Below are 123869 nucleotides of genomic sequence, written 5' to 3'. Positions count from 1 at the left end.
GTTACTTACCATGCTAACGTCATTCATACCGAGAAATGGATTTTTAAGGAAAAAAAGATGTATAGAGCAAGTGAAAATGAGCAGCCGTTCTACTAAATGTCACATGGTGCTCTGTCGTGGGGATTTTGGGGGTAATTAACCCTAAAGCTCACATTGTCAGTGAACAAGCAAACTACATGTGTGCCAACGTTGGGAACCTAAGGCTGTATCTACACTACAAACCTTACATTGGAACAGCTGTACCACTACAGCTGGGCTGCTGTAAGGTCTCCTGTGTAGCCGCTCGATGATGGCAGTAGAAAGCTGTCCTACCGGCATAATTTAACCATCCCCAACGACTGGTGGTAGCTATGGTGGCAGCAGAGCCTCTCCTGGCAAAATAGCACTTGTCCACACCGGCGCTTTTGCCAGGGAAACTTATGTCGGTCAGGGGTGTATTGTATCACACTTTGACACACTGTCAGACTGCTTGACTACAGTGATATATTTCACATCTATATACTTAGATCCTCAGCTCATTGTCTTGTCCACAGTATCTCCACTGGAGTTGGTCTGATATATCACTGTTTAGAATCAAGAGAAATCATCTGAGCAAAGAGCTAACCGTGATCTGTGGTATAATGTTATACTGTAATGAATTCATTGTTTGCCATCAAAAAGCAACATTTGAAGCAGATATCACACCATTCCCATGGTTATTTCCTACTCTAAGTATGGGGGTGACTGTAGTTTCTTAGAGATTACTGTTTGGTAACAAATGGCAAATGCTGAATTTTAATAACTACTGTACCCAGGCCAAGGAGAAATGTTTAGCTTTATTCACAACATTAGTTGTTACCGTAGATGAAACAACTACCAAACTCGCTCAATTACCCTCAATTTTAAGAAGCTGATGACATTTTTAACCCTCCCGCTCCATCTGTTGTTTGGCTTTTTTTCTTTACTGCTGCCTTTGCTTGGGCTCTCAACAAAATCCCAGCACAGGCCAAATCACCTTCTTGTAGTCAAAGTATAAACCTTTCTCACAGCTGAGTCAAAATTCAAAAAGAGGCATCTACGGGTGGGGATAAGAATGATGGGGTTTGTGCATATCAATTCTATTAGCTGCTGTGCAAGTGACACACTTTATTGCCATTGTGTGTAAATGTTAGCTCTTGAGTTGTGTGTGTGCAGGGGGTTGTGGGCACACAAGTGCAGGCTTGGTTGGGGCTCTTTTGAAGATTTACTCCTATTGTGGCATATACGTATTCATCAGGACAGAAGTCATAGACAGCAGTAGCTATGACAGATTCATTTTGGGTAGAGGTGGTTGATGGGAAATAAGCCCCTCCCCCAAAGGCTCCCCAAACACCGGTGATGAATTGAGCCTTGCCCCCTGCCTCTAATGCAATGTCTTCCTCCAGGTACTGAAGCGCTAAAGGCCTCTCTCCAGAATTTCTGTTCACAGGGTCTCAGTCACCCCTGAACTCTAGCAATAGTGGGAGGGAAGGTTTCCTGGCCCCAAACAGATGGGCAGACAGAGGGAAGCTGATTCTCTCCTTATCAGGGTTTAAATTCTCATAGATTATTTCCTGAGCCCCCCATAGTCTCCCTTCTAACATGCTATAAAAACTCGAGAGCACATGAGGGGTGGGGTGCTCTCAGGGCTCTGGGCTTCAGCCATTGGGCTGGGGGAGGTGGGAAGCCTGGGGGTTCTGCCATGCAGTGGGGTGGTGGGACTAGGGGCTTCTGCTCTGCAGGGCAGCAGGGCTCTGGGCTTCAGCTGCAGGAAAGAGGGTTTTAGGCCTGCGAGAGGGGGGGTTCCGGAGCTTGGGGTTTAAGCCCCCTGGGGGGAATGCAGGGGCTCAGGGCTTTAGCACCACAGGGTGGGGGCATGGTGGCTCAGGGCTCCAGCCCCACAGGGGCCGCCAGGGCTAGGAGCTTCTGCTCTATGGGGCGTGCCAGGGCTCGGGGCTTCTGCCACCCGAGAGAAGCCGGGGCTCCCTACAGGTTTGAAAATCTTTACTGGAGCTCTGCTCTGGACAGCTCTGGCTGAATTTAAGCCCTGCTCCTTATCATCTCTCACAGCTACCATGTAACCCAGGTATATTCCCATTATTCTCCCACTGAAGTCAATGAGAGTTGTACTCACATATCCAAGATGCAAATTTGAGGTTTATTCATTAAACCAGGCAGTAATGAACAGGGCCGGCTCCAGGCACCAGCCTGGCAAGCAGGTGCTTGGGGCGGCCACTCTGGAGAGGGGCGGCACGTCCAGCTATTCAGCGGCAATTCGGCAGATGGTCCCTCACTCCCGCTCGAAGTGAAGGACCTTCCGCCAAATTGCCACCGCAGATCTTGATCGCGGCTTTTTTTTTTGGCTGCTTGGGGCAACCAAAACCCTGGAGCTGGCCCTGGTAATGAAACTATTCTGCTTACATCAGTTCTCCTGAGTTCAGCAAACGTATCTCAGCGTCTTGGGGCACTTGCAATTCCTCTGAGTCATCAAAGAAGATCAAAGGTCAACGGATTACTGTGCTGTTTCTATGGCAAAAAGGAAGAAAACTGTTATTAAATATTCTCTGAAACAGCACAACACAGACAAGTAATCACAGTAGTACCACTTGCACACAGTTACTGAGGGAAAACTTGATCATCTTTACTATTTGCAATACAGCACCACCCAGAGGCCCAGACCAAAACTGCAATCACTGTACATACATACAGTAAGGGACAGTTCCTACCCCAAAGAGCTTTCAGTGCAAATAGAGAAGATAGGCAAAGAGTAGGAGAAAGGTAAATAGTATAATGGCTAATGAGGGTCAGGCTGGAGACTCTTGCCTACATGCTCGGGGTTTTACTGATCGCCATATTTGGGGTCGGGAAGGAATTTTCCTCCAGGGTAGATTGGCAGAGGCCCTGGAGGTTTTTCGCCTTCCTCCGCAGCATGGGGCAGGGATCGCTAGCTGGAGGATTCTCTGCCAATTGAAGTCTCTAAGCCACAGGATTTGGGGACTTCAACAGCAGAGTCAAGGGAAAGGGTAGGGACGGCTTTGTGGCCTGCATCATGCAGGGGGTCAGACCAGATGATCATAATGGTCCCTTCTGACCTTAAAGTCTATGAGTCTATGAGTCTATGAATCATTGCTATCTCTATTTTTACAAATGGGAAACTGAGGCATAGAGAAATTTAAGTGACTTACCAGGAAATCTGGACACTTCCAGGAATCAAGCTCAAACCTTGTCCCATATCCAATGCCTTACTTCCAAGACCTGTTTCCCCTGAGTAAGAGTGAGGAAACTCACAGTGAGAGTAAAATAATGAACTGTGTTGTACAGGTCAGATTCCTCTCTGAATGATGGTACTGTGAACCAAGAGATGAGTCCATCGAAATCAATCAACTTACAGTTGGGTGACAGGAGACCCCTAGACAAGACTAAGCACAACAACAAAGTGGACAAGGGCTGCAAGATATTTAGATATTTAATGGAAGACACAGCATTTACCAGCAGACAGGTAAGTCTATACTGATACCAGCTTCACTTGTCTTGATGTTCCTGCACCACAGCTCTCAAACTCTCTATAGGCCAGTTACAAACAGCTATAGAAAAGTTCATTTTCTATGAAATTCTATAGAACTTTACGATCAGGGGGATGATGGGGTTGAGGCTAGCAGCAGTGCAGAGAAAGCAGCTAAGTGCAACAAACCCCACCACAGGTCATCAACAGGGCTTGAATGTGTCACCTTCACCAGTGCACAGACATCCACCACTTTAAAGAAGGAACTCCATTAGCGAGGAGTGGTAGTAGGCTTTTAGCTTCACGATGGATTAAACACTAGAGGGGCAACACTGTCAGGAACTCAGGTGGCTCCTTGCACAGTCACCTAGTAACCCAATGAGCTTGGCTGGGCCCAATGAACCCTTACTGAGTGACTGTACTCCCAGATTGGACAGAAGAGCCAATAGATCTCTATTAAAGTCTGATAGCAACAGTAGCACAGTGTCTGCTCAATGCGTTCCATGCCTGCAGCTGTGCCAGACCTGCTTCTTGTACCAGCTCTTGTTCTAACCAGTGCCTGTCCCTGGTCCTGCCCTAGTCCCTGCCTTCCTCAGACCTCCTGATTCCTGGCTCAAAGCACTGGCTAGTCTCTTGACTATGACACCTGCTCTGCCCTTTGGTTCTGTTCTGGCTCCCGACTTCTGTCTCTGACCATTGGCTTGTCCCCTGACCACACCTCCTGATCTGCGCTCGGATTCTGCTCTGACCACTAGGCAAGACTCCTGTTCTGACCACTATCTTGCAACGCCTAAACCTCGGAGTGTAACAGTTTAAGCAGCCAGTAGACGATAGGAGGGGCCTTCGCCCCATAGCGTGGAGCTCCCCTACAGAAGGGCAACTGCAGGAGTCCAATCCACCTTATTGGACATTGTTGGGGAACTGGGGGCTCAGGTTGCAGAATTCAGTGAGCAGAATGCAGCCCTGCAGGCCCAGTACAATACCAGGCATTGTCTTCTGTCCCTGCAATTCTCACATCCACTTTCTAAATGACCAAGAGGCTTCTACCCGACAAGTTCAACAGCTATTATGCCAAGTTTCATAGGTTCCTTAACCAATGTCATCTCCAGTTCATCTTACAGCCACATTTGTACCCCACGGATCACTAGGATTGGTACTAATTTGCTCACCACAAAGGCCCTGATGTGGGCATCCCCACTCCTGGAGGGCTCCAGCCCTCACTTTGAACACTTGGACTACTTTGTACAGGCAATGGCGGGTGTCTTCGATAGCCCTAATTGAGAACGTACTGCAGAAGCTGCTCTCTAAGCCCTCTGGTCTGTCGCCAAATATGCAGTGGGACGCTGATGTCTGGCTGCAGATCCCCACTGGAATGAGGCTGCCCAGAAACACCACTTCAAGCAGGGCCTCAACAACTCTATCAAAGATGAATTAGCACAGGTGGAACCTCCGCCTCGCTGCTGCAGTGGAGATGAGTCTCTGTGACACACCACCTCTCTTGGCGAGCAGTAAATTCAATTTTTAACTCATCCTTTTGTAACGACTTTTTACTGTTTTCTTTAAAATATTTACTGTTAAAAGCAATTGCTGGGGTGCCCAAGGCTGCTGCAGTCAGCCCAGCCAAGCTACCCCTGTACATCCCAAAAGGATTTACAGTGACATTTTGGAATCGATACTAAGAGCAAACAAGGCAATCAGGAGCTAAATGACTCCCCTGGGATGGCCACATTTTTCTCGCAATTATCCCTGGTGCACATCAGTTTCAGTGGGATTACTACGAATCACCACCAGTGTGATTGAGATTCGAACCTGGCCCTCCGAAAATAATTTTGTCAAATACAGCTCACTTGGGAGATTCCCACTTGCTCAGAAGCTTTTGAACAAACAAAATGCAGCAGAGAGAGGACACATTGTTACATTTTGGCTCCGGTAATGACAGATAGTAATTGGAAAGAGTCACATCACACTTCTAGTTGTTTGATTGACAGGATTCTCACTGTGTATTTTCTTTCAAACCGCAGAATTGCAGACAAGCATCCAAAAGAGGATCAAATTGATCATGATGAAGTAGTTGGTTCTGATTGACTTAACAGCCATTCTGCTGCTTGTCACCTCTTAGTCTCAGGGTTTGCTATAGAAAAATGAGTCAGTATCTTCAACATCTAAAATATCTCTGAACATCTGAAATTAAGCTACGTGAAATAACAATAACTCCCCACACATGATAGCAAAGCTGTGGCTAACATGTTACACACACCCAACGCAGGATGCTTTTGTGACACCGTTTTTTGCTCCTCAGTTACGCCAGCATAAATCCAGATAACTCCATCGGCTCCAGTGTAATTATCTGAATTTACAATGATGCATCTCAGAACTGTAAAATAGCACCTCATTTACATGTACTATTTTTATATGACACTCTCTGGTGTTACTATTTATGCCTTAGCATTTCAGTATAGTATGACTAATTTATGATTTCTGTAGGGATGGGGACTTTCAATCTACCTTCTTTTACTACTGTAAAATTCCCATCTGCATTGTGACATTAATATAGTTTTAAGCATTTAATTTCCTTCTTTGTTTTTTAAAAAGAGGAAATCTGAATCTACGGATGTGAGCCTCAACTAAGCATGGGGTCACAAATTCAACTAAATGCACCACAGTATAGATATAATCATAAAAACTATCTACTGAACATATTTCAATGCAAAGAACGCCCGGGAGCTACAGAATTCTGCATGTCTCTGGTGCTCTACATGATTAAAATTACTAGAGCATATATTTTTCATGACTTCAAATTCTGTTATTTATATATTTATTTATTTATATTTTGTAATCTATTTTTTCACCTGATCTTGTCAAAGCTATAGTGATATATATGCAAAGACTCCATTTGTAAACCTTACTTGGAAGTTACAAATATTCACATAAGTAGCACCCCCATGATGACAAAAGGTGGCCAGATCAGTTCCAAAATTACTACTTTTAGAACAAAATTATCTGAATTGGGTGAAAAAAATATCCAAATAATGCATGAAAGAAGTGTTATTTTTTGACCCTTGTCTAATGACAAAAAGGCTGAGTAAATTTTCTTCAAACCTTCACTTTTGGGCTGAGGGCAAGCATAAAAGATTTTAGACCTAAGGATAATGGTAATGTTTAATATATATATATGTACACACACACATAAACACACATGGAATGAGATTGTTGTCTCAATAAAAATTAATAGCGTAGCTAGTGATAATATAGTGAGGGATTGGATGGTGGATTACTACCCACCACTAATGAGATCAGGAGGGATTTTATAGTCAGCACAGATGAGAAACACAGAGATTTTTTCTTTATTTTCATGGGTCACGGCCTCTTGGAACAAGCACTATTTAATGTAACTTCGCTGTTGTGGGCATCATTTTCACCGGGCTGGCTCAGTGGCGGTTGTGGGGGCTCTGTCTTAGAGTACAGACTCTAGGGTGGGGCTGGGGGTGAGGCGTTTAGGGGTAGGATGGGGAACAATGCTATGTTCATGGCTCATTTCTGTCCCTGCCTTGAGGTAGGTGAGTCTCCCCATCCTACACCCTAAACTCCTCACCCCCAGCCCCACCCTAGAGTCTGTACTCCGAGACAGAGCCCCCACAACTGCCACTGAGCCAGCCCGGTGAAAATGAGTGAGTGAGGGTGGAGAGAGCAAGCGACAGAGGGAGGGGGCATGGAGTGAGCGGGGGGAAGGGCCTCAGAGAAAGGGCGGGGTAGGGGGCAGGGGACAGAGCAAGGTTGTTCGGTTTTGCCTGAGTAGAAAGTTGACAACCCTACTTTCACCTGTTACAGAAAAGGGACTTTGAAAAGCTGCCAGTGACATGACCATAACAATCTGTAGCATTTTTTATTTATGAAGCATTATACAAACATCAACCAATTAAGACCTGATCCTGACAGGTACTGAGCACCTGCAACTCCCATTGAAAACAGTACTGGCCTGACTCCTTCCCTGGCTTCAATCAATCGGCCTGGATGGGAATGGGCCATAGTGTGAAGCAGCCACCATGTCTTAGCTATTTCCATTGCTATAGTAACTGAGCTCCATGATCACATGTGATCATTCCCTTAAATCACTTGCTGGTTCAGATTGTTCATTGCCACAGCTGGGTTGGATATTTACAGTTGTAACAAGATTTTTTTTTAAATCCCCTCCTTCGGCAGTTCTGCTTCCAGTCAGCGTTATACTATTTCTCGGGCTCTTTTCAATGGTGTCACTGCCTTTCAGCCAGAAGTGTAGGGCTTGATCTTTGAAGGTGCTTGGCTCTCGAGGGGGAGGCACTGAGCGCCCTCAACTCCTGCTGACTTCAGCAGAAGTGGAGAGTGCTCAATACTTTGAAGGATCATTGGATCAAGCCCCTCATGAAGAGGCTAATTCACTTTGTTGAGAGGGATCTTTCTTTTTCTTTCATAGGGTAAGAATCACTTACAGAGCACTGCATCCAGTATTCCTTGCTCCAGCCAGACTCCCATTAACTTTGGAAGGAGCTTGGCAGAAGTTGGGTGAGAGTGAGGAATTTCGGTGCATACTCAAAGTGAGAGAGCTCCTGGTTTTTGATGGCCCCAGCAAAGCAGACCATTTTGAGCTCCCATCTTGGCTATCATATAAGGAAGAGCTCTGTTCTCAGCTCTTATCAGTGCAGTGAATTGTACAGAAGGCTTTACAGAATCTTTCCCCAACAAACACATAGAGGAAGGGGTTAAGGCAGCTGTGAAGGAAGGCGATGCTCTGAGTTATCTGGAATCCGAGGTCAATGTTATCAGAGGTTTTGCAGTCAGATATAACCATGGTGTAGGTGTTGATGGTTTTGACCAGTAAAATGCTGTTGTAGGGAAATTGGGAGAGGAGGAAAGCTGTGATAATAATGATGATGATCTTTAATGATTTGTGCTTTTGGGATCTTTTGGCCTGAAGGAGGGTATGAATTATAAAAGCATAACAAGTAACCATGACGAAGAGAGGAAGGAGGAATCCTATTGTGATTTTCAAAGCTAGGACAGTAACTTTGATGGTTTGGGTCACTGTGGTAGGGTGTACCATCTTGCATGTAGTTGTATCATTAACTTGCTTAGATTCACTGTATATTATTTCTGGGATGAATAAGACTATTGCAATCAACCAAACACCAAAGCAAACTAGTTTACTGCGCAGAAGCCTTTTTGGCATAGAGTTCTTAGCTTTCATGGCCTGGACAATTGTAATGTACCTGTCAAAACTAATGCATGTTAGAAATAACATACAACTGTAGAAGTTGATCTTGTACATGCTATTGACAATTTTACACATGACATTCTTAAAGATCCAGCCATGTTAAGCTGCTATTGCCCAGAAAGGGAGAGTGAGAACGAGGAGCAGATCAGCAATGGCCAGGTGCAGCAGGTATCTGTCAGTGATGCTCTTCCGGTATCTGTATTTACAGAAGACGAGGATGACTAAGGCATTACCCACTGTGCCGATGGAGAATACAATGCCGAAAAATGCTGGCAGGAAAGTTTGAGCAAACTGCCAGGCGTGACTTTTTTCACAAATGATGTCTGTGTGGTTAAACGGGTTGTCGTATGGAGGCAACACAAAACTAGAACAAGTATAATAATCCAGGTTAGCTGAGTAGTTCTGGGTGGCCTGCAGGGGAACATCAGGTTAGTTTTGTGCTGACAAAATCATTAAATAAGAAACAGTGAAGGTGGAATTTTAAATTATTTTTGCAATAACCTGGGCAAATTTTCCACCACCAGAAACTGGAAATTCCATACCCTCCGATGGCTGTCGATCAGAGTAATGCCCAATAATCCAAATACATTTGAGTGCAGATAGTGCAGAGCAAAGGCCACCTATGAAATTGTGGCATCTTTACTATTTAAACTGTTGAAATGTGCCTACACCCAAAGTCTAAACATTTCACCATCAGGAAACCCCACGGAAACAGAAGCCCAATCTTGGTCTATCTCTGGGGGGGGAAATAGAGCCAATTTCCTTCTGGTGTAAATGGCTGCAGCTCCATTGACTTCAACAGAATTGTGGTCATTTACTCCAGCAGTGGATTTGGCCCACAGAGGATTTGGAGGTATAATGCCATTAATACAACAAATTAGATAAGTCTGGTGCCCTTTTGTTACCTTTGGGGTACTCTCAGCTAGGGCTTGATCCAGCACCTATGGTGTCAAGAGAAGCCTTTCCATTGATGTCAGTGGGTATTGGATCAGTGAATGTCTTGGACTGTCATAGTTCCATAACTCATTGCTTGGAAGTGAGATTCTGACATCTCTCCTTCACCCACAAGAAATGTTTTCTCCTTCAACTCAGGATGTTTGTGATAGTCAGAAAGCTCTTAATCAACTCTGACCTATGGGGATTCCCCCAGTGCAGGCAGCTCCCTATGGATGTAAAGCCAATATGCCATCTCATCACAACTCTGCACCACCCAGCATAGCTTGTGTGCCGGAGCACAGAGGTGCAAGAAGGGCTATAGGTGATGTACCTTGCAAGTTGGTAATACAGATGGTCCCATAGCCAGCCAGTGCAGTTTACCTCAGACAGGGATGGGGTCAGGGTAGAACCAGACCCATAATCAGGGACCTAGAACAGGCAACGTTCTGGCTTCCCTCTCTCTGCTCTGCCCAGAAGAAAGTGAGAGCAACAAAGAACCTAGCCAACAGAGTCTATAGTAAACAGGTACAAGCTAAAATTGCATAGCAGACACATCACTCTTGTGACCTTTTTGCTCTATTTGAACTTTTATTCCAAAAAGAATCCTTTGGGCCTGTCTCCTTTTGTTTAAATTGTGTAAATACAGAGTAACTGCACTGGAATCACTCAGCCATTTTCTGACTTGACTTGGACTGGTGTTGCATCAGTGGAGATACTGCAGATTTACATCAGAGTGACAGAGATCAGACTAAAACAACAAGGAGTCTGGTGGCACCTTAAAGACTAACAGATTTATTTGGGCATAAGCTTTCATGGGTAAAAACCTCACTTCTTCGGATGCATAGAGTGAAAGTTACAGATGCAGGCATTATATACTGACACATGGAGAGCAGGGAGTTACTTCACAAGTCGAGAACCAGTGTTGACAGGGCCAATTCAATCAGGGTGGATGTAGTCCACTCCCAATAATAGATGAGGAGGTGTCAATTCCAGGAGAGGAAAAGCTGCTTCTGTAATGAGCCAGCCACTCCCAGTCCCTATTCAAGCCCAGATTAATGGTGTTAAATTTGCAGATGAATTTTAGTTCTGTTGTTTCTCTTTGAAGTCTGTTTCTGAATTTTTTTGTTCAAATATAATGACTTTTAAATCTGTAATAGAATGACCAGGGAGATTGAAGTGTTCACTTGCTGGCTTATCTATGTTATCATTCCTGATGTCAACAGAATCAGGCCATCTCTTTCTTACATATTATATATCTGATTTGATATAATAAGTAAATGATAGTGCCCTTTTAATGCAGCATTTCTAATCAGGGCATCGAGAAGTCTTGCAAGAACAGGTTATTTCCAGAGTGAGCACCTGAATCTTCTGATGCTTCCCCATCTGTGGGGCATAGGTATGATCCTGCTGTTAAATCATAGGTACAACCTATGCTCTTGCTGTGTGAAATTTAGGCAAATCAATGAAGTTCTCTGCTTCTCATTCCCCAGGCGAGAACCTCAGCAGGTGGAAGTTAACAGAGCTGCCCATTTACATCAGCTGAGGATCTGGCTCCCCAGCTATAAACTACAGACAATAATACTTAGCTCACTGGGGTGTTTCATGGTAAAGTGATTTAAGATCCTCACTTGGAAGATCCAACAGGAGAGCAAAGTACAGTTCTACTCTCAGCTCAGCAGGCAAATTCATGTCCAGCATCTTTTGGCTGAACAATACTACTAGTTTGCGTGAGCCGAGTGGTTTGATATGGTGGGAGCATCCATGGCTGAACAGATGTTCATTGCTAGCTTGGAGAGGACAACACAGTTCTAGAATATGTTCAGGGGAATGTGTTATTGCGCCTTAGGGAATGATGTCATAGCCTAGGTCACAAACTGAAAGGGGGGAAGAGAGAGAGATTATTCGGCAGTAGTAGATTTAGACTCACCGTGCTCGTAAATGCCATCTGCAGTCAGATCTTTATTCCGTCTTGAAAACCACACTATGAACTTGAGAGGGAATAAGGTGGGTAAGTGACATATAAAATACAGACCTTCAGACATGACTGAGATGAGTGTAAAACCCAGGAATATTCACAGAAAGCTTCTCAAATGAGCCTGGGGGCCAGATTCTACTCTCCTTCCTCACATGAGTTGTCCCTTTGAAATCCAGGGGACTGTGTGGGTAAGATGAGCAGGATTTTACCCTGCAGTTTTCAGTTATATTTGCAGCTTTCTTTTCGTAACGCAAGTTTTCCAAAAACAAACCTCTCTAAATATGCTCAGGCATTTACATTTGCTTTTAACAGCATACTGGCTACAGCTTTTCAAGTGCTCCGGGCAGGTTAAACATTTTTAATGGCTAGGATTACTTCTGTTTCGTTTTTAATAAGCTGTACAGTCCCTGGGTTCACACTTTTCTTAAAAAAATGTTAATTGAAACTAACATAACTTTCCAAAAGCTCCTGGGAGTGAAAAAAAATTCTCTCAAATTATCTTTCACAACTAACAAGGAAATCCACCTCTCTTCATTAACAGCCTCTAGTTTAAAAACACCTCCATTTTCTGCAATGACTGGTTATCTAATCTTTTTCGTTCCCTCTGGGAAATGTCTTTTTCTATAGGCTGTGATCTCTACTTGGATTATTTCAATTTTAGTCATTGGTGGCCAGGAACCATGTAAAACCCAAGGGTGGACAGGAATGGATCTAAGGAATTGACAATCCTATATTCAAGCAGGGATAAACTAAGCTAGTGCAAATCATGGCTTTCCTTGTCTACAGTTGGTTTGCACTAGTGCAGCTGTGCACCAATGAGGGAATCCCAAACACTGAGAAGACCTAGAGTTTTCCCCTTAAATACTATTAGCCACTCAGCAGGTGACCACACACTCACTGGATCTCAGTGGAAATCACTCAGGACATTTAGAGTGTCACTTGTTCCCGCACCTTTGAAAATAGGTCACACTACAAACAGGTTTCATTGTGTAGCCGGAGCTGACACGTAAAATGGATGCCCACAACAGCGAAGTTACATTAAATAGTGCTTGTTCCAAGAGGCCGTGACACATGAAAATAAAGAAAAAAACTCTATGTTTCTCATCTGTGCTGATTATAAAGTCCCTCCTGATCTCATTAGTGGTGGGCAGTAATCCATCATCCAATCCCTCACTGTATTATCACTAGCTATGCTATTAATTGTTATTGAGACAACAATCTCATTCCATTTGTGTGTGTGAGTGTGTGCGTGTGTACATATATATATATATATTAAACATTACCATTATCCTTAGGTCTAAAATCTTTTATGCTAATTAAATCCTTAGCCTTGAACAGTAAATGAGCAAACCTTTCACACTGACTTGATGTCCAGGACAAATGGCCTTCTCTGACACCGGTTCCAGCTCCAACTCCAGTCAGCAGCTCCTAGGACTCACCTTGTGAGCAGAGTGCTGCTTGCCCTGCCTTTTTAGCTCAGCTGTGAAAACCACAGTGAGTTCAGGCTTTGGCTAAAGCAGTGGAATCTTGACGTATGATAGACAGTGCACCCCCGTCTCAAACAGCAAGAAAACCACATTAACATCTGCCAATCGAAAAAATCTACACCAGCAGACCAAATTACATAGATAATTACCCATGAGGCCCTTATTAGCTCTTCACCACTGTTCTTCACATATCCCCCAGTGTGGGAAAAAAGTGAAAAACTGAACTTCAAAATACCCCAACCTGGTTGCATGTCACTTTTTTTGTTAGCCCTTTGATGTCTCAAGTCTCCTTAACAGAAATAATGGCTTATTTACTGTATGGTATTTGGTGAACCATGTTCCTGGGCTAATTGACACATAAAGCTTTTGAGTGTTCTGAAACCTAATCTGTATTTTCTCATACAGAAAGGTTGCGACCTGGTCATGCTACTTTGCCTATGAGTCACTTCTTGGATCTCTTTGTATTGTCATCAGAAGGTTTTTGAAGCAATGATAGAAATAGATCAATTAGATTCCAGGGTATGTGACTTTGGCATAATTTGGACAGAAAGGCTTAGAAAAACTGACCCGTTTTGGAACCTGTCCAACACATTGTATAATAACTGTACCGTATCTGCAAGTCTTAGTCAGCCCAAATTCTGAATTGATTTCACTGGGACTTTTGCCTGAATAAAAACTGGTAAGAATTATGAGCTAGTTTCTGCTCTCAGTTACAGCAAAAGAAAGCTGATGTAACTTTTCTGGATTTACACTGGTGTAACAGAGCAGAACATAATTCTGAGTAGGATTTTGTGCACAGAATTTTGAGGAGACAGAATAGGAAAGAGAGAGAATAATTTCAAAATTCTGTACGCTCTGAGCTGCTTAAAAATTGGTGTTACAGAAAGAAACATTTCCATCTGATAGGCCAAATGCAGCACCATTCACAGGGGGCCCAGTGAGTTGTGCGCACATGAGGGCAGACTTTGGCCAATATCATGTATACGCTGGGTGGTGTAGTTTCAGCTCTCTGCATCATGACTGTTGTTTGGTTCTCTCACAGGCTTCACCCTGCAGCCAGGCTACTTCCTGTGTAGTTTTAGCATATGCTCGATTCATAAGAACTTACACAGCACAGACAAAATTAAACAAACACGTGACCTCATTTGGCACAGACTCACCTGTCACAGACAGGTTTGCTGGCTCACTCACCTGAAACACCACTCTGACAAGATTCCTTTCAGGAAGTGGGAAAATCTCTGAGGAGTGCCCCAGTTGTTTTCCATCCCATGTATGATCCTTCACTGATGCACTGGTATCTGTGGTGATGTTGTTTCTTCTCACCCACTTGAACAGAAACTTGTGCCATGCAAATTGATGTCCCTCCCCATCCCACGTACCATGGTCATCCCCTCCATTATTTCATTGTAGGATAAAGCCAACATTTTCAAATGTGGGTGCCTAAAGTTAGGTTCCTACTTCCATATATGGGCACCTTCAGTGGAAGCTCCTGGGCGCTCAGTGCTTTTTAAAATCAAGCCACTTAATATTGGTGCATAAATGTGCATTTCAGGGTACATCTACAGAGCCACCAGCAGCGAGCCTCTAAGCCTGGGTCAACAGATTTGGAATCACCCTACAGATAGCTGTGTAGCAGCACTTTGAAGTTGTGGCCTTCAGAATCGGAGTTCCAGACCAAACTGCCATGCTTACATAGCTATTGTTAGCAGAGTGGCATGAGCCCTGCAAGCACAAGTTTGTTGATCCAGGCTCGGGCCAAATTCTGATCTCGATAAATCTATGTGTTTTCCATTGACTCAATTTGTCCCGGTGTCGATGAATGCTAATTATGGCCCAGGGGCATTTAGTCTTATTGAGATAACAAAGAACAGACCCCCCTAATAACAATTTGCTCACTACAAATTTGACTTCTGGGTCCTTACCGTATATACTCTGAATTAAATGCAACACATTATGGGTTAAATTCACCTCTGTGCAAAGAACAGCACAAAGTCTATGCACCATGTAAGCATTTGCAGAGGTGTGAATTTCACCCAGTTACTTTATTGGCATGATGCATTCAAGCCTCAAGATTTTTCTTAATTTTTTTCTTCCTTAAAAGCTGACTGCACAGTATTTCAATTTCTCATCTTCAAGACAAAGCTATATCTGTGAGCTAAAAAACCAAGGATGCTCACTCTAAATGATATAGAATTTTATTTATTGAATTCCTGAGTAAAAATAAAAAGCATCAAGAAATATTCCAGTACAAAGCCGTCTACATCCCCATAAATGTACAGACTTGAATATTCAAAAAAGCTTTATTCCTCTGTGAAAGTTAAGTTGAACTTGGTGCAAATCCACTGTGCAATTCTTTGGCAGTTATGACCAAAAGATATTTCTGAAGAAGTTACAGTAAGTTTCATTGAGCATTATTAAAACTATAGTGCAAGTTCAATTTTAAAACAAAATCAAGCAAAGTCACGTATTGCAGCTTTACAACTCCAGCATTTTACAAAGCTGGAAACTCTTTTTATGCAATACATGTCAGTAAGTTTTCATGAACCACTTATAGAAATGTAAAGGAACACTGTCAAGCAATGAAAAAACAAAAAGAGAAAAAACAAGTAAATTCTACCCTATGCAGAGAAAACTCTGGTGGGAGAGAATCATTAGCCACATCCTCTGACTCCCCGAAAAAAACACCTGACTGCACATTACTGTTACTGCTACTTAAATATGTGTAAATCCTTGAGCCTAGTAATGGGCATTGTGATGTTGGGTAACTGGCTTCCACTGTGCTATAATTGTACTGTCTGTGTAACAAAATTACCACTCACTTTTAATTTCATTTAATTACAGATTAAAATGTCTTTTGTCTTATTTCCATTGCTGCTGATCATCAGTTCTTAAAAGACTAATTTCAGCAAAGCACATGAGCATGTGGTTCTCTTTAAGTACACGAGCCATCCCAATAACTACAAAGTTAAGCATGTGCGTAAATACTTTGTTGAATTGCGGCTTAGGACACTTGACTGATGGCTGTTCTTGTACCATCCTTCTGGACTATTTGTTTTCTGTTTGCTGTATAGTCCATCAGGGGCTACTTTGCCTCCATTTATTAATGTATGAATGGAAAACCAGGTACGTTAACAGGTTGTCACTATCCTCTTTGCACAGCACCTTGGCCTGATATGTAACAACACTCCAGTCTTTTGGATTGCATGGTTGGATTCCTTTTCAGTTTAAACGGCACCATAAACATTAATTAGGAATATTTAATCGAACTTTAACAGTACAAATCTCCTGTTTCTAAATACGTTATTTGTAAAACCCTCGTATTGGCTTGAAAATAGCGTTGTTGTTTTTTCTCTGCAGCGCTCCAGAGATCAGAGGGGCTCCAAAGCCACCCTACTGGAGCACTGGGGATTGCCCAGGTGGCTTTTGTGGAGCTGCCACCTCCTCTTAGCCACATCTCCATTTGATGTGCGGGATGTGGCCAGAGCACTGGGCATACTCAGCTGCTCCCCAGTCAGCATAACAGCCCACTAGAGTGAAGCTCTGGGATATTGGCTTTTTTCAACTTTTTCAATTGGAAAACATTTAAAAAAAACAAAAGAAAACTCTGCATTTCTGATGTCGTGCAACTGCTAAATTTCTTACCATGTTTGTGTTAACAGCTTTATTGACAACCTCAGCACAGCTCTGATAAGAGAGTTCTGTTAATAAACGTTGCTTTTGATGCTGGATTGCTGTTTTTCACTGTTGCCAACACTTACAGTTTTTAGTGTTTTTCACTAAGCCCCAGCTGCTGGAGTCCTGGTGTTGCAGGAGTATCTCAATGTTCCTTTTTCAATAAGTAAGTTTCTACCCCTGATGCTTGCAGAGAAAAGTTTGAAAATGTGATGCAAATGCAACCTAAATACTTAAAAGCGAAAAAGGTAAATAAAAAGTCCAACATTTATTATTTAAAAAAATCTCATGATCGGCATATAAATCTCTCAAAATTTGTGGGTGGCGGGGCAGATTCATGTTTTTAAATATTTGAGGTTGCAATACCTTTTTTTGCAGAAGCAGAGCTACTCTGGGCCCTACATGAACAGCTCATTTAAAAAAAAATCTTTGCAACAGAGTGATAGATTTAAAAAAAGAGACAGAGAGTAAAGTAAAAAAAGTAAATCCAGAGGCTACCCTTCACCAGATTATTTATAATATATTATAGATCGCAGCTTGGCCTAACACTTGACAGTGTCCCTTTAACTTAAGTTTGGCATTTTAAGAAAAATATCTTAGTGAAATTAGTATTCTAGCTAAACAGTAGCAAAATGCTTTTAAAATCACACCTAAAAGTTTAAGGAAAATTGCAGTAGACTTCAGGAAACAGCCATTATATTGCATAGTGTATGGTACATAGTATTCTACTTTTAAACATTAAATAAACTCTCATTGCCTAAATAAGAATAAAACATAACCTCAGCACTAAAATAATATGCTGGTAAATAATGAAATTGGGGCCAGTGCATAATTTGTTTATTGCTTATGTGCTACTCACTTTAATCTCATTTCCATCTTGATTAGAATCTTTTAAATGTAATCATATTTTCAGCAGTATAGAGCTCAGTTGTGATGGTCTCTGACCTCTCTGTTCCTACAAAGAAAAGGACCCTGCATCTTTCTTTGACACATCTTCCCACGGCAGTTTACATGTAGTACTGATATAATAAGAAAGACGAACTGGATTGTCAACTCAATGGAATGTCTCGAGATGAGTCAAAATCCTGGCAGGTTAACATAGGGCCCAATCCAAAGCCTGTTGAACTCAATGAGAGGATTTACATTTATTTCAGTGGGCTTTGGATTGGGGGCATAGCGAGGGCATTTATGGTCTAAAAATACCCTATACTGACCAATTAAAAAGTGCATCGCCCATAAACAACATCCATCCCCTTTCATTGCCCTTTACAATAGCAACAATGACCTCAGCAATAGGGATTACTGGCCTTCAGCTGTACCTTGGGACACGGATTCCTCTCCTTTCAGATGATCATTAATCCCCAGGAAATGTCCTGTGCTTTTATCATTATTGGTTAAGTGACCAGAACCTCAGTGCTTACAATCAACATGAACAATCTGTGCCTTCACAGCAATAGTGCTATCCCCATCAAATAGAATCCATTAGGGCTGAGGTACGGGACCAGAAAAATATACACACCCATTTGAACCTCAATCCTTCTTCCAAACTGAACTGAACCTTTGATAAAGAGCCCTCACACCTCCATCCAATGCTCTTTTGTACCCAAATTTGTCTCCTCCTTCTCCCCCTTCCAAGTCCTATACAGTCAACCAGCCAGATCCTTCAGCCTAGACTTGGAAACTCCCACTGTTTTCTGTTCCCAACCCCAGGTTTCTTTTGCCTCCTCTAACTCCGCACAGGGCCCCCTACATCAGCTGCTATTCCCATCAGGGAGCTGTCAGATTCCTGGCAGGTTCTGCTGGGCTTTCACCAATTGCTGCATTGAAATCTCTCATGGTCCCACGCTCCCCACGCTCCTTCGGTGAGGGATATCCAGTCCATTCTGAGATATCTCTGACCCATGAGGAGATCTGGTTGGAAAATGTCCATCCCCCACTTAAAAAAAAAAGTTCAACTTTCTGTTGATAAACTGAGCACTTTTCAACTGAGACCCCAAAATCTTTTGTTTTTCTAGTTTTTATTAAAAAAAAACCTCTCAAAAACACAAATAACCCCTCAAATTTTGTGCAGAAAGCAGACACTTTCTATGGAGATTTTTGTTTAAAATAAAAAAAAATAAATTTCCACCAAAACCAGTTTTGATTGAAAACTTTTAACCAGCCTGGCCCATGAGTGCACAAGATTTGAATACAGGAGCCACTCTGGGCCCAGCAGAGACTGCAAACCACTGGTTTATTCTGGGGAGATAAATATAGGGGAGAGGCTATGGAGAAAGTGAAGCATGAGGGCTGGATGGTCAATGGAGAATGGTAATAGGAGTCACCAGATTTAGCCAGGAAATGGGGAGGAAATCATTTGTACTTGGAGGGAAGGAGCAGAGGAAGAGGTAGACGGGGGTAGAGGAAGCAGGAATAAGGGGAAGGACAAAGGAAAGTGACCTGGCTGAACTGGTAAGCAGGAGAGAGAAGGATAGGAGGACAGGGGAGAAGGAGGAGGACCTCACTAGGTTTGGATATGCATCCAGTTTTGGGTGGACTTATCTAGACTGGATCAAATCTGATGAGGCTCAACAATTGCTACCTTCCACTCAGTCTATAAAAAGGAACCATTCTCATCATTTGTATCCTTCGAGTTTTTATTTTTGTGCGATTACTGTGGCTTAAAAGAAGCCAAAGCAGAAAAAAGAAACATGCCTGTTTCCCTTTCTTTAGTGTCACACATTAGAACTGCTGATTTTTTCTGCCTATTATACACCAGATTCTGCCACTGTAAGTTACTTAGAGAGGTACCTGACCAGGTGCGGCTCTAGCTTTTTTGCCGCCACAGGCACGGCAGGCAGGCTGCCTTCAGCGGCATGCCTGCGGGAGGTCCGCCAGTCCCGCGGCTTTGGCGTACCCGCCGCTGAATTGCTGCCGAATCCGCGGGACCGGCAGACCTCCCGCAGGCATGCCGCCGAAGGCTCCCTGACTACCGCACTCGCAGGGACCGGCAAAGCGCCCCCCACGGCTTGCCGCCCCAGGCATGCGAGCCGCCACTGTACCTTACTCTGCAAGAACTCCCATTGATGTCAGTGGCTCTACTTACAGAGAAGAGCGATCAAGACTGGAAGAAATAATCCTTAATTTTACAACTGTTGCAGCATTTTTTTTTTGTGATTGACATTAAATGTCAGAGTGTTTTTTAAAACCCAGTTTGACATTTTAAACCAAAACTAAATATCTAAAAAGTATATTGCTTATAAGTCTGAAAAAGATAATAATGATCCTTTAACGATACATATCTGTAATGTCTAGAGTTTTGCATAGTTGCATTTTTTTTATAGTTTTTTATAATTATGAGCTGGTCAGAAAATGTTTTTTCCCCAAGTGAAAATTTCAATTTTTTATTTTTATTTTTATTTTTATCAAAATTTTCCAAGAAAAAAATATAAGCTTTTCAACAAAATAATATTTTTCAGTTTTCAGCCAACTATTTTTTGTTTTCTTTGACAAAAACATCAAAAATTTTAATTTGGTCAAAAACCAAATTTTCATTGAAAAAAGGTTGAAGACATTTTTTTTTGACCAGTTCTACAAAACAACATGGCTTTTGAGCAATCTCTACACAGTACCGAGCCATTAGTGTTCCTGTGAAGGGTTTCTTTCTTTTGTGTAAACACACTGTAAGTGCTTTGTTTTGTAACTACTGCATAGCTTAAGGAGGTGTTCAAACAACAATCTTTTTAGTGCTTACATACATATAAATAATAGTGTTTCTTAAAAATATAATTAAAAAAGGACACCATATATTCAAGGCTATGGAAAATCACTTCCATCATAGATCACAGGTTGTTCAACAGTCAAGTGATAAAATACTTTTTTCGAGATAAACCTGTACAAAACAAACAGAAGATTATGTTAGTCTAACTCAAGTAAAAGTAAGATCATAATAGCTGGTCAAACCCTGCAATCCTTACTCAGGCAAATCATCCATTGGACTTCAAGAAGTTTTGCGTGAGTTAGGACTGCCGGATTGGATGCAGTAGGAGCATTAACTACAAGAAGACAATCCTGACTCTGAACTGGCTATAAATAATCATGTGGTAAGTTTCTGTTATTTACTGTCTCAGAGATCAAGAGCATCAAAGGATGGAACAATGTTACAGAATCACGGGAAACGATCTTTAATAAAATCTGAAACTCAGGCCACTGAACCAATTTTTGACCTCTTTTTCTTAATAGCCAGTCTATTAAAGTCTACAAGTGATGAAACACTCCTTATTTCAATCTCTACCCTGACTCTACCTACCTAGAGAAGGTGTTGTCAAATATCAGTATGTAGATACCACAGTTTCTCGCTTTCACCTGTCCTCTGATAGTTTCCTTATGAGAGTTGCAGCGGGTCATAGGAATGAGTACCTGGAATTGAAAAATCAAAACAGAACTTGGTTTCAAAGCTCTACCTCTACTCTAGGTTTGGAAGAGATATTTGGTCTTACACCTTCCTAGGGGGCAACAAGAGGGCCTCCTTGTGTGTATGTATTTCTCTTGGTTTGCATTATCTGTTCTTGTGAGTGAATGTCAGGTCATATTTAAACTGTCTCCCTGTGATCGTGGCTCCCAGTGGCTGCGGTTCGCCGCTCCAGGCCAATGGGGGCTGCAGGAAGAGCGGCCAGCACATCCCTCGGCCCGCACGAACTGCAGCCAGTGGGAGCCGCGATTGGCCGAACCTGCGGACGCGGCAGGTAAACAAACCGGCCCAGCCCACCAGAGGCTTTCCCTGAACAAGCGGCGGACTGGCTTTGAGAACCACTGGTCTATACTACCAATGTATGTCAGTATAACTGTCGCTCAGGGGTGTGGAAAATCCGCACCTCAGAGCGACGCAGTTATACTAACCAAACTTGTGATGTAGACAGTACTAGGTCGATGGGAGGGTTTCTCACGTCAACATAGCTACCGCCTTTAGGGGAGGTGGAGTACCTATGCCGATGCAAGAAGCTCGCCTATTGGCCTAGCTAGTGTCTTCACTAAGTGCTACAGTGGCACAGCTGCCCCGGTGCTGCACAGCTGGAAGTGTAGACAAGCCCTTAGTGGAGAAGCCAGGGACTGGAAGAGCAAGGAGACCAGCTATCTTTCCTATCACCCTCCACAGCAGGGTTGAGGCATACTGGCAGTTTATAAAGTAACAATTCTTTTCTTCTCACTCTTTCTTCTCTTCATGTTTGTGCTCTGTTTATCTGGTGAGGGGGGGTATACAAGTGATGTAAGAAATACAAAATATGGCTTTGGCCATGCAACTTGTGCTAGTGACCCTTTTGAAGGCTATGGGACAATTATTGGACTTGTCTTAGCTAGGAAAAAAAGTGTATTTTTAATCTGTGTTAAAGTCCTCAAGAAAAGTCAGTTATAGTTTTAGGCCATGTCTACACTACAGCCTGTGTCGGCAAAACATATGTCGCTCAGGGGCATGAATAAACCACCCCCCCGTGTGACATAAATCACACCGATATACGTGGTCATGTGCACAGTGCTACATCGGCGGGAGAGCTTCTCCTGCCGACGTAGCTTATGTTGCTCGTGGAGGTGGAGGGAGCTCTCTCCCATCAGCATAGAATGCCTTGACCAGATGTGCTGCAGTGCTGTACGTATAGACATGACCTTAATCAGTGTTAGCTGGTCATGGGAAACCTTAGGTCTTCCCAGCAACATGGGTTAAAACTATAACTGCTTTGTTTTCACTACAATTTTAACACAGGTTAGTTAGCTTAACAAGGGTTAACACCACCCCTTTTTTCCTATAAAAGACACATGCAGTGTGAATCAGGAATGTACTGTGGGGCTTTCTGCACTGATCCTGCAAAATGTTGAGCACTTTGGGTCATATCCAGCAATGCACCGAAGCACACGCTTAATCTTAAATCTGTGAGTAGCCCCATTGACTACTTCATCTTTCAACGGATGGCCTGTGTTTAAGAGTCCTGCCGGATTGAGCCCTATGCTATTTACAAATAATATTTGTCTTTTGCATTAAATGTAAGGAAAAAAACTAAACACTACACAGATTTTGCAGGTTGGAGCTGAAGGAGCCGATTGGTTAGCTTAGTGACAGTGATTTAACTTTAAATACAAACATCAGAAGCTAAAGTGCCAGTCAGTGCAATGTCACCCTATTTCCCCAGGCAACGCTAATAATTAAAGGTGTACTTCTTCCCACCGCAACAGGTCAATGGACTTTGGACAAGGAACAGTTTTCCTGATGAGACATTTTGACACTTTCATATTTGTTACTACAGCGATGCAACTTCCAGTGACATTTGTTGGGGCCATGGTAAGTAAGTTTGCTGGTTCCTCCAGACAAACTCATTCACCTCATGTGGTGAAATGCAATTCCTGAGGTAGGTCAGTGAGGAAAAAAATCCCATCCTGAAATAACTGCCTTACTTTGCACTGATCCAGCATTGCTTCTTCTGATTCTTGGTAGACAACGCTGAATGCTATGCTCTTTGGGTCTGATGAAAACACCCAGCTGATTGTAAGGCCAGTCTCTGTCACGGTTATAGGGATGGTACTGTAGGTGCTGGACTTAATGAACAGCTCCCTGTTGTCTTCCCCAAAATTTAAAATCTCTTCAACTGTAAGGGGTAATTTTATCCTGAAAGACAAACATAACCATTGGAGAGGATCAAATTAGATTGTGAAGACATCTGAACAGTGGGCATTGATATTTTCTTTTCTTTTGTCTGACCTACTTCCTGCAGACTCCTCGGTGACTTTGGGGCATGTCTAGAAGATGCAGCTATACAACTTTGGATGAAAGCAAGGACCAGATGATCACAGCCTAGTGCTTTCTATTGCTGCTGGCATTCAGCGACTTCACTCATTCATTTATTCTAGTGTAGTTAAAAAGAAGTAATATTGAGTGTGGTACAGATACGTGACTTCAGTCTCACTTTACACTGTTGTTTCTCTTGATCAGCAAGTATACGACTTAATGTTTGTAATAAAAGATGTCATGAAAAAGACTGCTGCCCTCTGCTGTCTCCTTTATATGTAAGCCAATGTCACTTACCATACTAACATCATTCATACCGAGAAATGGAAGTTTAGGGAGATTTACAGAGCAAGTGGACTATGAGCAGCCATTCTACTAAATGTCACATTGTGCTCTGTCCTGGGGCTTTTGGGGTAATTAACCCTGAAGCTCACATCGTCAGTGAACAAGCAAACTACATAAGTACCAACTTTGGAACCTAACATTAAAACTGAATTCTCTTCAGGACCTTGGGAGGTTTAGCCCTTTAACATTTTGTCAGACTGCCTCTCTATAGTGATATATTTCACATCTATATAATTAGATCCTCAGCTCATGGTCTTCAATGAAGCTTCACCAATTAACCAGCTGAGGAGGATCAAGTCCACAGTATTTCCATTGGAGTTGGTTTGATATATCATTATTTAGAATCAAGAGAAATCATCTAAGCAAAGAGCTAACCGTGATCTCTGGTATTATGATACACTGTAATAAATTCATTGTCCACCATCAAAAATCAGCACTTGCCAGCAGATACCACACAATTCCCATAGTTATTTCCAACTCTCAGTATGGGGATCACTGTGGTATCTCAGCCATCCGTTGGCAAATGCTGAGTTTTAATGATAACTACTGTTCCCAGACCAAGGAGAAATGTTTAGCTTTATTCATAATGTTAGTTCTTACCTAAGGTGAAACAACTACTAAAATTAAGGGTCGTCTGACAGAGTTTAAGTAGCTAATGACATTTCTTTCCCCCACCCCTCAATCTGTTGTTTGGGTGTGTATTTTGTTACAGCTGCCGTTGTTTGGGCTCTCAGAAAGACCACAACAAAATCCCAGCACAGACCAAATCACCTTCTTGTAGTCAAAGTATAAACCTTTCTCACAGCTGAGCCAAATTTTCAAAAAGGGGCATCTACGGGTAGGGATAAGAATGATGGGTTTTGTGCATATCAATTCTATTAGCTGCTGTGCAAGTGACAAATTCTATTGCCATTGTGTGTAAATGTTAGCACTCGAGTCGTGTGTGTGCAGGGGATTATGGGCACACAAGTGCAGGCTGGGTTGGGGCTTTTTTGAAGATTTACTCCTATTGTGGCATATATGTATTCATCAGGAGAGAAGCCATAGACAGCAGTAGATATGCCAGAATCATTTTGGGTAGAGGTGGCTGATGGGAAATAAGCCGCTCCCCCAAAGGCTCACCAAACACAGAAGATTAATTGAGCATTGAGAAATGTCTTCCTCCAGGTATCGAAGTGCTAAAAGCCTCTCTCCAATTTCTGTTTACAGGTCTCAGTCCCCCCTGAACTCTAGCAGTAGTGGGAGGGAAGATTTTCCTGGCCCCAAAAGGATGGGCAGGCAGGAGGGCAAGCTGATTCTCTCCTTATCACCCCCACACCCACTATTTAACTGAGGTATATCCCCATGATGCTGTTCTTAGGGCCAAGTCCTGCCCTCAGATGCATACGGACTGCTCCCCCTGAGGTCAATGAGAATTGACCAAGATGATATCCAAGATGCCGATTTGGCAATTATTCTTTAAACCGGGCAGTAATGAAGCTGTTCTGCTTACATCAGTTCTCCTGACTTCAGCAAACATATCTCAGCATCTTGGGCCACTTGCAATTCTTCTGAGTCATCCAAGGTCGAAGAATTATATGTGCTGTTTCTGTGGCAAGAAGGAAAAAAACTTATTAATTATTCTCTGAAACAGCACAATGCAGAGAAAAGTAATCACCGTAGTACCCCTTGCACGCATGCCTCCAGCAGTAGGCTCATTTCATTTACTGTGGGCCAAACTTGATTATCTTAACTACTTTAACACAGCACCACCTAGAGGCCTTGATCAAGACTGTAGCCCCATTGTGCTAGCCACTGTACATACATACAGTAAGGGACAGTTCCTGCCCCAAAGAGTAAATAGAGAAGATAGCAATTATTCCTTTCTCCTACCCTTTGCCTAGCTCCATTTTTAGGAATGGGAAACTGAGGCACAGACAGATTGAAGTGACTTGCCAGGAAGTCTGGACAGATCCAGGAATCAAGCTCAAACCTTGTCCCAAAACTATCCCTTACTTCCAAGGCCTGCTTCCCCTCAGTAAGAGTGAGAAAATCCACAGTGAGGGGTAAAATGATGAACTATATTGAACAGGCCAGAGTCTTCTCTCACTTATGGTAATGTACACCTAGATATGATTTCACTGAAATCAATCAAGTTACAGTTGGGTGACAGAATCCAGACCATTGTCTGCACACCCCTAAACAAGACTGAGCACAACAACAAAGCGGACAAGGTCTCCAAAATACTTAGATATTTAGTGGAAGACACGGCATTTACCAGTATACACATTAGGGTGAGCGGGTGTCCGGTTTTCGACAGGAACACCCAGTTGAAAAGGGACCCTGGCGGCTCCGGTCAGCACCACCAACTGGGCTATTAAAAGTTCAGTCGGCAGTGCTGCAGATCTGAGGCACGCTAGTCCCTACCTGTCCTGGCACCGCGCTGTGCCCCGGAAGCGACCAGCAGGTCTGGCTCCTAGGCGGGGGGCCCACGGGGCTTTGCGCACTGCTCCTGCCTCGAGCATCAGCTCCACACTCCCATTGGCCAGTTTCTGGCCAGTGGGAACTGGGGAGGTGGTACCTGCGGGTCAGGCGCAGAGCCTCTTGTCTCCCCTGCGGAGGCCCCGGACCTGCTCGTCGCTTCCAGGGTGCAGCGCAGTGCCAGAACAGGCAGGGAGCCTGTATTAGCCCTGCTGTGCCACTGACCAGGAGCCGCCCAAGGTAAGCCCATGCCCCAACCCTGAGCCCCAATTCCCTGCCCCAGCCCTGAGCCCCCCCTGTACCCCAAACCCCTCATCCCCGGCCACAGCCCAGAGCCCGCACCCCCAGCCCAGAACCTGCACCCCCCCTGCACCTCAACCCCCTTCCCCAGCCCATAGCTCCCTCCCGCACTCCGAATCCCTCGGCCCCAGCCTGGAGCCCCCTCCTGTACCCCTAACCCCTCATCCCCAGCCCGAAGCCAGCACCCCCAGCCCAGAACCCTCACACCCTCCTACACCCCAACCCCCTGCCTCAACCTACAGCTTGCTCCCATACTCCAAATCCCTCGGCCCTACCCCCCATCCTGCACCCCAAACCCGTCATCCCCACGCCAGAGCCCGCACCCCCAGGCCAGAGCCCGTACCCCCTGCCTCAACCTACAGCCTCCTGCCTCAACCCACAGCCCCCTCCCACATTCCAAATCCCTCTGCCCCACACCCAGCCTGGAGAACCACTCCTGCACCCCAAGCCCCTCATCCCCAACCCCATCCCAGAGCCTGCACCCTCAGGCGGAGCCCTCATTCCCTCCAGCATCCCAACTCCCTGCCCCATCCCAGAACCCCCTCCCACACCCTGAAACCCTCATTTCTGGCCCCACCCTGGAGCCCACACCCCCAGATAAGAGCCCTCACCTGCTCCAGCACCCCAACCCCCTGCCCCAGCCCAATGAAAGTGAGTGAGGGTGGGGGAGAGTGAACCATGGAGGGTGGGGGAATGTAGTGAACGGGGGCGGGGCCTCGGGGAAGGCGCAGGACTAGGGTGTTCGGTTTTAAGCGATTAGAAAGTTGGCAACCCTAATACACATAAGTCTATGTGTACTGTGCTTTGAAGGTGCAGGGTTAAATCCTGCTGAGGCCAGAAGTCAGCTTGTTTCCATGAATAAAGCACCTGAGATACAAAGTCTGCAGAAGGGTGAGAACACTGTGGTGACGACAAACTCCCCAATTCAGGGGGCCAGCACACCTCAAAAGTGGTTGCCATTGTCCAGAGAGTAGGTGAGTCCAGGGCCGTTGGGGAATACACAGATTCAGTGGATCCCTTCAGCAGCCTTTGTGCATGGGTTTCCTGCAGAGCTGCTAGCAGATTTCAAAGCCGCTCTCTAACCCTGAACCCTTGACGGAGGGCAGACAGCAGCAATGTGGTCTGATTTCCCTCTCCAGCACATGGGTCTAGCCCATGTGCTGGAGTTCATTTTCTATGAAATTCTATAGCACTTTACGATAAGGGGGATGATGGGGGTTAAGGCTAGCAGCAGTGCAGAGAAAGCAGCTAAGTGCAACAAACCCCACCACAGGTCATCAGCGGGTATGAATGTGTCACCTTCACCAATGCACAGACATCCACCACTTTAAAGAAGGAACTCCATTAGTGGGAAGCGGCAGTAGGCTTTTAGCTTCACTACGGATTAAACATTAGAGGGGCAACACTGTCAGGAACTCAGGTGACTCCTTGCACGGTCGCCTAGCAACCCAATGAGCTTGGTTGGGCCCAATGAACCATCACTAAGTGACTGTGCTCCCTGATTGGATAGAAGAGCCAACAGATCCCTATTTAAGCTTGATAGCAACAGCAGCACAGTGTCTGCTCAATGCGTTCCATGCCTGCAGCTGTGCCAGACCTGCTTCTTGTACCAGCCCTTGCGCTAACCAGTGCCTCTCCCTGCTCCTGCCCTAGTCCCTGCCTTCCTCAGAACTCCTGATTCCTGGATCTGATCACTGGCTTGTCCCCTGACCACACCTCTGGTTCTGCTTTCTGATTCTTCTCCAATCACTAGCCCAGACTCCTGTTCCAACCAGTAGGTCACACCGACACCCCAGTGTGTTACAAACAGCATGCATTATACAAGCAAGTTACATTAACTCATAATGGCTTGTGTCAAGGCTGGATCCCCACTTTGAACTTTAGGGTACAAATGTAGGGGCCTGCATGAAAACTTCTAAGCTTAACTACCAGCTTAGCTCTGGTTCCGCTGCCACCATTTCCCAATTAGATTCCCTCCCTGGGAAGCCCTGAGAAACCTTTCACCAATTCCCTGGTGAATACAGATCCAAACCCCTTGGATCTTAAAACAAGGAGAAATTAACCATCCCCCCTCCTTCCTCCCACCAACTCCTGGTGAATCAAGATCCAAACCCCTTGGATCTTAAAAACAAGGAAAAATCAATCAGGTTCTTAAAAAAAAGGCTTTTAATTAAAGAAAAAGGTAAAAATCATCTCTGTAAAATCAGTATGGAAATTAACCTTACAGGGTAATCAAACTTAAAGAGCTCAGAGGACTCCCCTCTAGTCTTAGGTTCAAAGTACAGCAAACAAAGATAAACACTCTAGTAAAAGGTACATTTACAAGTTGAGAAAACAAAGGAAAACTAACACGCCTTGCCTGGCTATTTACTTACAAGTTTGAAATAGGAGAGACTTGTTTAGAAAGATGTGGAGAACCTGGATTGATGTCTGGTCCCTCTCAGTCCCGAGAACGAACACACTCCCAAACAAAGAACACAAACAAAAGCCTTCCCCCCCCAAGATTTGAAAGTATCTTATCCCCTTATTGGTCCTTTAGGTCAGATGCCAGCCAGGTTACCTGAGCTTCTTAACCCTTTACAGGGAAAAGGATTTTGGAGTCTCTGGCCAGGAGGGATTTTATAGTACTGTACACAGGACAGCTGTTACCCTTCCGTTTATAGTTATGACAGCTTGTCAACTGTAGAATTATGATTCATCTTTTCCTGTAGTTCCTTGGCCTACTGCTGCCCCCTCCAAAGCTGTGGCTAAGTAAATTAGAGATGGAAAAGATCTATTAGGTAGGCTAGTCCAGCTCTCAGCCAATGTAACACTTTTCCCTACAATATATTCTATAATACTTTGCCCAGTCTAGTTTTAATGAGATCAAGGAATGTGGCTTCCACCACCTCCTTCTAGGCTATTTTCCATTTTACTCAGCTTAAGTTTTCCTTTGCTCAGGCTCCTCCCGTTACTTCTAGTTATACAGCATAGACATCCTTAAACAATTTGCCACAGCAAAAATCATTCTTCTGGCTTTGCTATAAGTGGCTCAGACTCTGCTGTCAGGATTTGTGCCATGGGATTAAAGTTCCCTAATGAATCCATTAATCCCACACTCTTTACTGGCCTCTTGGACTATAAATTAAACCACGGGGGCAACATGTGACGGCATGTTCCATCCCCTGACCAAACACACACTTTTTACTATTCCGTTGAGGTCCTTGCTATTTGTGGCTGCTGGCTTTGTACATTGTCTCACTTGGCCCTCTCCTCAACTTGCTATGCAATTTAACTGGCAAGTGCAACTAACTCTGCCCACCCTCTGAGCATCAAATCAGTGCCAGGTACACTATGCCATGTTTACTCATTTTCTGACAGCTTACACCTGACTCGACACCTTTCCCACTATATTTGTCACTCATTGGTCAACTTCTCACCTCAGTTACTGTGATGCTACTCCACTGAAGCCAATTGTCCAAATTCATCGCTGGTAGCACTCCATTGAGAACACCAGAGTTATACCAGTGAAGAATGTGGCCTATAGAGGTCAGTGGTGTTCCATTAATTTACAGAACATAATTCTGTATATTTATCTAACCTCACTAGGTGGCAGTCCATCGCTCATTGAGCAAGGTTGTTCCTACCGTTTTCATGATGCACATAACTCGTTCTCAGCCATATAAGAGTGTTCAGTTTGTTTTGCTTTTCTTTCTTTTAAAAGCAGACTGGATCAAGTGACATGACTAATAAGAATAAAAAACTAAAGAATGGAAAATATTTTTCACAACCACCCCTGAAATTAAACTAGAAATATTATGATAGCATTTTAGTGCCCCAGTTGAACAAAATAGGAAACAACTGAGTTTTTGCTAATTTCAGAAGCCAAAGTTGAATAAAACTTGCTTGTCTAACCCCACCCCCCCCCATCATTTTCCATTTTCACAAACATCTGAGCTTCCATCTGGAAGAAGAAGCTATGAAATACTCCCAGTCGAACTCACAGAATTTCTTGTCCAAAGAGAATTTACCTGACATGATTATTATTAGTAAGGCCCTACTTGAATAGTGGTATGATCTTCAAATAATTGCAGCTGAGTTGTGGACAAGACATAGAAAATCACGGGAAAGTAATAATGGACCTTTATTAATAGTGTTAATTTGGAAAAGCCAGAGTAGACCTATTTGTTTAAGAAAAATTTGCTGGCAGGGGTGGTGGAGCCATCCCAAAAGTGGGGGAGTGCAGGGTATCCTGCTCCCTCCATGGCCCCTCCCTTGCCTCTTCTCTTCCCCCTGAGGTCCTGCCCCTGGCCAAGCCAAAAGCCAGAGCCAGGCCAGGGAGCCGCAGACCCTCCACCTGACCAGAGAGTGGGAGGGCCATGGCCCCCCCATTCTGGCATCCCTGGCTGGAACAATATAAACACTCAAGTATTATGTTAATTTTTTTGATAACCAGACATTATGCAGCAACTATATTACATTCATTTAAAAAAAAAAAGCCTGACTTGTACAATATAAAATTCAGAAGACTAAAAGTCTTAACACACACAACTGCTGTAGAAATCACGTCCAGTCACTTAAGCTTTTTACATTTTATAGGCTCTGAATGTTAGTGCAGTACTAATTGCATACTCAAAATATATGCAAAATTGTAGACTGTGCAAAGTAAGCTAATTAAAATAAAAATTTCAGTGGAAGCCTAATATTGCGGGATCCACCATTTCTGCAATATCACGAATGAAGTAGGGCCTCAATTATTAGTTATTATTTGTATGCGGCAGTGCCTGGGAGCTCAAGTCTTGGACCAGGACACCATTGTGCTAGGTGCTGTCCAGACACAGAACAAAAAATGGTTCCTGCCCCAAAGAGTTTACAATCAAAGTATAAGACAAGAGGCAACAAGTGGATACAGGCAGATGGGGAAGCACAAAGAAACAAAGATACAATCCTAGTCAGCTTGATAGGCAGTAGTCTCAGCATATCAGCTGCGAAAACATTGCCAAGTTTTTTGTAGACACCATGGCAAAGGAAAGTTTTAAGGAGGGATTTGAAGGAGGAACAAAGCCCGTTCAAGCTTCATTTCCAACCAAATATTGTGTACTGGAGGTTCAGAGAAGCAGTGAAGAGTTTCAAATAAGCAACTTGGGGTTCTAGTCTGAACTCAGGCTCTGAACTATGTTTTGAAGGTGCAGGGTTAAATCCTGCCTAGGCCAGAAGTCAGTTTGTTCCCATGAATAAAGCCCCTGAGACAGAACATTTGCTGGGGGGGGGGGGGCAGATTGTGTTGATGACAAACCCCCCGCTTCAGGGGGACAGCACAGCCTAAAAAGCATTTGTCACTGGCCAGAGAATGGTGAGGCCAGGGTAGTTGGGAAATACACAGATTCAGAACATCTCCTCAGCAGCCCTTGTGCATGGGTTTCCTACGGAGATGCTGGCAGATTTCAAAGCTGCCCTCTAACCCTGAAACCCTGATGGAGGGCAGACAGTAGCAACGTGGGCTGAAGTCCCCCTCCAGCACATGGGGCTAGCCTGGCACAGGGAGGTGAAACTTATACTGGACCTGGCCCGTGAAGTATTCTATAAATGCAAAGTATGGTTCATTATTCTGATGACGGGCTGTAATGGAAAGTGGATTTTGTGGGGTAAAAGGCAGTGGTACAAAATGTAGGCTCCTAAGACAAGGGGCCTTGCTGATGGTTCAGGACATTTGTTTATTACAATCGTTCTCTATGCAGTGAGCAATGAGGCCAAGGAGGACCCTTGTGTTTGATTGGGTCCACTGGAGAATGATTAGAGCTGTCAGCTTCTAGCAGCATTAAAACTTTAGCCCAGAGGTCATGAACCATTGCAGAGCCAAGAACTTGCAGGAGGGAGTAGCTGCCAGTGTGCCACTGTCGCTCAACACTGACAACATGGACAGTGGCTTAAAGCCACAATCCTTCAGTAAGCTGTTCGTTCATTCGTTCATTGAACAAAGAGCACAATTCCTAGCATGACGGTATTAATGACAGCAAGACTAAACACTCTGTGAATTGATCAATGCTATTGTACCAATAGAATAATATTAAATTTTTTCTTACTGGGACAGCTTCATGGACATACATCTTATTTTCAGTGGAGGTCCTGAGGTTCAGCAGCCATTCAGTCACACTTCAGTACCATACAGACAAACCGACAGAGGACAGTCACTAGACTACAGCAGATAACACTGAGCAGTCAGCAATTTCCATGCTGTTTTTGCTGAGATGCTTCTTAGAGTAGATGATCAAAGGTGATTTGTGGAAATGTGATTCACGAGTCAAAGGAGAAAACAGATTACAATCACGATTTATCTAGACAGTGACTGAAACTGTGCAGAGTGGTGAATTGCCCTTTGTTTTTGATAGAACAGTAGATGTTTTGATATTGTTAATAGTGTGTTTTCCACTTGTAAAAGGATTTATCACAAGTCACTCAGGAATGGGTTCCCTAAGGAATCCCAGAGGCATGGTACCTCATACATGAAATAGGGCCAACAGCGGTGTGGGGAAATATTTCCTCCCAGGGGAAGCACACCCCCACACACGCGATCTCAGGGAGAGAGATCTTTGGCTGTTAGATAGCAAGCAGGTTGCAGACCTGGTTTGAATCGGGTTAATTGGCCTATTCATGTAGCTAAGTTGATAAATTAGCTTGAACGATCTTTCTGCGGATGTCCCATTAAGCAGTTATTGTTTAAAAAATTTTGTTTTCTGCTTTTTTTGCTGTACCTTCAAATATATACACCGTTTTATCTAATCTGAACGAGATCTGACTGTTACACTTGGTATTAATGAAAAGAGTATTTGAGCTTCAAAATGCAACTATTTGTACCAGAAACCTGACTCTAAGATTTATGTGTATTCATCAATCTATTGTTGCCCCTTTTTGTCTGAGTGTTAGTCAATATTTGGGGCCTTGTAAAACTGTTTCCATTAGGAGGAGAAATTGATGAAACAACTTGTGAAGAAGGTGAGAGATACCTGTATTGTTTTTATGAATATTACGGGACTCTGTTAGATGGTTAGGGTGTTGCTTGCCAAAGGTTAATGAGGGGTTCAAACAGTCTTAAGTGGTTTATCCATATTTGCAGAATCAAAGTCGAGTGGTTTAGATAGCCTGATCACTGGTGCTCAACTGACAGTACAGCGGTCAAAGCCTTTGAAGACTAGAAGAGCATAGCAATCTCTCAGTTTCGGAGAGGGGAAGAAAATCTTAAAGAACTTGAGAACTGTTAAAAGAGCATCCCCAGAAGCAAAGGAAGAGGGGCAGGGTCTGTACATAAGCAGATGGAAACCTGAAGCAGGGGGGTACGTGGGATAAGTGGGACCTACCTACCTCAAGGGAAATGCTAAGCTTTAGGAAAGAAGTTATTCACCTTGTGCAGTAATGCTGGTTCTTTTAGATATCTGTCCCTATGGGTGCTCCACTGTAAGTATCCTTATAGGTGCTCCACTGTAGGTCTGTGCACGCCTCCGTTCTCTCGATCAGAGAATTTCAATAGTAGTCCATCCCACCTGCACATGCACGGCTCCCCTCCAGCCAGGAGCCCAGCCGGCATGCGCAGGCATTCCCGCCTCAGTTCCTTCTCTATGGCAGAGTCAATAGTGGAACTCTGAAACAGAGGGGAGGTGGGTGGGTCATGGAGCATCCAAAGGGACACACATCTTGAAGAACCATCATTACTGCACAGGGTGAGTAACTTCTTCAAGTAGTGTCCCTGTGAATGCTTCACTGTAGGTGACTCCCGAGCAGCTCCCACTGCTGGAGGCTGGAACTTCAGAGTCGTGTCTGATATAGATGACAGTACTGAGGCCCCGAATTGGGCATCTGAAGCCGAATCCCCCAGTATGACATAGTGATCTGCAAAGTTATGTGCAGATGTCCACCTAGATTGGAAAAGGCAATCGACAAGGAAACTGACCTCGTGGAATGCATGTGTATTGAGGATGGGGGGGGTTACCCCACAATTGATAGCAGAGTTTAATACAGCCAGAGGTCCACTGGGAGAGTCACTGAGCTGAGATCGCTGCACCCTTCGATTTATCCACAAGGGAGAGGAAGTGTCTTGGAGATTTTCTAAAGAATTCTGTCCTGTCCAAATAAAAGTCTCTTCTCACATCTAGCATATGGAGGATGACCTCTCAATTATCCATACGAAGTTTTGGATAAAATGTTGGGAGCTGAATAAGTTGATTCATGTGAAATGTAGAAGTCACTTTTGGAGTGAACTCTGGATGTGGTCTGAGTGTGACCTTGCCAGGGAAGAACACAGTAAATGGGGAATGTGCCATCAAGGCAGCTATATCCCCTATCCTTCTGGCAGAGGTAATGGCAATGAGGAATGCCATCTTCATGGAAAAGCAAATTAACAAACAAGTGGCCAAGGGTTCAAATAGTGGTCTAGTTATGCCCTTTAACAGTAGGTTGAGTTGCGTAGTGGAAGCCCTGGGTTGTGGGAAGAGGTTTTCTTTAAGGAGCCTCTTCATAGTTGGATGGGAGAAGATTGAATAGCCTTCCACCTGCTGGTGGAAGGTTGTGATTGATGTCAAGTGAACCTTCAGCGAGCTAACAGAGATACCCAACTTCTTTAAGGATAACAGGTAGTCAAGGACCACCAGTAGGTTGGCTGAATCAGGGGTGACACTCAAGGGCTGGCACCATATCTGGAATCTCTTCCATTTCTGTAGTTATGTGTGACAAGTAGCATCCTTTCTACTGTGCAATAGCACTTCTTGTACCTTCTCAGAACAAGATGCTGCTATGTGCTGGAACACATGAAGAAGCCAGGCTTTGAGATGCAGAACCTGGAGACTCGGGTGGAGGTGTGACCCTCGTTCTGTGACAGGAAGTAGGGCGTGATTGACAGGGTCATCGGTGGACATAAAGCCATCTGTGACTGGGTACCACATCTGTCTGGGCCAGGTGGGGGCACGTCTGTCTGGGCCAGGTGGGGGCAATCAGAATGGTGCTTGCTTTTTCTCTTTTTATCTTCAACAGGACCTTCAGCAATAGAGGGAACAGGGAAAGGCGTAAGGAAAGCCCTTGTCCCAAGGAAGGAGGAGAACGTCTCCCTTGGAGTGACATACAATCCCTGCTCTGGAGCAGTACCGCAGACATTTCTTTTTCTGGTAAGTAACAAATAAGTCTATTACCTGTGTCCTCCATTGCCAGAATATGCCATGTAGAGTCGTCAGCTCTATTTCCCATTTATGGTTGAACGGGAATTTGCGGCTGAGACTGTCGGCTATGGTGTTGTGTACTCCTGGTAGGTAGGCTGCTGATATTAGGATGTTGTGGGAGATGCACCAGTTCCATAATTTCCATGCTTCTGTGCACAGGAAATGAGACTTGGCACCTCCCTGCCAGTTTATATAGTACATGCAGGCCACGTTGTCCATCATGACCTTCGTATGTGTGTCTTTGATCAGTAGGAGGAAGTGAGCGCATGCATTTCGTACTGCTCAGAGCTCAAGCAGGTTGATGTGGAGGCATGTCTCTAATGGAGACTATTTGCCCTGCACTGTGCGACCATTGAGATGAGCTCCCCAACCCATGAGGGCTGCGTCAGTGGTCAGGGGAAGGGATGGGGAAGACTAAGCAAATGGGATCCCCGTGCAAACATTCACTGGGTCCTTCCACCAGTCTAAGGATTGTTTGACTCTAGAGGGCGCCGATAGGAGCATCTTTTTATTGTCTGTTTGGTCTGTACACTGAACCAAATCATGCTTGGAGGCATCTCATGTGTAACCTGGCATAAGCAATGACTGAAATACCCATGGCCATGTGCCCCAGAAGTTGAAGGCAATGACTAGCCAAGATTTGAGGGCTGGATTGTACTGTCTCTATCAACAATGAGAGACTGAGAAATCCGTAATGTGGCAGGAGTGCCCTTGCCTGAATAGAGTTGAGGTTGGCGCCTCTGAACTCTAGCCTTTGAACTGGTGTTGAGGTCCATTTTTGTGCGTTGATCTGTAGGTTCAGACTCAAAAACAGATGATGTGTGGCTTGAGTGTCTCGTTGGGCCTCCATGAAGGATCATGCCCTGAGAAGGCAATTGTCCAGGTAAGGAAAAATCATGATATCTTGAGAGCGTAGGTGGGCCACCACTACCAAAAGGACCGTAGAGAATACCGTGGGGGCCAATGAGATGCCAAAATGGAGTATTCTGTACTGGTAGTGGTCCTGGCCCAGTGTGAATCTGAGGTAACACCTGTGCCTCAATATGATGGAGATGTGAAAGCATCTTGCAGGTTGAGGGCTGAGAATCAGGCTTCTTCTTCTAAAGTCGGGATGATCGTTGATAGGGTGACCATCTTTAATTTCTGTGTTTTCACATATCTGTTGAGCTTTCTGAGGTCCAGTGTGGGTCTCCAGCCTCCCATTTTCTTCGGTATCAGGAAGTAACAAGAGTTAAAACTTTTGCCCCTGAAATGTATGGGCACAGGATCTATAGCTCTTAAGAGATGAACCATCTCCTTGGTGTAATGTAGTAGATTTTCATGAGAAGGGTTCCTGAAGAGGGATGGGGAAGGGTGTTTGGGAGGTGGAAGGGAGGAGAAGTGGATGGCATATCAACTCCAGATGATTTCCAGCACCCACTTGTTGGAGGTTATCTGTTCCCAGGTGCTGTGGAATGGAGAAAGGCGGTCTCCAAAAGGAGGAGTGGGCTTTCCCAGAATGTGGTGACAAGAAGAGTGTTCTACGAGCACCTCAACCAACCCATTAAAACTGTCGCTTTGAAGTTGAGAGTTGAGACGAAGACTGTTGTGGCCCCGATTGTTTATGCTTAGAGAATCTGTATTTCTTTCTCTGCGGCTCGTACAATCTCTTCAATTGGTATTGAGATGTTTACTGTGATGACCGGGGCTTGAACTGTGGCTGAGGGCTATATTTCCTCTTGTAGGCCGGTGTGTATATCCCCAGGGACCGAAGAGTCACCCAAGAATCGTTTAACGTGTGAAGAGGCGCATCTGTCTTCTCGGCAAACAACTTCATTCCCTCAAAAGGGGAGGTCCTCTACTGTAGGTTGGACCTTCTTAGGGAAGCCAGACAAATGGAGCCAAGAGAACCTCCTAGAACCACAGCTGTGGAAACTGAGTGTGCTGCTGTGTCCAGTGTGTACTGGAGAGATTTTTTTGCCACCAGCTGTCCATGGCCTCATTAATGATAGCCATGAACTGGTCCTTGTAAGCATCTGGGAATTGGTCAATAAAGGAATTTAACTTTGCATAGTTCTTATAGTCACACTTGGCCAACAAGGCCTGGTAATTTGCTACCTGGAACTGAAGGGTGGCTGAAGAATAGGCTGTCCTGCCAAACAGGTCCAAGCACTTCCCATCATGGTCATAGGGGGTGGATTTAAGTTGGCACTGGTGACCCCTAGAATTAACTGCATCCACAATGATGGAATTTGGAGACAGTTGGAAAACAAAAATTCTGTGCCCTTTACTGGCACTTAGTACTTTTTGTCCACCCATTTGCATGTTGGCGGGACAGATGCAGGGGTCTGCCATATGACCCTAGCAGGGTCTAGGAGCACCTTGTTAACTGGGAGGGCCAATTTGGTAGAGGTCGAAGAGTGGAGAATGCCCAACAGTTTACAATGGGGTTCAGTTACTTCATGCAGCTGCACTTGCTGGGCTTCAGCGACTCTTTGGGCTAGGTCCTGGAATGATTTAAAGTCATCCGCCAACGGGGGCGGGGGAGGGGGGCATCACCGCCTCAGTAGGTGATGAGCTGGAGAAACATCCCCTTTTTCTGCTTTTGTTTCCATTCCTTCCCCCAATAGCTCAGGAGGGTCCGACACCTTTGAAGGTGCTGGTGAAGGAGGGTGCCTCCTTGTCTGCCGATATACCTCGCCAGGGGGCTTGTTGCCACTGGGTTTTTCCAGAGGTCCCAGTATGGCCATTGTGGGTAGTGTGCTGGCAGCTGAAACTATGGCTGCCCAAACCATGGAGGTTGAGGGCCGAGCTAGTATGCTTGGTGCCCATGGTGAGATTGCGACCCGTATGGTGGGCGGAACAAGCAGAACCCAAGTCCTCTCACTCCCAGAGAGTGAAGAGGAGAGAGGCGGGGCATGGCATAGGGATGCCATTGTGTCCACTACTCCCGGTGAGCTTGGTACTGGAGCCCCGGTAACGAGAAAGGGCGAGACCGATGCATCAGAGACTGAGAGATCTGATGTGCACCTCTAGTCTGTTGGTGCAGGTGGTACTGGTATCGGTGCCGATAGCTGTCAGTGCCGAGGGGTCCATTGGTGCCAGGCGCACCGAGGTTGGTGCCGCTGCCGACCACCTAGTCAATGTAGCCTTCCCTGGGGTGGAACATCTATGTTTCTCACGCCCCCCACTGTACCGGAACTCCTCGCCCGTGAGCATCGGGTGTTTGGGTGGCTTTGTTGGCTTGATACCATGCGTGCGCTGGGTACCGACTCTAGGCTGCTTTGGTGCCATCAGTACCAAAGATACTGAAGGAGCCACAGATTGTTTCCGGCTTGATCTGGGCTCGCTAGAGGGACTCATAGACTTTTCTTAGAGGTCTTTAGTGAGTGGCTCATCTCTTTGGGATCACCTGCTTTCAACATAGAAGGTTGTGGTGATAATTCGCACACCGGGACTCCAGGGGTTGCAGGGCTGAGCCCATGAGAAGGAGTTTTTGCCTTAACTCTCTGTCCTTCCTGGACTTTGGTTTTAACTGCTGGCACCAATCACACTTTTGTGGACTGTACTTTTCCTGAGGCAGCGAATACACTGTGAATGTCCATCTCTTACTGGGATGGAATCTTTGCAGCTAAGACACTTTTTGAAGCCTGGGGAGCCAGGCATACCTTTGTCCAAGGGGGTCTCCCCACTAGGTTTGCAGGAGGCAAACCTTTTCTAGTATTTTCTTCTTTCCTTTTTCTCCTCCTTCCCCCGCCACTGCCAGCTTAAAACAAATAAGTAATAAAAGAAAAGAGGCTTCAAGAGAAGCAAAAATTTGCAAAACTAAAGGAGTTAATGATCCGTGAATGGCCAGTTCTTAGCTCCAGCTCTAGCCTAGGGTGGTTGACAAGGAACTGAGGAGGGAATGCCTGCACATGCTGGCTGGTCTCCTAGCTGGAGAGGAGCCATGCAGGTGTAGGAGGGATGAATTGTTATTGAAATTCTCTGATTGACAGTGTGGGGACGGACACACACCTACAGCACCCGTAAGGGACGCTTACAGTGGAGCACCTATAGGGACACTACTCAAAGAAGAAGACAATATGCATGTAGGTCTTTTGTTGTTTTAACCCCTTTTCTCTGGTTGCTATGTTCCTATGGATAAATAAATAATGCTTTGTTCTGAGGCAGCTGTTCTGAGTCACGCTGTATTTTCATACTGATCTCATCTCCTGAAGGGAGGTCTCAAACAGGTACCAAACCCAGTTGGTCCTGCTAAGGAAACATAATAGGCAAACAAGGCTGCTGAAAAGTCTGGAAGTGGGTTGAATCATGGGATTCCACCCTGAAAGAAGTGTAGTTGCTGGGACTATCACTTGAAATTGTACCGGGGGGTGGAGAGGGAGGTCAAAGGTATGGCTCACACTGAACTGTGACACAAGTCAGGTATACTCTTGGTAGAACCTTGTTTATTTATGAAGATTGTACACAATATAGCCGTCCTTTTCCTGCGCCACACAGCAGGGCCGGAAAACAGCAGCAGCAGCAGCGCGGCCTCTCCTGCCCCATGGCGGGCTATGCTCCCCGCCTGCCCCTGCTGCTGTGGAGGCTGCCGCCACCCTGGGCTCGGGCCGCCCGGCTCCCACCAAGCGGCACCCGGTTCCTGCTGCTCTCAGCCGGCAGGTGCAGGGCCCCAGCCAAGTCTGGCCCCTTGCGTCTCCTCCACGGCGGCGCCCCTGCCCGCGTGATCTTGGGCGGCCGCGGCCGGGGAGCCTGAGAGGAGGAGTGGCGCCTGGGCAAGTGGGGGAGACTCCAAGGTGAAGAGGCTGTTGGCGTGGCCCAAGCGCTGGAGACTGACAGGTACCTGCCCCTAAGCAAGAGTGTAAAAAATTTTTGTGGGCACCACTTTTTGGCGCCCCCAAATCTTGCTGCCCTAGGCGGCCGCCTAGTTCACCTAGTGGTTACACCGGCCCTGAATGTGCCCCAAGAGGCTCCATTGATCTGCTTCCTCTCAGAGTCCTTCTCATATCTGATTCTCTCAGCCTTCTCCAAGAAAGACTGCAAACTCAAACGTCTAGTTCCTGTCTTTACAATTAGGGAAACTCCTTAGCCCACATGGCTTATTGCTGTTCTACCATGTACCTTGGGCAGCTCTTCCACTGTTTTCAGCTGTCTTTATTATATAAAGGAGGCTTAATGGTTCCTTCCACTGGGTCTGAAGGAGGGCTTGGCATACCCATTGACTAACAAGGTCTGTGACTGTTTCAGGATCAAAGACTCATTTGCTGTCATTAGCAACTTCCTGCATAACACTACTGTAGCATTTTCTATAGTGCCCATTAGAAATGGTCAAAAAATGGGATGAAATTATCACAGAAGATTTAATTGAAAATTATGTGTCTTCACCTCTCCTTCCCCAGCTGAATTTTGATGAAAAATTGGAAAACATTTTTTTAACCAGTTGTAGCGTGCATCAGCATAGTATCTAAATGTGCCAACTAAAGAACAAGAACACTCCTATGTGATCTGCATGTCCACTCAAAACTAACCAACCCAGATGAACTTTGGAATATTGCATACTTATGATTAACTGTCATGAACTATGTGGATGGTGGAAACTGGTAACTGGAAGAAATGGGAGAAACCGTCCTGCAAATGATTTAAAAAAAAAAATCAATATGCAAGAATCCCTGATCTTCAGTGGAACTTGCATTTGTGGCCTGGAAGGTCAGATATTTTCAGCAAGTCTTTTTAGATGTATTGTATAGTCAACTTTAGGTCTTATCATTTACCTGAGAAAGATCTACTTGGAGATAAAAATGTAATTTTAACAGGAGTGTCATAAACTGCTATATTTGGTGTAAAAAAAAAACAACACAAAAAAACCAGAACCCCAACAGGAAACATCGCAGACGGATAAAACGATAAATATGTAGAGTCACTGCCGTCTTCAGACTTCCTTTGAAACGTAGGTGACAACACTCTCCACCACCATACAGCGTCTTCCAGTAAGTGACTATTTTCTCTTACTTCAAATTGGAAGAGGAACATATATGGAGGGTAGAACAAAATATAGGCTATCTTACGTCTCTTAAAAACCCACTGGTTTGAAAGATTATATTACTTCTGGAGGCATCCCCTAGCTCTAAAATGGAAATTCTATCAGAACAGATGGGTTCTTTCAAATCTGTGTAAAATATTTCAACTTTGGTATCCCTTTTAAATATATTCTAATGTTGTTTTTTTAAATATCACTTTGAATCAAACAAATGTTTTGGATACAGATGTTTGATGGAGGCGTTTTTAATAACATCCTTCTAAACACCTTCATCTGATCATAGTGACCACAGTAATAGTTCAGATCTCAAAAGCCCCTGGTAGTAATGACTATGCTTGAGAGAGAGATTTTAAAGCCACAGAAATAACAGGGTACTAGAAAAAGCCCTGTTGAGTCATTTTGGTCTTTATAATGGGGGCAAATAAGCATGTTTATTGGAAATATGTATTTAAATCGATCACATAACAGGTGGTGGATTTTTTTGTTTTTGTTTTGTTGGGGTTTTTTTCCCATGCTGAATGAGGCACAATTTAGTCTCACTCTGATGGGAAACATGTAGTGATCAGCACATCTCAGGAAGTGGATGAGAATGACCAACCAGACTGTGTGGCCAAGGCACCCAGAAAATATGCCGATGCAGTGATTCACTCCTCAGTTTAAAGCTGCCCCGCCCTGGAATCACAGGGATGGGGGTCAGACCACAGGGGGTATATACTTTAAGAATACAGCTAATCCATCACTGGTATCAGTGGGTGAAAATTACACCCCTATATGCCAAAGGGTCAACTGAGCTCAGAGTATTCCTGACCAGAAAAATCATTGAGCATTTTCTGTTTCAGGGTAAGAACTATTTAAATAGCTGGATGGTGTTATTGTTCCTGGATCCCTGCTAGGGAGGAACTGAGCAACTGGCCAGATGTATTATGGTTCCCTCCACCCCACTTCTTTTGCTGAAGCAGGATAAGAAAAATAGAAGTTAGAGATCAAAAAGACCTATTAGACTTCCCCGTTTATGGATTTTCAAGGGGTCCCAGATGGTGGTGAGAAGTGGAGGTAATGGAGATGACTTACCCTGTTTTCTTGATAGGAGAGGTGAGATCCATGCACATAAGGTCTGTTCCATGCACAGAACAGAGTGATATGATCTGGCCCTGCATTTTTTCTTCCCTTTTCCAGTTCATTAATATGTACCAGATCCCTCCATTGATCCCTGAGGACTACACTGCCATTGACCACTACTTAAAGCTTACAGTATTTCAATCATTTTCAGTCCATATCATTTGTTCCTATCCAAGCCAATTCTAATTCAAGTTTTAAGTAAGCTTCCAGACTTTTAAAATCCAAATATATCACATCTGCTTCATGCAGTACTTTTGTAAATCTGTCCCAAAAAACAATCACATTCATTTATAAACCTACAGTGCTCCTGGACAGTTCCATTATCCTCAAGATTTTCAATAACTCCCCACTGCCCCCTTAATATTTCTTTCATTATCTCACTAAGAATAGAGGTTACACTTGCCAGGATGGTTACTGCCAGGATCACTTTTTTTTTTTTAATTGGTACAGCGGGATCAATGGTCTGATGAAAGGTAGCAGTTCCAATATTTGAGACTATGTGCATTGTGGATAACAGCTTAATTGAGTAAAAAGTACTATTTTTTTAAAAAGTATGCAACGTAAGAGCTATTGATTAAAATTATATCATATATATTTGTGAAAATTTATCAAGAATAAATCATAACTTTCTTTTCAATAATCAAGTTATTTATCCTTTTTCGTTTTACAAGTTGCCACCACATGGGAAAAGAAAGAACCACTGACTTATCTGAGTTTTAGTGGGTTGAATGGGCCAGATAGTCAGTTGGTATTAAACATGATAGCTCTTCTGACTTCAGAGGAGTTACGCCAATTTATACCAGTCGAGGATCTGGCCCAGTATTTCAGGCATTGTTCTCTTCTGTAATGATAATGAAGTATTAACTTTTAAAACATCCACCTTTAATAACTTAATATTACATCACCAGCAGGTGGGAAACACATTAGTTAAGATTACAAAGTGGGTTTCTTTTTTTCACCTCCCTTTCTCAGTAGCTCATAAGTTCCTCGGAAAAAGTGATTTGGGCCTGAAATTTTCCATGCTTGATCTCAGCCCCAAGGTGAATGTTTGGTTTTGTCAGATCAGCATATTCTCAGGCATGGGCTCTTTTTTGTGGTTGCCAGAGTCATTCTGGGTTCTCCCTGGGTAAAAATAAGCAGAAAGAAGAGAGTCTTTTTTCTTTCAGAGAACAAGAGCCGGAAAGGGCAGAGGGGACTTTCGGGTCTTCTTTCGACATTACAAAAGTCAAAATCACCAATTTTTAAAAAATTATTTAAAGGTCACCATTGTTACCTCAGTTAATCCTTTCTTATCTGATTGATGATGTTAATTATCCAATTTATATGCAGAATCATGACTCATACTCCTCAGCAAAACTAACTAACTAGGAAATGCATGAACTTATGGCCCTTCTAAAGGCCAAATGCAATTCTCAGATCTTCTTAAAATCTCTTCTCCAATATTCTGTTCTCCCTATATGTGCAGATTACAGATGTCAATGGGGATCCAGCACATGGAGGGAAGCAAGAATAATTTGAGCCAAGATCTGCCAAGTGTATATGAGAAATTATGCCCTAATTCATATTTTTATTATATTATTAAGACCAGATTTTGAAACACACACTCATATATATGTGTGTGTGTGTGTTTCAAAATTTGGTGCAACTCTTCTTCCTCTTAAATCACTAGAGAAACTCCCATTGACTTAGATGGGAGCAGAACTGGGCCAGTGATGAGCGCTTTTGATTATCCTATCCAAAAAACACAAAGTCATCAGAATTTAGAAAAACACAGCTTAATTGCAGAAAAGAGTTTTTAGACATTAAATATTTTAGGCTATAAAGAGGAACAATGTTCTATCTTGTGGCATGTATAGAAAGAAATTCTTTAACTTAAAAATAATGCTCTGAGCTTTCAAAAGCAGAGACATTTCAGTTGAAAAATACCTTTCAAATGAGACACTTTCCTTAGCCACATTAGGGTACTGTAATATTTGTAATGTGGCTACTTACAATACGTTATGTTGTCACATTATATCATTGAATATGTATACATTATTTTGCTTCAGCTCACAGGAAAAAAAAAACTTTCTTCCTTGAGAGGGCATTGAAACATCAACTGGATCATCAACTGTACCTGAAATAAGGCTTATCAGTTTGTTTCAATATATATTTGTCATAGTTTTGTTGGCCATGATTTTATTTTGCTGATTATCATCCCCCTCCCCATTGTCCCAATATATCTGGATATGTAACAACTCTTTTATGAGGGGGGGTTATTATTAAATTTAAAAAATACATAATTTGAAAGGATAACAGAAATCATTGTATAAAAAGCCAATAACTCTTCAAGAAGTCACACAAGGATTCCCCACACTTCTCTAATGGCTGAAGACCCTTTTGACTTTGCTTTCTGGCCTCAACACACATCCAAAGCTTATGGGTAGCACCAGTTAATCATATGGTTTGTATGTTATTATTTAAATAATAGATGCCTTTGAACCAATCCAGAAGATCAAATCATTCCAGGTTGAATTCTGCTAATCTTATGTTAACTTATATTTAGAAATACTTTGCTGCATGAGTATTCTCATTGAAATCTGCCAATGTCAAGTGACCAATCACATGGCAGGAATAATTGACCTGCACTGTTTACAAACACCATAGGCTGCAAATTGTTTGGGCCAAAACTTTCTAGTGTGAATAATGAATACATTTGCAGAAAATCAGTCACAAATGTTTCATGAACCGAGAAGAGAGCTAAATTCACACTGAATATTACTCTCAGTGGGGGCCAGATTCTTCTATTCTTAGTCATGTGGAGTAGGATCTCACTTCGTGAATAGTTCTACTGTTTATGCTGTGTGATGGGTCACCAAAACTAGACGCTATTGTTTCTGCTTTCTAAATGGACGCCTAAAACTTTTGAGCAGGGGAAAAACAAATGGCAAATAATGAATAATGCAGTTCTGGGGTGAAAAAATATTCACGTTAAAACCTCTTAAACCATCAGCAAACATCTGAATATTCACAAATTAATAATATGATCCCATGAAAAATAGCAGCAGAGTTTATTTGGGAATCTGTTGGGATTTATTGGTTATTATTATTTGTGTCCTGGTTGTGGCCAGAGCATGCCATGTCCACACACATAGCAAGACAGGCCGCCTGCCTTGTAGAGCTCACAATCTAACCAGCTCTGGAAGAAGTGATTACCAGAGCCCTGCGCGGATAAAATATTGTATCCACATCCGACCCACCATCCGCAAAAATCATCTGCGGATATCCGCCTCTGCGGATGCAGATACCCGCGGATATAAAGCAAATATCCGTGGATTTGCAGGGCTCTACTGATACCTATAGCATGGGTGTAGCTGGGATTTGACGGACAAGTGGCCATTTATGTGAAAACTGTGGATATGGTTGAAAACTATACATTAAAATCAGGATAAGGAAGAGATGTCCCCCATCAAAGCTCAAATGGTAGATGAAAGGGGTTTTCTTTCCCTGAATTCAAGATGGTACAGTCCATTGTCACAATCAGTGTTGGGGAGGAAGGGGGATCTGAGTGACACTTTCTAACAGGGGTTGACACTCTTGTGCTGAGGTATGTCATCATCAAACACAGTAGGACTCAAACCCTAATTTTAGAGAAGGGCCTACACCGGGGGTTGGCACGTTTGGCACGCGGCTCGCCAGGGTAAGCACCCTAGCGGTGCGGGCCAGTTTATTTACCTGCTGACGTGGCAGGTTCGGCCAATCGTGGCCCCCACTGGCCGTGGTTCGCCATCCTGGGCAATGGGGGCGGTGGGAAGCCGCGGCCAGCACATCCCTCGCCCGCGCCGCTTCCGGCCGCCCCCATTGGCCTGGGACGGCAAACCGCGACCAGTGGGGGCCGCGATTGGCTGAACCTGCCACGTCAACAGGTAAATAAACTGGGCCGGCCCGCTAGAGTGCTTACCCTGGCGAGCTGCGTGCCAAACGTTGCCGACCCCTGGCCTATACCAAAGTCCTGATCCAAACTACTCTGAAATTTGAGGCATTTGAAATATTAAACCTCTCAGTCCCAGTCAGTGTAAATCTGTGCTAAAAATGATGCATCTACTTTCAGGACATGCAGGTTCAACAGCTGTTCTGTCTGGAGCAAACAGTGTTCAGATTATACCACACCACAAAGATAATGTGATTTCTATCAGACAAATAAATATATGTTGGTTTTCACCACAACAATTATTTATTTGCTTTTAGATAACAGCTTAGTAAAATTGACCCCGTCCTCTAGATACGTTATAATAATTGTTTTACTTGTTGAGAAAATAATTTCGGATGTGTGTGATTACAGGTAGCCTTTAAAAAGAAGACTACATGGAGCTTCCAGAATGTTATTACCCAGACCTTAACCTCACGTGCAACGATTACAATGAAAATGAACATTTTCTCGAGGCCAGCAAAATCTTTCTGCCCTGTATGTATGCATTAGCTTTCGCCTTTGGGCTGATAGGAAATTCTTTGGTCCTTATCATATACATTTTCTGTGAGAAACTGAAGACATTGACGGATGTATTTTTAGTGAGCTTGGCTACAGCAGACTTGCTTTTCCTTTCCACCTTGCCATTCTGGGCATATTCTGCTGCTCATGAGTGGATTTTTGGCTCCTTGATGTGTAAAATTATACGGGGCCTGTACACTTTGAATCTGTACACTTCAATGTTAACGCTCACTTGTATAACTATTGACAGGTTTATTGCTATTGCCCAAGCCACAAAAGCCCACATGTGTCAAGCCAAAAGAATGGTTTGGGGGAAAGTCATCTGCATGTTAGTTTGGGTGATTTCACTAGCATTTGCAATGCCACAATTTAAATACAGTAGACAATCGAACTACGATAAGTCAGTCTGTCATGCAATATACCCTTCACATCTCATAGAGTTGGTTTTTAAAGTACTCCAAATGACTCTTGGATTCTTTATCCCCATGCTAACCATGATTATCTGCTACTCAATAATTATCAAAACTTTATTTCATGCCAGGAGTTTCCAAAAGCACAAATCCTTAAAAATAATATTTTCTATAGTAGTGGTGTTCATTCTTACTCAGTTACCCTACAATTTATTGATACTCATACGCAATATACATGTGGAATTCAACCTGGACTACAATTTCGACTCTGCGGTGGTCATAACAGAAGCAATTGCTTATCTCCATGGCTGTCTCAACCCCGTTCTGTATTTCTTTATTGGGGTGAAGTTCAGGAAGAACTTCCAGAAAATCATTAAGAACATCAGATGTGTTAAGCGCCAAGGTATCGTGAAGCAATGGCAAACCACTGAAGAGGAGGGCTCGAAAACTTGTACTGCCTCACCCAATGTAGAAGCAACAAGCATGTATCCATTATAAAAACCGCAGAGGATCTCAGCTTTGTTAATTGTACTCACATTCCTGAAAGGGCTTATGTAACAGTCACATTAGACTGATATAGTACAAGCAGGCTCCGTGTAAGCTTCCCAACACATTCAATGCATCTCAGTCCTGACATTGTAGCACTCCTGCTATTCCTGAGCAAAGACTGGTAACTGGGTGAAACTCTGCAATAGTTTTATGATGGGCATACATAAAGGGTTAAGGATGAGATCATCAAACTCTTTCGTGTGTGATCTAAGGCTGGGTTTGAACTCAGGGTTGCAGCGATGGAAAGCTAGTGTATCGGCCCTCTGCACAAGTTAGTTTCCCAGGAGGGATGTTTGTAAGCAGAAAAGACATTTAAGAGCTTTGTTTTAAAGAGGCTAAGAGAAAAGTTGTAGTTTGTTGTGACTTCTAACCTGACTTTTTATATTAAAATGTAATTTGTTTAAATGCTTAATCTTCCCATTGTGGTTTCATGTGATTCTTTTTTTGTTTTTGTCTGTGTTTTCCCTTTCTTTGATCCCTCCGAGTCCCGGTCTGCCTTTAAAGGCAGAGTGAAATGTCTGTGGTCACAGCAGAATAATAATCTGTCTTCAAACAAATATCAAGTCTCTCTAACAAAAAAACTCGAAGCATAAAACACTTGATTCTGCCACACACAACAGTACATATTACCCCATAACAGTGCCAGTGTAGCCAGTTTGGCTGGTCCCACTTCCTACATAGAAATATTGGACTCCACAGACTGGATCAGACCCATGATCCATTTAGTTGAGTATCCTGTCTCCAACAGTGGCGGGGTTCCAGAGGAAGGCCCAATAAACCCTATAGTAGGCAGATGTGGGATAATCTGTTCCCATGAAGGTCTCCTCCTAATATACACCCTGAAGCATGAGGTTTTAAACCCTTCCAGTACTCTTTTAGTGTTACCCGGGGTTCTTTCAGTTTCAAGCAAGAGGTTCCTTCTGATTATTGATTAACCAGGTGTGGGTTTTTCCAGAGTCTGCAGCTCTGAGACCCCAATAGACATTCCTGCTCTTTTAAAATGCATGTATCAGCAACTTCAACACAATTCTTATCAGGAAGGACGTGGGGTCAAGCTGCCCCTTCCGTGGCACCCCAAAATCCCCTCCCCTCCTGCCTTGGTCAAGCTGAGTTTGCTGAATGGCCAATTTACAGCTTGCTGACTAGGTTGCTTTTTAACAAAAAGCCATAGTGGTTTTAGGCACTTTACTGGTTTGCCAAAGTCTCCCCATACATTAGCATTAACTGTTGTAACTCTAGACAGTCTTGTGATCCATATAAACATCCCGTCCTTCCTCCTAAGTCTCTGTGCATCCCAGAATGCACTTCCCTACCATGCTACTGATGCCCTACTTTGTGCATGTACCCTATGCTCTATTCCCTATGAGACAGCTGCTCAGATTTTCCCAGAATGCAGTGAGAAAACAGCGATACAAACTAAGCTAGGGAGTGTGGAGGGTGCAGATATATGGTTGTGTTTTGAATAAAGCACCTGTGTGGGCACAAGTCAGTCATGGTTGTGTAATCAGGTGAGGAAAAATTGTCATGAATTGGTTAAAAAGAAGTTATAATGGTAGGATAGACATGGCCTTACAATGATCGCTGTCTTAACCACAAATGCCAGTGTCAAAGAGGTGTTAACAAACAAATAGGTTTCTATGTTTCATTGTCTGTTTCTCAGCCGCTTTTACAGGATGTCTGTTATTTACTTCTTCAGCCCTACCAACAACTTTTCTATAAAAAAAAGAAAATGTTTAAAGTAGAAAAATAAAACCATGAATAAAGATGCACAACAAATTGTTAAATTATAACATATGCCTGGAGTGCTTAAATAATATAATCCCTGACTAACTTTTACTTGGCTATACACTCCCTAAACAGAACAATCAACAGTTTATCTTATTATTAATAGCCTATAATGTTTTCGCAAACAAAACAATATCTAAAGACACAGGGCCTTACTCTGTTCCCACTTATCCCAGGTTTACATTGATTTAATTCCTGATTCATACCAAGAACAAAATCAGGCCTTTCAAAAGAGTGTCTACAGTTCTGTCAGCAATGAAGTCTGCTGTCCTTTTTAATTGAATTACAAACAGACATTTGCTGAAGATAATATTGGGGAAAAAAATGCCTACATGGCTTTGATTACACTATGAAAATTCATAAGCAATTTTTTGCAGTGGTGTAGTTTACCAGATACTACCAATGTCAGATGGTGACAAAACGTTTTTAACCACTACATCACCTAACCCTACCTGATCCTATCACTGCAGTACTTTACTTATGATATCTACCATATGCTAAAGGGAAAATCAAACTTAACACAAGATGTGTACCCAGTTGACTCGAATATAGTGCTGAACTCCAACCCACCTTCACTGTAGACACACTATATAAACTGTCACATATCAAAAATTTTAAAAGTTAGAAAAGAAAACAAAGAAAAACAAATAAACAAAAAGAAAACACAAATGAACAAAACCTGAGCTGCTAGAGGCAGGCAGAATATTAAACTTATGATGATTTCTCACTTAAGATTTCAATGGAGTTACTCCAGATTCATAATGAGAGCAGAATATAACACCAAGAGAGTGGTCGTCATTCCTAATTATAACTAGGGAGTTGAATCCTGTTTGCATCAGGCTGTGATGGCACAACAGGTGGTTTATCCTTTGAAATAGTTCTGGAAATCATTACCAAGCACCATTAGTATTAGGTGCTGAATGTGACCTGAACCAACAGGCACAGTGAGAAAGGAGGACTCTCAGTATTATGAAATGACACTGACAATCATTTCAAGGAAAGACCTGCGGAGGCAGGATCAATGTGACTAGGAGGGAGAGTGGAAAACAAATAGAAGGCAGGTAGGCAGGCAGAGAAAATAAAGAGGGGCAGACAAAAACAAGTAAGCCACAATTCTTGCTCTACACTGCTGCAAGAGGCAACAGGCTAGATTCGCCTCTCTGGGCACAACTTGCATGTCCAGCACCGAGCAGGGCAGTCACACCGGGAGCGGGGGGGAGGGGGGGGAAGGTGTAGGAGAAAGATTCACAACCAGAGTAAGGCTGTGGCAGTATCACCACCTTCCCCCTCCCTAGGTTGCTCTGCTGGAGTAAGGAAGCTTTAAAATCTAGCCTGGTTTGCACACAGCGTTGTCTGCAGAGGCTGCCTAGGAAAGATGCTGAATCAGCATCTCTCACAGCCAATCTGGCTCAACCTTCGGCTGGGTCGGCTTCCTCTCCCCCCACAGCTGCACTGGCTAGTTCCAGGTCACTGGCAGAACAGAGGTGACGGATGGTGTGGATTGTTTCCAGCAGGAACCTAGGGCATGGTTCTGGCCCAATATTGTATTTATTTGGATGTGACTATTGGACCAAAAACCCATACATGAAGACAAATAAAAACACAGTCCTTAACATTCTGCCTATCCTTGTGGGGATTTCCTTTGCTGCAGGATGAATTCTGGTGATATTTAGCACATAATTCATCATCATGATAATAATATATTTGTTTTGCAGTGGCACCTAAAAGACCTCATTCAGAGATCAAGCCCCACTGCTCTAGGTACTATGCACACATATAATTAAAAGACAGGCCCTGCCTGAGAATGATTCTGCAACTAGATGCATGTGAGTGGACCCCTGCCCTCTGCAGAACTCCCCTGACTTTGCAAGGGTCTGTCTGCAGTTAGGATTGAGACCTGAATAGCTGTCTTTCACATGACAAGGGAGATTTTCAGGCATCCATTCATTGTACAGGAGAAAGCTGTCACTCAAGTAAAGACATCTTGCATAATAGCAAAAGGAAATACATAAAGCTACTAGTTAAGCAAATTATTTCTCATCTATATGCTTTGGTATTTTCAGTGTGAAAATTCATTTAGAAAGCTACTTGCAACGCTGCCCAACTCTATCAGGTCCCATACAGCACTACAGAAGAGGCATACACCCATCAGGCCAGTAAAATATTGAGGGTCTGATTTTCCACAGTTACACTGGTTTTACATCACTGTGATTCCCCAGATGAAAGTGACATCACACACTGTGTAATGAAGTGGAGAATCAGGCCCTTATTTGTCTTTCTATATTAAACTAAATACCTTAAAAGTGAATCCAGCCCTGAGGTGGATGGGTGCTAACTCCATTGATTTCAATGGAGTTTCACTAGGGATGAATTTGTCCTTTGTTTTCTTTGGGTGAAATAGTGTGTTCATCTTTTAGGACCTTGCAAACACTTAGGGTTTGCCTGTACCAGGGTTTTTAACCTCAAGATAACTGATTGCCTATAAAGTCTAGGGAGTTAACATATTGGTAAAGGCTAGTGTGGACCCTCCACAAAGAAATGCTTGTACCACGACATAAGATTTTGTGGTTCATTTTAGGCTGAGCTCAATTCTGGATCAAATATTTGGGGAATGTCCACACCTGCTTTTACAAGCCAGTTAACTAAAGGTATAAACTCTGCTGAGTAGGAACTGTCTTTATTCTTTGTATCATACAGCACAGTGTGAAACAATTAACAAATGTTGCCACTAAACAAATAATAAATAAAAAATAATGGGGATTGTTCATCTTTATGCATTTGAGGAACAGAGTTTTTAAATGAAGATAAAATAATATATAGATGATATCTGAACTAATTATTTTAGGGGATTGCAACAGAATCTCAGCATAATGAGACAGTGTTTGAAATATATGTACGTTTCCAAGACACTCTATGAGACAGTATTTCACCACCTACAGTTTCAATCCATTTTGAAATGTCACTAATGTTTGACCGCCTTGTCACAGTTCTTTTTGATGGTTACCCCAGCGATATAAAATTTGTTAGTGGTTAAAAATGAAAATCTTTGGTATATTATTTCTGCTCTTTTCTATCTGATAGTCTGCTGATAAACAGCTTGGGCCAGATTCCCAGCTGGTATAAATCAACACAACTCTACTGAAGTCAGTGAAGCGGTACAGATTTACACCAGCTAAAGATTTGGCCTTTCCTGCCTCAAAACCCCCATATTTATTTGCTCTGTGGGTTTATGTTTGCTGAGCTGTGCTGCAAAGGCCTGACTGTGACACCTACATTTCTGGTGCACGTATCTCACTCACCACAGAGGTAGCTCTGAAATCTCTAGCGCTGTAAAAGGCAGTGCTGTCTGTGCATGTTCTAGTATCTTTTCTGAGCACAAAACCACAGAATAATTAAAACATTCACATATGACCCACAGGTAGCAAAATGCATTATATCTGACTAACATTTAGTATCCGTCCTTGCAGGCAATACATAGGTGGAGCTGATCAGCAGATCTTATATATATAATTAGAGCTAGTCCTGGGTACCTACAGAACCCATGGCCAAGAAGGACCTCCAGTTTGTAGGAGAACCTCAAATTTCACATGGGACCATGTGGTCTATAAATACTTCAGTGTGCTGATCTGTGCTAAAAGCAGGTTGAAGTTCAGCTTGTTTTCTGCTGGTTTACACTGGAAGAAGGGCCATTAGCCAGGCTCTTTCTCAATACCCACATGAAGGAAGGGGACAAAGGGGAGATCTTTGTCTCCCTCTCTATCCCAGTTATATGTAGGAGGGGAGATCTACCATCCTTGTCTGTTGACCTCATAAAGGGTGACTAAGCAGAGGTAAGGGGCTAGAGTAAACAGAGAGAGGAGAGACTGAAATAACCCTGAGCTCAAGGGATAACCACCCTGTGGCCCTTTAAGATCATGATACTAAAGAATCAAGGACAATACATAAACGGTTCTGACTAGCCTATGGAAAGCGATAAAGTAGAAGACTATTTTCCAGTTTTCTTATCAATAAACTGTGAACGATGGAGATAGAATAACAACACTGCCACAGGGTATGCAGAATTCTAATGATATATCCAGATGCCTTCAATAATGGTCTTACAGTTTTGGTGGCTTCCTCAGCAAGAGGCTGACAGCAAGATGACCAGAGAGCCCGATCCTAACCTCACAGCTCATGTGCTCTCTCTCACTGTTGTGTTCCCAAGGGCTCACATTTTGCATCGCTGGCCTCCCTCGGCTAACAGGTGTGAAAGCTGCTGGGTTCCTAATTCAAGATGCCTTACAATCCTATTTTGCTGAATCATGATGAAGGTCATCATATGACTTTGGGAAAACTTGCATCACCTCACTTTTCCCATTTGTAAAACGATGACAATGCCAACGCACAGGTGAGTTGCAAGGCTTAATTCACGCATATCTGTAAATGCTTCAAGGTCCTTTGAGACATTGCAGGCACATAGATGCTATGGTGGTGGGTAATTAAATAGCATAGTATATTAGCAAAATAGCATAGTATACTAGCTGAGAAACAAAAGCCAGAATTTAAACATAGTTTGTTCCAGATAAGTAAGCATGTATAGTCTACCTTAGACACACGTAGCAAGGAAGTGTGGTTTACACAGGGACTAATTATACAATAGGGGGCAAAACAATCTAGATCTGTTTTTTGAACCACAGACTTGTTACTTTGGGGCTGCTTTTAACCTGGCATTGAGAACATTTGTCACTACAATTTTTCTTCCCTGATAGTAAGGAACAACATGTGGGTAAAGGGTTACAGTAATATACATTTTTTTTCTTTTGAAATATAAAAATTAGACTTCAAAATTTTGTCAGGAAGAAATATTAGCGAACAGACAGCCTATACCATTGTATACATTTATTTTTGGGGTAAAATATATTTTACTTTGGATATTGTTCTTAATATTCAAATGACAAACAAAATGAAACTTTTAATTGATTTAGAAATAGGCATAAAATATATTAATGCAACATTAAGTTTGTAAATTAAAAGAGACAATTTATCAATTCCTCTCTACTGCTGATTTATGCGGGAGTAGATGGAACAAGTGACTGAAATCTACACTATGATGTGTATGCATCCGAAGAAGTGGGTTGTAGCCCACGAAAGCTTATGCTCTAATAAATTTGTTAGTCTCTAAGGTGCCACAAGTCCTCCTGTTCTTTTTGAGGATACAGACTAACACGAAACTATGCTACCCTGAAAACTATGATGTGTGTGCTTCCACTTTCTCTTGGGGAAAAAAAAGGTGTGGGGGATTTAGCTATATAACTGTTGTTCCTTTGTTTTCTGGGTATTGTATCTTTATAACTCTACAGACTCTGCTGTCTGCAGAGACAGGCAGCCATTTTATGTTCAGTTCAATAAAGCTTGTCATAAGAGAAACATTTGACTTTGCTATGGGATTTTCCCTGTATTGTTCTCTTAATCTAAAATGAAGTTCAATATGACGGAGAGTGTCTGTTTTCTCTTTATGGACAGGAAAAACATAAAATGAGGCTCCAGTTTTAAATTAAACAGTGTTTTACTCACAGATCTGTGTCACTCTGGTCCAGAGACTCTACTTCAGCTTGACTTTCGTTATGGACAGAGTCAGATTCCTGCACTTGGCACAGTTCCTCATCTGTGATTATATCAAACACTGCATCATCTGGTGGTTTGGAGGTTTCATTTGTAACTGTGCCATAAAAGTACATCAAAAGAAACGCAGTCATAACGTAACAGGCAGCATCAGTGTTTTTATTTTTTAAACGGAGCTTATATACCTGGACCATTATTCTGCCTATACAGTAGTTTTCACATACTGCAAGTGCTAGAGGGTCTCTCCAGGGTGACTCACTTGCATTAAAATACACATGGCTATTTGTATCGATCTATCAATATTGACATATACTAACAAGCTCCACAACTACTCTGGGACAAGTTCCGCCTGGACTTACACCCCATTAACATCATTGGGGTTGCACAGAGTGTAAATTGAGCAGGATTTGACCACATGAATCCTTGCAGGAAGCCCAATAATCTCATTTATCTCACATTTGCACATGAAAAGAACTAACCTGTACCTTCCTGGGTCGGAGACACTGGTGAATTTAGCAGAGCTGGTGGTTCTTCTTGGCTGGCACGGGATCCAAAGTCATCCGTGTAATCCACGATCACCCTAGGTTTATTGAAGCAAGCTCTACAGCAACGCTCCTTCTTGCCACTGTGTTTGGTCATCATGTAGTTGTTACAGCAGTAATAGCAGAAAATGCGACCGCACAGTCTAGAAATTAAAAAGAACAAATGCAAAGGTATGAGAATGTTACACCGATGGCTTAAAAATAGAATTAGGTAAGGTGTGCATTGACAGTGCTTGGGGTTCTGGTCATAAAGGTCATGTACCCTGGGAAAGTATGAAGTTTTTTGTAGGTTACATGGCAAAAATCACAATGCAGACAATTCTGCCTTTTAAGATTCAGAAAGACTTACTGGATCGTGAATGTTCAGAGGGGCACATTTTTCCTTTATAGTCTCAATAAAAATAAATTACACAGGAACAGAAGTTTCCAGAGGGTAAAAACAATTAAAAATACAATTTACAAAGAAGACTACAACAAGTGAAGAACACATATTTAGTGATTTTCAATGGGCCTGATCTTGTTCCTATTGAAGACAATGGCAAAACACCCATTTTAATGGGAGTAAAAACAGGCCACGTATCGATATTCACTCAAACCATCCCTAACCTAAATCCTTCACTGCATAAGCTGCACAGCCTCCAAAAAAGGGAAGCAGCAGCAATATAAAATATTGATTTCTGTGAGTCAGAAAGAAAGCTACACAAGGCTATTTGGTCATTATAAGAATCAGTCAAATCGTTTTTTAATTGATTTGTTAAGAGTTTGTTGATGAAAAGCCCTCAGTTCAGTTTGCTGCTATTCATTAGGTTTTAATACTAGCTGTTTTTCATAAGTATTCAGACAACCACTGGGTATTGGTGAAAATGTTTGCAAGCTTCACAAACATTAGTAGAAATCATTCTTCATCTGAAAAATCATACTAGAAGTAAGTTATTAGCTACTAATTAATCACCACCCGATATTCACGACTTTAAAATGTCATTGATTAAGTGACTAATCACACATCATGAATAAAGAGTGAAACAGTCACAGGCCACCCCACCGCCTGAAATTTGTTCATCCAAACTTTGTGAATATATCTGGAGAAATCATGAACATGTAACTATTAATTCACAAATAGAAAAGGGTTAAAATTTGCAGCAAATAATTCAATCAACTGTCAGATTTTTTGAACAGGCCACATCAAAATCAAATCTTGCTATTTAGAGTCATTGTTTCTCAACATATCTTTTAGTAGTGAAAGTTATGTCTGTATAGAACCTAATTCAATGCGGCATCAATCCTGATTGGGTCAGTACTGTAATAAAATGATAATAGTACCATCGTACTGAACAATTTTTAAAAGCACATATACCAAGTGCGGACAGCATATAATATACATATTATAACAATGTATGTCTGGGAACAGTGTAAAATATTGAAACACTGGATATTTTATATGAAACCTATCATATTTATTTCCACGTTTTTAATAACATGTCATAGGTCAAGAAACTGACCTGCAGTGGTGTCGGCGCATCATCCAAGTAAACTCTCGCTGACAGCTCAGGCAATGATTTACTTCTGTGTCACCGAGCCATCTTTGCTCTTCACAGAGCTTCTGCTGAAATTCCAGTGCATCTGATTTCTGCCAAAGGGCATCCTTATCCCTGTGGAGACACGTGTAAAGAAGAGCAATCCATTTTAGAAACTTCACTGTTTGTTTTTAACTAATCTCAGCTCTGCTCCTGGAAGAAAACTCTATACCGTAAAGTGCTGTTATTTAACTCTGAAGTACACAAATCTGAAATCGCTCACTCCCTGCACTTTTAACTAAGTTACACCGGGATTTACAAATGTATATACACCACCAAAAGGTGTGATTGGCCTTTGCAGACAGAACCTCAGAATATAAGAAATGCCATACTGGATCAGTACCATGGCCCCAGTTCAGGAAAGCACTTAAGTGTGCACTTAATTTTAAGTTGCACTCAATGAGCAATGCCTAGAAGGCTTCAGTTGAAGGCACATTATTCTCCTTACTGCAGCGAGTTCTATCAAAGATATCCCAGAAGCACATCTGGATCAGACTGTAGCTGTAAGCCATGGTTTGCTCTGTGGGAGAGTGAGGAGAGCTGTCCTGCAGCTGACCCACCCAGAATTCCGCCTGGGGATCAGGTGTGTGTGTGTGTGGGGGGGTGCATGTCACTTGAAGTGTTCTGTCATCCTTTGAAAGGATGTGGTCGAGACTCCCTCTCGCATTAGTCCACCCTCAAAGGTTAGGTACAATCGTGTGGAATTTAGGCTTTCTGACGTGGATGTGCCTCAACAGCAAAAAAAGTTTTGCAGCACTTGAGGTAAACTGTCAAGTGAGACCTCAAACCACAAAGGCTAACAACACAGCGCTAACCATCTCACAACACCCATCACTACCTGACAGCTTAGTTCAACTTTTTGCAGCTGGGCATAAAAGCAGAATCTTACACCCTAGTTACAAGGGAGGTTGCACTGTATATTTGCCAAAGGGAAGGACTAGGAGTTAGGAGTTATAGTCTTAGCTCTGGCACTAACTTGCTCTGAGGTCTTGGTCAGGTCATTTAATCTCTGTTTCTCAGTTTACCAATCTGTAGAAAAATATGGTAATACTTATGTACATCACAGGGTGTATGAGGATCGATTAGTTAATGGTTAGACACTCTCTGAAAATGTTAAGTGATATCAAGGGCTAAGTATGTGAGCCAAACTTTGCTCTCAATTACATCTTCTTCTGGTTCCTCAGTATATAAGTTACATTAACTTAGACTCTCTTACACACCTGTAAATAGCTGTAATGAGATCGAAGGGATTCTAAATTAGCATAAGGGAGTCTTCATTTATGCATCACCTGTGAATCTGACCTCTGGAAAGAATCAAGAAGTGAGAAAGAAATGCTACCTATCTTGACCCTACTGTATTGTTAGTCACCAACACCATCAGATGCAGGAAAGGTAATAAAGAAAGGATTTCATTTTTTTTCAGTGATTTCACAGATTTATGTCTTCTTGCACTTTAAAAACAGATGTCAGCTGAGATCATAACTCCTTGGAAAGGCCAAGAAAACAGACATTAATACGAAAACCCACATTCTCTTGTATGATTGAACAATACCAAAAGCTTCTGTGCGTCCTGATCAGAAGAATGTGCTAATGCCCTGGCTGTGTACTATGAGCTAATAAACTTTTGAAAGTTGTGACAATATTTGGAAGAGAAATATCTGCTATAGGTTTCTCAGATTAAAAGGAGGCAAGAACTCCAGTATTAGCTCCTACTCCTGAACCAGATTCAGGAAGATAGAGTGGCTCAGGAAAGGAATGACACAGTTAAAGGAACTTCTTTGTAGAAGGATCCTCTGATGAACAGTTTATGTCTAAAGCTGCACTGGGTTTTCACTCTTCATCTAGTAAAGGTGGAGAGGTTTCTGCAGCACGCACAAGCTTTTGCGTGAAGACAAGAATACATAGATCAGAAGTGAGACCACTGTTAGTACTTGGTTGCTATTTAACAAATGGTTTATTTTGTAATGGCACCATTAACCGTAATTTAACACCATTAACCGAAGTAGCTGCACGTCTGCAAGTTATGTCTGCATGTCTGCAGCACTTGGCTTGCTGACAGACAAAACCGTCCATTTTTTAACATAAACCACAATCTGTATTTGTCTTCTTCACTCCAGAATTGTTATGATAGACATAGAGAGCCTACAGGAGTCTTCCTTCAAGAGGAAGGCCGGTCTGTAGTTAAGACACAGGACTGGGACTCAGGAGAGCTGGGTTCAGTTTACAGCTCTGCACCAGATCGCATGTGTGACCTTGGGCAAGTCACTTGGGGCCAGATTTTCAAAGCTGCTAAGCTTTCCTTTAGTAGTTAAACAAGGGCTAGATTTCCAAAAGGGATGCATCCAGCAGCTCCTGTTGTGACATTTGTCAGCACCCATTAACTTTAATGAATCTGCACCAATTTAAACCAGCTGAGCGTTTGCCTGTTGGGTTTGCTATTTAAAGGCTGATCACACTGGGCTCAATCGTGGGCCAGACTATGGGCCAGGACAGAGGATTAAGGTAGGGTTACCATACGTCCGGATTTTCCCGGACATGTCCGGCTTTTGGGGGCTCAAATCCCCGTCCGGGGGGAAATCCCCAAAAGCCGGGCATGTCCGGGAAAATCGGGAGGTCAGCCGGGCCCGCGGGGAGCCGGGTCAGCCGGGCCCGCGGGGAGCCGGGCTGGCGGGGAGCCGGGTCAGCCGGGCCCGCGGGGAGCCGGGTCAGCCGGGCCGGCGGGGAGCCGGGTCAGCCGGGCCGGCGGGGAGCCGGGCCGGCGGGGAGCCGGGTCAGCCGGGCCCGCGGGGAGCCGGGCCGCCGGGGAGCCGGGTCAGCCGGGCCCGCGGGGAGCCGGGCCGCCGGGGAGCCGGGCCCGCGGGGAGCCGGGCCGCCGGGGAGCCGGGCCGGCGGGGAGCCGGGTCAGCCGGGCCGGCGGGGAGCCGGGAGCCGGGGGGTGCGCCGGGCCGCCGGGGGCCGGCAGTGCTGGGCGGGCCGGGGGTGGTCGGCTGGGGCCGGCACCCCAGGGCCCGAGCTGACCCAGGCTGGAAACGCCGGGGGGCCAGCCTGGGCCGTGCCTCCTCCCCCCACACCCCCCTTACCTGCTTCAGGCTTCCCGCGAATCAAATATTCGCGGGAAGCAGGGGAGGGGGCGGAGACTTTGGGGAGGGGGCGGGGTTGGGCGGGGATGGGGGCGGGGCCGGGGGCCGTGGAGTGTCCTCCATTTGGAGGCACACAATATGGTAACCCTAATTAAGGGAGTGAGATGACTCCTTGCTTCCCTGCGTGGGCTACCCATATTATGGATCAGAATGTAGGTGGGACGGCAGTTGCTGCTGAGCTATTACTCCCACAACCACGCGAGTGAATGAGGCATGGGTGAGCAGTGGGCAGAGCCTTTCTCATATTTTTCACCCTCCATTTCCCCACAATGCACCAGTCAGCATCGTTCTCTGAATAACAATTTGGTCCCAGCCCAGTCCCTTATCCAGGGTAGCCTGTCAGGTGCTCTCTGTAAGTGATGGATACTGGAGATAAATATTTGCTAGAAAAAAATATTGAAACAGTTTTGGCGAGGGAGGGGTAAAAACATATGCTATATATAGAATGACATGGACTTTGCAAAACAGATACAAGCAGAGAAAGAGCTAGATCACATTTTGTCTATTTTACTTTTCATAATGTGCCCTAACCATTGAACCTCACTGCCAATGTTGTGTCACAGAATTTGGCCATTACATTTATTTTCTGTTCAGGAATAAAAGATTAATCTCTCCACACAGCACCATTTAAAATCCTCCACAATAGAACCTATAAATTATTTTTTTAATACCAACCTGAGAAGTTCTATCAAACGTTCTTCGAGGAATTGCTTTGTTCTAGTTAGATCGTCTAGCTCGGCCAACAACTTCTGATCATTGCTGTTTCTGTCTGCTGTCGCCTTGTTGAGTTTGTCACCGTACTCTTTGACTTGCTCATTCGCTTTGTCAACTTCCTTTTGGGTCCTGTTTAAATGCAAATTCATTGTTCTTAAAGAAGTCCCTTCTGCCATTTATCTTGACGAAATCTGTAGTTTTAGTGAAGTCTTTCTCAGTGTGAACACAATATTATATAGAACAACGTGCTTTAGTTTTTTGACACTTTGGAAGCTGTGCATAGATACATTACCTGTGGGCACCTTTGACAATCAGTAACTTCTGGGGATGAAGGTACTATTTCCTGCTCCCTTTTCACAGTTGTGTTTGTGATGGCTGCCCTCTTGGCTGCACACCAGGGATTGAACCAGGTAGCATGAACTGCTACAGCTTAAGCTAAGAGCCAAGGCTCTCTGGGTGAGTCTGTAAAGACCCATATCCCCTGCAGACTGGGCACAGAGGACAATCCAGAGTATAAACATATCAGTGGTTTACATGTTCACAAAAGGTCTACTAAGTATGCTATTAATTTGCAGTACCACAAAACAAAAAAATTTACAAAGCAGCTAAAAACCCTTTACCACTGAGTACAAGAAATATTGATAAGCTCTGCTAATATGACTTCACTTGAGAGTCTCATCCAGACAAATTTGCCTCAGATTTCAAGTGGACAGAGTGAAAGACTTAATGAGGTTTGATTTAATTTCTGGTGTATTAATTTCAGTCAATAGAGCAATTTAAAACTAGAGAATTACTCACAGTCTCAATGGTAAACTTGACAGACTACAGTCTAATTAACTTAATCAATAGACTCCCAGTTGGCACAAGGGATGAACTCACCAGATCAGACACTCAGTTTTGAAATCAGTGGACACTGATTTATACATGGAACTACTTCAGTTGACACCAGATGAGCATCTGGCCCACAAAATAGAAACCAGTGCACACTTAGTTGTAAGAAACTAGAGTGGGTACAAACAGAAATCTGAAAAAGGAATTAAGGGCCCCAATTCTGAAGTCCTCATTCAGGCTCCATATCTCAACTCTCTTTTACATGGGAGCAAGATAAGCATTAGCTCCTTACTTCCAGGTAACAGCTCCGCACAAGGTCAGGCTCAGTGCAGATCTGCTCCATGACCAGAGCTCATCAAGTTGCTGAGGGGCAGAGTCTCCATATAAATGAGGACTCTGAGGGCATATCTACAGAGTAAGCAGAAATCCACGGCAGCGCGTCTCAGAGCCCAGGTCTACAGACTCGGGTTTATGGGGCTCACACTACAGCTCTCAGAATGGCCATGTAGACATTTGGGCTTGGGCTCTGAAACCCACCCCGCTCCCCAGGCTTCAGAGCCCAAGCTCCAATCCAACCCCAAACATCTACACAGCTATTTTTAGTGCCGTCGAGCGAGCCTGAGACTGCAGATCCCGGCTCTGAGACTTGCTGTTTCTATTGCCCCAATGGAGCAACACTGATTGATACCAGCTGAGCATATGGCCCAATAACTGTACTTTTATTGGGGTGTGAAGCATCCTGGGGAGTACTGTGTCCTCCTACCCCTACCTGCAGTCTCCATGGCGAGAACTGCCCCGATGGACACTGTGCACTCTCCAGCTGACAGCTCCATTCCGTAGCTGACTATCCTCTGGACCCATCTAGCTGATTGATAACCAGGGGGGCCTGCCCTCCCAGAGCTGAAATCACAGAGCCCAATGAGACAGAGTCACAGACTCCTGCCTCAAGGCATGGGGCAGAGTTTGGTGGCCATGTAGGTGTTATGCAGCCATCCCTGAAAGGATTCCCCTCATTCTTAATCCAAGCAGAGATCCAGAGCCCTGGAGTCAGGCCAGGCTGGCTTTGTCCTCCCAGCTCTGTGCTGCAAAATCATTTAGCGCCAGTATTTGTCACCAGGTCCTTACTCAGGCAAAATGCCCATTGAACTCAATAGGAGACCTGCCTGAGCAAGAGCTGCACAGTGTGTTCCCTTCAACAGCAATTCTTACTTTACTCTTGAGACACCACAGGGGGCAAAACTAAAACACACCCTCCATGTAAAATGCAGTGCAAATGTTCCAGTCCTCTTTTAAACAGCAGTCAACATTGCTGGACTTTGAATGCTGCATCTAACCCATGCTACAAAGCCTAGCAACACGTCGAATAGTTTCACAAAGGAAACAAGAAATGCGATGACTATAGAACATCAGCTAAGTGAACAAAGGGAAGCTGTATTCTGTGTAATTTCCATGTTTTTCATCTGAAAGGCCACTTAACATTTCCTACTCAATATTTACGTATTCTCTCCCCTGCCTCATATGCTGTACACAACAATATGGTGTACACACTATGATGACTTATCTCCTATTTGGCTTCTTACAAACAGTACAAGTGAAATAACCAAAGTGCTAACCTCTCCAAGTGTTTTTTCAGTGACATCACCTCCTCGTCTTTTTTTAACCTGGTGGATTCATATTCAGTCAATTGCTCTGTTGCACGCTCCAGTTTGCTAGACAGATCAGTGTTTACAGCCTAGCACAAGAATAGAAATATTTCTATTTAACATACAAAAACATCACTGTTACAATTGTAACTTAGTTACTATGTCACCCAAACAATGCTTTGATAGGGGAGTTTAAGAAGTCCAACCATTAATTAAAACATTATTATTGAATAATCAGACACTAATAAGTTGTGTACTGGGGATTGATTACTTATGTCACATTGAATAAGGGATCAATTGTAAAGTATTAAACCATGCCAGTAATTCTTATTAGCCACAGCAGAAGGGCTTTGAGTGGCTTTTGTCTCTTTATCAAAGAATAAAGTCCCAAACACAATGATGAAAGAATAAACCACATCAGTATTTAAAACTAGTTCACAGTCTGAAATAAGTGCTTCAATAGGAAAACAAAAAGTTTAAAAGAAACTAAATTATCATGAGGGGGAAAATGTCAAGTTTGTGGCTTCTTCATTAAAACAGAGTTAAATATGAAAGGAAGTGAAAAAGCACCTTCTATTATCTAAACTTTAGAGGTAACATTTTCAGACTTGGGTACACCCCTATATTTGTATTTAGGCACCTAAGTAAAAGTCATCTGGTTCAGGGGGTGAGAACCTCAGTATTTAACTGCTATTTGTGCCTTTGAAAATCTCCCCCTAGTCTGAGAATTTTGACCTGCATGTCTATTATTTGTTCAAGTGCATTCTCATGCTCCCAGCCAGCTGCCAGACAAGTCCCCTGCCTTGTAAATTCTAACACAAGTGACTATTGATGCAAATACTTTAGCACATTTCTTTATTGTAATCAGATTAAGCACCTACGTGAAGCTCTGCAATCTCTTCCTCTGCAGCACACAGCTGTCGTTTCTGCTCCTCAAGCTGCTCTTTTACTTTCTCGCATTCTTCACTGACAGCCTAGTGTAGTCAATAAAGCACTTGTTAGAGTTCACATAAAAGTCATCACCCAGTTTTAAAGTTTCCTGTTGATGCAGCATGGACAATTAAAATATACTGGGCCAAATTAATCCATTAATTATAATGGAGTTACAACAGGGATAAATTTGGCCCTCTGCGTGGCTGATGGCAGACCAATTCAAATGACCATCCCAGGAATCTTGGGGCCTAATTCATGGAAAAAGTCCCCCGTTGTGGTAGTCAGATGATGTTTTTCAGGCAATTATTATGGGCCATAACAAAAATGGCCCAACTTGCTAGACATGTAAATGTTGTGTTGAAAGTACAAAGGGAGCACAAGTCATTCTGGGAATTAGGAGATGCTCTGTGGGCAAAGAAAGTAGGCGCACACCACTTTTCGACGTTAGAAGAATCTCAGCCTACACAGAAGTGTGTAAGTCTGATCAACTGGCAGCCTTAGGCTCATAGCTGCAGTAACCGACACACAGTTCTTTATCTTTCAGGAATTTCTCCCCACATGATCCAGAGTTGAATCAGGGTGACTCGTGACCGCTTCCTGAAACTAGACTTTTATCTCGGTGGCTGTATCTTGTACAGTAAAATTACCACTCAGGCTGGGATTTCTAACTTTGATCTCACTGAAATCAACATTGATTGCAATAGGAGCGGAGCCAGGCCCACACTCAGACTTCTGAAAATCCCACCATGGGCCTCTAGCCCTTATGTTCAAATAGATGTGTGAACTCAGTGTAACCTGTGCTGTATTATATGTCAGAGTCTGCAGACTGCCTGAAACAGTGCCTCTAACAGAGGGGTGAGTTGCTCTTATTCATATCAACAGATGTTGATACTAAAGCCTAACGACAATGTAAATGTTACAAATATTAACTATTTCACTGCTGATCATTGCATACAAGGATAGAGAAGAAAGGGTTCATCTGATCAGAGTTGCACAATCTACTGTGAGCATCTTATTTTGGTTTCATGAGTGGGCGGATGTTGGGTTGTAACTGGATTTTGGGAGAGTGCCAGTATGGGTGTTACTGTTATCAGGGAATCGATGGGAACTGAGGGCACTCAGCCCTGTGCAGGAGGTATGCAGCACCTTGCAGTATTGGGCCCATTGTATTACAGGTACTTTTAAATAATGGCAAATCGTAAGCTGAAATATTCATAGTTATTTGATGAGTAATATTCATGAAAGTCGAGCAACCATTGGGTCTGAAAACCACCTTTTCAATATTCTGCAAAGAAAGGAGGTTCACACATCCATAGCCTTGTTCTGCTGACCCAGTGTAGTAAAGAGGATATAACTGGTTCAGTGTTAGACAGCAAGGGAAATCAAAGTTGCTTAGCACATTGCAGAGCAAGGCTCAGTGGGCGTTAGGGACTAATCCCCCCTAAATTCATATGTGCTTAGATTAAAGCCAGAAGGGACTGTTGCGATTATCCGACCTCCACAATGCAGGCCATTTCACCCCGTAATTCCTGCAGAGGAGGGAATTTCTCCTCCTTACCACGTCAGTGAACACTGTCAAGCATGTAGAATGTAGAATATGATATTCATTTACCTTGAATTTTGTCTGATAATTTATAATCTCTGTGCTCATTTGAAATTTTATTGCAGACAGCTCTTCTTCGCTGGTCTCTTGGCAGCGTTGGGCCTGTTTCGCTGCCACCTCCAGCTGTGTTTGCAGGCTGGAAACAGCGGCAACACATACTTGAGTCTCCTTTAGTTTCTCTGTCAGGCCTTGGTTCTCCTGCCTGAGCGTGGAGATGTCAAGTTGCAGCCTCTCCTGCTCCTTTGCTGCTTGCTCACCCAATTCCCTGAGCTTCTTAGTGACCCGGGCCAGCTTCTCTTCTGCATCCCCCTTCTCAGAGGTCAAGGTACAGATCTGAATACCAAGTTCAGCCATGTCAGTGTTGGTTCTGTGGAGCAGGTCATTGGTTTCTACATTTTCCATTTTAACAGTCTCCAAATACTGCTTAACGTTGGACAGCTCTTCCCCGAGACTCAGCACATTCTTCTCCAGCTCAGCCTTTTGATGGGCTTCCCTTTCCCGCTCTTTTTTCAGAGTTTCCTCTCTTTCTTTACACTGTACCAGCTCTTGCACGTGGTTGCTGTTGAGTGACTCACTCTGCTCTTTCAGCTGCTGGACCAGTGTCTTTTGTTCCCCCAAAACTGCCTCCGTGACATCCAGCTTGCCTTGCACCCTCTCTCTCTCATCAGCTGTCTGCTGAAGCTTGGCTCGAAGGTCAATCACTTCTGCCTGCAACCTGGACACTTCACTCTGGTTGATGTGCAGCTGCTTTTCAGACACGGCTAGCCTGGAAGCCAACTCTTGTGCCTCTTTCTCCTGACATGCTGCCTGCTCCAGCTGGGCCTTCTCCACTGAATCCTTCTCTCCAGTAAGGGATTCAATCAATTTTATTTGATGAAGGCATGTTTTTTCCATACTTAGCTTTTCCACCTCAAGAGACTCCGCTTTTTTTCGGTACATCTCAATTTCTGCCTGTAGCTGCTTGCATTGGCTCTCTATGCCTTGCAGTGTCACATCTTTCCCTGTAACCTGTGACCTAAGAGACTCTTCACATTCCTTCAAGGAAAACAGAATCTTTTCCATCCGTAAACCATGCTGTTTGGCACTCTTGTGCTCTGTTTGCAATTCAGCTAAAGACTCCTTGATGGTATCTTCTCTTTGCCTCAGTTCTTGGTATTCAGAATGCAGAGACTGTAGCTTCTCTTCCAGGATCTGATTTTGCCTTGTGACATTCTGCAAGTCTTCATGCAACTGTTTGTTCTGCTCCCGGAGCTTTTTCTCTTTTTCATCCACCGACACCATGGCATCGTCAATCTGACTCTGGAGCTGTTTCTCCGATGCCCTCAGCCTGGCCAGCTCAGCTTCCAAAGAGGCTTTAGATGCCTCCAGGTTTTTCTGCTTCTCTTTCATCTTCTCCTCGGTTTGATGCAGATTTGCATTCTCAGATTTCAGTTTCTTGCTTTCTTCACCAATTTCGTTCAGTGCCAAGCTTTGCTGTCCTGCGAGCTCCTCCATGTCCTTTACCTTCTGGAGGAGGTGATCGTTGCTGGAGAGGAGTTTTTGGTTTTGCTCCTCTAGGCTGTGCACGTTCTGACTCAGCTTTGATAAATGATCCTTCCGCAGTTCAAGTTGCTCTGCCAAGGTTCTGGCTTCCTGCTTCAGCACAGCTTCCCTGCAGCTGCACTCTTCCTGAAGGTTCTCTTTTGCTCTTCTGGTCTCTTCAAGATTTTTTTCCAGCGACCCCACACGAGCCAGTGAGCCCTTCAGCTGGATCTGGAGTTCAGCCACCTCCTTTCCTTTCACAGTCAGCGCCTCCTGAACTGTATCCATTTCCTTTGCCATCATTTCCAGGCTCATGAGCAGTTTTTCACTCTCTTTTTTGGAGTCCGTGGCGAGGCAACTAAATCTGGATTCCAGTTCTTTCTGTGCCCCCTCGTTCAGCTGCAGTTCCTCTCTCGCTGTCTTTACCTGAGACAGAAGTTCGTTATTTAGTTTCTGGATGTCAGCCTTTTCCTTTTCTGCCTGGTGAAGTTTCTCCAGCAATTCCTGGATCTTTAGGGTAGTCTCATACTGGGTGGAGGTTTGTTGTCCTTTTTCATCCAAGACGGCATCGACTTTTGCAATGAGCTCTAGATTCTTCTGCTCTGTTGAACTTAGCTTGGTCTGGAGCTCACTGATGCGGAGATCCTTCATGCTGACCGAAGCCCTGGTGGTTTCCAGCTCCTGATTCAAGAGCTGCAGTTCTGAGGCATAGTCCTTCTTACTCGACTCCATTTGCTCAAGCCTTGTGTGGTATTCCTTTTGCTGCTCGGCTGCATTCACTTCTAATGCCTGCACACATTTTTGTAGGTCATGAACAGTGCTCTGAGTGGAGTGGGAAACCTCACACTGTTTCTGTAACTCCGCTATTGTCTTTGTCAGTCTGGAGTTCTCCTCTCTGAAGTTGCTGCTCTTTTCCTTTTCCACTTGCACTTGTTCTTTCTGAAGGCTGACGGCTGCCTGCAGCTCCTGGTTTTCCTTCTCTAGCTGATTAATCCGGTCCTGCAGCTCCCTCTGCCTCAGCTCTCCCTGGTCAAGTTCCACACGCATCTCTTCAAAGCCCTCCACGTGTTCAGCATTTAGTGAGTTATTTGCATCAGGGCTACCTGGAAACTCTTGTGTCTAAGAGGGCGGGAAGGGAAGAACAGAAAAGTTAAATTGGAAACTGTATTTTTATACATGAAAGATTATGAATATTCCAGGACTCAGTGATAGCTTAACTGTTTTTGTTGATTAATACCTGGTGGTGGTGGTAACAATAAAATGAATATTTAAGGGATGCTGTCAAGATAAAAATCAATATTAAAAAAATCCTAATCCATGCTACTGTTAGTCCCCTTGATTATTAATTACTTTTATTCATTTATAAGCATTTCTGTAGGACTCAGCACTCCAGCGTCTGACGTCTCAGAACAAAATAAAGTGCTTTTCATTATTTATTTACTCTTTGTATATTATGCATCTTAGCCAGTGATGTTACACCAGTTTGTATTGTGGCCCTGATTCAGCAATGCATTTAAGCACACGCTTACATCCTATTGACTTTAATATATAGTTAAAGTGCTTTGCTGTGTTGGGGGTCTTGGATAATTTCACTTTCTGGTTCTCAGATGCTAGCACAGTGCTGTTGTGGTTGGAATCACAAAACTGCGAAAGGAAAGCAGGCTATTTTCGTTGATACTAATGAAAACCTTTCTATTCATGAGATTTTGTAAGCTTTGGGGGTTTGTTTGTTTTTCAGTTTTTTTTTAAAAGACGACTTAAATGTTAGGTTTAATCAACTTGTAAAAAGAGTCCTCTCAGGTTTTTCTCCCAGGTGATGGGAGACCCTGGCCACACCCAGTGGTTTAAACACAGGCCCCAGTTTCCTAGTCCTTGCAAAGCGGGGACCCCACCCTCTGCAGGCCTTCTTAAATCTCTTCTGATGGAGGACATAAAAGGAAAATTAAATGTCTCAGCACCCCAAGAATAACTTCTTCCTTGATCCAACTGAAAGGGAAAAAGGCAAACAGGACCTTCTTGTTTCAGTGCTATCTGTGTAGCAGTTTTCGTGGAGACCTGCTGCCTGGGCTATTGAATCAGGGTCACTCTGTCAGGCCTATACTGGGGTTCGGTGCACTCCCCACAGGGTCGGGGGTGGAGATCTCCTGGATGGAAGCTCCCTTGCGGTGTCAGGAGTCACAATTTCCTGCTCAGGGTGATCTCTCCTGCCAGCTGCCTGCAGTTTCCTCCTTTTTAAAGACTTCCTTCCTACCACCTCTGACTGAGAGGGACAGATGGGTGGTACACAGGGCCTCTCTGGCACCTTCTTCATCAGTGTACCGTCTATCCATCCCCTCACACAGTTATGGGACAATTCTCCTTTATATTTATTGTAAGTTTTTTGTAGTTTCCCACTAAAGTCACAAGGTGTTATACAGCTCCCAGGCCTAAAGATCTTTGATGTTAAGGAAATGTGGTCTATATTGCATGCACTTCTTTGTCATTCAATTACCTGCAAATAGTTGCTCACTAAACTACTTATGCTTGAACTGCGACTTGGAGGCTTCCACAAATATGCTGAAGAGCCATGTGAGGACAATGTCCTCCTGTAGACCGCAAGAAAAAACAAAAAAGAAATCTTTTAATAATGGCTAAACGCGCACACACACATAATTGTCTGCTCTGACTTTATGGATTCTTTTAGTTATAACCAATGGATATGGCAATGTCCTACTGGCTAGCGTGCATGGGGCCTGATCCAACATTCATTGAAATCAATGGGAAGACTCCTACAGACCTCAGTGGAGCTGGATCAACCCCTACATGCAGGATTACCCTCTTTCAAGCAGAAGCAGGCCTGCTGAAACAGGTGTGTGTCATGAGTTCTCTTACTGCTCAAATGAAAGAGATTCATGGTTAGTTCAGCTGGTAGAGGACACAGCTTTTGGAAAAGAGGGACCCAAGTTAACATCTCATCGTCACTGTGAAGATGTAAACAGACCCCGGCGGGTCTGAGCTGATGCCTGCTGAAGTCAGTGGAAGAACTCTCAGACTTGAATGAGCATCAGATCAGACGCTGGCATTCAGCCCAGTAATGACCATGAAGTCCAGGTTGGCTGCAGAGATGTTACAAGGTGAAAGCTTATGCCTCCTTTTTACGTTAAATAGAAAAGTTGCAGAAGTTTTTGCAAGTCACAGAATGTGTGTTATGGCTCTAACTGTATCGAAAACAGTAAAGTTTTACTACATTACCTGGCAAATGTTGGCCAAGCAGCATCTAAGTCATGCCCTCTTGATGCCAAGTCAAACTGAACCTCAGTTAACTCATAGAGTTGACCCACAATGTCAGAACTCATTTTAGACTTCAGAAATGGACTTCTTGCATAGTACCAGTCACTAAAAGAAGAATCAAATGGCACGGAGTAATACATAAAAGAGGAGCGCCTGCAACATTCTCAAGAAAATGAAACATTATTTGTTACTTCCCATAAAAATTATGAGGATTCACTGCAAATGCAATAGACATCAATCAGATCCACTGCCCTCCCTTCCCCCCCCACAACCTCTTTGTGGGGAGTGAGGGCAGCTCCTGGTGGCAGTAGGAGCTAATGAAGCTTATGGATTCCTCCTATGGAGAAACCCTGCACAAAACATTTTTACTCTGGGCTCGGGCAGGCAACTGGAGAGGGTGAAGGATTTGCCGTATAATGGATACTCACATGGTACTCTGTAAGCTCACATTTATGTTTTGAATGTGAGTAAATTGAATGCTCATGACAACAAGTGACTGGTAGCAGCAGTCAGAATTAGATACATTGAAAAGGAAGATAAAAACTGAAAGCTTTTCTGTGAAAGCTCCATGAATATCCATCCTGACTTGCTAAACTCTTGCTATTCCAGTCTTTGGTTTTTCTTGACCAGAAAGACAACAACAGGTTACATTGTACCACACCATGTGATACTTAGTGATGTACACAGTTATCATTTGGGGCTCTGTGCACTACCTCCAAATTCATGTCCACATATGAATTTGGCCATATCTGAACCCAGATGTCCAGCACTTGTAAAGATTGGAAAATTTAAGGTGTGTAAGTACCATGCACAAAACACCATATAGTTTTTTAATGTTCCAGGCACAAAGTACTCTGCTTTATAATGAACTCGAGGTTCAAAAACCCCTTTTGTAGGGTCTCCCAAGTTACAGATGCTAAACTCTGATGTTTATCATCATTACTTTGCTCTGACCAACAAGTATGGAAAAGCAGAAAACTTGGACAGAAAAACAAGTCCTAGTGCAAGTGGTTATGTTTTAAATTTCAGTGACTTTCTATCTTTTATAAAGGTGCCATATTGACAGCCCTGAAGGCTACATTACTCTACCTTCCAAAATTATAAGAAGGGACAGCAGCAAAGCAAGCTTCCCCACACAACCCCGCTATTTTGCCTCAACCCTCGCTCCTCTAAAAGATGAAAGGATAGTTTAGTTTCAATGCCCATTTGCTCCTTGACCCCTCTCCTGAGAATATTAACAAAGGTGCAGACTAGGACCAGTTGTAAAAACAGTTTGCAATATTGACCCTGGTCTAAGAGGAACTGGACTTGGACCAGAAACTCATTTCATATAAAGAATAGGAGTACTTGTGGCACCTTAGAGACTAACAAATTTATTAGTCTCTAAGGTGCCACAAGTACTCCTGTTCTTTTTGTGGATGCAGACTAACACGGCTGCTACTCTGAAACCTGTCATTTCATATAGGCCACTGAACAACTGTCAATATTTACTGACCTAAGACAGGTGTGAAACAGTGACCTAGATTACACAGGCTTTATATCATGGGTGGGCAAACTTTTTTGGCCCGAGGGCCACATTGGGGTTGCAAAACTGTATGGAGGGCTGGGTAGGGAAGGCTGTGCCTCCCAAAACTGCCTGGCCTCTGCCCCCTATCCAACCCTTCCCACTTCCCGCCCCCTGACTGCCCCACTCAGAACCCACAACCCATCCGACCCCCCACTTCTTGTCCCCTGACTGTCCCTTCCCGGGACCCCCCCGCCCCTAACCGCCCCAGGGACTCCACCCCCTACCTAGCCCCCCTGCTCCCAGTCCCCTGACTGCTCTGACCCCTATCCACACTCCCGCCCTCTGACAGGCCCCCCAGGACTCCCACGCTTATCCAACCCCTCCCCCGTCCCCTGACCACTCCCCAGAACCTCCACCCCATCCAACCGCCCCCCGCTCCCTGTCCACTGACTACCCCCTGGAATCCCCCTACCCCTTATCCAACCCCCCGGCCCTGGCTCCCTTACCATGCCGCTCAGAGCAGCATGTCTGGCAGCCGCACTGCCTGGCCAGAGACAGACATCCTGCCACGCTGCTCAGCAGGAGCGCACAACCCTGCCGCCCACAGCACTGCCCGCACGGCAGCATGACTATGGGAGAGGGGCTGGGGCTAGCCTCGCCGGCAGGGAGCTCAAGGGCCGGGCAGGATGGTCCCGCGGGCCGCTGTAGTTTGCTCACCTCTGCTTTATACCCTATTATCAGTCCTCTGAGCCAACCACATGGAAGGTTTTCCATTTATTTCACACGGCACTGAATCAGTCCCATGTTTCACTGTTTGTTCATCTCTAGATATCACCCATGCATCACAACAGTACTTTTGCATTTACCTTGTTACTTTGGTATTCATAAAACATTGTTGCAAGGTGTCTGCCAGCCTTTGGTGTACTAAGGAGTAACGTATAAATGCTCTTCCTTTACCAAGAGATGTTCTGAGCTGCGAAAAACAAGCCACAGGAAGATAACCTTTAAGCACCAATTATAAACATATATAAATGGCACATTGACAAGCCAGCTATTAATGTTTCTATGCACATATGCCAAGAACATGTATAGCAATTGGGCTCCAGGAAATGATATTAGGGGTGACCCTGAGGGACACCCTCCCCAAATATCTTAATAGCGGAGTTCACTCCTCTGACTTCTGCGGTTTCATTTCAAAAACACAATCCGACAAACGTGTTACCTGAAACAGCTGACTGATTTTTTTTTAAATCATAAACCGCAAGTAAACAAAATGATTTTAAAAAATCATTCCAACTGCAAATTTCTGTGGCTCCATAGAAAGTGAAACAGGAAATTTCTGACACAGTCAAACCATAACAACTACATGAAGCTGCGTTTATTATGAAATTAAAGAACATAAAACATATTTTTAAATGCTGAAACTTAAGGACATCTGTGACGCTCTGTATCTTGGGGGAGCACCCTACACCCCCATGTTCATCTTTATAAAATGATTGTGTGGTATCCAATGCAAAGTTTGTCATGTTGGGTGTTTTCGGGAGGCTCATGATGCACTGAGCATGGTTGTTATAGTGATGTTATAGTAATTGTTACAGTAATGTTATAGTAAGGTTATAGGTTATAATTTCATGTATATAGTTATGAGGCTGAAAATGTATTCTCATGGCTTAAAATAAGCCCAGGCAAAAACTCTCCAAGAACAGAGGGGCAGTTCACACCTCATCACGGCAGGTATGGGACAAACCCAGCCCAGCCTCACAGGAACAAAGGATGCTGGCCTAGGCAGCAACAAAATAATCTGTTAGACTCTCAAGGGAGTCACCCCCCTTCCTTTGGTCAGTTTGGGACTGCAATGAGGTAATGCTCACCTGACTCTGAAGGGGGGGCGCAAAGCCAAGCGGGAAGAAAGGACATGATAAAAGGGAGAGACATTTGCCATGCTCTTCCTCTCTCTTCCACCTACATCTACCGACACCACACCAAGCGAGTGAAGTGCTGATCAAAGGGAGAGCCTGGCTGAAGAGCAACCAGCCAGCCTGTGGTGAGAAGCATCTAAGTTTGTAAGGGCATTGAAAGTGTTAAGATCAGTTAGAATGTGTTTTGCTTTTATTTCATTTGACCAAATCTGACTTGTTATGCTTTGACTTATAATGACTTAAATCTATCTTTATAGTTAATAAATCTGTTTATTCTACCTGAAACAGTGCGTTTGGTTTGAAGCATGACAGAGACTCCCCTTGGGATAAAAAGCCTGGTGCATATCAATTTCTTTGTTAAATTGACGAACTCCTATAAGCTTGCAGCGTCCAGCGGGCATAACTGGACACTGCAAGACGGAGGTTCCTAGGGTTGTGTCTGGGACCAGAGATATTGGCTAGTGTCATTCGGTTGCAAGTAGCTGGGAGCAGTTTATATGCCAGAGGCTGTGCGTGAACAGCCCAGGAGTGGGGGTTCTCACAGCAGAGCAGGGTAAAGCTGGTTCCCAGAGTCAAGGATTGGAGTGACCAAGCAGATCACTGGTCCAGATAACACCAGAGGAGAACATCACAACATCTTACATAGTTTTTAAAAAAGGACAGAAATCTTAAGGCAAACAAGGAAGATTTTGGTATCCAGTGGATAGAGAAGAGACAGAATTTATAACTAGTTATGTCTCTGCTGTCAAACCAAAATTCAAGTACAAGTATCATAGGGATGGAAAAAGCAATGCATCAAACGAGCTCATTGGAGGAAGCTCTTGCCTGGCTGTACAAGTGGAGGTGGAAGGTTTCTGGTGTCTCTGCCCCTCCAAATATGTGCAGCCAAACAAGATGCATTAGAATCTGGTGTTCATCTAGCTGTACAATATAAATGCACTGGAATTTTCATTTAAAGAACCATGGGAAGAAGATGGATTTGGAGCTGAAAGAGGAGATTGGAGAAAGAGGGGTTGGGGAAATGTTTCATACTCCAAAGCCAAGACAGAAGGCTGGGTGGGGAGAGGAGGTTCCCCTGAAACCAAATGGAAGACTGTAGGAAGGGGATGAGGAGAAAGAAGTGGGACGGGGAACATAGGGGCTGCTAGGGGCAGCCATGCTAGCCTCATGGCTGGTTCTCTGATCATCCTGAGAAGTTGCATGATGACAGCAGTCAAGGCTGCTGTCAGGAAGTTCTGACAGAGTAGATGAAAACTTCTTTATCAACAAGTGCAGCCTGGGAATAAAATAGCCTAGAAGTCATCAAAACCAGGCATCCGGACAACAATCAGCAGAGCCAACAACAATGCTCCACTTACCCACGGGGAAAGTCCTTATTCGGGTGATTTAAATTTACTCTAATGACTCAGAAAGGATCAACATTAAATACTTCTTGCAGTGTTTACCTCACTGACTAATAGATGTAGAGATTAAGGTTTGCTACTCTGTTGATATTGGATTTAGGCTTTATTACTGTGTTACTTGCTAGCATGTACTTTGCTTAGCCCAATAAGAACCATTTCACTTTGAGTCCTTTCATGTCAGCTCACCTTAAGCGATAACAATAATCTTAATCCTCAAGAGTCACATGGTATTTTATATCTTCAACACACTGCGCAAGCATTAAGTGAGTATAGACATAAAACCAAATTCTCTACTCAGGGACTCCCATTCAACCATATTGATCAACAGGAAAGTGACAAGAATGGCAAAACTTTACTACTTTTTCCTCTTGCATTCAATCAAATCCTGCCCTCAGGGAACCTGTGCACATGAGGGCAGGAACTGCCCCCTTGTTTTATTTCTGTTGTATCCCCATTGTTAAATCGTAGGCATTAACCCTAAACAGAGACCTTGCCCACCATTTATCAAATGTTTTCTTTTTCTAGTAGAACTGAAAACACATAAGAACATAAGAACGCCCTACTGAGTCAGACCAAAGGTCCATCTAAACCCAGTATCCTGTCTTCTGACAGTGGCCAGTGCCAGGTGCCCCAGAGGGAATGAACAGAACAGGTAATCATCAAGTGATCCATCCCCTGTTACTCATTCCCAGCTTCCGGCAAACAAAGGCTAGGGACACCATTCCTGCCCAATGTAATTTAAAATAATTCAGGACTTGACTGAGGTCAATGGGATTACACCTGCAAGGAAGAGCACACCAACATGCATAATGATTGTGCAATCTAGCCCTAAGAAATTTGATGAACAATAGGCATCACTTATCTTTTGGTTTTACATTCTGCAAAGACAGAAAAAAGTCCCATTCCTTCTCCTACTTTTCTTTTGAGTTCTGTAGCTCTCCCAATGGACATGCAGAAACATGAACTGCCTATTGTGATAATTAATCAGTCTGCTTTACTTACCTCTGAAATAGACTTAACAAAGCGGATCCCATCATTAGCTCCTTTGACTTTAGCCAGACAGTCGCAGAAGTAATCCCAGTAGTCTTTTCTGTTCCCCAGCAGTGTGGTCTTTTCTTTCTGGTCAAACTTCAAAAGGAATAAACATGTAGAAAAACTGAAGACAGAGTTATTCTACGTTTCTCTCCCATTGATATTCACATTCACAGCTATTAATTTTAATTAGGGTGACCAGACAGCAAATATGAAAAATCAGGACAGAGTGTGGGGGGTAATAGGTTCCCATATAAGAAAAAGCCCCGAATATCAGGACTGTCCCTATAATATTGGGACATCTGGTCACCCTAATTTTAATTAATAGGAGATGTGTGTGCACATCAATGAAAGGAATAGACATCATTCTATATCAATACAATTTGATGGATTTAAATGCTGCTCTACAGTTCGAAAGACAAATTTAAATTAGGGCTGTCAAATCACTAAAAAAATTAATCACGAGATACAAAAATAACCGTGATTAATTGCAGTTATAATTGCACTGTTAAACAATAATACAATACCATTTATTTAAATATTTTTGGATAGTCTCTACATTTTCAAATATACTGATTTCAATTACAACACAGAATACAAAGTCTACAGTTCTTTGGAATGGTGGTCAAAGCATGAAGGGGCATATGAATGTTTAGCACAGGGGTAGGCAACCTTTCAGAAGCGGTGTGCCGAGTCTTCATTTATTTACTTTAATTTAAGGTTTCGCATGCCGATAATACATTTTAACGTTTTTAGAAGGTCTCTCTCTATAAGTCTATATATTATATAACTAAACTATTGTTGTATGTAAAGTAAACAAGGTTTTCAAAATATTTAAAATGCTTAATTTAAAATTAAATTAAAATGCTGATCTTACGCCACCAGCCTGCTCAGCTCGCTGCCAACCTGGCGTACTGTTCACCTAGACCAGCAGTGGGCTGAGTGGGGCCTGACCTCTGAAGTCCCCCACAACCCCAGAAGGGTGGGTGTGGAGGGCTTCAGAGGTCAGGGCAGAGGGCTGGGGGTGTGTGGAGGTGCAGGGCAGAAGGCTGGCGGTGTGGGGGGCTTCAGAGGTCAGGGCAGAGGGCTGGAGGGGTGTGGAGGGGTGCAGGGCAGAAGGCTAGGGGTGTGGGGGGCTTCAGAGGTCAGGGCAGAGGGCTGGGGATGTGGGGGAGTGCAGGACAGAAGACTGGGGGTGGGTTGGGTCAGGGCAGAGGGCTGGGGTGTGTGTGGAGGTGCAGGGCAGAAGGCTGGGTGTGGGGGAGGTTCAGGGCAGAGGGCTGGGGTGCTCGGCTCGTGGGGGTGCTCCCAGCCCCCTGCCCTCTGCCCTGAGCGGCTCATGGCAGGGGGCTGGAAGGGATATGTCCTGTTCCACCCCCTGCCCCAAGGCCCGTCCCTACCTCTTCTCTGCCTCCTTTACCCAGGGCCAGCTTTAGCAAGGAGCTGCCGCGCGCCGGCTGGAGCTCCGGCCGGGAGAGCGGGGCTGCGGGGCTTTTGCAGAGCAGCGAGCACGCTGCCATTCCTCCCCCCTCCCTTTGCAAGGGTCGGCGCAGGGAAGGAGAGGAGGAGGGGCAGGAAAGCAGGCTGCACCACGGCTGGGGAAAGGAGGGAGGGAGCTTGGCTGCTGCAGGACGGAGCTTCTGCCTCCTGCCCCAGCAGGGGAGAGAGGTGGGCGGGGGGGCTGAGTGCGGCTGGGGGTCGGAACCGCGGCAGGCAGCCGCGTGCCATTCAAAATCGGCTCGCGTGCCGTGTTTGGCACGCGTGCCGTAGGTTGCCAACCCCTGGTTTAGCATATCTGACATGTAAATACCTTGCAATGCCAGCTATAAAAATGCCATGCGAATGCCTGTTCTCACTTTCAGGTGACATTGTAAATAAGAAGTGGGCAGCATTCTCTCCAGTAAATGTAAACAAACTTGTTTGTCTTAGCAATTGGCTGAACAAGAAGTAGGACTGAGTGGACTTGTAGGCTCTAAAGGTTTTCATTGTTTTGTTTTTGAGTACATTTATGTAACAAAAAAATCTACATTTGTAAGTTGCACTTTCATGATAAAGAGATTGCACACAGTACTTGTATGAAGTGAATTGAAAAATACTATTTCTTTTGTTTCTTTTTTACAGTGCAAATATTTGCAATAAAAATAATAATATAAAGTTAGCACTGTACACTTTGTATTCTGTGCCATAATTGAAATCAGTATATTTGAAAATGTAGAAAAACATCCAAAAATATATATAATACATTTCTATTGGTATTCTATTATTGTTTAACAGTGCAATTAAAACTGCAATTAATTTTTGTAATCAAGTTAATTTGTTTTGAGTTAATTGCTCGAGTTAACTGCGATTGACAGCCCTAATTTAAATAATCAGCTTAATTAAAGAATAGCCATTCAAATCTATTCAGAACTCCTAAATTGATCACTGGGATTTACAGCATTCTCAATACTAATACATTGCACAAATGTAGGTCAATACATTGAAGATAAGGTACTGAAAAATAGGTACATAAATCCATACAGCTTACAATGAACTCAACATAGATCACAAAATGCTTTACAAAAAGTGGGTATCCCCATTTTACAGACCAACTGAGGAACGGACTGATTCAGTGACTTTCCCGAAGACAGAGTGAGCCATTTACAGAATCATGAAATGAATCCAGATCTCATGGAGTGGAGAACTGTGAGCCAAGGACTCACAAAATGACTAAGCAGACTGGAGTATAGTTGTAGCTGTGTCGATACCAGGATATTAGAGAGACAAGGTGGGTGAGGTAGTATCTTTTATTGGACCAACTTCTGTTGGTGAGAGAAACAAGCTTTCAAGCCACACAGAGCTCTTCAGCATGTCTCTCTCACCAACAGAAATTGGTCCAATAAGAGATATTACCTCACCCATCTTGTCTCTCTAACTAGACTGAAGGTATTCACAGCAAAGTAACTTTCCCTTTTTACTTGGTTTTTGATCAAGGATAAAAAAACCCCAGACATTTCAATTAAAAAAGCTTACTCTTTGTATTATATTTTCAATGTTATAAAACTATTTTTCATAGCAAAGTCATGTTTTTGCTGGCAAAAACCTATATATTATACAGGTAATTATATTTATGAAATACTTTTTTTCCCCTTAAAACAAGTCATCATTCTTATTACCAAAGAGTTTCTGTGATAATGTAAAATGGCATATTTCAAAGTCAAGTTATAAAAGCTCCCCATACAATGCAAAATTCCTTGTGTTCTCAAAAGCAACCTACTAGTTATGATACACTGCTTTTTCATATATGCATATTTACTTTCTATTGTAATAGGTGCAATAAGTATTGACACACGGGAGCCCAACAACTAAAAGGAAAGAGGTCTGTACTGTACTTAGTTCTAATACATTCTGATTTTTTTATTAATAGCTAGATTCAATACTGAACCTTAAATGTAAAAGAACAATATAAAGGAAAGTCCAGTTCTCCCATATGATTAGGGCTCTATTAAATTCATGGCCATGAAAAACACGTCACAGACCGGGAAATCTGGTCTTTTGTGTACTTTTACCCTGTACTATACAGATTTCACAGAGGACACCAACATTTCTCAAACTGGAGGTCCCGACCCAAAAGGGGTCTGCAAGATTATTATAGGGGGCTTGCAGTATTGCCATCATTACTTCTGCGCTGCCTTTAGAGCTGGGTGGCCAGAGAGCAGTGGCTGCTAGCTGGGCACCCGGCTCTGAAGGCAGCACCTCGCCAGCAGCAGTAAGGGTGGCATGATATGGTATTGCTTCTGCTCCACTGCTACTGGCAGCGGTGCTGCCTTCAGAGCTGGGCTTCAGGCCAGCAGCCGACGCTCTGCAGCCAACCAGCTCTGAAGGCAGCACCACCACCAGCAGCAGCACAGAAGTAAGGGTGGCAATACCACAACCCTCCCTACAATAATCTAGTGACCCCCCACAACCCATTTTGGGTCAGGACCCCTACATTTACAACACTGGGAGATTTCAGATTTAAATATCTGAAATAATTAAATGTATGATTTTTTAAATCCTATGATGGTGAAATTAACCAAAATGGACCATGAATTTGGGAGGGTCCTACATGTGATTGTGTCACTTACCTGTAAAAGGTACTCAAGCTTGTAGGAAAACTTTTGCAAACTGATGCTGTCATCGGTGATTGGTTCCCCTCCTTCTTGAAATTCTTTGCTTAACTCTGTCACAGCATCTTTAAAACAAGACACCAGAATAAGTGAATGAAGATAGATGATGTCTGGGGTTGAATGCACAAACATTTGAAATAAATAAATGGGCGGTCTCTCTTTACACTGTGTGTGTGTATTCACTTTTTCAGCCAGAGTGTTTTAGGGGATGTCTACACTACAAACTGAAGTCAACCTATGTTCGGTCATTTACAGCCTGCCGTGGCTGATGTCCACACTACCCTCCTTCGATTGGTGGTGTGTGTCCTCACCAACTGAAGAGGGGCATTGTGGGGGGCTGAGAGCTCTCAGCTCTGCACAGCTCCCCTCTGGGAGCCCACCTGCTCCCCTGGGCTTCTCGCCTCCCCGCCAGGAGCAAGGGATCGCCACCTGCATTTCTCACCTCCCTGCTCTCTGCCAGGAGCAGGGGGCAGCCACCTGGGCTTCTTGTCTCCCTGAGCAGGGATCTCCTTCCTTCAGCATATTTACCTCCTGGAAGTTTCAGAGTACGCTGGCTACAATACACAAATGAAAATAAATAGACTAATCCTGTAATAATTAAGTATGGAACTCTGCTGTCTCCAAGTGGACTTTGCTGTCTCAAAGAGCTATGCTTCCGAGTAGCACCATAGATGGCTGATTTTACAGGTTTCTGCATTCCCTCTCAGTGCCTAATTGGGCTTTCTGTCTCCAGCTCTAGTAATGAAGGAGGGCTGACCAAATACTCAATTTGTCGGTTTGAGGGCCAAACCAAACCAATAATAAAAAAAATTCCATTTGTTTTGAACTAAAACTGATATTTTTGAGATTTTCTTCACCAAAAGTAAAATGAAGAAAAAAAAAGTTTTAGATAAAAATTCCCTGAAATGAAAAACTAGAATTAAACAACATTTTGTTGTTTTTTTTTGTTTCATTTCATTTTTGGGGTGTTTTCTGATCCAAAATTTAATTTATTCAGTTTTTTGTTTGGGGAGTTTTTATCCCTTGTTATTGTTTTTTAGATTTTTAAAAAATAAAGATAGCTAAATTTCAAAATGTAATGTTTCAAAACGAAAAGTTAAAATGTTTCTTTTCAAAATGGATTTTCTTTTTGGGAAAAAAATGTTCAATTTTTTTTCTGCTGAAACTATTTGCCAAATTCATAGTTTGTGAATAGTTTCAGTGCCCGGAAAAAAATTATTTTTTGGTAAATTTACTATTCACTGAAACGTTTTTTGCCCAGCTTTATTCATTACTGCGTGAAATCTAAGGAGGGAACAAAATCCCTTCTTACTGGAACTCAAGTGGGGGCTCCATACTGTGTCAGAGAGAGTCAGAGTCTCAGCTCATGGCTTTGCCTTTCCTTTCATCTGAGGCATGAACCAAAAGCCTGGACCATTTGTGGTCATTAAAAATCCCTCACACTTTTCTCAAGTGGAAAGGTCTTAATCATAGAATCATAGAAACGTAGGGCTGGAAAGGACCCTGAGAAGTCATCAAGTCCAACCCTCTGCACTGAGGCAGGACCAAGTAAATCTAGACCATCCCCGACAGGTGTTTGTCCAATCTGTTCTTAAAAACCTCCAGTGATGGGGATTCCACAACCGCCCTTGGACCCTATTCCAGAGCTTAACTCCCTTTATAGTTAGAAAGTTTTTCCTAATATCTAACCTAAATCTCTCTTGCTACAGATTAAGCCCATTGCTTCTTGTCCCACTGTCACAATATAACTGCCCCACCCCCCGTGGGGACCCCTGGGTAAGCAGTTTAGCATTGTATGTTGCTAGCGCTTGTATATGTCCTGAAGTGTATTGTGGGAAGGGCTGAAGGTGAAAGTGTGGAGGAAAAGGTTTCTTTACAGGTTACAAGAGGCTATAGAGGGAGGAAGGGAGAAGGAAATAGGTTAACTCGATGCTCCACCTAGGTCCGAAGATAAGACACTAACTCCAGCCCAAGGTCACGGCACAAAACCGACTCTCGGCTGCCCGCCAAGAAAGACGGGGCCCTGGATTCCAACCCCAAACAGCCGTAAAAAAAAAGAATTCAGCTAAACAGAACTACAGAGGCTGCGAAAACTAGTGAGACAGTGAAGACCAGCAAGGGGGAAAACAACAGTTTCACGTCCCTAAAGCCGGTGTGTTTTGGAAAAGCTAAGAAAGGCACAAGAGGCTGGTTTGAACTGGTACAAAAAGCACGGGGGACAGAGGTCCCTAAACAAATCGCCCCCGAAACCCCCCCAGGACATAAAACCCTCCTAAAAGCTAAAGCAAATCAGAGATCAACAGCGGACCCTTGACGGCCTGTGCACAGGACAAAACTCTCGTCCACCCTTCCCACTCTTCTTCTTACGTTACACCCAGGCTTGGTCAGCCTTGGGTTGTGCGTGTGTAAGTATGAAAGTGGGTTAGGGTGCGGCGCTAATGATTTCTTTCTTCCTCTAAGTAACGTGGGAAGCACCCAGCACTCACCGCTGTTATTTTATTAATAAAGCTTTAAAACTTAGTCACTTGGTGTGCTCCTTCATCTCCTCCCCTAATAATCCTGAGGCCTCAGCCTAATCACCTGAAGCCTCAGGCAGATTGGTAGAATCATAGAATCATAGAATATCAGAGTTGGAAGGGACCTCAAGAGGTCATCTAGTCCAACCCCCTGCTCAAAGCAGGACCAATTCCCAGCTAAATCATCCCAGCCAGGGCTTTGTCAAGCTGGGCCTTAAAAACCTCCAAGGAAGGAGACTCCACCACCTCCCTAGGTAACGCATGCCAGTGTTTCACCACCCTCCTAGTGAAATAGTTTTTCCTGATATCCAACCTGGACCTCCCCCACTGCAACTTGAGACCATTGCTCCTTGTTCTGTCATCTGCCACCACTGAGAACAGCTGAGCTCCATCCTCTTTGGAACCCCCCTTCAGGTAGTTGAAGGCTGCTATCAAATCCCCCCTCATTCTTCTCTTCTGGAGACTAAACAATCCCAGTTCCCTCAGCCTCTCCTCATAAGTCATGTGCTCCAGACCCCTAATCATTTTTGTTGCCCTCCGCTGGACTCTTCCCAATTTTTCCACATCCTTCTTGTAGTGTGGGGCCCAAAACTGGACACAGTATTCCAGATACACCAATGTCGAATAAAGGGGAACGATCACGTTCCTCGATCTGCTGGCAATGTCCCTACTTATACAGCCCAAAATGCCGTTAGCCTTCTTGGCAACAAGAGCACACTGTTGACTCATATCCAGCTTCTAGTCCACTGTGACCCCTAGGTCCTTTTCTGCAGAACTGCTACCTAGCCATTTGGTCCCTAGTCTGTAGCAGTACATGGGATTCTTCCGTCCTAAGTGCAGGACTCTGCACTTGTCCTTGTTGAATCTCATCAGGTTTTTTTCGGCCCAATCCTCTAATTTGTCTAGGTCCCTCTGTATCCAATCCCTACCCTCTAGTGTATCTACCACGCCTCCTAGTTTAGTGTCATCTGCAAACTTGCTGAGAGTGCAGTCCACACCATCCTCCAGATCATTAATAAAGATATTAAACAAAACTGGCCCCAGGACCGACCCTTGGGGCACTCCGCTTGAAACCGGCTGCCAACTAGAATGGAGCCATTGATCACTACCCGTTGAGCCCGAAGATCTAGCCAGCTTTCTATCCACCTTACAGTCCATTCGTACAGCCCATACTTCTTTAACTTGGCGGCAAGAATACTGTGGGAGACCGTATCAAAAGCTTTGCTAAAGTCAAGGAATAACACATCCACTGCTTTCCCCTCATCCACAGAGCCAGTTATCTCATCATAGAAGGCAATTAGGTTAGTCAGGCACGACTTCCCCTTCGTGAATCCATGCTGACTGTTCCTGATCACTTTCCTCTCCTCTAAATGTTTCATAATTGATTCCTTGAGGACCTGCTCCATGATTTTTCCAGGGACTGAGGTGAGGCTGACCGGCCTGTAGTTCCCCGGATCCACCTTCTTCCCTTTTTTAAAGATGGGCACTACATTAGCCTTTTTCCAGTCATCTGGGACCTCCCCCGATCGCCATGAGTTTTCAAAAATAATGGCTAATGGCTCTGCAATCTCACCCGCCAACTCCTTTAGCACCCTCGGATGCAGCGCATCCGGCCCCATGGACTTGTGCACGTCCAGTTTTTCTAAATAAAACTGGTAAAATAAATCTGTCACACTACCTTCGGTGAACACAGAGAACAATTAATTGATCACCATCCTTATTATAACAGCCTTTAACATATTTGAAGACTGGTATTAGGCTCCCCTCAAGCTTCTTTTCTCAAGACTAAACATGCCCAGTTTTTTAACCTTTCCTCATATGGCAGGTTTTCTAAACCTTCTATCATTTTTGTTGCTCTCCTCTAGACTCTCTCCAATTTGTCCACATCTTTTCTAAAATGTGGTGCCCAGAGTTGGACACTCCAGTTACTCCAGCTGAGGTCTCATCAGTGCCAAGTAGAACAGGACAATTATTTCCTGTGTCTTACATACAACACACCTGTTAATACACTCCAGAATAATATTAGGCATTTTTGCAGCTGTATCACATTGTTGACTCTTATTCAGTTTGTGATCCCGTATAACCTCCAGATCCTTTTCAGCAGAACTACCATCCAACCAGGTATTCCTCATTTTGTAGTTGTACATTTGATTTTTCCTTCTTAAGTGAAGTACTTTGTACTTATCTTCATTGAATTTCATCATGTTGAATTCAGACCAAAATTTATCAAGTTAGTTTTGAATACTAACCATGTCCTCCAAAGTGCTTGCAATCCCTCAAGATTTGGTGCTCATCTGCAAATTTTATAAGCATACCCTCCACTCCATTAACCAAGTCATTAATGAAAAGATTGACTACTACTGGAACCAGGACTGACCCCTGCAGGACCCCACTAGATACATCCTCCCAGTTTGACAGTGAACCATTGATAACTACTCTTTGAGTACGGTCTTTCAACCAGTTGTGCACCCACCATACAGTAATTTCCTTTAGACCATATTTCCCTAGTTTGTTTATGAGAATGACATGTGGGTCTGTATCAAAAGCCTTACTAAAATCAAGATATATGACATCTACTGCTTCCTCCCTATCCACTAGGCCAGTAACCCTGTTAAAGAAGAAAATTAGGTTGATTTGGAATGTTGGCTATTCCTTATAACCCTATTATCCTCCAAGTGCTTACAAACTGATTGTTTAATAATTTGTTCCAGTATTTTTCCAGGTATTGAAGTTCCACTGACTGGTCTATAATTCCCTGGGTCCTCTGTTTCCCTGTTTAATGATAGATACTGTGGTTGCCATTCTCCAGTCTTCTGGGAACTTACTAGTCCTCCAGGATTTCTTGAAGATAATGGTTAACAGTTCCAATATTGCTTCAGCTAGTTCCTTAAGTACCCTAGGATGAATGTCATCAGGCCCTGCCAACTTGAATACATTTAACTTATTTAAACATTCTTAAATCTATTCTTCCCTTATTTTGGCTTGCATTCCTTCCCCCCTGTTAATATTAATTGTATTTAGTATCACCATTAACCTTTCTAGTAAAGGCTGAAGGAAAATAGGCCTTAAACACTTCAGCTTTCTTGATGTCATCAGTTAGTGGCTCTCCTTCCACACTAAGTAGAGGATCTACACTTGCTTTTGTCTTTCTCTTGCTCCTAATGTATTTATAGAACCTCATCTTATTGCCTTTTCTGTCTCTTGTTAGGTGTAAATCATTTTGCGCCTTAGCCTTTCTGATTTTGTTCCTACACGAGTGCTGCTCTTTTGTACTCCTCCTTAGCAACTGGTTCATGTTTCCATTTTTTATAGGATTCCGTTTTGATTTTCAGGTCATTAAAGACCTCCTGATGGAGCTATATTGGCCTCTTACCATTCTTCCTATCTTTCCTTCGCATCAGGACAGTTTCCTGCTGTGCCTTGAATATTGTCTCCTTGAGAAATTACAAGCTCATTTGAACTTCTTTTTCCCTTAGATTTTCTTCCCATAGGACCCTACCTATTAGTTCTCTCCATTTGTTAAAGTCTGCTTTTTTGAACTCCATTGTCTTTATTCTGCTGTTCTCACGCCTTCTTTTCCTAAGAATCATGAAATCGATCATTTCATGATCACTTTCACCCAAATTGCCTTCGACCTTCAGATTCACTACCAATTTCCTCCCAGTAGGTCAGAATCAATTTAAAATGGCTGTTCCCCGGGTTACTTCCTCCACTTTCTGGAACAAAAAGTTGTCTCCAATACATTTCAAGAACTCTAATCTCCAGATTGTGTAATACCATCTTCCCTACCTAAATCTCCTCCTGTAGTTTATTAAATCTGTGAAAAGACTGCCTTTCCCCCCCTCAACAATTTATATTTTTAATCTGAAAAAGAAAGGGGGAGGAGAAAAGGATTATTTGGAGAAGGAAGCAATGACAGGTTTAAGGAACAGCTCTAATATATCATGTTCTATTCCCCTTGAGTTGTCAAAAACAACAGTGGTTGAAGATGCTCATTTTATTTATATAAATAAATAAAACAAAGATTAAATTTCATCTCCGTTGCAGCTGTTGACCATTTGAACAGTCACATACAGAGAAAAAGCAATACAGTTCTTTGCCCTTATATCGCACTTTGTATTTTAGGAGCAAATCTGATAGATCAGGGGTTCGCAAACTGTGGGTCAGGACCCCAAAGTGGGTCGTGACCTCATTTTAATGGAATCGCCAAGGCTGGTATTAGATTTGCTGTTGCCTGGGGCCAAAGCCCAATGGCATCATATCTGGGTGGCGGGGTTCAGGTTACAGGCCCCCCTCCTAGGGCTGAAGCCCTTGGGCTTTCGCTGTGGCCCCCCATCCAGGGTGATGGAGCTCAGGCTTTGGCTTTGGCTCTCCCTGCCAAGGCAGCGGGGCTTGGATTTTGGCCTCCCCCAGCCCGAGGCAGTGGGGCTCAGGCTTTGGTCCCCTCTTCTGGGGTTGTGTAGTAATTTTTGTTGTCAAAAGGGGGTCGCGGTGCAATGAAGTTTGAGAACCCCTGTGCTAGATGAACATTAATGAATTAAGGCTTGACAACATCTGCGAGCTACGCGACTGTCCTCATATTTCAGATGAGGAAACCGAGGCACAGGAATACTGGCCACTGATTTAAGGTGCTTCAGTTTTTGAAAGCCAAACTTGGGCTTGTTATGGGTCCTTGGTACTTATGAAAAATAGGCCTAGAGGTGAGCATCCAAAACCATTGATCAGTTTTGAACATTTTGGCCTACGTCCCTTCCTCAAGGCTACACAAGAAATCTGTGACAAAACTGGAAAAAGAACAACTGTCTCCTAACTAATCTGTGCCTTAACCGTAAGACCATCCTTCCTGGATCTTCTTCCTCATGCCCATATTTGATTACCAAAGAAAAATCCCCACTCATCCTCCTTCCTGTTCTTCCCCTCCCATGGAGGCCTGTCATCACTGTTTGCAGCACGGTATTGTGAACAAGGTATTTGTCTTAGTGAACTATGAATGACCCATTGTGGCCATTAAAAAAAAAGGGGGGGAGGAAGAAATCAGAGCTGATCCTCCCCATTCTCAAATTGTGCTTATTTACAGCCGTTTAGTTCTGTTGACTTCAGTGGCGTTTCTCCTGACTTGTGACTGAGAGAAGTATCCAATGCACTGTTTACAGAAAGAGTAGATCCTAACCAGAGAGAATTTTTTCTTCTTTGTAAAACAGACATAATTTAAGATCCTACAAAAAGGCTTAGTAAACTTTATGTAACATTTGAAATCAGAGTCACATCTATACAGAACAGTACAATTTCCTGTTACAGTGTCATACACAAATATCAGGCAAACACTCCCCTCCTTCAATTAAAACATGAGGAATGCAGCCCAGCCTACAGAATTAATCTGCTAACAGGCACCATACCTTGCAAATCTCTGATAATCCTCTGTAGCTGGCTTTCTCCACTAGTTGCTGCCATCATGAAAACCAAAGGAGGTGCAAGCCCACGCTGTTAAACTTTTCACCCAGCTAGAAAAAAAGAGCAGAGTTCACATCCTTGATGACCATTCAGTTAGTGGAGATTAGTTTCCTTTGTGGCATCTGCAATTCTGAAAGAAGAAAATCTATTTATATATAATCTGGTACAAACAGCACATGCAGACACGCACACACATACACACACTTACCTGTGGTGCTTTGGATTTTTAAAGCCCATTTAATAATGTTTCCATAGTGAGGTTTTTTCCTAGTAACCCTGTACTACTATTTTCTTTTTAATTTAACCTTCCCTGTCCCGCCTTTTCAAATGTAGCTCAGTGGTTTGAGCATTGGCCTGCTAAACCCAGGGTTGTGAGTTCAATCCTTAAGGGGGCCACTTAGGGATCGGGGGCAAAATCAGTACTTGGTCCTGCTAGTGAAGGCAGGGGGCTGGACTCGATGACCTTTCAAGGTCCCGTCTAGTTCTAGGAGATAGGATATCTCCATTATTAAAAAAAAACGGTGATAAATTTTCATTCCCCCATTGGAGCTATGACACAAGCTAGTTTCACTGTCCAGTCCAAGATAGGATTCTATATAGCTAATCCTCTGATCCTGAGCGAAGGTCTGATAACATGAGAACGTCCCTACAGGAGCTCTATGCTGTACCTTTTCTATATGGAACACAGAACACTGTTACAAGCACATTTCCTTCACTCCAGAAAGCAGCAGCCTTACTAGCCAGAGTACCAAGAATGAACCTTAGTGTCCTAGAATGAGTATGGTCCGATTGTCTCCTCTGGGGTCGGTGGATATTCCCATTCTGATATGGTCAATTCACTGTTTTACTTGAGTCCCAAACCTCCAGATTATTTTCAAAATTGCCTGGTCTCCTCCCTCTTCTTACTACTCACAGTTTCCGGTGCCACATTATTTTAAGGTATGTTACAGCATCCCTGGCTAGGACACTATAGTTAGGGCCTTTTGGGGGTTCCTATTCAGTTTTCTGCTCCAGTCACAATGGCAAGTTAATTTATAATAAATAATAATAATTGACAACCTTGAGTAGCACTTCTCATCCACAGATTTCAAAATATTTTACAAAGATGGATAAACATTAAGAGCCAAATTTTCAAGTGTTCGGTGCTCCCAATTGGGGACAAATTTTCAAAAGAGCTCAGCTCCCACTGAGGCACCTAATAAGGGGCAGATTTTCAAAAGCTCTGGGCACCCAGCAGCTCCCATTGTGACACTTTTGGACAGATTTGGAAAAGAGCTCAACACCCAAAATGTTGAGTCTGTTGAAAATCTGGCCCCACTTGTATATGTTTTAATGCATATATAACTATTGGGTTATTTTATGTAACTGCAATGATCACAGTCTTTTTAAGCACTGGTGTGAGAAGATTAAATAGCTGCATACATCTCTTCCATTCTTTATATAACTATATAGACATAATCCAGTGAGTTTTTGGGAGAGACCAGATAAGTCATAGAGGTGACACTTTAAATCTTATGTGCCCACGTGCTGCTTGGCTGTGTACCTGTCACAACCAAGTCCTTAGCCTTTTTGACACAAGGTCAAGATATTTAAAATAAACCTTAGCAAAGAGACTGACAGACAAATAAATAAAAGGCTAAAATTGTTCTCTCAAGTGCACTACTCCTAATACCCAAATTTAGTCAATGTACTGTTTCCACTGCCATGCTTTGATGTCTATTGGTCGTGTTATTAGGCTGGGCTAGATCTCCCTGTCCTATGGAGCACACTTGTTTCTGTGAAGTCCCCAGCATGCACATCCTGCTATATAAAAATTCAATAATAATCATATTCAGAGTACACATATACCTTTGCAATTTAAAAGCAGCCCTTGTTCTCAAGGCAACACACTGGATGCAATACCAACAATCAAAAAACGGAGCCAGCTCTTCAGCGGGTGTGAACTGGAACAGTTGCACTGATGGAGCTATACCAATTGACACCTGTTGAGATTCTGGAACACCGGGTCTAATTCTGATGTCACACTGGTGATAACCAGGAGTAACTCCATTGAATTCACTGGAGTTACACCAGCAAAATTCAATGCAAGACGGATCAGAACCGACTCCCCCACTTTCTTTTAAGGCTACTTATCTTTAGCCTCATGACGTAATGATTCCTACCCTAATTCTGACTAGGGATTCCATACAATAACATCTCCATGTTTTTTTGGTCACTGGTTGAGTTTGGTTATGGTCAACAAGATGATAAAGCATCCTGCATTAGAGAAGTTATCCCATATCATATAACAAACACAGGGCCCTCCCCCCTTCATCAGGCCACTTTACAGTTGTGGTGCTGGGGCGGAAGGTGCTGCTGTAGGTGGTCAGTGTGCCCCTTCAGCAGGGGCACCCATTGAATTGGGAGGCTACATCCAGCCTTGGCACTGAGCACCCTTACCGACTTCCCAGGACAGCCACCGCATAAAAAGGGATGATCCTGGGAAAACCTGGACAGGTGGCGAGCCTAATCCCCTCTTCTGCCCCTATGCAGGGGCCAGGCATAATCACAATCTCTGAGCTCAGGAAGCACAAAGGCCGCATGAGACCATCATCTACAGCAGCACAAACCTCTCCAAAAAAGGTGCAGAGCGGAGGGTTTACATCAGGGGTGGGCAAACTACGGCCCATAGGCCGAATCCGGCCCACGAGCCATTTTAAGCCAGCCCGCGAGCTCCTACTGGGGAGTGGGGTCTGGGGCTTGCCCCGCTCCAGCGCTCCAGTTGGGGCGCTGGGTCAGGGGCCGCACTATATGGCTCCCGAAGCAGCCGCATGGCCCCACTCCAGCATTAGCAGGTCTGGCGCCAGCATGGCCCCGCTACAGCGCTAGCAGGAACCGGAGAAGGGAAATGCCACTGTTTCTGGGAGCCGCCTGAGGTAAGCGCCGTACAGAGCCTGCACCCCTGAGCCTCTCCCCATGCTCCAACCCCCTCCCCCAGCCCTGATCCCCCTCCTGCTCTCCAAACCCCTCAATACCAGCCCGAAGCACCGTCCTGCACCCCAAACTCCTCATCCCCAGCCCCACCCCAGAGCCCACACCCCCAGCCAGAACCTGCACCAGCCCTGCTCCTCCTCCTGCTCTCCAAACCCCTCAATCCCAGCCTGAAGCACCATCCTGCACCCCAAACTCCTCAACCCCAGTCCACCCCAGAGCCTGCACCCCTAACCAGAGCCCTCACCCCATCTAGCACCCCAACCCCAATTTTGTGAGCATTTATGGCCTGCCATATAATTTCTATTCCCTGATGTGGCCCTCAGGCCACAAAGTTTGCCCACCCCTGGTTTACATTATGACCCAGCACCCGCTACTGTGCAACAGCCCAGCAGGGGGCAGCATACAGTGCAATCTTTAATAGCATAGCACTGTGGCTGCACTCAGTTGGGCTGAGTGGCACTCCAGGAGGCATTGTACCTATCATAGTCCTGGCTCCCCACCTCTCAGAGTCCGATCTGCACCGAGAGGCCTCTGCGGGGTTGGAGGAAGATGTTGTGGAGATATGTCTGAGCTCTGAGTCTCTGCTGCTCACAGAAGCAGAGGGGATGATTCAACCCTGGCAGATTTTGCAAGGAAAGATTGTACATAAATTGCTTCTGCCTCATTCCGCATCTATATAACATGGGGATAAATGGCATTTCCCTACCACAATGGGGTGTTGTGAGAATAAATACACTAAAGATTGATGGCCCCCTGGGTGCTTCACAAAACATCTATGAGAGATTTAAAGGCCAGAAGGACCTTTCTGATCGTCTAAACTGGTCTTCTGCATTACACAGGCTATAGTATTTCATCCAGATTCTCACATCTGTTGTTTAGGATACACCCCACCACATCGCTGTCTTGTTGCAGAAGTGTAAAATTTTCTGAAATGGGCAGCAATTGTGAGATCGGTGAAATATTAATAGATCATAACTTAAGTATACATAAGACCTACACAACCTGCTTTGGTCACTTTAACATTTATGCAAAACTCTGAGCTAGCTAGCTCCTCTCTAATGACACTGACATTAATAGAAATGAATGGAACGACCCCCATTTACACTAGCTGGAAATCTGGCACGTGATTTCAAAGAAGGAGGTAAAGAACCTCATTGCTCTCTCTATACACTCACGCGGCAGTGCCCAGTGAGTCTGGAAGGAGGCCACATTTCTTGTCATCCCTTTTTAAATACAAGTGTGTGGGTGATTAAATCTGCTTTGTAGAGGAGAAGAGCTGTGAGATTAAACTGGGAAACAGATGGGCATCAGCCCAGACTCATCCACTGGAGAGAAGAAAGATTTACCCCAAAGGGGAATTAAACAAAATAACAAAGAAGAGCAATGATTATAGGTCACTTAGAGTTTAGTTGCACAGTAGCTATGGAATTCACAGTATATTTTTGAATGGAAAAACCATGCTCTGAAGACATCTCCTTTATTCTCCTCCCCAAATACCTCCTGCAAAAGATCAATGACATGATAGAGAGTTAACTACATAAATTATACAGAATGGGCTGCTTTCATTACATAATACTGTTAACCCCCTTGGACAAAATTTATTGCTAGAGTATCCACTGAAGTATCTTAAGCTAATGTTATTACATAGTCTATGCTTTGGCCATAGAGCCGCATAGGAGCAGGTACCTCAAGACACAGGTACCTCACCACACATTCTTTGCCAATATTATACGACCTTTAAGTATTCAACATCTGGTTATGATAGCACCTGTATGGAAACAACGGGTAACTGAAGATACTCAAGAGCCCAATCCTACTCCCCTTACTGCTGTAGTCCCATTGATTTTAAAGGTACTGCTCCCTTGAATAAAGTGAGCAAGATTTGTCCCATAATAGAAGACAGGGACCACTAATTGCAAAGCGCACTTTTGGAGGGTGACACAAGAAATCTAGCGACCCCTGCATAAAAACACTAACAGGCACGCATGAGTGAGCTACTAGAAGTGCAGAAGAGTCACTTAGCAGAAATCTTACTGCAATGCTGAAGAATAAAAAAAAAACACTTTTGCCATTTCTATAACCTTAAGGAAAACTTTAACACTTTTTTAAAAAGTTAAATATTTACACTGACACTACAAGAAGCATACAGTTCCAATGTATATTTCTGATATTCTGCCTCAGTCTGTAGAGTATCATGACTGGTACATTACTGGCTCATTTAGCTCCTATACTCACAAAAACTAATGACCGCTGTTTGCTGTGATTAAGAATTTGAGTAATACAGAGGGAGTAACATGACCCCTTTCACACAAACATTTAAAAGGCCATTATGCTTTATCATCAGATCTTCTCCAACAAGGTTATAAATATATGTGAGAAAATACCTACGCTCAATGTGGCACATTCCGAATGGAGAGTCAGCCTTAAGTCTGAATGTCAATGAAGAATTCCCAGAGCCTTAAAGTGTGATTCCACTCTGAGAAGTGAAATCTACCTTCGTACTGAACAAATCTTCTCCCTCCATATTTCAATCACTTGTATCTGCTAATCACAGTTATAAAAATAAGTTTTCAGTACTTTTCATGCCTGTTTAATATTGCATAGGCAAACCTGCTATGAGAGGGTGAGCTGAAAACCATTCTGGATTTTGCATACATCCTCCCCCTCCTGCCCTCTCATTCTAGGGCAGTATAGTAGGGCAGGTAGTATCACTTATTTTATTTAAAATAAATAAATAAATAAATAAAAGATTTTGTAGAAAAACTGAACACACAAAAATCATGACAAGCGAAATACCATAGCATATCAACACATGGTAACCAGATGAAGTATGCAAAAGTATAATTGTTATACAAAATCTTGGTAGAGGAACAGTATGGTAATACCTTAGAACACTTTACATCTATTCTATTGGCCAGGATCTTGCATTCCAGGGAGAGCAGACACTTTGCAGAATAAGAACACCACACAGTGACATGATATAGTATTGTCACTTACATCCGGGCCTGATACCACATGAATGGATCTACTACAGCATGAGTGCTGTGTCTCAGCAAGATCAATGAGATTTTGCAGAATATCTAACCATGCATCCATCCACGGGTATACATTTTCCATTTTAAATGTTTCAAATATAAAAATGTATGTAAACTAGCTAACGTGCCTGCTAGGGTGACCAGAGAGCAAGTGTGAAAAATCGGGACGGGGTGTAATAGGAGCCTATATAAGACAAAGCCCCAAATATCGGGACTGTCCCTATAAAATCGGGACATCTGGTCACCCTAGTGCCTGCACAGAAGACTGTTTTTTTTCCCCACATAACTTGAGCATTTTTTGTTTTTAAACAAAAGGCACAGGTGTACAACTGATTCAATAAGGATTAGGTGGGATGTACTCTATTATAAGCCAAATTTTTTACACTCAGTGGGGTAGTGAAGTGGCAGGAAGGGCATCTGAAACGTAGAAAAAAAAAAAAGAACCCATTTTTACTCTGCAACACTGGAACAAACAGGCCTGACACTCAAACTAAGATGCAAGTTAAAAGCTCTCAAAACAAAAAACAAACAGAACAGAGTTAATGCACTATAAGGATGCTGCCATGATTTGGGGGTGCAGTGTTTTGCCCGTAATGCTCTTCGCACCAACAATGCTGAGGTGTAATGACCATTTCATGCAACGGAGAGGCAGAGGTGGACATGTGCTTCTCTCACAAAGAGACCACTGTTTCATAGGAGATTTCACTGTGAGAGAGACTGCACACTTGAGGAAGCAGTCAGTTAAAAGAGAAGAAGGCTCTTTTGCTGAAAGAAAATACAGTGATATCACTCTTAGCCTACTTATCTGACCTTGTTTCTTCTGACATGCCATCCTCTGCTACTCTGCCAGTGATGTAACCTCAACACCTTATTCATCCACTTCTCAAACCACCATCTCTACACCTTTTTCTACACTGCCCCCTTTGCATGGAAGCCTTCCAGAGCTGCTGTGCAAGGCCATTTCCTTCTCCTCATCCCTCCTTCAGACCCACCTCTACCATGACGCCTGCATGTCAAGTCAAAGACATTTACCTACAAAAAATGGAATGATTTTTTCTTTATACTGCCATGATGAGCGCAAATCTTTGCTGAGTAACTATGCAATCCCATTGCCAGAAAACCTGCTCTTCCTCCCTTTTCTCCCAGCATGTGTTCTGATACCTCCTTCATTGAGTTATGTCTGAAATCAGCTTGCAAGCTCCCAAAGGATGTGCGATTCCCAGCACAAGTGGATGTGCACATGCTAGCTCTGCTCGAGCTAGCACCTAAAAATAGCAGTGTGGCCACAGCAACACAGATGGAGGCTCAGGCTAGTCACCCAAGTATATATCCAGAGGGTCAAGCAGGCAGCCCAAGCCACTGCCCATGCCACTGCAGCCACATGGCTATTGTTAGCACACTAGCTTGAGCAGAGCTAGCATGTGTCTATCTGCCCGTGCTAGGAATCACACGTCCCAGCTGCTGTGTAGATATACCCCAAGGCAGGAACCATGTCCCTGGAGCTATTCTAGTGATGGAGGCCATCAAGATACCTAGCTAGAAAGATAAAATATATGGCCTACATTTTTAAAGTGCCTAGTGATTTGTGGTGCCCAACCTGAAACATATTAAAGAGGACTGATTTCCAGAGGGCAGGTCCTCATCACTTTCCGAAAAATCAGGCCCCTTTCAGGTGTGTAAAGTTGGGCTTCAAAAAAACTGAGGCACCCAAAATCATTAGTCATTTTTGAGATTTTGGACCTATTCCCTTGTGCGAGGAATCTCATGTACTTTTGGATACTTAATACAATATAATAGGTGCTAATAAATATTAATAACCATTGCCTCTATTTAGGAGAGCTGTCCTTATTATGATTTTTACCCAAACATTTCCTCTTTCCACATGCTGTCCCTCCGAAAATCTCTTGTGATCCAGTGAATTTCAGTGGTGCTAAAAGGGGTGGGAGTGTCCCTATTTATAGTTTTCAAATATTGGCAGATGGGCATGCAGCCTTACATCACCTATACCACCAGGATGATTGCAGCAGGCAGGACATTATGGGCCCTCGCCCTTACTCCTTATGCTATACTGAACTCCCAATGGAATCAGTACTAAATTATAGTGAAAAGATTAGGTTTGGGCCCTGCATGTGGAAACCATCGCAGAGTATGAGTGGGGCAGGTAGAAAGCAGTTGAATTAAATCAAGAACGGACAGATATGCAGAGAAAACCTGAATTGTTCCCACTGAGTGAGTCATGCCATCACAAGGGCTAGGGGATGAGCACGCCTCATGTTCTACTTTCACATCTCCACAGCTCCATCGGTTTGTGGTGATGCCCCAGGAAGTACTGACCGAGTGCTCCCATGGTACCATTTTACAGTAGAGAGCCTGTTTTGGCCCTCCATTTTGTTTGTTTGGGTTGCAAAATGAAGAACTTTAAAAAGTAATTTGGCTATGGGATATCTACAAGCACGATCCTTTTTGAACAGACAAACACATAGATAACAGAAGTCTGTATTAAGCCAGCCCGATCCTGTTGTTCAATGTGATACTGATCCAGTTTGTCAGCTGTCAAAAAGGAAGTTGCTTTTGTTAAACTAAGCAGGCTCGGTTGCTGCCGCTGCAGCATGGCATTGCATAACCCGTGCATTTTGCAGCAATAAGTGATGTTACCCTGGTGCTTATACCCTGCGGTGACTGGCGTTCAATAAGTACCTTAGATTAGACAGATAGATGGCAACCACAGCATATAGCAATGGCTGAAAAAGATTAAATCAAAGAATAGAAGACACAAGATAAGATTGTGGGTGTAACAAAAGTTTGCAAACACTGTTGCAGCTGAACAAATCATATTAGAGACCCTCACTTAGCAACCAAATTTTAGATTGTGTAAACACCTCCTCTGCCCTGCCCTGAGTTTTGCAATTCGTTTTTTTTTTTGTTATATTTTGAAAAAAAATTGTGATTTAAAATTATTCATCTGCAGGTTTTTCAGCCTAAAAACAGCTGAGTTAGTGCACATGACCCTAAAAATAAAACTGACTAGTAACAAAAGTAGATCTGGAAGAATTAGTCGAGTTTCATTGTACAAGAAAGGAGAAACGTAAACAGTAAATAATAGTGAAAATCACATTGGATTTGAAAAATTCTCTCCATTTTAATCAACTAATACTTTAAGGAGTATTAGTTGATAAAGACTAGGAGGTTCATAAAATGTTACCCAACCACGTCCCTTTAAAAGGATGCTATCAGCTTAAAAATCTAATAAAAAAATTACTCGAGTTAAAAGTAGTTTTAGGTACTACCTTGCCCTGGAGTCCACCTAGCAAATTCTGTAGTTTTACAATCACATTTGCTTGCATTTTTAATGGACTACCCTCCTGAGTTTCTGTGTTAGTCCCTGATCCTGAAAATACTTCTGTATGCGAGTAAGACTTCACACTATGGGCCAGATTCCCATTTACATTAAGGCCCCTTTCTACACCTCTTAGGCAATATAAATGTATTACACCCACTTTAAGGCCACTTTACACTGTCAGAATGGTGTATAAAGGGGCTTCTGTATAAATAAGATTCAGGTTTCATGGCTAACTGACTAGAGGAAAATGTGAAATCAACTATACACTCAGTGCTGTCAAATGCATAAAGTAAACAAACTGAAACATTTGAAAATATATTTTTCTTTAATCTTTTTTTCAGTCATAGTAATCTTACTTTTTAACAACAGTAAGCAATTTTTTTTCATACCAGAACTATGATTTTTTTTAAGTGAAGGTGCCCCTTTAAGGATCTCTGGAAAACTGCAAGAAGGACATCTTGTACACAGTAATACAATTTGTGTAATTAAACATTGTTCTTAAATCTGTTAAAATATAAATGCCCCCTTCAAGAGAAACAACAAGGAGTCTGGTGGCACCTTAAAGACTAACAGATTTATTTGGGCATAAGCTTTCGTGAGTAAAAACCTCACTTCTTCGGATGCATAGAGCTCTATGCATCCGAAGAAGTGAGGTTTTTACTCACGAAAGCTTATGCCCAAATAAATCTGTTAGTCTTTAAGGTGCCACCAGACTCCTTGTTGTTTTTGTAGATACAGACTAACACGGCTACCCCCTGATACTTGACACCCTTCAAGAGAATTTATCTTCCCTACTGCATTTCCATTTATGTAGATTCAGAACTAAAGAACACTCCTAAATAGAGTGACCAGATAGAAAGTGTGAAAAATCGGAACAGGAGGTGGGAGGTAATAGGCACCTATATAAGAAAAAGCCTCAAATATTGGGACTGTCCCTATAAAATCGGGACATCTGGTCACCCTACTCCTACAGTAGAAACAACGAGGAGTCCTTGTGGCACCTTAGAGACTAACGAATTTATTTGGACATAAACTTTCGTGGGCTAGAACCCACTTCATCAGATGCATGAGGTGAAAAATACAGGAGCAGATATAAATACATGAAAGGATGGGGGTTGCTTTACCAAGTGTGAGGTCAGTCTAATGAGATAAATCCACCTACAGTAGAATTCACCAGGACCTATGATGTTATATGGACAACATAAATTCAATTTTTGTGCACTGAAAGTTAATCACAATCTGTGGTGGTGAAGTGACAGGTGGGATCAGAGTTGAAGAACTCAAGTATCCACTCTTTGTGCTCTAGAATCAGAAATGTAGGGCCTGATACTTCAGATTTATACCAGTATGAAAGGAGTAACTACAAGATAATTAATGGAGTTACATGGCTGTTAAAACAGTGTGAGAGGAGAATCAGGCACTAAATTCCATATATGTTATTAAAAGTGCAATGAATTCACCAGCCCTTTCTCCTTTTCTTAGATGCAGCATAACTCCACCACATGCCAGCTGGCCAGAACAGGGTTTCTCTAGTCAAGAAGAATGCAAAGTGCATTCCAATAAAAACAGATCACAATTTCATAAAGCTATCACTTTTTTTATACCTGTCTAACAGGTATGTGCAACAGGGTAAACAATAGCAGGAGTGCTGCAGCTAAATCCTCAGACATTCTGGAGCGAGACCAGGCTGGCTTTGTGCAGACAAAATCCTCACTGTCATCAGTAAATTTGCATACATAAGGACTGCAGTGAATGTTTACATGTCAGCATTTCATAAGGGGGAGGGGGGGGAATTGGTGTGCACATTTTCTACAAAATGTCCAAATAAGTTTCTCCTCCAGAAAATTTGCCGAACTCTCCTCTAATGAGAAGATTATTAACAATCAAAGACAAGTTTACACTTTGGAGAAACACAGAACTTTTTCACAATTCCATTTGGGAGAAAGATAGACATTGTTATTATTTCTGATGTCAACAGCATTTCACAGGCATGTAAAAACACTTCCCTGCCGTAAAGATCTTCCAATCCAAATATCGGTTACAGTATTGGACTACTACAGAGAGCGCCTCACACAGGGACAGAAAGAGAGCAAGACTCCTCCGTGTTTTGTAGGGTGACCAGACAGCAAATGTGAAAAATCGGGATGGGGGCGTAATAGGAGCCTATATAAAAAGACCCCAAAATCAGGACTGTCCCTATAAAATCGTGACATCTGGTCACCCTAGAACAAGGGGACCGAGAGGGCGACAGACGCGGCAGCAAAGGAGACTTGGTAGTGACAGAAGAATGAGGACGGGAGGAAAGCAGGGGAAAGCATGAGAGCTTTGACGTAGCATCCCGCATATTGCATGCTAATGGACTGGGTGACACATCTTCATGTCGTTTTTCTGCTTCCTGACAAGGTTTAAACTAGGCATGAAAAACGACTGTCAGCTGCGCCGCCAGAAGCTGTTTATTGTTAGCTGGCTATGAAAAAAAAAATCTACCTGTTACACAACACGCTGGAAACTTGCTGGGAACCAATATCACACCCCTGCCAAGTGCCAACTTGTGAGAGTCACAAATAGGAACCGGGGAGGGGGGGGGGTGAGAAAAAGCAGGGCGCTGAAATGAGCACTGAAACTGACAGGGCCGGGAGAGACAGAGTTTGGGAAGTTGCAGAGGGGCAAAGTTTTGCGGAATTGAAGGCATGCCCGCCACACACAGGCGCTCGGGCATGTGCAGTCCGGTGGGGGGGGGGGGTGTCCTGCCTGCAAAAGGCAACAGCAACACCCCACAGCACGTCGGCAAGAAACCACCAGCAGTCAAGTGACAAAGTCAAAACAAAACTAAGTGACTTCTCCTGTCCCACAGACCTGAGCCTGCCTGGCCCGGCCCGGCCAGCCCCTCTCCTGCCAAGCCCTGCCTCGCGCCCCTCAGCCAGGCCACTCCTCGGGGGCGGGGTGGGGGGGCTGTATTTACACAGGGAAAAATAAGTATATTCCACAGAGGGGAGAAAGTACATTACCTCCGCCCAGGCAGCCATTACATAGGAATACATTGAGGAGGTTTTACTACAACTCCCATGATTCCCCTGGCCTACATCTCCCATGAGTCCCTTGTCCCTGCCTCTCTTTAACCCTCTAGGTGCAGGGAGTAACTGATCATACCTAGTTCATACCTGATACTTTTTATCTGCAGCTCTCGAAGCACTTTGCTAAGTTGGGTGAACACCATTCCTCCTCCCTCTCCCACCCATTTTACAGATGGAGAATCTCCCGCATAAAGAGGCAAAGTGACTTGTCACACAGCAGGTCTGTGGCAAAGTTGGTCCTACAATCAAGGCAATACTGATGCTGAATGTGTTACTTCAGAATCATTGTCAGAATAGATGGTGAACAGAGCTGGTTGAAAAATTACTGTTGAAACTTTTTTGATGGAAAATGGCACTTAGACAACGTAGACATTTGTGCAGAAAAACATTTGTGCATCCCTCGGGTTTTAAAACAAAAGTTTTTAAATTAAAAAAAAAAATTTAAATGAAAACACCTAGCTAGCAAAGGCCTAGGGAAACTTTCCAATGGCCCCAGCATGGGAGTGAGCATTTCCAAAGGGGCATTTTTCCTCTGTAGATTTATATGGCATTTGCCTTAAGGCCTGCCTTCACCTATTTTCACATACAACCAATGAAGATCCTTTTTACCCTCATGCTACTCTTCAGATTGCTTGAGTATCAGCAGCAGAACTCTCAGGTATCACTACTTCCATGTGAGCCATTGATCACACAAACAAATGAACAGAGGGGAATGGAAGTGTGGTTCCAAGGTCTTTGGCCCTGCCCATTATTTGAAAGAGTTTTCCTTTTACTTTTCTGATGTATGAATTACTGGAGAACACTAATAATGTACTTTAGCCAGTTATATGCAAATTACCAATAGAAATACAGCTGCTGTACTCACATCACTCAAACCTAGAGTCAGCAGTGCATACCTTTGCTCAGATAGGAAGCACTTTGGTCTACCCAGAATTCATGCTTCCTTGTAGTGGTATATATCGAAACACAGGATATGAAACAATCTAAGGTTTCTTGCACAGCATCCACACTCATCGTCCCTAAACACTGCTGTTTTATTTGGTGCCTGGATTGTCCATGTTTCAAGTTTGAAAACTGACCCCTGAACATATACAATAGGCCTAATCTTGCTCCCACTGAAGTCAGTAGCAAAACTGCCACTGACTGCAAATAGAGAATGAGCAGGCCCCAAACCTCAGCACTGTACTATAATTTTGCAAAATGAAGATTAAGAGCATTAGGAAGCTACACTAGGTACAGTGGTTTATAGTCCATATTCTTGTCTTGGATAATACATTTAGGTATAGAAAGACAGTGTAGCCTAGTAGATGGCATACTGGACTAGGCCCCAGGAGAGCTGGGTTTGAAACCTGGGTCTGTCATTAACCCATGGGTGACCTTGGGCAAATCACTACTCTTCTCTGTACCTTGGTTTTTCCATCTGTAAAATAGGGGTAATAATATTAACCTCCTCGTAAAGCACTTTGAGATCTGTGGGTGTAAAAACTGTTATATAAGAGCTAGATATTTTATATTATAGTAGCATCTAAGAACTCAGTTACAGACCAGGGCCCCAGTGAGGTAGGCACTGTACAGACAAGTAACAAAGAAGATATTTCCTTCCCAAGAGAGCTCACAATCACATGACAAACTGCAAATTCTTCAGGTACAGTTTTAATAGGAATTAATCGAAGACAGAAAATACCAAATGTTACATGTTATTCTGCATTAGTAAAATTCAATTTTCTTTACATACTCCATTTTCAGAAATACAGATATCCTAACCAAAATACACACAAGTTAAAAATCAAACAAATGTAATTAAACTGTTTAAAGCTAAAAAACAAAAACAAAAAAACAAATCAAAAAACAATCCACATGGTTAATCTTATCCCTTTATTATATTGTCCGGCCTTATATAGGGTATGAAATAAAACCAAAACAAGAATTATAAAGGGTGCCTCATAGCACCTGTCATAGTTAAGTTTTCAGAATCTTTTAAATGATACAGACACACAGGGCCTTATTTTACTCTTGTTTACACTGGTGTAGCTTTGTTGAAGTCAATGGAATGATTCCTGGAGGTACTCCTGAATCAGACCCATTTTCCTTTGGGTAATCTTCATCTGCATAGCTGAAGGCATTTTTGCCCTGATTTAAAGTCTATTGAAGTCAGTGGACAGAATCTCCTCGATTTCAGTGGTCTTTTGATGAGTCCCTTTGGCTGGAATCCTCCATCCCAAGCCAAGATGCCTTAGCTAAAGACAATGGAAAGGCTTATCATCCCAAAAGTGTTAGCTGTACTGAAAGGGTAAACTCACTCATGTTTAATGGGATGGATGGATTTCCCTAGAGTAACTCAAATGCGTGGTGGGAAGATTGAGAATTTAGTTCTGGTAGCTGAATTCAGGCACAGACTAAAAAGGTACAGTGAAACTTTTCTTAAAACAACTACCCCCGAATCTGTTGCCTACTAAAGGTCAACTTTAACTACAGATCAGACTAAACTGTAGTGGGGACTACATGGGAACACTGTAAAGTGGTTGCTTAGGAAAGGGGGTTACCTAATGAAATCAAGAACTAGTTCAGGGTCCATTGCAAAGAACTACATACATTCAACGTTATGTTTGAGATTCTACACCAAGGTTAAGAAATTGCAAGCACTGGTTTCCAGAGCATCTGTAATGCAGTTATGTTGTGAGTATGCAACAAAGGTAACACTCATGGCTTGGAGGAAAAATATAGGTTGAAAACGTGGCAGAGTGTCAGTTCTCGTGAAAATCTTCAGTTAATACTTCTTGACTTATGTGTTTAACATCTCAATAATCCCATTGCAATAATATATAATTTTGTATTGAAAATACGTAATAAAAAACAAGCCAATGGAATTAACAACAATTTAAAAATATATTTGCATTTAAAATGATTGTTGCAGGAGGTCAGACTAGAGGATCACGATGGTGCCTTCTGGCCTTAAAGTCTATGAGTCTCACACCTTAAGAGCTAGATTGTCAAAGTTGTGTGCATGCAAGTGTTTGCATATGCCTAAATGTAAATATCAAAAAGCTCACACACCAATCGGGTATTTGCACACATAGGTAGGTGCCTAACTTGGCTAGACGAAGATGCAAATACCCGAGTTCCATAGGCCCATCTCGTATTTGTATGCATAAGCTGGTATACTCAAAGATATGTGACAGGTTTCAGAGTGGTAGCCGTGTTAGTCTGTATCAGCAAAAAGAATGAGTACTTGTGGCACCTTAGAGACTAACAGATTTATTTGAGCATAAGCTTTCGTGGGCTAAAACCCACTTCATTGGATGCATGCAGTGAAAATACAGTAGGAAGATATATATGCACAGAGAACATGTGTATATACAAAGGACAGGCCCAACAAAGAAAGTAACAGAACACCACTAGCCGTCAACTTCAACCCCCAACTAAAACCTCTCCAGCGCATCATCAAAGATCTACAACCTATCCTGAAGGACGATCCCTCACTCTCACAGATCTTGGGAGACAGGCCAGTCCTCGCTTACAGACAGCTCCCCAACCTGAAGCAAATACTCACCAGCAACCACACACCACACAACAAAAACACTAACTCAGGAACCTATCCTTGTAACAAAGCCTGTTGCCAACTCTGTCCACATATCTATTCAGTGAACACCATCATAGGACCTAATCACATCAGCCACACTATCAGAGGCTTGTTCACCTGCACATCTACCAATGTGATATATGCCAGCAATGCCCTTCTGCCATGTATATTGGCCAAACCAGACAGTCTCTACGCAAAGGAATAAATGGACAGAAATCAGACGTCAAGAATTATAACATTCAAAAACCAGTTGGAGAACACTTCAACCTCCCTGGTCACCCAATTACAGACCTCAAAGTCGCAATACTCCAACAAAAAAACTTCAAACAGACTCCAACGAGAAACTGCAGAATTGGAATTAATTTGCAAACTGGACACCATTAAATTAGGCTTGAATAAAGACTGGGAGTGGATGGGTCATTACACAAAGTAAAACCTATTCCCCCATGCTAATTCCCCCCCCCCCCCGTTACTCACACCTTCTTGTCAACTATTGGAAATGTGCCATCCTGATTATCACTACAAAAGTTTTTTTTTCTCCTGCTGATAATAGCTCACCTTAATTAATTACTCTCATTAAAGTTGGTATGGCAACACCCATATATATCTTCCTACTGTATTTTCCACTGCATGCATCCGATGAAGTGGGTTTTAGCCCACGAAAGCTTATGCTCAAATAAATTTGTTAGTCTCTAAGGTGCCACAAGTACTCCTGTTCTTTTTTCAAAGATATGTGCATGCCTAACTTTGACTGGGCCTGCTTTTCAGGGATTCAAACACTTCTGTACATAGATGAAGTATTTTAAAAACCAGCTGGAACTGCAAAACAAGCATTTACATTAAGACCTACTGTTCTAGCTTTCTAAAGAAAATACATTTCTTTTACAAATAAAGGAAAATATCTATTGAGATATCACTATCAAAACAAGAAATGAAGCAGACCGATTCTTCACTCTGTACTATGACTTTACAAGAATTAAGAAAGTATTAACATGCTCATTAACTTAATTCCTTCCTATTGAGGATCAGAAACTGGGTTTGTGTTAAGCTTACAATATTAGTAGCTTTGTACACAGCAACAGTGAAAAGTTTACTTTGAAAACATCAGGTATTCTAACTTATGTAGCTACTGTCAAACTAATAAGACCTGGCTTAATCCCAGGTAGAGAGAGTGGGTGAGTTCTGCTCTCATTTACTCTGCTTCAATGGTATTGGATACGATGGAATTGCAGGAATGTAAGTGAGAGCAGAAACTGGCCCCTTAACTAGAAAAGCCTAGAGGTGATATTTGCAAATAAAATAGATGGTTACCCCTCCCCATGGAAATACATTTTCTATTGTTTTTCCACATCTCAAATATTCACAAAGAATAAATTTGTGTGTCTTTCAGGTGAATGCCTCTAAAATCAACTGTTAATGGCTTTAAAATCTGGATATTTCACTCATGCTTAGCACTGCAGAGCAGCCTTCAGTAAATGGAAGCATCTTCATAGTGGAATTTGCCATGAGAATAAATCCTGGGGCTGGAGATTTTCCCATTGTTGCATGGCCAGAGGTAATTGCACAGGTGCATCAAATGCCTTCTGAATTTGACTCCAACAAATACATAGAGCACAGGGTTGAGGCAGCAGTGGGAAAAGGCAATTTTGCGGCTGATGTAGAAGGCATATGCAATGTTCTTTTGAATCTCACAGTTCAGAAAGATGTAATGAGCTGGCAAAGTTTGCAGGAAACAGAATATATTGTAAGGTGCCCAACTCAGGAAAAAAGCTACCACAATGGTAAAGATGAGTCTCACGGTTCTGTGCTTCCTATGAGATCTTGTTCTGAGCAGAATTTTCAGTATCTTGACGTAACAAAATACAATAACAGCAAAGGAAAAGAGAAAGAAGACATTTCGCTGATAAATTTCTACCTTTTTCCAATGTAAGTCAATGTAATCGCAGGTACTGAAACCATCCAGATCAATCTGCACTTGGGTGAAAATCATCTCAGGAACCACGACTAATATGCTAGCAGCCCAAATGGCCAAGCTCACCTGAATGCCACACTGGTGTGTCTGAGTACTCAAGGTCGACAAGGGGTTCACCACTGCCAGGTACCGGAGAATAGTCATTATGGTCAAAAAGATAATACCACTGTAGTAGCTGATGGAGAAAACCGTATTCACAGCCTTGCAGAGGAAATCACCAAAAATCCATCCATGCAAATGATACACGATCCAGAAGGGCAGCATGCAAGAGAAGACCAGGTCAGAGATGCAAAGGTTCATGATGAAGATGTTTGTTAAAGACACAAGGCTTTCATACTTCATTAGGATCCATAACACCAAACTATTTCCCAGCAGGCTAAGAACAAAAGCAAGAGAGTACAGGATGGTGGTGAGATGGGCACCAAATGCATGGAGGTCATCCATTTCACACACATTGCCAGAGCCAGTATAATTAGTGAAGTTCCCATACTCCTCATAGTAGTCTGAAAATGAGTTTAAGTCAAAGTTGGATTCACCCATTTGGATGTATGAACCTAAATGACACAAAAGGAACTGTCAAGAAGACACTAATGGTCTCAGAAAAATCATAAAAAATCTGGTTGCTTTGGGGGGGTTAAATAAATATATGGAGATATATCTCTCATATAGAACTGGAAGGGACCTTGAAAGGTCATCGAGATCAGTCCCCTGCCTTCACTAGCAGGGTTTTAGCTCTTCTGGCTTGCAATGAAACTTAAATACGGTAGTGAAACTGTGGGGGTGGCAGTTTTACATCTTTACCTGGAGGAACTGGAATATGATTACAAATGGAATTTTACATTAATAGAACATTAAGCACTGACTTGAATTCTTGCATTTTTTAATTAGTTAAAATTCGAAGTCTCAAAAGCAAGTTAATCAGTTTGCACATTATAGCTGCCAATAATTGAATATTTTACCTGGGATAATTCCAGCTAGAATTGTGTTTATATTAAAGAACAGTTATCAGGACTTCAGAACCCATCCAGTTTTTCTACTGTTCTGAAAAGATATTTAAATTCCATTTAAATTTCTCTGAATTCTACACTCTTTACCCAACACGTGATCCTGTTTCAAGATTCAATTCTGCAGAAACTTATAAAACCAGGCAAATTTCCAATGCCAGTATAGAAATAGATAAAAAATACAAATAGATTAACATTAGTAATGAGAGGATTTTCAAATTGGTATTCTAAAAGAGAACAACTTGCAGCAACTGCAAACACTTTCGCATGATATTGGGTTGGAAGTGAACACGTCGAAGACAACGTGGTTGCAGAATGAGCATTGTGCAGAAGGAATCATCACTGTAAATGGGAAAGAAATTGAGGAGGTCGACAAATATATTTATCTGGGTCAGCAGCTGAGCAGAGACAACTCATTCAAAGGGGAATGCAGTAGGAGGAGAAAGGCGGGGTGGGCAAGTTTCAACAAAATAAAGATGTCTTTAATGGATGGTGAACTGCCCATGAAGAAAAGGAAAGAACTGTTTAACTCCACTGTTCTGCCAGCAATGATATACAGAGCAGAAAGCTGGTCAACAATGAAAGCGGAGAAAGAAAAATTTGCTGTCACCCAGAGAGCAATGGAAAGGCAAATGTGTAAGATATTGCTCCGTGATCACATGAGGAGATCAGAAGGTGTACAGAGGTGAATGATGTAGTGCAGGTGATGTACAACGCAAAGTGAAGATGGGCGGGTCATGTAGTCTGCAGGCAAGACAATAGGTGGACAATCTGCATCAGTGACTGGATCCCCAGAGACCAGAAGCGATCGCTGGGCAGACCGAAAACACGCTGGGTCGATCCCATGACAAAACTCTTTGGCTAGAAATGGAAAGAATGTGCTCACAACAAAATAGAATGGTGTGGTGTTGGCTTGTGTTTGTGGAGATATGGACGAGGACAAGCCAGACAAAGGTGATTCTAAAAGATACAATGGTGTTGATCCAGCTCCTACTGAAGTCAACAGAAATTTAGTCACTGATTTCAATAGGAGCAGAAGCAGACTCATGATGTTTCTGCATTTCCCTCTTCTCTACCTTCCTTTCCTGAACTTTTCCCCTTGAGTCCTTCTTTGTGTTGTTCCCTTTGACTCACTATCTGCCACTTTTACTAAGGCAAATCTGAAGGAAAAATCTCATGGATCATTTACGGGCTTTCCTTATTTACACAAGTAGTTCTATTTGTTGCAGGAGTGCTCTATGGCTGTGTATATGTAAATAGTTACTAGACAAAGCGCTAGTGGATGGCGCTCAAGAACATGGAGCATAGTTCCTAGGTTCTGTAGGACGAGTAAAACTTGTGTACTGCCAATGACTTCCTCTGTTCCTATGTTTAAAAGAAGCTCTTATGACCATTGACTTCAGAAGGCAACCTGTAGGAACTGGCCCAGAGTTTATCGCTTTAAGACCAACTTCTCAAAAGTGGCCTCTGATTTTGTATGCTTCAGTTCTGGTGAGCCCAACTTAGGATACCTATAGCCTGATTCTTCCAGAAGTGTTAAATACCCAGAGCCTTAGTTGAGTCAATGGGAACAGCAGGTGATCAGCACTTCTGAATATCAAGTCTATGACATTTCAAGTGGGGCATCCAAAAATTGAGACATCTGTTATAAATGACCTCTTTTACTACTGATAGCTTCTGTGAGTGATGCCACCATTCCTTTTTCTGCTACATATTGATTTATAGGAAGGGCAAGGTGATTTTTCTTTTTAAATGATTATGAAACTGGGATCTTTTACTGGTATCATTCAGATGAAATGGAAGTCAATAAATACGTGACAGATGAATGTTTGAACCTTACAACTCCTGATTTTGATTAAGACCTAAAATTAAAAAGGGCAAAATTCTGCTCTGATGCACACCTCAGACACTGACCTATTTGCTGATGTTGGGAGGTCACAGTTCTGAGAGGAATTTGTACCAGTAACTCTCAGGGTATGCCCTAATCAATAATACCATCAGTCATTGGCATATTCCCTGTCGGCAGCAATGGCCTCCCCACTCAGGGGTCCCATGGCTCAGTAACCCACCGTAAGAACCTGCAGGACTAGAAGTGGGAGTCCTAGGGGGTGTTAGACCACTGACCCCTCCACATCACCCCAGAAAGGTTATGCTAGACTCCTACCAGAGGACCTTGTGAAGCTGGGACTAGCAGGAAGTACCGCACAGCAGGACCTGACTAGCAGCTCCTTGCGGCCCACTGATTGGCTGGCACTAGTATTTAAGCCAGGAAGCCATGACAGGGAGTTGTATGAGCAACAATTCAGACTGCCTTGCTTCAGACCCTGAGTGTGAGAGATCCCAGACTCCAGCTTCTGACCCTGCGGCCCTGCCCTGACTCTTGATTTACTCTCTGGCCTGTCTTGGACTCTGACTTCCCAATACCTGGCCCTGCCTGCCTGCTGATGCCTGACTCCTGGTTTGCCCTCTTGCCTGTCTCAGACTCTGATCTTCTGGTACCGACTCGGCCTGACTCCCACTCTGACCACTAGGTCTGATTGACCACCCAAGACCTGGTTGTGATACCAACTTGGTTATGGTAGCCACTCACTCAAACTTGATCAGACAGGCCTCTGTACCTAGACAGGGTGGAGCTGGAACTTGAAGTATCCAACTAGTCCATGGTGACATGCCCCTGAAATAATAGCTTCTGAAACTGCTCTTGCTGTTGTTGTGCTGTTATCTGGGCCTGCTGAAACTGCTGTTGGCCTGCTTTTTGAGCCTGCTGCTGACATACTAGCCATTTCAGAAGGGTCTGAAATCCAAATTGACACAAGGTTGGCAATAGTCTCTAGCCGTTCTCCTGCTATGCTGTTTTACAAGCAATAAACTAAAATATACAAACTCAAAAAGTATCAGCTCTCCAGAGTAGCTCCTAAGTTTCCTCAGAGCTCCCTACCTTGGATTCTGGTTAGCAGTTCTGGAGGAGAGAGAGAACTGCTTCACCCTCATTAACCCTCCTAAGGATATCAGCAAGGCTTCTAGGCTCCCTCCAAGAGACACCAAAGACTTGTGCACCCCCAGCATATACAGAAATAGAAATTGGAAAATAACTAGGTGATGATTGGGATGGGCCTGTGGACTTCAGAGAGAAGACAGACATGCAGGGTCATTGTAAAAACATTTTAAAATAGCTTTACAGCAGGTCATAACCCTGTGACCAAATAATTCACAAGAAATAGCGCTTGATGAAAACTAACTTGTTCCTGCTCTATCCTCACAAACATCAAGCAAGGAGCACTGAAAACCCAAGACATCACAAACCAACTTCTCACTTTCCTTCTGAAAGGCAATCTTTGGTTAGAGACACAGGTACTTGCTACTTAATAAAATGGTAGTTAGGCACCTAGGCACGTCTAGGCGCCTATCTGCAGCCTTGGGCACCTAAATACCTGTAAGGGCCAGATTGTCAGTCCTCCTTGCTTTACATTCAATGTGAGACTCCCAGGTTCAAACCCCAGGTCTTCCTTCACTTTGCTCTTTCTTCATAAGAACACACTACTGTGCATGGGGGTATCAATGAAAATGCATATAGGGCAGGCAAACACTGGAGGTGATTAACACGCATTTGGCCCTGATGTTTCAGTTACCAGCTAAATGCAGATAACACCACTATTGGCAGTGAAATTACTCAGGATTTATACTCATATAACCAAACTGAATTTGGCTCTGAAGGTAGAAATTTCCCTAATTTTTGCCATTAGGACACATATGAAGAGAACAAAATACATTGTTCTAGTTACAATAATTCCTACCATTGTTGCACGTTTAGGAATATTGTTTTAATTGTACACAGGCGGTAACATTAGCTTCAGCTATTAATTAAAAACAAAAACAAAAAAACTTCTGCTTTTTCCTACATTTGCTGTTCTCAGTGGTTATATTGTTTTGCTCCAAACTTCTTTTTTTTTCCTTCAAAATACCTTCTGGTAATGTCACAAATGAGGAAATATTACTTTCACTAATATAGGAAGTTGTTTTAAAATAAACCCCACATTTTCTTCTAGCTGTTTCATTCATAATTTCAAAACCACATGAACTAGGTGTTAAAGACGGTGATTAATTTAAGTGTAAAGATTTGCGGTACAATGCACAATAATATGTAATGATAATGTGGTTGTATAAGCAGCACCATCCACTTACAAGACACAATTATAGGCATTTTTAGGCTTTAAACAGCCTTTAGACTGCCTGCTGTGTGGGTTTTTGTTTGTTTTAAAACCTTCAGGAGCAAATGGGCAGCTGTTGTAAGCTCATTTAAGCCAGTGGAGTTACAAGGATATGCAGGGACACACATTAGTTTGCCAACTCAATCCTAAATAAAGATGAACAGGGACTGAAAGTGAACACTTATGTGGCTGAAAAGTTTCTGTCAAAACCCAAATTTAGTTTTTGATTACATTAACATTTTCACAGAAAGTGTCTGCTTTCCTTTTAAACTTTTCATTTGGGGAGCCGGGGGAGGAGACAGGACTTTTCAGTTTTTTTGGCCGAAAACAAGAAAGGGGGTTTGGTCAAAAAGTCAAAATTTTCAGCAAAGAAACCACTTTCCACCCATATATAGTGCTCAGAAAAGAAGCTAACAATCCCACCCAGTCTAATAGTTTTATACCTAGGAGAGGCAGTCTACTATTTAAGGCAGAGGGATGAGCATCAGGACTCCTCGGTTCTTTTCTCATCTCTACCAGTGACAGTGTATATGTATTACACAAGTTGTTTCACGCTTCTGTGCCTCATGTTCTCCATCTGTAACACTCACCTCAGAGATTTTGGGAGGCTTAGTCTACACTAGCACTTATGTTGGCAAAACTTTTGTCACTCAGGGGTGTGGAAAAAAAACCCCACCCCCCTGAGTGACATAAGTTTTGCCAGCATAAGTGCTTATGTGCATGGTGCTATGTCAGCGGGAGACGTTTTCCTGCCAACATAGTTCCACCGCTCGTTGGGCTGGTTTTATTATGTCGACGGGAGAGCTCTCTCCCATCAGCATAACATGGCTACATGAGCCATCTTACAGCGACACAGCTAAATCAGTACAGGTGTGCTGCTGTAAGCTTGAAAGTGTAGACATTCATTTGTAAAGCATTTTGAGATTCCCTGACATAAAGATGTTAACTGCTTTTGTTTTGTGGCTTGTCCTCCTTTCCCTATTCTCTACTGGGCCCACCTCTTGCCTGCAGGCATATATGTGCTGCTTTATATTGGATTTTTGTTTAAAACACATGTAGCAAAAATAAGTGACCAAATAAGTTATTAGTAATGAAAGGAAGAGTTGCTTGGATGTACAAATGAAATAACACAACAGACTTTTTCTTTATCTAGTAGGGGGTAGGCAACCTACAGCACGTGTGCTGAAGGCAGCACGCGAGTTGATTTTCAGTGGCACTCACACTCATAGACTCATAGACTCATAGACTTTAAGGTCAGAAGGGACCATTATGATCATCTGGTCTGACCCCCTGCATGCTGCAGGCCATAAAACCGTCCCTACCCCTTCCCTGGACTCTGCTGCTGAAGTCCCCAATCCTGTTACTAGTGACTTCAATCGGCAGAGACCCTCCTGCTAGAGATCCCTGCCCCATGCTGCGGAGGAAGGCGAAAAACCTCCAGAGGCTCAGCCAATCTGCCCTGGAGGAAAATTCCTTCCCGACCCCAAATATGGCGATCAGTAAGACCCCGAGCATATAGGCAAGAGTCTCCATCCTGACCCCTGTTAGCCATTATGCTATTTACCTACCATTGCTTGGTTTTCTTGACACTGCCTGGGTCCTGGCCACTGGTCCGAGGGGCTCTGCATTTTAATTTAATTTTAAATGAAGCTTCTTAAACATAAAAACCTTATTTACTTTACATACAACAATAGTTTAGTTCTAGAAAGAGACCTTCTAAAAATGTTAAAATGTATGACTGGCACACAAAACCTTAAATCAGAGTGAATAAATGAAGACTCGGCACACCACTTCTGAAAGGTTGCCGACTCCTGATCTAGTACAAGAGATGCATACAATGTACAGTCTAGTGGTATCTTTTCATACCTTTAATTTGATTGTTTATCTTCATCAACCTATAACTGCTCTTGCAGTTTGATAAATGTTTTAATCTCTTCTCATCCATGTTACCTTACCATATGGTCTAGACTGGAGGCAACATGCACCGTAACTAATCATCTACACATAAAAAAAACTGCACTCATTTAAAAGTGGTGGTTGTTTTGTTTTTTTTAAATTATTTGGTTACAGCATTGCAAGTGTGGATGTAGACAAGGCCTAAGAAAATTCATATTCAGCTCTCCAAGAGTAGGCCAAGTCTGCACACAGATTTTGTGTCAGTACAGCTATATTGGGTAGGGTGTTATTTTTTTTAAACCCAAAAGAGTTATACCAGTACAACCCACTGGTGTGAACAGTTATATTGGTAGAAAGATTCCTTACAGATGTATAGCTGCTTATACATCAAGGGGGCTGTGCTTCTTTCACTATACAGGAATAGCTAAAATGGTACAACTTTTGTCTTTAGACAAGCCCTTAGCATCAGCCCTCCATTCAGCTGAGAGGGCTGTGCATAGGGGACACTTCAAATGCAATGCTTAGAATTATTTTCATGAGAGTAATTTTACCTAGCTAAAAGAATTAAGAATAATTCTAACTGTGCACATGCAGTTTTGCATGCCTTAGTTAAGCATGCAACTGAAGGCTAACATCTTCTGAAAAAAATGAACTCCAAAAATAAAGTTGTGGGCCTATTTCTCCTCTTAACTACACTACTGTAAATCAGGAGTCACGCCCTTGAGGTCAACTGAGTTATTTGCGTGGTAAAGCTGGTACGAGATCAACTTGAGTACTTAGATGTGTGCTCCAGTCTTTATTTTAAGATTATGCATTAGAACCTTAGCCTCTCAGTAGAAACATACATATGTATTAGATAGTATTATCTCAGGTTAGGAAGAGAATAAATATAAAACTTCATGTAATTAAATGCCAAGGAAGCCTGTGTCTGTGCAAATCAAACCAAGGCACTTTGACCTAGCAATCTACCCTTGTCTCTGGGGTACAGAGATAAGGGCCAATGCCAGGCACAGGAGAAGGAGCTGCAGAAGGCATCCAGAAGACTGAGAACAGCCTCAAGGCTGATGCTGCTCCCAGGACCATCCCCATTACAAACAGCTCTGTGTCATACTGAGACAGGACCATAACTTCCTGACAAGCACAGTGGGCACTCCCGCTTGAAATGGCAACCAAAGAGGAGATGACTGATAGCAGAGACATGGACTCTGCCAGACTGACTAACAGACCCAGAGATCCTGCCAGACAGACCGAGCTGGACCCTCAAAGCCAATTCATCACTAAGGAAGGGGATTCAGACAGATGTCACTTAGTAGGACTGGCCATTTTGTTTGTTTACCCTAGGGCCTCTGAAACATCACCCACTTCTCAAAATGGCAGTCGACTGCTTCCAGGGACTAGCCCTTTTATTTTAACAAGCATCAAACGGCAGTACCCCAAAAAGTTGGAAACCAGCTAAAAAGCATTCCTAAAATACATAGTTCTGCAAAATAGAAGCTAAGCACTTGCATGGATTCCAACCAGCATTCCCAATACGTTCTTCTACAGCACATGTGTTGTGAATGATTTCATGCAGCTTTTTGAGACCCAAAGAGTAAGAATACATTACATGCAAACTGGGTTAGAGTCAGGAAAGAAGAAGCCATGTGTGGTAGACTCATGACTCAGCTCGCATCCCTAACTGTCAGATATCGAAACCCTCAGCTGCTCGCAGAGAAGGCCTTAGCACGCACAGCTTTGTACTCTTGTGGCACCGTTTCACAGGCCTTTCCCAGCAAATAGCATTTAATCTTTGCCCAAACATTTCTAGGCAGATCTGCCTTGTTTTTCCCACCACAGTAGGGCACCTTCCCACGCCACTTTGTACAAACTGATTGGTGGATCATCCCTGTGAAGAATCTGGCAGTGTAGGGCTCTGGTTGACCACCCATCCTCTCCAGCAGCACCCTGCTGTGGCCCATTGAGACCCTCAAAAAGGGATATATCCTCAAGGATCATGGCTGCCTGGAATTTAACAATCTCTACCATACCACCCTGAAAGTTACCCCCGCAGTCCACTCACAACCCCCACCCTTATGGCTAAAGGGGTTAAACATCCACTGTATACTCACCATGCTGCACCATGAAACAATGGTCACTGTGAGCCTTTAAAATAAAAAAGGACCAAGATGGGAAAAAAGAATTATAGCAGTTATTCCCCACACAAACACCTAACAATGACTCTGTCTATCCTTGATCTTGGTTGGGTATCCTGGAGGCACATCCCTTCTACATGGACTGACCAACTCAGCATGGTAACAAGGGAAGACGTGTTTTCTAAACTGGTCCAGACTGTTCACCCAGAGCCCACAAGACTCAGGAATGGCAGGAATCAGTGCTGTTCCTAGGGGGGTGTGGGGCCTCCCGGCCTGGGACAAATCAGCCTGTATGGGGCCCCCAGGGCAGAAGGGCAATGGATGGGGTCAGCCTGGCACTGGCATGTTCCAGCGGTGCTAGGACGCTGGCAGCCGGGGCAGCGGCGGGTGAGCAAGAAAAAGAAACAATGCTCTTTCCTGCCGGTGAGTGCAGGCCTGACCCCCGCTGCTGACACCAGCCCCCTCGTTAACCCCCCAGGCTGGCCTGGCTCCCCGAACCCCTAACCCCACCCCCTGGGCTGGGCTGGCCCCCCAGGCACTCCTAACCTCACCCTCTGGGCCGGCCTAGTGCCCCCTGCATGACACATGCACACTGATCCCCCAAAGCATGGGGCCCAGAGCGGTCACCCCAATTCCCCATACCAAAGGGACAGCTCTGGCAGGAATGTATGCATGAGGAGAGAAAGACAAGAAAATTAGGTTGACTTAACTGTTTCAGGCAGGGGTGTGACCCCCCCCCCCCCAAGCAGCATACTTAAGCCAACCTAAGTCCCTGTGTGGACAGCACTAGGTTGACTGAAGAATTCTTCCATTGATCCAGCCTCTCAGGGAGGTGGATTACCTATGCAGATAGGAGAATCCCTCCTGTTGACATAGATAGTGTCTACACTGAAGCACTACAGTGCCTGCCTAACCTCGCCCTGCTACCCGGTCAGTAGCATTTCTCCATCACTGAGATCGAGCTTGTCATCAGAAATCTCCACCCGCCCTTCAGTCTTCCAAATGCCCACTCCACAACTATCCTGCATCTGCTCAGGCAATAGTTAAATCTTTCCTCACTTCTGTCCAGGTGCCAGGAATGTGGCTTCATTAGCAGGGAGAGCAAAGGGCAGACTGGGTCCCTGGGGAAGGGCGGGGGGGAGGAATCACAACTGGCATTGCAACCCCATTTGCAACCCCATTAATGTCCAGGGCCGGCTCCAGGGTTTTTGCCACCCCAAGCGGCGCAAAAAAAAAAAAAAAAAAAAAAAAAAAAGCCGCGATCTGCGGCGGCAATTCGGCGGGAGGTCCTTCCTCCGAGCAGGAGTGAGGGACCGTCCGCCGAATTGCCGCTGAATAGCTGGACGTGCCGCCCCTCTCCGGAGTGGCCACCCCAAGCACCTGCTTGGCAAGCTGGTGCCTGGAGCCGGCCCTGTTAATGTCAATAGGGCACCTCAGGAAAATGTCCTTACTTTCAACTTACCAAAAAGTCCTGTATTCCTACAGATACAAGCATCATGGAACTTCCCCGGCTGGCCAACAATAGTGTCAGTAAGTTATCCACCAAACATAGTTAAATCGATAGCATAAGCATGGAGAAGTACCCCTTTCTTTTTACATATTCAGAAACAAGGCAGGAGGAAGGAAGGGCCAGAATCAAGATGTGTCTCATTTATCACCCCATCACAATTAGGAGCCTTTGTCACCAAATCTATCTGTTATTTCCTGGACGTTGCCCAGCATGACAAGCCTGCGCAGGAGAATAAGCTTATTTGTCTTGCACACCTGGATGATGACCACCGCCCATGTAGATTTTCCAACCCCAAATTGATTGCCCACTGACTGACATAAATGGGAGTTAGGCACCTAGGCCCTTTAAAAAAAATCCACTTGGTGCCTGTCTGCATCTTTAGGTGTCTAAATACCTTTGAAAGTGTATCTGTGTGATCATGTGCAGGTAACAACTTCTCCATGTCTCAATCCCTCCCACTCCCCATGTGTAAAATAAGGTTAACAATGACCTACTTCAGAGACATACTCAAGTGTTTTGCCTTTTTTTTTTTTTCGTTGGATGACTATTGAAGTGAAAAACTCAAAGTTTAGAGGCGAACAAAAGTTTAGTCTCCACCCAGAAGAGCATCTGGAAAGCACATCAATTTAATAAAAACATCATGAATAATAATAATAAAAAAATCTATAACTAGACTGAAGTTCAGTCTGTACCAAGAGACTGAGGTAATATATTTTATTGGACCAACTTCTGTCAGTGAGAGAGACAAGCTTTCAAGCTACACAGAGCTCTTCTTGAGATCTAGGCTAGGTTCTACACTATGGGGTGGGGGGTCGACCTAAGATACGCAACTTCAGCTACGTGAATAGCGTAGCTGAAGTTGCATAATTTAGGTTGACTTACCTAGCTGTGAGGACGGCGGTGAGTCGACCGCTGCCGCTCCGCGGTCGACTCCGCTTCCGCCTCTTGCCGCGGTTTATTTCCAGAGTTGACGGCAGAGTGATCAGGGATCGATTTTATCATGTCTTCACTAGACGCGATAAGTCGATCCCCAATAGATCGATTGCTACCCACCGATCCGGCGGGTAGTGAAGACGTGCCCCTAGGAAACATACTCAGAGCTGTCACAGCTAAATACAAGGTGGTGTTTAGCATAAGGTGCTAAGACTAAATAGTTGCACAATATGCCTCAATAAGAACGATGTGGGTGAAACGAGACAATCATTGCACTCTCAAATGAACTTACATAGAAAAATGATAAGACAAACACACTATATGCCTCATGGGTGAGCACTTTTCAAAAAAATGATCACTCTGTATCTGACCTCTCAGTCCTTGTCCTCAAAGGAAACCTGCACAACATCTTCAAGAGATGAGCCTGTGCGCTTAAATTCATAACTTTGTTAGATGCTAAAGATCATGGCCTGAATAAAGACACTGGATTTATGACTCATTACAACAATCTATCACCCACTTACCCTCCTTTGTCCATGACTACTGCAGGGGTAGGCAACCTGTGGCACGCGAGCTGATTTTCAGTGGCACTCACACTGCCCGGGTCCTGGCCACCAGTCCGGGGTGCTCTGCATTTTAATTTAATTTTAAATGAAGTTTCTTAAACATTTTAAAAACCTTATTTACTTTACATACAACAATAGTTTAGTTCTAAATTACAGACTTATAGAAAGAGACCTTCTAAAAATGTTAAAATGTATGACTGGCACGTGAAACCTTAAATTAGAATGAATAAATGAAGACTCGGCACACCACTTCTGAAAGGTTGCCGACCTCTGGACTACAGAGTTGTTAACGGCCCACTTAACCTTGATTGGTCTCTTGCACCATGTTAATTCCTTAGACTAAGGAATCTGTTCCACCTTGTGTTTAGCTGTGCCGCTCTGAGAACCTTTCCCAGACCCAAAGAAGAGCTCTGTGTAGGGTGACCAGACAACAAATGTGAAAAATTGGGACAGGGGGTGGGGGGTAATAGGATCCTATATAAGAAAAAGATCCAAAAATCAGGACTGTCCCTATAAAATCGGGACATCTGGTCACTCTAGCTCTGTGTAAGTTAGAAAGCTTCTCTCTCTCACCAACAGAAGTTGGTCCAATTAAAGACATTACCTCACCTACCTTGTTTCTCTGGGCCCAACATATAAATATAATACAATATTCTGGGACCAACATAGGTACAACACTGCAAATAGTCAGTACAAAGGAATTGGGTAAAAGATTTAAGGAATTGGGTAAAGATAAAAACCACCAGTGAAGATGTGAAAGCATACAGAGGACAATACAGTTTCAGATCTGCAAGCTATCATCTGCATTGCTCAAGAAACAGCTCTTTATATTAAAAAGATTTTGTACATAATAGCAGAATCTGAGTGCAGGTAAAATTTTCAAAAAAGGCCATCATTCAAGAGCCATAGTCACATAGAAAGTTAGTTGGACTTCAGCTCCCTCTAATCAACATTTAACAGATTTAAGAACCGCAAGTGCCTCTTAAAGCAAAATCTGCTGTTGAATGGGGTTCATTTGTGAACACATCATCTAGGTCAGTATGTCACCAGTTTAATATAGGAGCTTAGTTGTGTTCTCTTGCTTTGCCAACTCTATGGCTTTTTACCAACTAGAGTTGGGCAAGTAACTGATTTTTCAGATCACTGGCAGCGCCAAAAAAAACAAAAATAAAAGTTGTTTCATGTCACCAACATTTTTCAAAATTTCGGGTAAATGATAAAAAGTTAAATGTAGGGCATGTCTACACAGAGACGTACCGCGTGGCAAGCCAGGGTGTGAACGTACAGCACATTCACCTGCTGCACAGCAACTTGCAACTTGGCTAGGTTAGTGCGCTGTTCATTCACAACCTGGCTTGCCATGCACTAAGTCTCCGAGTAGACCAGCCCTTCGAATCAAATGAAACATTTGGGGGGAAAGGGCTAGATTCACAAGGCGCCATCGGTGTCATTCACAAAACAAAGTGAAACAGCTTCAACAGGAGAGATTCACAGACACCCCCATCCAGAATAGCCAATAACCTGGTGGTTAGGTCACCAACAGGGATGCAGCTGACCTTGGCTCAAGTCCCTGCTCCTACGTCTCCCCTATGCCAGGTGAGCGCTGTAACCATTGGGCTGTAGGCCACAAGGGGGCATCCCCACCACCTCAGTGAGGGCTTGTGAATGGTGGCTAAATATTGGCGGTAGGCACCTAGGTCGCTTTGTGAATGTAGCCTGAAGAATTCAAATGTTTGTTTCAAAGATGTCAAAGTGAACCATTTTGACATCTCCGACTCCCTCCCACCAAAACAGTTTGCTGAAATCAACACAAAATGTTTTACTTGACCTAAAAATGCAAGTTCAGGTAAGCAAAATTTTGGCTGAAAAATTTTGCCCAGCTCTAGTGTTAGCCCTGTAGCAATTCAGCTGTAGGGAGGTAAGAGTGGAAATGGTGGCTTAGAGCCTGCTTCTGCAGCATTCGCGTGTGCTTAACCAGGCACTGTAAGTAGTCCCATGAAAATCAGAGGGGAGAGGGTCACACACTTCCAGTGTGTAGAGCTAAGCACATTGTCATAGGGCACCCCCGACTGGAGTGGCACTGCCAGCAGGTTGCAGCATGACTGGTGCGCCTGCCTTGATTTCCCCTTCATCAGAGTCCCCAGTAAAAGTCCAAACAGTCTCTGAATATAAATATAGCCCTCACAGAGTTAATGTATTAAAGTAAGTCCCATGCAACCAACTCCCACAAGCACAGTCCCACCAGTACATCACCATGGTCCAGCTCTCCAGGGCCACCCCAGTGACCCTCACCACATCTTTCTCCCAGCCTTCAGCCCTTTCTGGCCCTCCAGCCAGGGGCGGCTCTATGTTTTTTGCCGCCCCAAGCATGGCAGTCAGGCGGCCTTCGGTCACGCGGATTCGGCGCCATTTCTGCGGGTGATCTGCTGGTCCCGTGCCTTCAGTGTACCTACTGCCAAATTGCCGCTGAAGCCGCAGGACCGGCGGACCTCCCGAAGGCTGCCTGACTGCCGCCCTCACAGCGACCAGCACGCGGCCCCGCACGGCTTGCCGCCCCAGGTACGCACTTGCTGCGCTGGTGCCTGGAGCCGCCCCTGCCCCCAGCTTCAGCTCTCTGGCTCTGAGAGCAAGCAGGCATCTCCCTCTGCTGCGCTCAGCCTTCAGCCCTCTCTTGCCATGGCTTGCTGGCTCAGGAAGGTCAGCTCCTCCACTGCCTTCCTGGTAATCCCCCCTCTCTTGCCAGGGAGAGCCTACAGAGAACTTTGTGCTCCTTACAGTCTTCACTAGCATCCGACAAAGTGGGCATTCACCCATGAAAGCTTATGCTCCAATACATCTGTTAGTCTTAAAGGTGCCACAGGACTCTCTGTAGCCTTCACTAGATACCTCCTCCAGCCATCTGCTCTCTGGGGGTATGTCTGCACTGCAATTAAACACCCACAGCTGATGTATGACAGCTGACTCAGACTTGAGGGGGATCAGGCACAAGGGCTGTTTAACTGTGGTGTAGACATTCTGAATCAGGCTCAAGCCTGAGTTCAGGGACCTTCCCACATTGCAGGGTGAGGGTGCTAGAGTCCAGGCTCCCGCCCAAGCCTGAACATTTACACCACCTTTAAATGCCCTTTAGCCCAAATCCTGTAAGCCCAAGGGTTTTAATTGCAATGTAGACATACCCTGGGAGCTCTGACTCAAGATGTCCCTCTGTCACCGGGCAAGCAGAGAAAGCCCTATGTCTGCTGCCCCTTGCCCAAATCACCCAGGCTTCCTCTCATCAGGTCTCTCTCACCTCTAGGTGCAGGTGCCCTTCTTTAAAGCAATTCGGAGGCAGCTAACAAGGCACAGGTGCATTGGCCCTACTCCCTCTTAAAAGGCCAGTGTCACCCTGTGACACATTCTTAGGTCTTTGCAGGGTAAGGATCTTAGAATGAATAACTTTTCAGTCATAGCTACAGTGTTGTCATCACAATGTTACCATAGCAGCCATTCAGTACAACAGGTTTGTTAACAAAGATATTGAAAGGGCAAAATTGGGGATAAGATGACATTTGTCGTAATGAGGAAGAAGATTTGGTATGGTGTTTTTTCCATCCCCGGCTTCTTTTTTCTAAAGGTTAAAAAGACTACAGGGTGTTTTGGTCCTGTTTCATAACAGCTTCCCCTTTCTGGACTTAAAAATTAAATCCAGAATTTAGTTTTTCTGTGATTACTATATTTATTGTTCTCCTCCACATACCTTTACTTCTAGGTACAAAGAGCAGCATGGAACTAATGACATCATAAAGCATTCCCACGTCACACCCGATCTGCCATCACACAGCTCACCTTGCCTAGGCTCCTTCTCTAGAATCAACAGAAGGAGCCTGCATTCTACAAACCTACTCTGAAGGACCCTCCCCCACCAAAGAAGCCATTTGGGGCATAGCCATCATTGCATTTCGCTTCTAAATTGCAGTGTCATCAAGGATCCATTGATAGATCATGTTGTGTTGTGCAGTAAACTGCATATGGTTATGAACCTGTTTACCTGATGCTGACTAATGCTATAGCCAGCTTTTAAGGCTGGTAGGGGATACTGCACGTTTTGATG

The 123869-nt window shown here is 43.5% G+C and overlaps 3 protein-coding genes and 1 pseudogene across 10 annotated transcripts; 1 reads left to right on the top strand and 3 right to left on the bottom strand.

Moving 5' to 3' along the window:
* Positions 1-6986: 6986 nt before the first annotated feature.
* LOC101938307 (C-C chemokine receptor type 9-like) lies at positions 6987-11866 on the bottom strand (annotated as a pseudogene).
* Positions 11867-19989: 8123 nt separating this feature from the next.
* On the bottom strand, positions 19990-102038 carry FYCO1 (FYVE and coiled-coil domain autophagy adaptor 1). 8 transcript variants are annotated; one of them, XM_008171217.4, is made up of 18 exons: positions 101913-102038; positions 89502-89606; positions 81548-81654; positions 77412-77537; positions 73954-74060; positions 71542-71685; positions 70802-70895; positions 66799-69429; positions 65135-65227; positions 64224-64342; positions 61741-61908; positions 57851-58000; positions 56289-56494; positions 55762-55906; positions 25409-25504; positions 23241-23451; positions 21106-21215; positions 19990-20688 (listed from the first exon to the last, which is right to left on the bottom strand). In XM_008171217.4, exons 2-18 carry the CDS (start codon positions 89557-89559, stop codon positions 20613-20615), a joined length of 4641 nt encoding a protein of 1546 aa, XP_008169439.2. In that variant the 5' UTR covers positions 89560-89606; positions 101913-102038; the 3' UTR covers positions 19990-20612. The 8 variants fall into 8 exon arrangements, with proteins under 8 accessions (XP_008169439.2, XP_008169437.2, XP_008169451.2 ...); XM_008171215.4 differs by having other exon boundaries at positions 89502-89686; positions 101913-101984; XM_008171229.4 differs by having other exon boundaries at positions 55762-55852; positions 89502-89686; positions 101913-101984.
* CXCR6 (C-X-C motif chemokine receptor 6) lies at positions 41743-48832 on the top strand. Its single transcript, XM_005278614.4, has 2 exons — positions 41743-41827; positions 47318-48832. The coding sequence occupies exon 2, from the start codon at positions 47341-47343 to the stop codon at positions 48370-48372; it is 1032 nt and encodes a 343-aa protein (XP_005278671.2). The 5' UTR covers positions 41743-41827; positions 47318-47340; the 3' UTR covers positions 48373-48832.
* A 237-nt stretch (positions 102039-102275) lies between the features above and the next one.
* Positions 102276-108233, bottom strand: XCR1 (X-C motif chemokine receptor 1). Its single transcript, XM_065583647.1, has one exon. The coding sequence runs from the start codon at positions 108068-108070 to the stop codon at positions 107027-107029; it is 1044 nt and encodes a 347-aa protein (XP_065439719.1). The 5' UTR covers positions 108071-108233; the 3' UTR covers positions 102276-107026.
* Positions 108234-123869: the final 15636 nt, after the last annotated feature.

This window comes from Chrysemys picta, chromosome 2, assembly GCF_011386835.1.
Source record: "Chrysemys picta bellii isolate R12L10 chromosome 2, ASM1138683v2, whole genome shotgun sequence".
NCBI lineage: Eukaryota > Metazoa > Chordata > Testudines > Emydidae > Chrysemys > Chrysemys picta.
The sequence above is the reverse complement of the archived record's forward strand: the minus strand, read 5'-3'. Positions and strand labels throughout refer to the sequence as shown.

What these genes read in the sequence shown, in the direction of transcription:
- FYCO1 (XM_008171217.4), bottom strand. Translation starts at nt 89,559, where the DNA reads ATGATGGCAGCAACTAGTGGAGAAAGCCAGCTACAGAGGATTATCAGA. An exon ending in CTGAAGTCAGGAGAACTGAT is followed by an intron (nt 23,452 to 25,408) that starts GTAAGCAGAACA and finishes TTTGTCTTTCAG; the next exon opens with GATAAAATTACCCCTTACAG. An exon ending in TTTGACAACACCTTCTCTAG is followed by an intron (nt 20,689 to 21,105) that starts GTAGGTAGAGTC and finishes TGTTTTGTACAG; the next exon opens with GTTTATCTCGAAAAAAGTAT.
- CXCR6 (XM_005278614.4), top strand. Translation starts at nt 47,341, where the DNA reads ATGGAGCTTCCAGAATGTTATTACCCAGACCTTAACCTCACGTGCAAC.
- XCR1 (XM_065583647.1), bottom strand. Translation starts at nt 108,070, where the DNA reads ATGGGTGAATCCAACTTTGACTTAAACTCATTTTCAGACTACTATGAG.